Source organism: Xenopus laevis, chromosome 3S, assembly GCF_017654675.1.
Source record: "Xenopus laevis strain J_2021 chromosome 3S, Xenopus_laevis_v10.1, whole genome shotgun sequence".
Taxonomy (NCBI): domain Eukaryota; kingdom Metazoa; phylum Chordata; class Amphibia; order Anura; family Pipidae; genus Xenopus; species Xenopus laevis.
The window spans coordinates 23,189,985-23,318,181 of NC_054376.1; the positions used below are offsets into that span (position 1 = coordinate 23,189,985).

Genomic DNA, 128,197 nt, shown 5'->3' on the forward strand with positions numbered 1-128,197 from the left:
ACAGTTAAGGAGTTATACAGAATAAAGTCTGTCATACCTTCTCTGTTGCAACAGAAAACCTTAAGCGCAATGGCAGAATAGATGCAGTTATTGCTGGTCAGGTGATTAGCACTTATGTCATATTTGTGAGCAGAAATGACGTAAACTGCGTTTGCACCAACAGGGTCAGTGCAGTTACCATGTAAACCTATACAGGGACATTTTTGCAGCACATAAAACACTTCTTTTTTCTACATGTGCCATAGGATAAAGGCAGATGTCTGTGAGATAAACACCTTTAGTCACTCTAAGCAATGTTCACTTCAGTGGGGAATGGAAACAGCCTCTAATTAATTTTTTTTGCCAATTGGGTACAGGAAGGCAGTAACACCTTATTTCTGGACTTCCAGAAATAAAAAGTCCCAGGTTAACTTTTTCATATTACTCTTTCAGAGTACATGTGACCCATGCGATTGATTGTGATCAGGATGTTTTAAAAGAAAGGATTTTACACAGACACACACACACACACAGATACATATCAGCAGTTACAAAGGTAAAGTGTTCATCATTTTTCCCACTGATATTTCATGGGAAAAATAAAATAAAAGGCTTCATGGCCCTTTAAACTTTTATACAGGGTTATTTGTCTTCAGCTTTCCACCTTGAAAAGAATTTAACAATAGTGCCCCACACAGCCATTGGCCCCCATAAAGGCCCTTTGTGCCTTGTTCTCTTTTCTTTGCATATTCCATGCAGGGATTGTGTCAGAACAGAGAGATGATTGTAAGCTTGGCCATTGTGCTCCGCTCTCTGCATTGTTACATACGGATGCCTCGCGCTCTGTCCTGCATTCGGCCAATATGGAAAAGGAATTTGTAAAATGTTAAGACATGTAAAGAAATGCATGGGTGCACCCTGATGGATTATGCTAAATTATACGGCCTCTGACACCCCCAGAGTGCCTTATAGGATTCTACATTTAGCATAAATAGGACTCCCTCCAGCTACAGTCAATCCATAATGGGGAAGTTAATATGTCTGGTTGCATCACATTTAATGCCCAGTCTATTCAGTGCACTTCCTACTGTTTGTGTTGGTGTACACAGAACTGCAGGAGCACTGGGGAGTCAGGGTACCGCATGGGACATGGGCATTTAAAGGGCAGGAGCAAGGGAAGGGGCTGCCACTGGATGGTGGAATCGTGTGGTTGGGGAGTGGGACCCATGTGCGGCGTAGGGCGTTTTCGGAAAATTCAGACATCCCTGTTTAACTCGACCCTTAAAGTCACAAAGTTTACACCATATCTAGTAATCCTTTTTTACCTATCAACAGGTAACATTGCTGGTCACCAATCAGATGGTTGCTATAGGTAACTAGACTTGGCACCATTGCATTACCCCATTTTCCTATTATTTCATTATGTCCCTAGTTTGAGTCCTGGTTAGTGATTGCTATAAATCTATATATAGTGATATTGTAGCCAACCTTGTCAAGGGGCAGCCTTTTGTATATGTGTGTGATGCCATACCAAGTACCCAACTATTTGGGGACAGAGGAACAGCCACTCAAACGTCTAAGCTATAACCCACTATGCAAGCTTGCACCAACCCGACTCTGTAATCACTCTTTCTCTATTCTTTTCCTATTCTGACTGGTTACTAGGCAAAGTAAGTCATAGCAAGCAGATGACAGTTTCAATTGCAAAAAAGAGCCACGGAATTAAAAAAAAATATTCAAACCCCCTCAAAATAAAAAACTATTGCAAATTATCTTTAACTATAATCCCTCCTTTTTTTTTTAGTTTTCAATAATTTATTGTATTGTCTTATCTTGTATGAAATTTAATGTATAAAACAATATGGATGCTCAAGAGTGCAGGAAAATACAATAAAGACCCAATATTGGCTAAGAGAGGGCTGGGGTTGAACTACAAGTCCCATCATCCTTTCTCAGTACAGTTATATAATAATGAATGAAGCACGAGATGTGTTGGGCGTCTGTACAGCTGCTGGGAGTCTGGCATGAGATGATCATTATGTTCCGCAGTGGAATGTGAAGTGGTGGTTTTAGTTTCTGGAAGGCGTTATGGGAAAGACAAAAGTTGGAATATTTGAGCTGCAGATTTGTGTTGGCACTTTGGCATTTCTTCTAATAAATCTATTTTTATGTTTCTCAGAAGACCAGCCCCAAGTGCCATTGCTCTTTATAATGGGCGGAACGTCTGGCTGTGCCCCAGATTGTAATCTGCCACCGACATACTCCACGTGGGACTGAGGCTCAGTTCTAACTCAATCTTATTATTCCCTTTGGAACCCCACGTCAGATGGAAACATGATCTGCTTTGTCCCCATGCCACCCCTCTATCTGAGCTTGTAACTTTAAAGGAACAGTAACACCAAAAAATGAAAGTCTTTTAAAGTAATTAAAATATGCAGTTGCTCTGCACTGGTACAGCTGAGGTGTTTGCTATAATTTATATAAACAAGCTACATAAAAAAGCTGCTGTGCTGTGCGCACGGGGGCAGCCATACAGTCTAAAAAAGGCATATGTTACTGGGTAGAATCCCATTAGATAACATTTGGTAGAATCTAATTAGATAACATTTGGTAGAATCCCATTTGATAACATTTGGTAGAATCCAATTTGATAACATTTGGTAGAATACCATTAGATAACATTTAGTAGAATACCATTAGATTTGGTAGAATCCCATTAGATAACACTTGTTAGAATCCCATTAGATAACATTTGGTAGAATCCCAGTAAATAACATTTAGTAGAATCCCATTAGATAACATTTGGTAGAATCCCATTATATAACATTTGTTAGAATCCCATTAGATAACATTTGTTAGAATCCCATTAGATAACATTTGTTAGAATCCCACTAAATAACATTTGGTAGAATCCCATTAGATAACATTTGGTAGAATCCCATTAGATAACATTTGGTAGAATCCCCTTAGATAACATTTGGTAGAATCCCACTAAATAACATTTGGTAGAATCCCATTAGATAACATTTGGTAGAATCCCATTGGATAACATTTGGTAGAATCCCATTAGATACCATTTTGTAGAATCCCATTAGATAACATTTGGTAGAATCCCGTTAGATAACATTTGGTAGAATCCCATTAGATACCATTTGTTAGAATCCTATTAGATAACATTTGGTAGAATCCCACTAAATAACATTTGTAGAATCCCATTAGATAACATTTGGTAGAATCCCATTAGATAACATTTGGTAGAATCCCCTTAGATAACGTTTGGTAGAATCCCACTAAATAATATTTGGTAGAATCCCATTAGATAACATTTGGTAGAATCCCATTGGATAACATTTGGTAGAATCCCATTAGATACCATTTGGTAGAATCCCATTAGATACCATTTGGTAGAATCCCGTTAGATAACATTTGGTAGAATCCCATTGGATACTTTTTGGTAGAATCCCATTGTAGTATACAGTGCTTAGCTGTTCTCTGCTATGCAAATCTGAATCTTTTCTCCTTTTTCAGTAGAGTTGGGCTGGAGGGTCCCACTGGGCCCGAACCTTAAGGCTAGGGCCACAAAACATGGTAGATGGGAATCTGCTGCCCCTGCTGCTGTACTGCCTGCAACTGGAATCAATACCTCCGCTCGGGTGCAGGCAGATGCAGCAGATTTCAATTCCTGAAAAGTGTGATTTTGCATTTTGACTGGAATCCATTGTACCTGCAGCACAGCAGAAGAAGAGAAGAGGAGAAATGGGGCGGTGGATTCTAGGCCCGTAGAGAATCCGTGTCAATGGGCCCTACCGTGTTGCCTGGCTGCTCTGAGCAGTCCGTGCCCAATGGAGTAAAACTGAAAACACATAAAAAGCCACACTTTTTTACTTGGGTTACCTTTCAGATTGTGTCCAAGATTCCTTTCCAATCGTTTTTTAGAACTTTTCAATGGAACCAAAGGTGGCTGTATGTGCCTTTTTGTATTCGGCATCAGGATTAGGATTTTGAGCATTCGGGAGCATGTGCTTTAGTTTAGTGGGCATATAATACCATTTTAATAGTTTGTGAATGAATTTTTGGGTCTTTGATGCTGTAAATGACATACATTGAATTGCTATCCATTGCTCTGATGAGATCTGTATTTCCAATTTTTTTTCTCAATTAAATTGGTGGGTATATTTGGTGGTTTTTCCTTTACTAAGAAGTATTTTAAAATTAAATAACCATTAATAAACAACAATTCTTTTAAAGGCCTCCTGAACCTCCCTTAAGCAAGAAACCCTCCTTGGGCAAAACCATAAGTTTACTAAACCTATAGCAAATCTGCTTCCTACAGTTATGATATATAATAGTAAGTTGGAACTATGTTTCCTATATCTCGAATCTCGTTATGACCTACAAGGGGACTGAAATTGAAAAAGTCCAACAAGCATTACCCAATAGGCTGTTGAACAGACTGGCAGCAAGTCTATCCCAGCAGTCACCCATCCAATGTCCTCCCACTGGAGTACCTACTCCAGGTCATTTATTGCCATGACCCACTAATAAAGGAAAAGTAAAACAAAAATGGAGTCAAACGTGCAGTCTTTTGCAAACTTCTCTTTCCAACCCTGTTATGTAGAAGACCACTTTGCTATGGGCCCCTGTACATAGTGTTATTTATCTACACCCTACGGCAAGTCTCAGTAATTACAGAACTGGGTCAGTGCCTGATAACCGGGGTGTGTCAGGAAACAGAATGCTGCCCATTTACTACAGTCTGTTTTATATCACAATTTTTGTGTTGTTAAGGCTAGGGCAACACAGGGGCTGAAATCAGGTAGCCGAAATCCATTGGCTGATTTCAGCCCTACCATGGGCAGTGGCCTCCTCTCTCTTCCGCATTGATTTGGCTCAACACAAACAGTCTCAGCAGGTTTCAATGAAGAACTCTGAGTCTTTGCAATTTGAGAGGAAAGTCTGTTTGTGACGAGCTGATTCACTGCGGATGAGAGATGATGCTACTGCCTACAGTAGGGCTGAAATCAGTCAGTCGATTTGGGCTAGCTGATTTTGGCTCCCTGTGTGACCCTAACCTAAATGAATACAGGGGTGATTAGGATAGCCTGAGGCCTAAATGCTTTATTATCTGGGATTTAAGAGACAAGTTCATTATCAGGGCCAAGTCTGTAAATCATGGTGGGAGAATAAGAGGAGATAGATCTGTGTGAATGTGTGTACAACTCATTTTTAGTACACAGAAATTACTTTCCAGTGTCATGTTAACATATATCTTCTATTAGATCCTGGACAAGGAAGTGACCTTCATCAAATCAAAAGAGAATATGGCAAACCAGACTGGGGTGAGTGGAGCCATCCTGATGACCATACTGGGTTAAGACCCAAGCAAAGGAGTGTCCTCCTGGGCATATCTTCTGGTTTATATGTAAAACCAAATATATGTAAAACAAACCATGTAACCTGGACACACTGAGGAATTAGGGTAGATGTCCAGAGAAATCAGGGTTCACCTAAGCAGAACCCATTTTCATTTAGACTATAACAACTGATTCAGGGAATTAACTAAGGAACACAAAGCCACTTTACAGCTCCGCCTTCAACCTGTGTTTTATTTAGACAAAGGAGTCTCACTGTATAAGGTAAGTTCACAATAGAAACACACCAGGTATATTGCAGGGGAACTAGAAATTTAGAGCTGTTTCTGCCCCAGTTGCATTGGGCTTGAGGGGAACCGGCCACAGTGAAAAGTAGGTTAATTTGCCCCCAAAAAAATCACATCAGTCCACATTACTAAGGAGGGGCATGTTACTTTAAGGGCACCTTTTTCAATGTGCTTATTATTAAGGTAGGTGTGCGTTGGAAAATTCCCGACCATGAATAACTACTTTTAATATTATAATAATATAATATCTCAGTAAAGAATGATTTTTTATTTGTAGTTTATCTGTAGAAATTTTTTTTACAAATAGTAGGCGAATTAGTGAAGGTTTAGTAAGGTCAGTAATCTTTTAACCAGTTTGTCAGGAAATGATGGTTCTTTGGGTGCCTGGAGAGTGACCAGCATTGAGCCACACAAGGGATTTCTGAGGTTGAAGCTCAGTTGATGGGTTTTGCTCAAAATACAAAGCTCTATGCTTAAAAAGGATGTGCAATATTGAGTATATAAGTAGTATAGAAGAGTAACATAGTAAGTTAGGTTGAAAAAAGAGACACACGTCCATCAAGTTCAATCATTTAGGGTTAGTTCACACGAGGAGATTCAGGGAGATTTTGTCGCCTGGCGACTAATCGCCTCTTCTTCTGGGCGACAATCTCCTAGAACTGCCTCCGCGTTTTCTGTAGTCGCCCGAAGTTGCCTCACAAGGAAACTTCGGAAAACGAAGGGCCGCGTGTGCTTTAGCGCAGACGACTTTTCATCATAGAGGATGGGAAGACACGGGGAGGCAGTTCAGGAAGAAGAGGCGATTAGTCGCCAGGCGACAAAATCTCCCCGAATCTCCTCGTGTGAACTAACCCTTATAGAGTGGTGTTGGGAAACACTCTACTGAAAGTATCAGTCATACTGTATTTATAGCTTGAATGGAGAAGTGTTCTTGGGAGTCATGAAAGTGTCTTCTTCTTTCATCTTGCCAGTGGTTAGGCAATCCTCTTATATGATTCATCATCCCACAGTGGGATTTCTTAGAGCATTACACCACATAGCAGCGGTTTTGGGGGGTTTGAGGTACAGCAAATTGCACCCTAACATTTCACCCTAAACGGCTTTGAGGCATTTACACCCCGTGCCCACCACAACCAAAGCCCTGCCCAGTCTGATCACCCTGATCACTGAAGTCTCATGGAAGTAGTAACAAGACACATCTCAAATACACACTTAGTTTCTAACATAAACACAGTTGTAGCATGAGCAAGGGTGGGTTAAAGCAGAGCAAGAAAACTATGTTGGAAGATCTACTTGACTCGATGTAAAAGCAATGGAACTATTATAATGAGTGAATGGTGAGGGTATGTTTTGTATGTGTGAGTGGAATCTAATTATTACCTTCGCCGAGAGGTTTTGTCCAATCAGGTATTTCCAGTGAAAGGTCGGGCCTTCTGTAGGTGTGACGTACGTTAATGCTTTCTGTTCATTAACACACAGACACTTCTTGCCTACAGGAATTTCATATTTATTTTCGTTACCTGGCAACAAACACCACAGCCCGGTCCTTTATTGTGTTTATACCTATTTTGAGATCAATGCAAAAACACCCTGCTACTGGGGCAGAAATACTGCAGCTCTAACTGTAACATGAAGAAGTGTGGAAGCAAAAAACACACCTGTGTCTTTTAATTGGCTCATGTGACCGAACATGTATGGTTTGTGTGCACCGTGAATCCTTTGATCCCAGGGGATGTGGCCACAGAAAGGGGTGTGGTCAAAAAAATTGCTGCGCTACGTGCGGAAAAAAAAAATGTCCCTCTTTTTACTTCTAAAATGTTGGGAGGTATGCATAAAGCAGGGTTTTACATATGAGCTGTTTTATGCAATATCTTTTTATAGAGACCTACATTGTTCGGGGGTATAGTTTTCCTTTAATGTGTTCTGTATTAGCAAAGGCACCGACCTGTGCAACATCTCATTCCTAAATGAGTTGATGTTCTTGGAGGGTTTTCATTAAAAGCTGAAACGTTGGTGGGATTTGCTTTCATTCTGCCAGTAATGCGGTTGGGTGCTGATATAGATCAGGTTGGGCTTTCAGTAAGGGATTCGATACACCTCATTTGGGTTGAGGGTGGAGCTTTGTGCAGGCCATTTAAGTTCTTCCACTCCTATAAAACATCTGTATGGACCTTACATGTGAAAAATGGCATTATACTGGTGAAACTGGAAAGTCTTACCCAAACTCTTGCCACAAAGCAGGAAGCATGGAATTGTCATTATATGATGTAGTCTTAAGGTTTGCTTTAAATTGAAATAGGGGCTCTAGTGGATGAAAAACAACCTGAAACCATTATCCCTACTTTACCAGACACATATCGTACTCCTGGCATCTACCAAACCCAGACTATTCCATCAGAATTGCAAATGGCAAAATGCCATTTATCACTGTGGCAGATAGTTTGTGTCCTCTTCCCTCCCAGTGGAAATCTATTAGCATGTAGGGGGTAATACAGAAATATAAATGAATACATATGATGTGGGCTGCTTTGAAACCACTTGATATACAGAAAAGTGCAAGGACTAGTGGGGGTTCAGGTAGGCTCCACAGTTAATGTCATATATGCCAAGTGGGCAAGAACATATACTTTATCGATCTGAAGGTACAGGTTCTGATGAAAAGGCAGGTCCCACATAAAGTGGCCACTGTTCTACTACAGGACAACTCCAGTTTAGGTTCTTGTAGAAAGGAACATGGATTTGGCAGCTACACAATTTCTCATATATCGGATGGGCAAGGTGATTAGTAGTATCCTCATGCCTGGATCAAGGACTTTGCCTCTGGCTACTGACCTGCCTCCCAACTAATCCCGATGTCACGTTTTCATATTAACTAGGAAATTACATTTCCAGCGCCGGTCCCTCTCTTGCCAATGTTAATGAGATAAAAAGCCACGCTTAGTTAATCACGGCATACCTGTGCCACGTTGACATAACAAATCCATTGCTTCATCCATAAAGTAGTTGCATAAGATGCTGATGTCAGAAACGCCTGTAGCAAGGCTGTTTAGGCAAGGCATTAAGTATGCATCAAGTACCTACAGTATATAAGTATGTGTATTAAGCAACAGAGACTGGCAGCCTAAATATAGGCCTCCCTCTTGAAGAGGCAGCAGCTCATTCATCAGTTAATGTATTTACATTGTCCAAGTGCTTCACAAGCAGCTTTTCTCATAAATGTGCACATATTTCAAAGAATAAAGATTATAAACACTCTACTAGTAAGTAGCGCACAAGATATTGGTTATATAGATGACTTCCCTGCATGGGTTGGTGCATCCAGTAGAGCTTAGCAGGGACAGCAGTGGAAGAGAGACAAATGCAACAAAAAAACATGATGAAAAGTAGCCTAATAAAGTGTATTGTTCCATTTCTGCATGCATAGTAGTTGATGAATGAAAAAGACACATCCATCAAGCCTCTAGTGATCCCGTTGCACATATATCTACAATGTAACTCATGCCTGCCTGGCCTCTCTGCATGCTTTCCAATTCCATATTGTACTTGTGTACTGGAGACTTCTACACCCCTAAACTCATCTTATAAAGGGCAACACCTTGCTACACATGGGCATTTGGTACTACTGTGCAGTGTCTTCAAGTTCTCTCCATCAAGGAGTTAAATTTATTAGTTACACAAGTTACACTTGTGATAGTGCCCATTAAAAATAATCCAACTTGTTATTTTTTTTAAATTCCAAGATATTAAAGGATACATGTACTGATAACATGAATGAATTTTGTTACAACAACACCACCTGCTGGTCATTTTCTGACCAGTCTGACCACCAAGTATTCAAGGAAGTTGTCAGGAGAAAGAAAGAGGCTGCTCTGATGTTCTTCTGCTTAGGAAAAATTTGAGAGAGTTTTATCATCAGAGCATCCTCTTTCTTTCTCCCGACAACTTCCTTGACTACTTGGTGGTCAGACTGGTCGGGAAATCAACAGCAGGTGGAGCTGTTGTAACAAAATTCAATCATGTTAACAGTACATGTATCCTTTAATATCTTGTAATATAAAAAAAAAATAATGAATGTACATTGCAAAAGTGCTTAGAATAGCTCCCTCATCAATTGTACTTATTTTAAAGGTCTACTTATCCTTTAAAAGGATGGTTCACACCTTTAAGTTAACTTTTAGTATGTTATATATATTATATGGCTAATTCTAAGCAACTTTCCAATTGGTCTTCGTTATTTATTTTTTATAGTTTTTTTACTTATTTGCCTTCTTCTGACTATTTTCAGCTTTCAAATGAGGGTCACTGACCCCATCAAAAAACACAAAATGCTCTATAAGGCTACACATTAATTGTTATTGCTACTTTTTATTACTCATCTTTCTATTCAGGCCTCTCCTGATCACATTCATATACTCTTATTCAAATCAATGCTTGGTTGCTAGGGTACTTTGGACACTAGCAACCAGATTGCTGAAATTGCAATCTCCAGTGCTTGGCTTTAGCAAGTAATAACTTCTGAATGGAGTTTCCCTAAGGCAGAGAGTGCCCATGGCAAATTCCATCATAAAAACAGAAACACAATAGGGCTCATTTACAAGAAGGGGCAAGGTATAAAGTATGACCATATGAACACAGGCCCAGGGTTTTTTGCACTTTGCCCAGATGCAGATTTGCTCTCGGTGCCCAGAGGTGCAGCTCTTTTGCTACCAGAATTGGTACAGAGGTTGTGCCTGTGTCGGTATACCACGTGTCTGTGTTGGAAGATTAAATAAAAGGTGATAGAGAGCCCTGTACCATTGTGCTCCCGAACTCCTGTCATTGCTGCATTCTACTTCTTGTCCTGGATCTTTAATTTTGTGCAGAAGCGATGGGAGAGCTAAGTGTGTGTTGTGTATGGGGCCTTCCTGCATTTGCACTAAGCTTTTCACACATGACCCCTAATATCTACTGCTTTTAAAACCAATGTTTTTTTTTTCAGTATAAAGCCGCTTTGTTCTTATGCATTCTCCAGCATCAGCACTTGCTTAATGCGAGATAACCTTATACAGATTAAGCAGCCTCCTAGAATCTAGATCAAACACTCTCCTAGAATACAGTTCAAGCACCCTCCTAGTATCCAGGCCAAGCAGCCTCCTAGAATCTGGATCAAACACTCTCCTAGAATCCAGGCCAAGCACCCTCCTAGTATCCAGGCCACATACCTTCCTAGAATCCAGGCCAAGCACCCTTCTAGTATCCAGGCCAAGCACCCTACTAGAATCTAGCTCAAACACTCTCCTAGAATCCAGGCCAAGCACCCTCCTAGTATCCAGGACAAGCAACCTCCTGGTATCCAGGCCAAGCACCTTCATAGAATCCAGGCCAAGCACCCTCCTAGTAACCAGGCCAAGCACCCTCCTGGTATCCAGGTCAAGCACCCTCCTAGAATCCATACTGCATGATACACAACACTTGCATATTGGGCACCCAACTTATCCAGCAACGCTTACACCAACACCACAGCATTAGGACAACATTCACCAACCTTTCATACATGGTAATAAAACACAGCTGACAGCTCGGTTACCATTTTGCTATTTATTCTCAACAATTTTGCTCCCTAGTATTAGTGGGGGAATGGGAATCATCAAATATATTTCTTCAACCATTTGTAATATAAGACAACTCAGCAAATAATTTCCATGAACAGGGTGGTAGATGAGAACAAGGGCACATCTCTACCCCTCACCTTGTCTGGGATTTTAAAGATAGAGTACGCTGTGCCATAGAAAACTGTGGGGCAGTGAGATTAATACCTGTGCTATTACTCCATACAGAGAACCGGAGTAACCACCCTGCTTTTGGCGTTCAAATGTGCCCTAAAGATGCCATTGCGAGGAGGTAACCCCATACTGGAGTGATTTATTTTAACCAAGCAGCATAGATAGCACCCCAGTGTGAGCTGTAAGATTCCTGAGGGTGACCCAGCAGTGGGTGCCCAGTCAGATGTCAAGCCCTGCTTGTACAAAGGTTTCTGAAAGCCCAAAAGAATGTCACCCTTACAATAAAGGGTCTTGTCTGGGCATAGATGGGAATAGAAATCAAAGGTGCCATTAAGAAAGGAGTTACAATGACTTCTTCCATTTACATTCTTCAGAAAAACAGAAGTCTCCAATGTGCTGCAAAACACTGTATGCAGAGCCACCTTCCGCAGAGCATGAGTTACCTACCTCTGAGCAGAGCTCTTGTCTATTAAGCACTAGCAGGGCAATGTACAAGGCAGCGTTAGAGCGATCAACATTGCAAAATGGATTCTTCTAACTATTCTAATGCGACACATGCATCATTTAATACAGCATACCTATGAGTCCACTGCACTTATGTAGAGACCCATATGATGAGCTATCCTTCTCTGTTGTCCAGTTAAACACTTTGTAACAAGATCTTGATGTTTGTGGCTCTTCACTCTAAGGCTATCACAAGGGGCATTATCTCTGCCGGCTAAGAGGCAGCCAATAAAGGTATGGGACCTGTTATCCAGAATGCTCGGAACCTGGGGTTTTTCAGATAACAGATCTTTCCGTAATTTGGATCTTCATACCTTACGTTTACTAGAAAATCATGTAAACATTAAATAAACCTAATAGGCTGGTTTTGCTTACAATAAGGATTAATTATATCTTAGTTTGGATCAAGAACAAGGTACTGTTTTATTATTACAGAGAAAAGGGAAATCAATTTTAAACATTTGGATTAATTAATTATAATGGAGTCCATTAGAAATGTCCATTTCATAATTTGGAGCTTTCTGGATAATGGGTTTCCGGATATTGGATCCTATACCTGTACTGAGTCAGCTGCCATGAACCACCAGCCACCTCGAGAATTATTTCTTCTCAACCTAAAAATACTAAGAACTATCTGTATTAGTGGGGTTCAAGTGGTTCCCATAGATGTCCCTCAGAAGCGGAAGGGATGGTTTCGGGTAGTTGTTCCCCACTGCTGAAATGTACCACCACCATGTTTGCACATTTATTACACAATGAAAGCCATGATATGAGCAAATGGGTAGAGCTACATTAGCATTAACACTCCCCCCAAAAGACTTCTTATAAAATGAAGGGTTCATTGGATATTTCAAGTTTAGTTGCCCATTGGCAGTTAATAAATGAACCCTTTGCAGGAATATGGCATTGGTGTTTGTGCAAGCACAGATGGTGGCTTCACTTTTTTTGTCCTAATTCCAGCACTGTACATTCCCCTTTCATTCTGTACACGTGTCTCTGGTGCATGAAATACTGAGCACGGTGCATGAAATGCTGAGGCAATGTATATTCTGGGATGCGTGTTCAGAAGCTGAAAGCATGTGATTCTGGCTTAACTGTAAGACCCATGACTAAAGATTTTCATTCAGGTCATGGTATATATAAGCTGGCCATAGACGCAAAGATCCGATTGTACAAATCAATGTACGATCGGACTTTCCCATCTCCCGACCTGCCACAAACCATTCAGATCAAAGTCTTACCATTCTGACCAAATAAAGTAGTTAAAGAACAGATCAGCCGATGTTCTGCACCTGACAGCAATCGTACGATAGACAAAGCTAGTGACAGTCTCGCACTGAAAATCGTACGATCGGCAATACACGCAGAGATATTATCAGCAGCCGACATAAATTTTCTAACCTGTCCGATCGACCAAACGACCGATCTCCGCCGGACGAAAAATGTCGGGACTCTCCACACACGGTCCGAAAATCGTACGAATCCTCGATTCGTACGATGAGATCTTTGCGTCTATGGCCAGCTTTACAATGGGCCATTGTGATTGGATTAGAGGAAGAGTTTATATGCCGAGGACTTCCCACACCAGTCAGTTGAACTGAAAAAACTGCTCGGATGAGTAGTGAAACGTCTTCAATGATTACTCAGCAGATTCAGTTGTTTTAGAATTACTTCTACTAGATTTAAGTCCCATCATGCCCCAAGAGATGAGGCTGAAGGTCTAGGAGAGGAATGCACCGCAGCACTTTGTTTGCAAGCATATCAGCCAATATGTCAGGGTAGAAGCGTGTTTAAATGCGCAGCCAGGTGGCTCTGCACTGTGGCAACGGGAGGCTCTCGCTACTAAAGTCCAGTATTGCAGCTGGTCGCTAGACAAACCCTTCGTTAAAAAACAGGGTCTTTATATTACACATGTATAAATATATATATAGAACGCAAAATGACATTTACAAAGAGAATACAAACTGCAGGACAGGCTGTTGGAACAGTATCAATGTTTGCGTCACGCTCACAGTCGGTGTGTGTTGTGTGCTCAGGTGTGTTTGCACTGATCCGCACAAGTATGTTTGGAATGGTATGAATGTACACGTCACTACTGGCTTGTGTAACGATTGTGTGTGTGTTTTGTATCTGCATTGTGTAAACTGTGTGTACACATCCCTGTATCTCTCAGCTGTAATTACACATGGAGCTATTAGTGTAACTATCCCTGTATGTGCCTGTATCTGGCAGCCTGGTAATGAGAGTCCTGCCCTCACACACACAGCTTTTGTGGAGGTTGGAGGGGGTTAGTGAGCTGCAGATGTTGTGTCACTGTGAGCTCCTGTTGGTGATGTTCTTGTCAGTGGAGTTGAGGTTTGGGTCCAAGGGGGAAGTGGAACGACGTGGGGGCATGCGTTCGTTAATGCGGTCTAATCCTCGGGCTTCTTCGAAACTTCGGATTTTGTGCTGGGGAGAGAAGCCTCGGACTTCTGTGAGAGAAGGGGAGAAGAGACATGGGGGGATGAAAGAGAAAAGGCGATAAGGTGACGTAAGGACATGGGTGCAACAAGGGTGCATAAGGGTAATTTACAGAAGCAGAGGAGGAAAGAAAGGGCAAGTAGGAAATGAGGGTGAAGACAAAAGCAGAAAAAATGGATGCAAAGAGAATGCAGCAGTCTGATGTTGGAATGAGAGAGACAATTAATGACGCAATTTCAGTGCAAGTTCCAAAACAGTGAGTTTACGCTAATGGTGAGTAATGACAGCTCACTTAATTATCTGCCCCATGACTTGTGCTAATAATGGTCTTATGGGGGCTACAGCAAACTCTCGGTCACATGTCAAACTGGTGTCTGTGGGAAGATCCCCTGCCAGATACTGGTCAGGTATAACAGTCCAGCAGGCAGTCTCTGCAAACTCAGTCTGGAATGGACAAGTTGGCAACTTATGGCAGCTTGTGTATTGCCAGTCTGGCATTAAGTCACTAGCCCCAAACCCTTTAACACAAAAATCATGAAACCATTCCCACATACTGGCCCTATATCAAGTTTCATATAACTCACCCTCATTACAGGCTGCACAAGCTGGGCTGGGGTATCTGCAGCCTCAGATTGACTGGAGCATCAATGTAAACAGTGTATGACCTATGAAAGATCTGCACCATTCCTAACCTAGTGGGGGTGGGAGTTTACAGTAACACCAAAGCAATTAGAACAAGATTATAGCCTACAATGGAGAAGCCATGGCTATGAGGGAGTGTTCTGGAACCAGTTCTATATTACACATGACCAAATTAGCGTCATTTAGGCAGCGTCTATTTCATCTCAATTAGCTAGCAACTGAATGAATGCAATTAAAGGGAACATAAAACACCAGCTCTCCAAGAGGTACTGTGCCACTGCTATACAGCAACATCAGTCAAGGGCAATATCACACAGGGCTATGTAATTTCCCAAAAAAGGGCCACTCAAATGGCCCCATAAGTGAATTCTGAAATTGCCTGACAGGTGTAACGGTTGCCTGAGAAGCAATGACATGGGCACTTGTCGGGCAATTACAATATTGGTCTATTGGGGGCTGTTTTGGGCCTTTTAGTAATGTGATTTAAGCAACTTAAAAACATGGCTCTTATAGCATATATTACTTGCTAAACTGCCCTAACAATTGCTGGGTGATTTGGGCTTGCTTCAAAGTTAATGAGCATTAGAAAGATTGACATACGTATAATAGTGATCACCCCAAAACAACTGGGCTTGCTGAGGCTGCTTGGATGAGGGTGAAAACTTTGTGATATTGCTCAGCAAGTCCAGTTGTGTTACACTTATCACTATTAGAGACTGTAGATCTGAATGAAAAACCTTGTGTATTGGTGTAAATGCACATGTAACGTATATGCTCTTACCTTCCTGAGCCTCCACCGCTTCTACTGTTGCTGCAATAAAAGAGAATATATGTTGATTTCTACTCATATACTGTCTTCACAGCAGCAAAATAACCCTCTCTGGACCCTACTTCCATATTCCCAATTATTACTGTCTCCCTTATCTCGCCATTCCTTAGAGCAGTGATCCCCAACCTGTAGCTCGTGAGCAACATGTTGCTCCCCAAACCCTTGGATGTTGCTCTCAGTGGCCTCAAAGCAGGTGCTTATTTTTGAATTCCAGGCTTAGAGGCAAGATTTGGTTGTATAAAAACCAGATGTACTGCCAAACAGAGTCTCCTGTAGGCTGCCAGTCCACATAGGGGCTACCAATAGCCAATCACAACCCTTATTTGGCTCCATCCAGGAACATTTTTCATGCTTGTGTTGCTCCTCAACTATTTTTACATCCGAATGTTGCTCATGGGTGAAAAAGGTTGGGGATCCCTGCCTTAGAGATTAGATTATACCAGGTGGAACATTTTGATTGGGCCATCGCAGTCATCTGGTATTTTACTTTATATATTTATATATTGTTTAGTTGATTAGAGCTTATACATTCTTACCTGTCTACTGCTACTCTACAGATTCATATAACAGTGGGTTTATGCTATGGGCACAGGGACACAACATATGATATATATATATATCATTATGATACATTCTGTGCTATCTAATATTTGGTCCCAAAGTGATGAGTGGCTTGGAGAGACAAGAGTTAAGAAATGCTGCTGTTACTTACCACTCTCTAGGGTTTGCCTCCCGCCAGACAGAACCCCTTGGGGCAGTGTTCCTGTGGGGGTCAGCCCTTTTAGAGTCAAGACGCTCTCACTTTCCTCCCTGTGAAGAAAGTAACACAATATTTGTATATATGTATTTATATAGTACAACAAATATACACAGTGCTTTAAATGACATAATCACAGCAGGTAAAAGTACACAAAAATTAGAGAATGAAAAATTATGTGTGTGTGATAAGACCTTCACTACAGAGTTCACATTAGGTCCTTGTTTATAAAGAATATAAAAAAAAAAGAAAAAAGAAACCTTGTTTGTGGCTGTATAGATTTTTACCACTTGTACTTTTTTTTATTTTCATTAACCAATTCTCATTACTTCAACTTGATATCTTCTAGATTCAAGATCGGTTACTAAACGATAGTCACTTCATTAAAGTGGACCTGTAACCCAGACACAAAAAGTTGTATAATATAAGTCCTTTTCAAATTAAACATGAAATCCAATTTCTATTTTTTATTAAAGCATACCTAGCTGCTGTAAGCTCATTTAAAAATCTCAGCTGTCAATCAAATATTGTCTGCCCCTCCTCCATACAGCACTTCCTAGATATCACTGCTCTCCACACATTCCCCCATTCTCTTTACCATTTAATTGTGTAGCCAGGGCATGGGGATGGACATCAGGTCCCCCATTCTGGTGCACAAACAAGATTCTGAGATGATGCAAGACTTGCCTTAAAAACAGTGTCCACAAAATGGCGCCTCTCTGCTTGCTATAATTATGAATTCCCAGACTGAAGGAAACAAGATTCAAATAATTTACCGTATATACTTGCGTATAAGCCGAGTTTTTCAGCACCCAAAATAAGCTGAAAAACGCTGCCTCGGCTTATACGCGGGTCATTTAAAAAATATTACCTATTTGATGCGATACTAGGTGCAGTTGTCCCGCGGCTCGGCGCTGATCGGATCTTCCTTGACTTCCGGGTATTCTCGGCAGTTTCCAGAGCGGCGGAGGGAGCAGGAGGACTTCGTGACTTGACTTCGTTTGTTTCCGTCACGGCGCTCTTACGTCACGGCGTCCGATGCGCCGCATGCCATTGAGATTCTCTGACTGGGAGGGGAGAGCGCGCGTCTGGTGAGTCATCCCAGAGTCTCCATACTTTGCATCTCAGTTGCTGTTAGGCTGCCCGCAGAGGTAGAAGATTTTTCTGCTGCATTTTGCATGATCATCGGATCAGATCCCAACCCAAATCCAATTGTAGTAACTCACTGTAAGGTAGGCCGCTTGGATGATCCCTCAACGAACCCAATTTTAGTAAACTTCCTTTCGGGCTCTGCTGAGTGCTTAGTAGGGGGGTATTCTACTTGGACTACAACTCCCACCATGCCCCTGACAAAAGTAACGTTGTCTAGAAAGTAGTAGGTCTCAGGGGAAATGTTAGGGTCAGGCTAAATAAAGTTGTAAATAGTAACTCTTTTACACACCAATGTGTACGCCCCACTTATGGTGACACTGGGTGCAGTAAGTTATAACCTAGAAAGCCTTTCATTAAAGACGGCATGTTTATTAACCTTTCGTTCTCCTTTAAGGTGGAAAAGCAGCAATGCAGATGGTGATGGACCTGCTTTTGCAAGCTGCTGCATTTCTCACCCTAGGCTTATACGCGAGTCAATACGTTTTCCCAGTTTTTGTAGGTAAAATTAGGTACCTCGGCTTATACACGGGTCGACTTATACACGAGTATATACGGTATATAGTTTAATTAAAGTTCATTTTGCTTGACTAATGTGATAAAGTAGGATTTTGAATAATTTTTTTGGGTGACGGGTCCCCTTTAAGCAACCCAATGAACTTTCACCTCCAATTATTATTTAGCTTCTTTTACTATAACTGATTGTGATCTCAAATGATTTCTGCACCACCCCAATCAAATCCACTCATAAATTAAATATAAAGTGCCACGTGCTAGAATTTCCCATCTGTGCCATCACTGAATGAATTAAGGTGGCCATAGACGCAAAGATCTGCTCGTTTGGCGACATCGCCAAATGAGCGGATCTTTCCCCGATATGCCATTAACGAGCATGGCTATATCAGGGGTGATCTGATTGTTCGGCTATATGGCCGAACGATCCGATTACGATGTGCCATGGGCTCCGGCGGGATCGGTCGGGTCAAAATCAAACCTGACCGATCGACCAATGACTGATCTCCGCCGGACGAAAGCTGTCGGCACTCCCCACACACGATCCGAAAATCGTATGAATCCTCGATCCGTACGATAGGATCTGTGTGTCTATGGCCACCTTTAATGTCTTAAAAGAATTTTCTTAATTGATTTGTTTAAAGAAGATATCAAGTTGAAGTATTGAGAATTGGTTAACGAAAATAATAAAAATTCCTAAGTACAAGTGGATTTAAGAAACGGGAAAAACCTACAGAAAAATTTATACAGCCACAAACAAGGTTTCTTTTTTTTCTTCCTTTTTTTTTTAAGTGTGTTCACAACTCCTTGGGTGTCTGAGGAGCAAGGGGATAATTTTAATTGAGAAGAGTTGGTTCTTCCTTTTTTCAACAAACTTGTCCCTAAAGAGCTGACAATCTATGAAGTATGGGAAAAAATTAAGAAGCTGTAAAGAAAGAGGTTAGGAAGGGGTCAGGGAAGGAAAGGCTATATGATTAAAAGTAAGAGAAAAAAAATTCTAGGCAAAAGACAGATGAAAACAATGCCAAACCTGAGCACAGAGAAGACCCGGGCCATCTTTCCAATGGCTCTGATCTTATTCCGAATTATCTCTTTCCGCACTGAAGCGCCACCTAGAGACAAAAGAAGGTAAATTTATGTTAAGCAAATAAAAAAAAAAGGAGAACGTTACTCTAATAAAGGTAAGGATCTGTTATTCAGAAACCCGTTATCCACAAAGCTCCCATACACTCCATTATAATGAAATAATCCAAATATTTAAAAATCATTTTCATTTTTCTCTGTAATACTAAAACAGTACCTTGTACTTGATCCCAACTAAGATATAATTAAACCTTATTGAAAGCAAAACCTGCCTATTTGATTTAGTTAATGTTTACATGATTTCATAGTAGACTTAAGGTATGGAGATCCAAATTAAGGAAAGATCCATTATCCGGAAACCTCAAGAACCCAAGCATTTTGGACAGATATGGACAGTTCCCATACCTGTAATTTACTTATAGAGTGCCAAAATATAATGGAGGACTTATGTATGCATGTGTGTCAATAACTTACATACGGCCTTATCCTTATAACACAGGGGTTGTTTATATTGGAGTTAATGTTTAGTAAAATGTATTCTGTGATATTCTGAGACAATTTTCAGTTGGTTTTTTTTTTTATTATTTGTGTTTTTTGAGTTATTTAGCTTTTTATTCAGCAGCTCTCCAGTCTGCAATTTCAACAATCTGGTTGCTAGGGTCCAAATTATCCATGCATTCATTTGAATAAAAGACTGGGATATAAAGAGGAGAGGGACTGAATAGAAAGAGGAGTAATTAAAAGTAGCCTTACAGAGCATTTGCATTTGAAAGCTGGAAAGAGTCAGAAGAAGAAGACAAATAATTAAAAAAGTATAAAAAAATAAATAATAAAGACCAGTTTAAATATTGCTTAGAATTAACCATTCTATAACATACTAAAAGTTAACTTGCAGATGAACCACTCCTTTTAATTTGGACACTCAAGAACTGGGCTGATTTTTGGCTGGGGCGTATTACAGCAATACCTGCCCTGCCCATGTATAGCCAGCTTTACACATATTCCGAAACACATATTAAGGTTATCTAAATCACAAATAAATGTACCTGCCCATATGTGGACTTTTCTAAAACATGACATTAGCTCACATTCTTCCCATTGGCTGTATTATAATACGTGTGAATGCAATGTTTAGAGTTGAAGCATCATTCATACATAGTAAGCAATTATATATACCCAGCTTAGATTTATATTCATTGATAGCACAAGGCAGGGGGGTCTAACCTGCTGTTCTCAGGACTACTCGCCCCATCATGATGTCACAGGTTCTGTTATACCATCAGTCAAATATTAGGGAGAATAATGTATCTCCAAGTCAAATGCTTAGGCACAGAACACTAAATCTAAAGCACATTTTCTATTCAGCTGTTAGATCACTGTAGCCAGATGTCAGGCTGCTCATGGTATGTTTGGCTTATTATAGTGGGGATGCACGGAATCCAGGATTTGGTTTGGGATTTGGCCTTTTTCAGCAGGATTCAGATTCGGCCGAATCCTTCTGCCCGGCTGAACCGAATCTCAATCCTAATTTGCATATGCAAATTAGGGGTGGGGAGGGAAATCGCAAGGCTTTTTGTCACAAAACAAATTAGGATTCGGTTTGGTATTCAGCTGAATCTTTCACTAAAGATTCTGGGGTTTGGCCAAATCCAAAATAACGGTTTCGGTGAATCCTTATATAATAGGAATACCTACTGAAACACCTATTTCACTTTTATATGTAGGTGAAGAACTCTATGGGTAGTTCAACTTATTTAGTATGATATTCTGTGATAGTCTGCACTTAGTCTGCATTTTTTTGACCGAGGTAGCAGGTAACGCCTGTAGATATGTACTGTATCATTCCTGAACTCCCTCCTAAACCCATTTGTTTGTATCCTCTTATGTCACTTCCTAGTCCTAATTAACAGGGCTTTACATAGGGTTAATGAATGAGCAGCTGAAATAAAAGGGTGCCTGAGAAAATGATAGAAAATATAACTTAATGCAAGGGAGAATGGGAGGGAAAAGGGTGATGGAGGGGGCACACGAGGAACAGAAATATACTCTTTCTTACTTTCCAGTGGGTCTTCCCCATCAGTGATCAACTCGTCATCTGAGCATATGCTGAGGATGTTCACAAGCATCTCTGTAACTGGAGACAGGATAGAGAGAAGGCATTATTAATGCTTTGTACAGTATTTCTCCACCACCCGGAACTGATCTTCACGGTATTCCCCCCAAAAGAGAAACTCTATAGTGTGAGGACTGTGGAATGTGGTATTAATGCACTGCCCCTGTGCATTCGGCTTTCTTTTTTATGTACCACTCCTATAGTGTTACACTGACTCAGTGGCACTTGAACAAACAAAAAGGTGTATCAAAAAGCAGCTCTGTGTGGTTAGGAATAAATTAATATGAGGTGGAAAAGAGCTAACTGGCACGCACAATCGTCTGCCAACTCTTAAAGACTTGTGTGGGTACCGCTCTCAAGTTCCAGAGCTGCAAATGGTTTGGGCTCACACTAACTCCTTGCAGATGTCTCTGTTATGAGTCACATCAACTCAATTGCTAGCGGCGTCACTGCGTTTAGATGAAAGGAACAGACTCTGCTCACAGAAGAACGCCCGACTGGCTCGCAGCCCTTGCCAAGTGCAGGATGACGGTGCATATTTCCATGCTAAGAGATCACGTCCAATGTCAGGTCATGCTTAGCATTGTGCTGAGTGGTGAATACTTAAAGGGGTTGTTCAGCTTTAAGTTAAATTTTAGTATGATTTAAAGAGTGCTATTCTGAGACAATTTGCGATTGGTTTTCATTTTTTGTTATTTAGCTTTTTATTCAGCAGCTCTCCAGTTTGCTATTTCAGCTATCTGGTTGCTAGGGTCCAAAATACCATAGCATCTATACATTGATTTGAATAAGAGACTGGAACATGAAAAGGAGAGGCCTGAATAGAAAGATAAGTAATAAAAAGTAGCAATAACAATACATCTGTAGCCTTACAGAGCATTTGTTTTTTTTAGATGGGGTCAGTGACCCCCCATTTGAAAGCTGGAAAGAGGCAGAAGAAAAAGACAGATAATTAAAAAACTATAAAAAATAAAAAGACCAAATTGAAAAGTTGCTTAGAATAAGCCATTCTATAGCATACTAAAAGTTAACTGAAAGGTGAACCACCCACCCCTATATATACCGTATGTAGTGGAATACTGTGGAGTGTGACATGAAATGAGAGCCACCCTGAGAACTTGACTTTGTATTAGCAATATGTATTCACACCCTAAACAGTGTTTGCACTAACAGATAGGGCTTTCACCCAGAAAAATGACCTCTCCATCTCCTCCTTATCTGTGCCCTCTCAGTCCCATTCCCTGATTTATTGCATCCACTGTGTCTCCTGCCAACTTCTTTCCCGATCTTAGGGCCGTCTCTACATCTTTCCTGCTCCTTATCCAGATCCCACCTCCTCCCTTATTCCCAGCTCCTTTTATATTATAAATAATATGCACACAGCAACCTCAGGATACTGTATATTGGCTCCACCCTGCAGGTTGCCCGGCAACAACCTCTTCTGCTCCCTGCTATGTCATAAACCACTATACCAAATAGCTTCCTGTCTGCACACTATGCTGTTTAAAGGAACAGTAACACCAAAAAATTAAAGTGTCAAAGCAATGAAAATATAATGTAGTGTTGCACTGATAAAACTGTTGTGTTTGCTTCAGATTATATTTTATATAAACAAGCCGATGTGTAACCCTGGGTGGCAGCCATTCGAGTTGGAGAAAAGGCACAGGATACAAAGAAGATAACAGATAAGCTCTGTAATATACAATGGGATTCTTCAGAATCTGTTATCTACTGTGTACATCAAAGTTCAACCTTTTGTCCCAGCAAAACCTACCTATCTGCTAGTTCATCATATGCATAGCGCATGCAAGTGGCGTGGAAAAACATTTTGGTAAAGCACACTTCTGTTCGTGGGGGCCATATTTAAAGGGGAACTATCACAAAAATGAAAATTTAATATAAGCTTCATCACACAAAAAACTTTCTAAATATAATCAATTAAATATTCTGCATTGTTTCTGAAATAATCAAGTTTATTTTCACTATCCCTTTCTCGGCATCTGTTTCTCTTCATTCTGTCTTCATGCAGCAGTTGAGTGTCAGATATTCATTGACAGTTAAATCCAATATATCTTTTAGGGGGGAGGGGGCTACTTTCCTAGCAGATGTATTAGAGCTCACTCAAATAACGGATTCCAGTACAAACAAAATCTAACAAAATAACTACCTTTTGCACAAATTCTGCATGTAGAGACATGATGTCTGGTGATTTTTGTAGAGTGAGCTCTAATGCATCTTCTAGGCAAAAGGAGCCCCCCTATAAGATATATTGGATCTAACTGTCAATGACACCCAACTACTGCATGAAGACAGAATGAAGAGAAACAGATGCTGAGAGAGGCATAGTGAAGATAAACTTGATTATTTCAGATGCAGTACAGAAAATGTAACTGATTATATTTATAAAGTGTCTTATTTCAGTATGACGAAGCTTATATTCAATTTTCCTTTACGCAATAGTTCCCCTTTAAATAACTTGTGCAGCACCCCAAAGTTTCTAATGACAGCCCTAGGCAAGGATGAGCACTACACTGATGTCAGCACTGCATTTTATGCCAAGTAGCAATCAGCAAATAGCCCCTCAAATAATCCCCTCATATTTTAAGGAAGTTGCTTGCTCATGGCATGGGATCACTGGGATTATAAGTATGTATTTTAGCTTACCTTTCTCCCCTACAAAGGGCAAGGACCAGGTAAAGACATCCATAAAGTTTGGCAGCCAGTAGGGGTGAGCAGAGCAATTAAACTGTCGGATGTTCATCACGTTGTTCTCATACTTCAACACTGCGGCTGCACAACAGAAAGAGTGTAAAAGAGAAGACATTGTGTTTATTCAAAGACTGTGCTCACAAGAATCAGGCAGAATCATAGGCACTGTTATTTTGGGTGACAGGTGACAATGCAGAAAATGATTTTAGTGTGCGAGTAGGTGATTGTCATTTTTTACTATTAGTTGCATGCACTGCTGTTACTGAGAGCATTCTCACCTCACAATCTCTATACATGACAGCCTTTATACATGCAGCCTGCGTCAGTACAAACTCCCATCTCACATACTGCGGTGTGAATCCTTATAATAAACTGTAGAGAAGCAATCAGCAGACACCATAGATGTAACTGGTCTGTGTGACTATAGCAACCCAATCATAGACTGCAGACAGTGTCCCTTAAAGGAAAACTAAACCCTAAAAATGAATGTGAGGCTAAAAATGCCATATTTTATATACTGAACTTATTGCACCAGCCTAAAGTTACAGCTTCTCAATAGGACTTCAGACTTGTCACAGTCACACTTGTCACATCTTGGAAAGTGTCTGTGACACTCACATGCTCAGTGGGCTCTGAGCAGCTGTTGAAAAGCTAAGTTTAGGGGTCATCACAAATTATCAAGCAGAAAATGAGGTTGGCCTGTAATATAAGCTGATGCTACAGGGGTGATTTTTAAATTCTGCTGCTAGTTGCACTGGTTTCTGTGCTGCCATGTAGTAATTATCTGTATTAATTACTAATCAACTTTATATTGTGTCATTTATATTCTATGTGTACTATACAGTGTGAGTGGGTCCCTAAGCTCAGTAAGTGACAGCAGCACAGAGCATGTGCAGTGAATCAGCAGAAAAGAACATGGGGAGCTACTGGGGCATCTTTGGAGACAGAGATCTTTACTGATAAAGGACTGTGGTTGCCTTGGGCTGGTAAAGAAGCCCAAAACATAATGTACAACATTTCTAGCTGGTTCTTTAGTTAAGCTTTAGCTCCTTTAAGCACTATATGGGAATCATGCAGTCTGTTGGCAACCTCCTGGCACTTTGCCATGTGAGCTGAGAGTCTGTGCCAACTGTCTCTTCTTTACACACTGCTCTGACAATAGCCCACACACTATACTGTCAGTTTTCCACACTCACCTTTGTTGTTGTAGACGTCCAGGTAATTGGGTGCAGAAAAGATGGTGATGAGAGAAGGAAAGCCAGTGGTCTGGCTCTTACGGTACATGCGATAGCTGCGGATGGAAAGACAACAAATATCCTTATCTGTTATCAGTCATGATAAACACAGCTGGGTGGAGAAAGCCCCCAGGTCATGAATGATGTCTACTTGGATAAGGCAATATATACAGTGGTGTGAAAAACTATTTGCCCCCTTCCTGATTTCTTATTCTTTTGCATGTTTGTCACACTTAAATGTTTCTGCTCATCAAAAACCGTTAACTATTAGTCAAAGATAACATAATTGAACACAAAATGCAGTTTTTAAATGAAGGTTTACGTTATTAAGGGAGAAAAAAACTCCAAATCTACATGGGCCTGTGTGAAAAAGTGATTGCCCCCCTTGTTAAAAAATAACTTAACTGTGGTTTATCACACCTCAGTTCAATTTCAAAGGTTATAAAGCCATTTCTAAAGCTTTGGGACTCCAGCGAACCACAGTGAGAGCCATTATCCACAAATGGCAAAAACATGGAACAGTGGTGAACCTTCCCAGGAGTGGCCGGCCAACCAAAATTACCCCAAGAGCGCAGAGACAACTCATCCGAGAGGCCACAAAAGACCCCAGGACAACATCTAAAGAACTGCAGGCCTCACTTGCCTCAATTAAGGTCAGTGTTCACGACTCCACCATAAGAAAGAGACTGGGCAAAAACGGCCTGCATGGCACATTTCCAAGGCGCAAACCACTTTTAAGCAAAAAGAACATTAAGGCTCGTCTCAATTTTGCTAAAAAACATCTCAATGATTGCCAAGACTTTTGGGAAAATACCTTGTGGACCGACGAGACAAAAGTTGAACTTTTTGGAAGGTGCGCCTCCCGTTACATCTGGCGTAAAAGTAACACAGCATTTCAGAAAAAGAACATCATACCAACAGTAAAATATGGTGGTGGTAGTGTGATGGTATGGGGTTGTTTTGCTGCTTCAGGACCTGGAAGACTTGCTGTGATAGATGGAACCATGAATTCTACGGTCTACCAAAAAATCCTGAAGGAGAATGTCCGGCCATCTGTTCGTCAACTCAAGCTGAAGCGATCTTGGGTGCTGCAGCAGGACAATGACCCAAAACACACCAGCAAATCCACCTCTGAATGGCTGAAGAAAAACAAAATGAAGACTTTGGAGTGGCCTAGTCAAAGTCCTGACCTGAATCCTATTGAGATGTTGTGGCATGACCTTAAAAAGGCGGTTCATGCTAGAAAACCCTCAAATAAAGCTGAATTACAACAATTCTGCAAAGATGAGTGGGCCAAAATTCCTCCAGAGCGCTGTAAAAGACTCGTTGCAAGTTATCGCAAACGCTTGATTGCAGTTATTGCTGCTAAGGGTGGCCCAACCAGTTATTAGGTTCAGGGGGCAATTACTTTTTCACACAGGTTTGGATTTCTTTTCTCCCTAAATAATAAAAACCCTCATTTAAAAACTGCATTTTGTGTTTACTTGTGTTATCTTTGACTAATAGTTAAATGTGTTTGATGATCAGAAACATTTTGTGTGACAAACATGCAAAAGAATAAGAAATCAGGAAGGGGGCAAATAGTTTTTCACACCACTGTAGTTCTTATCATGGTCACTCTGCAATTCAGTCTGCAATACATACTGTATAGATGAACATATATTTGTGCCCTATATAAACAAGAAGCAACAGGATACAAAATAACTGGACTATATGTCAGTGTTTTAAATTATTGTAACTGTTTTCATTGTGTTACTGAAGCTTTTAACAGTTTTACAGGAGTCCTGTAGTTCAAGGTCCCCAAAAGGCATCCTACGTCATACACATAAACCAGCACCTTTAGCTTTGGCCCTTTAGCCTTTCAACGGAGTAAAGGGCAAGAAAGATGAAACACGAGAGGGAGGAGCAATAGGTGAGTAAGGAATCTCAATTTCTGTGTAGCCATAAGCAGTAGGCAAATTACCCAGCATCCTGTGCTTCGTGTGCCCGGATCACCGACAGGAGGTTGTTGCTCTGCAGAAACTCACAGACGGCAGGGTAACTGAAATACAAGTGTATCAATACAATGTGAGCTATGTTTAATTTTTACAGCTTTTTGTGTCTGGGTAAAAGGTCCCAAAATCAAACATTTGTCATGAGATGGCCAGTCTGAGGTTAAGGCGTATGGGTAGCAGAGCCTGAAATAAAACCTTACCTGTAGAAATAGGAGCACCCACGCACAGTGTTGTGGGTGAAGTGTTCCATTGTCTTCTCACTGCCATAATCTTCTGCTGGATCAGACCAGAGCAAGTCACACATGGGGCCAAAGGCAGGGGGTTCCTTGAATCTGTCTAACTGAGGAGGCAAAAGAGAATGGGACAGTGCTGAGTAGAAAGGTACAACAAAAAAACTAGAGAGGAAAACTCTCTATATATATACTACAGGGTAGCAAAGTGCCTGCAGCATGCACAGGCTTATAAATGTCTCATCAAATTCAAATAACAGAAAAACAGTATTTAGTAGTGTTCCAATCAGGCAGCATGTTGTCATTGGCACATATTTCTTAATCACCATGGAGACCTGGCCACCAGCATTCAATTTGAGCAAAGAATACTAAGGAAAAAGGTATATCTGGGGAACGTGGCATATACAGTATACGGTTTTGACAGAGGTTAAGAGATTATAGGAACATCTTGGCCGGGAAATATGGGTGATGGGGAGCAATAAGTAAGGGAACTGATGGGTCAGAAAGGTCAGAATATGACATGATATGTTGCTACAGGTTGTTATTAATATTATTATTATTGCCTCTCAATAGAAATGTGTGGGAGAAGGGATGCCCCTAAAGCAAAGATGCCAGGCATGCGGAAGTGCCTGTGTTGGATTATTTCATTTTAGGAATCATTTCTATACAACGTGAGTAATGGAGAACTACCTGGAACAATCTAAAGCAATGCCGTTCAACTGTGTAGCTATCTGATTAATCACAATATCACAGGTCCAGGGGCCTGATGTTAAAGGAAAACTTTACCCCCAAAATGAATATTTAAGCAACAGATAGTTTATATGATATTAAGTGTCATATTAAAGAATCTAAACTCATCTCTAGATACTCACCCAACCGCTTACTACGCTCCTCTACTGACCTGCTACTCAACTCTTCTCTCATTACCTCCTCACATGCTCGCATTCAAGACTTTGTAAGGGCTGCACCCCTCCTCTGGAATTCTCTCCCATGGTCTGTCCGACTTTCTCCCAAACTTTCTGCTTTCAAAAGATCTCTTAAAACGCACTTATTTAGAGAAGCCTACCCTCACTCTGCTTAACTATCAAATGCAATACTACATACAGTACCACATTATTCCCTTCCCTTTAGATTGTAAGCCCTTTTGCACAGGGCCTTCCTCAACCTTTTGTACCTGTATTGGTTATGATGTATGTAACTTCATATTTTCTATATATGTAATTCATATGATTTAGTTGTATAAACACATTTACTTTACAGTGCTGCGAAATATGTTGGCGCTCTGTAAATACATGTTGTTAATAATAATAATCATCTTACCAAAAAATATTTAAGTAAATATTGTCCTTTTACATCTCTTGCCTTGAATCACCATTTCGTGATGGTCTGTGTGCTGCCTCACAGATCACCTGAACAGAAATACTGCAGCTCTAACTGTAACAGGAAGAAGTGTGGAAGCAAAAGACACAACTCTGTCTGTTAATTGGCTCATGTGACCTAACATGTATGGTTTGTTTGCGTGCACCGTGAATCCTATGATCCTAGGGGACGGCACTTGTTTTATAAATTGTCAATTTTCTATTTATGATTACCCAATGGCACATACTACTAAAAAAGTATATTGTTATGAAATGGTTTATTTACATGAAGCAGGGTTTTACATATGAGCTGTTTAAGGCAATATCTTCTTATAGAGACCTACATTGTTCTGGAGGTATAGTTTTTCTTTAATAAAAAGATGATGCTATACAAAGAAATCGGTGAGCTCTTGGGTACAACTGAGGAATGTGTCCAGGCTCTTGGTCGCCATTTGGAAAGCCCTGATCTAGATGGATGGGCCACATGCAAGCAAAATCTGAAGTGATGTCAGTACAGCAGCTGCATGACATCATTATTGCTTTGGTACAGAGTAAACGCAAACTCCCAGCAGCTATAGAGGAAGCAGATCTTGTGGCTGCTGGTGAGCCTGGAAGGTACAAGAGCACAATAGGGCAATGACTAAAGAGCAGTTTCATTAGAAGTTTATGTCTTCTTCACAAAGTTTATTGAGGACCTTAATATTACTTTTGCTGTGGGGCCCCAGTTACTTAGTAATGCCACTGGCTCATGTGCGTGTGTTGCGGGGGGGTGTCTGCCATTGCGGCTACCTAACAAATAAGCAAAGATACGAAGAAGCAGACGGCAGACGGCACTTCTGAAATGGGGTTTATTGGAGTAACTGCTGATGACACCTTACGCGTTTCGGGAGTTATCCCTTAATCATAGGTTAAGGGATAACTCCCGAAACGCGTAAGGTGTCATCAGCAGTTACTCCAATAAACCCCATTTCAGAAGTGCCGTCTGCCGTCTGCTTCTTCGTATCTTTGCTGCTTCCACAGTGGGGACACTGTGAGACTGAGCACCTGAATCGTGGGAAAACGGTGAGCTAGTGCGGTCCTTATTCTTCTTTCTCACTCATTTACCTAACAAATAAGCCTCACGGAGTGGTTGGAATTGTAAAGGGACCAGCAGTATAGTTTTAAAGGGACTGAAAGAAAAGGCCTTGGTCCCCAACTCTGTAAATGCCACAAATTGTAGCATAAACCAAACACAACAATTAAAGAGGTGGTTCACCTTTAAGTTAACGTTTAGTATTCCATAGAACGGCCAATTCTAAGCAACTTTTCAATTGGTCTTCATTATGTATTTTTTTTATAGTTTTTAAATTATTTGCCTTTTTATTCCAACTCTTTCCAGCTTTCAAATGGGAGTCACTGACCCTATTTAAAAAAAAAAAATGATCTGTAAAGCAACAAATTTATTGTTGTTGCTACTTGTTATGACTCATCCTTCCATTCAGGTCAAGTCTCTCCGATTCATATTCCAATTTCTAATTCAAATCAATGCATGGTTGCTAGAGTAATTTTGACCCTAGCAACCAGATTGCTGAATTTGCAAACTGGAGAGCTGCTGAATAAAAAGCTAAATAACTCAAAAACCATAAATAATAAAAAATGAAAACTAATAGCAAATTGTCTCAGGATATACATATGATGTACATATTTATTAAGGGTCAAATTGAAAATTCAAATTCTCTCATTTTTTTTATGGTCAAACTGTCAAATTCGACTAGGGGATTATCCATACTCAATTCAAATTTTTGTGAAAATATTCTAATTGATTTTTGAGATTTATCAAACTCTGGCCCTTTAAGAATTTGAATTTGAGTATTCTCCAACTAAAACCTGCCGAATTCATGTATAAGTCAATGGGAGACTTCCAGGGATCAATTTGGAGTTGTTAGTAGCCTTCCCGACATTCGTCTTTTTTTGTAGAAATTTGATTCGAGTTTTCGGGTCGATTCCATTCATCCGAGTTTAAAAAATTTGATTACATTAATAAATTTAAATTTGTCGAATTTCTAATTTATGGGAGTTTTTAAAAACTCACAAATTCGACCTTTGATAAATGTGCCTACCCGTTATATAACAACAGGAACGCAGCAGGCAGGGGTAAACAATATAATGTTGGTGGCACACGCACTGAACAAGGCATGTTTTCTGGCCAGTTATAACGAACAGGATGAAAATTCAAAATTAATATGATAAGTAATATTGAAGTAAACCCTTGTTTAATTTATACAACATCACAGACTACTGCAGTCCTCTGCACTCGACTCAGATGAAGGAGATCAGATTAACATACACGTTTCAGGCTTCGGATGCCGTTTATGAAAAGCCGTGTCTCCTTCCCTTCTTCCAATTAATAGCTTCAGTGGGCTTGGAAGCTAGTTTGTGACATAGCAGGTGTAGAGGATGTGAGTGGCTCACCTTCCTAATGTCATCTAAGCAGGTGATTTCTGGGGACAGCCCCCCATGCACACAGAGGAACTGCTGATTGAGCAGGGCTGCCAGCGGAAGGCAGTCGAAGGCATCCATGCAGGAGTCGTACACATGCTCCGAATACTTTATCTTACCTAAGAAAAATGAAAGGAATAAAATTGCACTTAAAGGGATTCTGTCACAAATTTTATGGTGTAGTTTTCATTTCTAAATTACACTGCAAATAATTTACTCAACAATATAAAATGTTAATCCTGAACCAGCAAGTGTATTTTTTTTAGTTGTAATATTGGTGTGTAGGCAGCCATCTCAGGTCATTTTGCCTGGTCATGTGCTTTCTGAAAGAGCCAGCACTTTAGGATCAAACTGCTTTCAATGTAACTGAATGTGTCCCAGTGGAACCTGGATTTTACTATTGAGTGCTGTTCTTAGATCTACCAGGCAGCTGTTATATTGTGTTAGGGAGCTGCTATCTGGTTACCTTCCCACTGTTCTTATGTTAAGGTGGCCATACACAGGGAAATCCGCTCATTTGCCAAATATCGGGCTGATCCGACCGTGAGCCCTAGGGCCCAACGATCGGATCAGAATGGAGGCCAAGCAGGCGGTCCGATCGCGGACTGCATCAACAAAAATATGCGGATGCAGACAGGATTTTTTAACCTGCTGATCAGCATATGGCCAACTTTCGGCCAGAAATCGATCTGGGACGCCCGTCGGATGGCCACACACACAAGTCAATAAGCTGCCGACTCAGTCTGTGTATGGGGGCCTTTAGGCTAACTTGCAGTACAGCAGTAAGAGCGGCAGAGCACAAGTCACATGACCGTGAGCGCTAGGGCCCAATGATCGGATCAGAATGGAGGCCAAGCAGGCGGTCCGATCGCGGGGCTGCATCAACAAAAATATGCGGATGCAGACGGGATTTTTTAACCTGCTGATCGGCATCTGGCCAACTTTCGGCCAGAAATCGATCTGGGACACCCGTTGGATGGCCCCACACACGGTTCAATAAGCTGCCGACTCAGTCTGTGTATGGGGGCCTTTAGGCTAACTTGCAGTACAGCAGTAAAGAGCAACAGAGCACAAGTTACATGACTGGTGGCAGCTGGGAAATCGACAATATGTTTAAATATATAAAATATATAAAATATAAAAAATCTGTTTTTAGAAATGGATTTCAGTGCAGAAGTCTGCTGGAACAGCACTATTAACTGATACATTTTGAAAAAATCATGTTTTTCCGTGACAGTATCCCTTTAAACAGGTTTTTTTTGCATTCAGAACAGCTGAATTTAGACAATAACTACATACAGCATAGTCTGGCCATGGGAGGGAGCCATGGTACAGAAATCCTCATGCATGCAAGGGAAGGTACAGGAAGCATAGAATAGGCAAGCACAGGTGGGAGCACCAGAAAATTTCGCTAAAAGCCCATGATGACAGAGCCCTGGACAGACTGGCGGACACTGATCCAAATTAAAGCAAGAGGAAGATTGAGGGAAATACTTACATTCTTGCTTGAAGGTGAAATACTCTGTTAAATGCCGGCACTCGTGGTTCCCTCGCAATAGGAACAGGGTCTTGGGGTGAATAATTTTCAGGCTCCAGAGGTACAAGACACACTGTAGAGAATAAAGTATTATGAAATGAAAAGTGGATCTGACAGACAGTAAGTGCTGCCAGGCATTTTCCCCAGGGTGTGCAACGTTGTGAATAATGGATGACACAATCATTGTGTGGCACAAATTACATTCTCAGCTCCATTAAAGGCGATGCAAGTAACATAATAAAAGTGGACATGTTTGCATGAGGTCTAGCAACCCAGAGCAACCATCATGTGATTGCAAACGCTGCAAATTTTATTATATAAGTACCATTTGTCTTAATCCCAGTTGCCCCTTCACCCAGAGCTCTGATTCTTTGTACTTCCCAGTCTGCTCTCTTTTCAGATGTTCAGGTACAGGGAGGTTGGTGGCTGGGGGATTATCTCATTGCTTTGAGTACCGTGGGCAATGATAAGTACCAAGAGAGAGCTTCACCCACCAGAGGGATCCTTTGCTCCACCTAACTGCTATACACTGCTTGCACAGAAACCAATGCAATTTAAAATCCAAATTAAATTTAAAAGACCAGTAACATCAAAAAAATGTTAAAAAAAATCGTCAGTTTACATCAAAAAATAAACACCAATACAAATTAAACTTTAAAATTACAGAGCCTTACTGACTTACTGAAACTCTACTTACGCTCCTCTTAAGAAAAGGCGACGATCCATTCTGCGGCACTCTATTTCTCCTCCCTGGCTAGCTCCGATATTCTACTGACAGCTTGTGAAGCGAGGTGAAGCTGCAGATCAAGACCCTGCGGGCCCGACACATGAAGACCTTGCTGCTGTATGCAAGCCATGGGAGATCGACTGGTGCGCGGGCACAGGGCCTCCATTAGAAATCACAGGGCCCCGTACAACAAAATTTTCGGGGGTCCCGCCCATCATGGCACCAAGCCATGCCCCAGACCCCGCCCACTCCACATCACAGTTAAAAGACCACACATCAGTGCTAAAAAAGTAACCCTCCCTCACACACAAGTTATAAAAAGCTATTGATGGTCAGGGCCCCCTTATAAGTTTAAAAAAAAAAAACATTGGCGCCAGGGCCCCCCATAAAAGTTTTTTTTAAAAAGCATTGGTGTCAGGGCCCCCCTTACAAGTAAAAAAAATTGTGGCCCCAAAGAATTTTTTTTAAAAAAAACATTGGCGCCAGGACCCCCCTTACAAGTTAAAAAAATTGTGGCCCCAAAAAAAATATTTTTTAAAAAAACATTGGTGGCAGGGGCCTACAGACTATTAAAACAATACATTGGTGGCCAGGGGATAAAAAACCCCACAAATTGGTGTTCAGTAGAAATGAACTTTTGGCTTCAGGACTTCAACTTCGCCTCCTTTCGTGACTTTGGATCTTTTCGCCGCTTCGGGACTTCGGCTTCAGCTGTTTTCGTGACTTTGTGGTCTTTTCGCCGTTTTGGCTGTTTTCGTGACTTTAGGTCTTTTTGCTGCTTCGGGACTTCGGCTGTTCGACAATTCCGCATTTTCGGCTGTTCGAATTAAAAATGGGCGCAAATCTTCGGCGCTCGGAAGGGGGGCCCGGCTCTTTCAAAAGTGCAGCACTGCCAGGCCCCCCTTCATGCCCGGGCCCGGGACACTTGTCCCCCCCCCCTGATGGCGGCCCTGCGACACTGTAGGTAGATCACAGGCAGCCAACATCAGACATGCGGGACAGGGATGATCTCCCCCCAAGTCAAGCTCTGGCAAGGAAGCGCTCAGACTGTCATTGGCTGAAGGTGCAGGCAGTTTCTGTTTACCCTGCCAAGTTAATCAGCAAACTTACCTGGGAGCAAGCGTTTAGCAAGTGGTTCTCCCTCCAGAGGCAGCTGAGCGCAGAGGCTGACTGATAAGAGCAGAGCTTAAGCTGTGTCCGTGAGCGCTTCAAAAGCAGCACCTGCAAGCGCGCACTTCTGTCCACAGGATCAATCACATTTCTGTCCTTTGGTCTCCCCAATAAATCTCCCTTTCTTGCTGCAGCCCCAGATTACCTGCTCCCCTTGTAACCATCCCCCGTCTGTGCTATTAGCCCACCCATGGGAATCTCAACACTTCTGCTGGGCGCATGAACGCACACAATTACAGCAAAACGTTCAATGAACTGCAGCCGGGGTACAGTCTGTCGCTGCACGTGAAGCGCAATCAGGCAGTCGCGCGTAGACTGTCACTGTTGCCTACAAGGGGAGCATGTGACCAAAGGACAGAAGTGTGGCTGATCCTGTGGACAGAAGTGCGTGCTTGCAGGTGCTGCTTTTGAAGTGCTCACGGACACAGCTTTAGAGCTGCTCTTATCAGTCAACCGGGTGACAGTTCAGCACTCAGCTGCCTCTGGAGGGAGATGCGCTGGAGGGAGAACCGCTTGCTAACCGATTGCTCCCAGGTAAGTTTGCTGTTTTTTTTGGCAGGGTAAACAGAAACTGCCTGAACCTTCAGCCAATGCCAGTCTGAGTGCTTCCTTGCCAGAGCATGACTTGGGGGGAGATCATTCCACAGGAGGGCGATTGTATGGATGACTTTACTCAGCCTACTGTTTGGTTCCACAGGGAGGGATACGGGCAGCGGGTCACTTGTACTGCTCCCTGTCCCGCGTGTCAGACGTTGGCTGCCTGTGATCTACCTACAGTGTTGCAGGTGCCTGCGCACCAGTCGGTCTCTTGTGGGTGCTTCTTGCACTCATACAGCAGCAAGGTTTTCATGTGTCGGTCCTGCAGGGTCTTGATCCGCAGCTTCACAAGCTGTCAGTAGAATATCGGAGCTAGCCAGGAAGGAGAAATAGAGCACCGCAGAATGGATCGTTGCCCTGTCGCCTTTTCTGAAGAGAAGCGGAAGTAGAGTTTCAGTAAGTTATTTCTTAATAAAGGCTTTGTAATTTTAAAGTTTAATTTGTCTTGGTGTTTATTTTTTGATGTATATTAACGAATGTTTTAAAAAAAAAATTTGATGTTACTGGTCCTTTAAATGTAAAAGTCAGCTGTTTTAGGCAGGTTCTATCCTACCTGACCCAACTGTAAGAGAGAGAACAGAGCAGGAAAAATAAAGTAGCCCAGCTCTTTACCTAAGTTACCTCTAACAGATGTAATTTGCTAACCCATGCATTGTGGATATTATTGAAGCTAATGAGCTTCACAGAAGGACTTACTCTTTAAAGTAGAAGGACAGGTGGTTTTACTTGGTGGTGCCAAAAATAAGGCACCCCCAAGTGATTGTATCTACTTACCTGAGACCCGGGACAGTGCTCCTATCAGCAGAAAACTGCATCTGCCCAGGGATATTCCAGTGAGCACCACAAAGTGATCGGCTTCCGGCTTATTCTTTTTTCAAATTTCCCAGGGCAGACGCATGCGCACAGGGACATCATTAAAAATCACAGGGCCCTGTAAATACAAAATTTTCTGGGTCTCTTCGGCAGGGGCAGGAATTCGGCAGGTGCGGCACAGATTTGGCGCTGTCAAGGGGTGCTGGCTATTTGGGAAAGTGCAGCACAGATGGGCCTCCTTTAGGCCCGGGACAGCAGTACCCCCTGTGCCCCGATGGTGGCCTTGCATGCACAGTATATCGAAATAGCCAACTTTATTGTTAAAGTTTGGCTTTTTGCTCTACTGTGCTTGTGCAGCCGTGAGCTGAGAGAAGAAGTAAGCAGATGATCGCTCCGTGACACTCGCTGGGAGAATCCCAGGCCGTTGCAGTTTTCTACTGACAGGAGCACCGGCCCAAGGTGTCAGGTAAGTAAATATAATCAATTGGGGGTTTCTGCCAGGGGCAGACACATGCGCAGTAGAATGAAATAGCCAGCTTTTTCGTTAAATATGCATGATAAATAATGCATGATAAAAGGCCTGCATCTATACTAAAGAATATGGCTGCTCTCAAACACATGAAAGGTTGAAAGGAACATATATAAATATGGCCATTTGTACAGCATAATCTATGGTGCTCTGTCAAATACTTGTGAAAACAAGGGCAATAGTTATCTTCCCCTTGAAGTCTCCAGTTCACGTCACTGTTTCTGTCACAAGTAAATGAGACAGACTGACCTCTATACTGAAATATCCTCTGTCCACGTAGTCCCCTAAGAAGAGGTAGCGTGTGTTGTGGGGGGAACCTCCAACCTCAAACAGCTTCATGAGATCAAAGAATTGCCCATGGATGTCCCCACAAACTGCAGAGAGAGATTAGGAAAGGTAGTCTCAGTAACAAGAAGGTATTTGGTTTTCATACATTTATATTTTTATTATTCCAGGGATCATCATTTTCATTTAAGGTTTACTGATCCTTTAAAGGAAAACTATACCCCTCAAACAATGTAGGTCTCTATAAAAATATATTGCATAAAACAGCCGATATGTAAAACCCTGCTTCATGTAAACAAACCATTTTCATAATAATATACTTTTTTAGTAGTATGTGCCATTGGGTAATCATAAATAGAAAACTGCCATTTTAAAAAATAAGGGCCGCCCCCCTTGGGATCGTAGGATTCACAGTGCACACAAACATACCAAACAAACCATACTTGTTAGGTCACATGAGCCAATTAACAGACAGAGTTCTGTCTTTTGCTTCAACACTTCTTCCTGTTACAGTTAGAGTTGCATTATTTCTGGTCAGGTGATCTCTGAGGCAGCACACAGACCATCACAAATTGGCGGTTCAAGGCAAGAGATGTAAAAGGGCAATATTTACTTTAATACATATTCCAGTTTGATAAGAGTCTTTAATATGACACTTACTTTGATATAAACTATCTGTTGCTCAAGTATTCATTTTGGGGGTATAGTTTTCCTTTTAAGCATTTTATTAGATGAAGTGAAGAGTTGAGGAAAGCTAGATAAGTCTGAAAAACAAAGCCACTGCATGTTTTGGATAGAAAATAACACAGCCTATTCCTAAACAGCATAACTAAAAAGAAGACCAGAGTTATAATATGACATTGCTGATCTATGGCAGCATTTAAGCAGAAGTAATCAAATAAAACCAGAATGGAGGAACCAGTGAGTCCAGGGTGAGGCAAAAACCTTTAAATTAACTTTTTTGTATCATGTAGAAAGCAATATTCTAAGACAATTTGTAATTGATTTTCATTTTTTATTATCTGCGCTTTTTTGAGTTATTTAACTTTATATTTAGCAGTTCTCCAGTTGCTCTCCAATTTCTGCAATCTGATTGCTAGGATAAAATTACCCTAGCAACCATGCACTGATTTGAATAACTAGAATATGAATAGGAGATGGTCTGAATAGAAAGATGAGTAATTAAAAGCAGCGATAACAATACATTTGTATCCTTATGGAGCATTTGTTTTTTTAGATGGGTTCAGTGACCCCCTCATTTGAAAGCTGGTAATAATCAGCAGAAGAAGACAAATAATTCAAAAACTATAAAAAAAATACAAAAAATTAAGGTAAATTGGAAAATGCAGTACCTGTTTTTTGTTCATATGTGTGAGGAAAACTTACCCTGGTGGGGTTCAGCGGGGACGCCTGCCACGTCCGTCTTCTGCGCCGCAGGGGCCGGTTTCTTAGGGCTCGCCTCCTTTTCATTTAAAGGTGCAGGCACGCAATGGCGCGAAATTCAAATGGTATTTAAACGTACATTTTCTTTTACACACTGCCCGTTATAGGATCTTGTTCCTGGTGCCTTCTGAGCCTTGTGCTATTGTTCCTGATCCCTGCTCTGATTCTGATTCCTTGTTGTGATCCTGTATTCTGTAACCTGACCCTGGCCTGACATTCGACTCCGATTCCTGCTTAATCTTTCTATTTGACTACCTGGTTTGACCCCTGCCTGCCTGATTACGTTTACTCTCAGCCTGCCCCAACCCGGCCTGATCTGACTACGATTCTTCTATATGCCTTGAACTGTGACCTTCTGCCCAAAGACTCTAGTTTAAAGTTGTGCCCCTCTGCTTGTCTAGATCCCCTCACCTTGCACCTCTCGTTTTTAAGATCTGGCGGCATCTGAGTAGCTGAGGGCTCCTCCCGAGGCCAAAGGCGGCTGTTAAAGGCAGAAGTATGACCCGAGACCAGGGTGCTTGCCATTGGTTCTAGATTTAGGGTGCCAACCGTTACATTATCACAGGCCACATGGACGAAGAAGGTCAAGCCACTGCTGCCGCTGCTCCATCCACTACAGAAGCGCTACTTACCACTCTACTGCAGCTCCTGGAGGAACATGAGCAGAGGCAAGATTACCTTATGCAAGGTTTTCACAATCTGACACGCCGTCTGGATTCTGCTATACAGTCTCCAGTTCCTGTGGCCGCTCCTGTGGGTTCTTCTGCCATGATGGGTAACACCTCTAAAACCCATGAACCCAAAATTGTGTTCCCCGAAAAATTTAGTGGGGACAGAACCAAATTTTTCATGTTTATGGAGGCTTGCGAATTATACCTTAGTTTCTTTACTCATTCCTTTTCATCTGGAGAGGAGAAAGTAAGGTTTGTTATAAACCTGCTTCAGGGTGACCCTCAAATTTGGGCCCTCAGATTACCCTCCACTGATCCTGCCCGTTTTTCCCTTGATACTTTCTTTAAAACCATGGCGATACTCTACGATGACCCAGATTGTGCGTCTTCTGCCGACTCCGCGATTCGTAAATTAAGCCAGGGAAAACAGGATGCGGAGGTGTATTGCACTGAGTTCCGTCGGTGGGCAGTTGAAACTGGGTGTAACGACATGGCTCTTCACAGCCAGTTCCGTATTGGGCTTTCAGATTCTGTTAAGGATAGTATAGTAAACTATCCTCTATCTTCTAACCTGGATGATCTCATGTCTCTTGCCATCCAGGTATATAGAAGACAGAGGGAGAGAAGGGTTGAGAAGGGTTCTTCTTTTCATTCTGGGTTTACCAATGTTAAGTCTAACTTTCCAAATGTGGTGACCAATGTTAAGTCGCCAAATCCCTCTGTGCCTCTACCTCAGGAGGAACCCATGCAATTGGGCATATCCCATCTAACTCCTGAGGAAAAGGCTCGCAGGCGGTCCCAAGGTTTATGCATTTACTGTGGGGAGAAGGGTCATTTCCTAAATCAATGTCCTAAGAGGCTGGGAAACTTCCAAGTCTAAATGGAGAAGGGGAGCTCCATTTGGGTAAGGAAGTTTCCTCTCCCCAGTCTACCTCTAGGATTTTGATACCGGTTAAGCTAACCTTGCCTACGGGCTCTGTCAAGATGTCCGCTTTTGTGGATTCAGGGGCGGAGGGGAATTTTTTGGATGCTGCCTTCGCGGCAAGATTTTATGTCACCTCTAACCCCTCTAAATCCTCCCATGAGGATATTAGCGGTCGATAAAAAACCCTTTGGGTTAGGCCTGGTGACTAAAAAGACTTGAGGCCTTATTCTTGTTGTAACAAATTGCCATGTGAGGAATTAACCTTTTATATTATCAAGGGTACTTCCTCTCCTCTTATCTTGGGGTTGCCATGGTTGCAAGCACACAACTCACATATTGACTGGGTAAGTGGGGAGGTTCTTCGATGGGGGTTAAAATGCCAGGGGTCTTGCATTCCCTCAGTAGTAGCAACTACATCTCTTGCAGGTTTACCTGCAGCTTACACAGATTTTGCAGATGTCTTTTCTAAGAAAGCCGCAGAGACCTTACCCCCACATAGGCAGTATGACTGTCCAATCAACCTCATCCCAGGGTCTACTCCCCCTCGAGGTAGAACTTACCCCCTCTCCTTGCCTGAAGCCCAGGCAATGAGAGAGTATATTCAGGAAAACCTTGAGAGAGGTTTTATCAGACCTTCTACTTTTTTATTGGGAAAAAAGATGGTGGTCTTCGCCCTTGTATAGATTACAGGGGTCTTAATAAGATCACCATAAAGAATCGTCTCTTCCTTTGATTTCAGAGTTGTTTGATAAAGTAAAAAATGCCAAGATCTATTCTTAAATTGATCTTAGGGGTGCTTATAACCTCATCCGTATCAGGGAAGGCCACTAGGAATACCTTGTAATGCCATTTGGCCTTTTTTAATGTGCCTGCAGTGTTCCAGGAGTTTGTTAATGATATCTTCTGGGACCTGCTGGGATTATTCATAGTGGTCCTTTTAGACGACATTCTAATTTTTTCCTCTAATCACCGTAAGCATGTTCGGGAAGTATTGCTAGGGTTAAGGAGTAATAACCTCTTTGCAAAACTCGAAAAGTGTACCTTTGAGGTTTCTTCTGTTCAGTTTTTGGGGTTCAACATTTCCAGTAAGGGTCTTGAAATGGATCCTGGGAAGGTTAAAGCTGCTCTGGAGTGGGCCCAACCTCTGTCCTTGCGGGCAACCCAGAGGTTCTTGGTGTTCGCTAATTATTACCGAATAATAAATAGTTTATTAAAAACTTTTCCTTGATTGTGGCCCCTATTACTAATTTAACTAGGAAAGGTGCAGATCCGAGCATGTGGCCCCCAGAGGCTATTCAAGCTTTTGAGTTTCTCAAAAAAGAATTTGTATCTGCTCCCATTCTTCGTCACCCTGACACTACTCTCACTGTCATTGTTGAGGCTGACGCCTCACAGATTGGGGCAGGGGCAGTTCTTTCTCAAAGGCATCCAACAACCAACAAAGTTCATCCTTGTGCTTTCTTCTCTAAAAAAAAAATGTCACCTGCAGAGGTTAATTATGACATTGGGAATAGAGAGTTGTTGGCTGTAAAATGGGCCTTTGAGGAGTGGCGACACCTATTGGAGGGGGCTAAACATTTGATTACAGTGTTTACTCACCACAAAAATCTGCTTTATATTGAGTCTGCCAAGCGGTTGAATCCTAGGCAGGCCAGACGGGCTTTGTTTTTCACCAGGTTTAACTTTTCCCTTACTTACAGGCCAGGTTCCAAGAACACTAAAGCAGATGCACTCTCTAGGAGTTTTAAATGCAATTCGTCTGAGTCTAGTGAGTGCATTCCCGTCATTCCTAGTGAACTAATTGTAGCAGCTCTGGGATCAGACCTTGCCACACTATTATCCTCAGCTCAGTCTTCTGTCCCTGTAGAAACTCCCCCCGGGAGGTTATTTGTACCAGAGGATCTTAGGGAACAAGTTTTGGATGAAGCCCACAATTCCAAAATGGCAGGACATCCTGGCATCTCCAAAACGGTGTCCCTTTGTCTCGTAGCATCTGGTGGCCTTCTTTTAGGCAAGACGCTAAAAATTTTTTTAATTCTTGCCCTGTCTGTCAGAGGTCTAAATCCTCTAGGAATTTGTCTCAGGGTTTGTTGAGGCCACTATCCATTCCTGATGAACCCTGGTCCCATCTTTCGATGGATTTCATTGTTGATTTGCCCCGTTCTCAGGGAAAACCTGTGATTTGGGTGGTGGTAGATAGGTTCAGCAAAATGAGCCACTTCATTACGCCAGCGCACAATGTTGCGAAATTCAGATGGTAGTTAAACGTACATTTTCTTTTACACACTGCACGTGATAGGATCTTGTTCGCCTTGCACCTCTTGTTTTTAAGATCTGGCGGCATCTGAGTAGCTGAGGGCTCCTCCCGAGGCCAAAGGCGGCTGCTAAAGGCAGAAGTACGAGCCGAGACCAGGGTGCTTGACATTGGTTCTAGATTTAGGGTGCCAACCTTTACAATATGCTTTGTGGTACACACTAGTGATGCAAGGGACAAAAAATTGTTGACCTGCATTTGATGTAATGTGGACTTAATGAAACTAGACACAACCCATCATTCCTCCCTAAATGATATACCTGTACCTGACTGTTACATCTTTGAGGGAGGGACAAGTGCATAAATAAAAGAGACAGATGCCAGTAGGGTAGGAGGGGCTAGGCTGGGGAGACATTGCGGGTAAGGCTCGCCTCTTGCTCACTGAAAGAGTGTCTCCTGCCCAACCTGTGGGTTTTGGCCTGGCCCACAAAACACTAGTAAACAGATTACAGCAACGTTTAGGGACCCACTTGGGGTTCTGACCTGGCTGGAAATGCCTTAAAATAGGGCAGAAATGTTCTCTATACCGTTTAAGTTTCACTATATCCTATTTTTGAAGGCAATAATGGTACATTTTAGCTTGGGGAAGGTTTCCAATGCATACGTCTAATGTGGCCCTGGACTACAGCAAGATTTCTGTTAAACCTTCTTACCAAAAGTTACCACTGAATGAACTAACGTCACCTCAAACTCAACCTAGCAAAAACTGAACTTATCTTTCGAACTAATCCTGGTTCTATTTCCACTTTTACGATATCTTTTGATGGATGCTCATTAATCCTGTCAATTTAGCTCATTGTCTGGGGTTAATCTCTGACTTCTCTCTCTGACCATATTAACCTGTCACTTTTTCTTACGCAATATTGCCAAAATCTGTCCCTTTCACGTGTCATAAGGAATGTTCATTTCCACTACCAGCATAGACAGGTTATTTGTTTTATTGATCTTAGAAAGAAATGATATTCTACAGCTCCCAAAAGAAAGGTTTTGTCACCTGTTATAGGGGCCTCCACCTCAAGCATGGTCTTCTCATGGCGCAAAATTGCTGCCCCCTCACGTATAATGCGCAGAGCCGCTTCCTCCTCCAGTCTTCCCTCCTTGATCAAGTGATTCTTGAGGGTCTCCAGTTGAGGACGCCCCTCGACAAAAACCTCATTCATGGTCAGGCGACGGGTAGGTGGGAAAGGGACAGCTAGGAAAAAAGAAAACACATTTACATTTTATGAACTTGAGAGAAAAAGGTTAAAATATAGGAATAAAGGTTGATGGAGGAACATCTGATAATGCATACATTTTGGAGGCAAGAATTACTACTAAAAGCAATCACATGGGCCATTTACGATCTAGTAACCCACACCACTTCACATCACAAGCAACAAAGCTCTTGGAATAGTCCCCTAATTGACTTCAATGTCATTTGCCTTGAAGGATGTACTTGAGTCTCAAGCAATAGTTGCTGGTAAAAATGGCAGTAAGCATTTCTGAAAGATTATCTTTCGACTTGTGATTGTACCCTTAAAGAAGGAAATGTTAAAACTAAGTAAGCTTTATCAGAAAGGTCTCTATAAATACACCAGTAAACCCTCAAAGTAATGTTGCTCTGAGTCCTCTGTCAAAAGAAACGTCATATTTCTTTCATTCTTTTGTGTACACATGGACTTCTGTATCAGTCTTCCTGTTTTTAGGAAAATTATCTCTTGACTTGTGATTGTACCCTTCCTGTTTTTAGGAAGGTTATCTCTTGACTTGTGACTTGTGATTGTACCCTTTTGAGTACACATGGGCTTCTGTATCAGACTTCCTGTTTTTATCTTAAACCTCCAGGGTTTGGGCTTGAGCATGCTCAGTTTGCTCCTCTCTCCCTCCTCCCCTCTCTGCTGTAATCTGAGTTCGGAACTATGAGCAAAGAGAGACTCAAGCAGGAAGTGATGTCACAGCAAGCTAATATGGCAACTGCTATCCTAAACAAACAGAGACAGTGTCTAGAGCTTTTTACTGAGGTATGGAAAAACATTCTAAAGAATAAAAATGGTGTTATAGTTTGCACTACTATGGCTAATCTATTGGCAATAAACTGCCTTGGTAGCTTTCCTTCTCCTTTAAATCCAGATGACTGCTATATCAAAATCAATATCGAGCAATTCGGAACCGTTGGGGGAACCGTTGGTCAAACCTACCCCAGTCAGACAACAAAATGCCCGGAGTCACCCAGTGTGCCTTTGACTTTAGAAAAGAAACAAATGAATAGATAATAGTGTATGTTGCATTTTATCCCTAGCAGCTACTAAGAACCATCCCTAAACAGTAACATGGGTCTAAAGTAAGTACTTTCACTTGGAAACCCTTGAAGGGATTTCTACAGTCCTCAGCCCCCAAAACTTCTCCGTTATGTCATATCGACATTCTCTGGCCCCACTTTAAAGATCAGATCACTGGCCTTTCGACATGGAAAGAAAAAATTGGCTTAACTTCATCAGAATGTGTCATAGACAAACACACAGCCATTCTATAAATTACATCTCAGGGGAAGCTCCATTACCAGCGACGAAGACCACGGGATACCAGGGCCGGAACTAGAGGTAGGCAGAAGAGGCAGCTGCCTAGGGTGCAATGATAAGGGTGCTGGGCAGCTACCTCTAAATTTGTCTTCTGCCTACCCCTAGTCTGCACCCCACAGTCTTACTCCCCTTCCTTCCCTCTGTCACCCACCCCTCTGTCGCTCTCCCCTCCCTCCTGTTGCCCTCCTCTCCCCTCTGTCGCACCCCCCACCTCCCAATATAAATATATAAACCAGAGAAGAACAGACAACAAAAGCTTTGTTTCCATTCATTTAATTTGTGATATTCCTCCACATATATCACCCTCAGACATTCAGCGGAACAACAATGTTATTGAATGTTCCCAACTCTTGCTCCTGGTTAGATTTGTAGTCATGCCAGTTAAAGTGCTCTGCAAATATACAAGAGCGGCATACAAATACAAGCAGCAAATTATAGCCCAAGGCTAAGCTAACAGAGGGAATATAAATAAGATTCAAAACACCAGGAGTGAATACTGACATGGAGGAAAACAAATGTTCTACCATCGCCTGTGGAAGTATATAAATACTTTAGAGATCAGTTAGTGCTACGTGGCACTGTCTCACCTCCAAAAAATCTTGGCATTAAAAATTCTCTCAGTAATTGGGAGTGGGGGTTGTTAACATTTTTAGGTGCTACTACTTGCTAAGCAACAGTCCTTATGATGTGCAAGATCTATTTCTATATCACAAGCGTAAGCCAGAAATGCTTGACATGACATTCTGTCACCATGTTTTCTCCAAAGGAAAAATTCCCTTGACTGCCATGTATGTTATTGTCATTGGAAGGAGGGAAAAGGGGGCAAATAAAGAACTGTGTCCTGCAAGCAATCATCATCATTTATTTATACAGGTATGGGATCCATTTTCCGTAAACCTGTTATCCAGAAAGCTCCAAATTACAGAATGGCCAGTGTCGGACTGGAGAGTCCCAGGCCCACCGGGGCTTCTAATACAGGGGCCCCCAATTTCCTCCGGGCCCCCAACCACAACCCCCCTCCAGGTCTTTCCATGCCACCGCAAATCCGCCCCCCCGAACCCCCCTCTGGGTCCCCTGGCCTGCCGCAACCCCTCCTGGCACCCCGCACTGCTGCGGCTACCTGTTCTCTCAGTCGGGTCCGGGAGGGGGAAGATCAGGAGACAGCAGTGCAGGCAGTTGATGGGTGCGGGTCTGGGTTGGCAGGGCCGGCCTTAGGCCTATTGGGCCCAATAGGGCCCGCACCTCTGGGGGCCCCGCACCACAGGGCAGCACAGATAATATTTCCCTCAGCACATGATGCTGCCTGGCCTGCCCCCAACTTTGAGAGTCCAGCCCATCCCCAAATCCATAGGTCCAGCCCACCCCCAACTCTGATAAGCCAGTCTATCCCCCAACTCCATAGGTCTAGCCTGCCCCCAACTCTTATAGGCCCAGCTTTCCTCCAACCTTGATAGGCCCTGCCTGCCCCCAATCCAACCAAGCCTGCTCCCAAGCTGAATCGGCCCAGCCTGCCCCAAACTAATTGGCCCAGTCCACTCTCCTATTTCCTCCCTCTCTCTCTTACCCTGTGTGCCTCTATTATGTGCCCCTATTTCATCCCTCTCACTCTCTTACCTTGTCTGCCCCTTTCCTTTCTATTTTGTGCCTGTATGCCCTTATTTTCCTAAATACTTGGTGTGTCAGTAGCCAGCAACACTTTGTCTAGGGGCCCCGCCAACATGATCCCAATTGGGCCCCACATTTGATAGGATCAGCCCTGTTGGCAGGGCTCACCGTTTTTTTACCCGTTGTCCTGACGGCCCAGTCCGACCCTGAGACTCAAATAATAATAACCCAAATTTTAAAAAATGATTTCCCTTTTCTATGTAAAAATAATACAATACCTTGTTGTTGATCCCAACTAAGAAATAATTATTTTTTTATTGCAAGCAAAACCAGCCTATTGGGTTTATTTAATGTGTACATGATTTTCTAGTAGACTTAAGGTATGAAGATCCAAATTAAGATACATTATCTGGAAACCCCAGGTTCTGAGCATTCTGGATAATAGGTCCCATACCTGTATTGCATTCTCCTAAAGAGGTCAACATGTTCCCTTCACAGCTCTTAGCAAATGAAGCTCTTTCACCAAAGCCAAAAAAGCTGCTGCAAGACTTGTGGAATTAGGCATAGAGTCTGAAAAGAATATTATTTTCTGATTCTAAAATAGTTCCTCTTATTCAGCTAGCAATTAAGGCTTACACACACACACGGCAAGATTGTCAGGATTCTCATTGAAGAAAGACCTTGTTTTCGGTTCCTAATACACTGAATGCAAAAAAACTTTGAAAAATGAAAAGTGTTTCTTCCACTTGTACAAAAGGTGGCTCTTCAAAGCTCCAGATCAACATGACTAATTGTTAACACAATATATTGAGTGTAAGCCACTAAATGTTTGACATTTACACAACATAATAATTACATGACAAGAACACCACCGTCACTGTCAGTCTTGTAATAGAATGATGTGACAGAATGCTTAGTGTAAGCTTCCACAACAATGATCCAAGGGATGGTGATAGTCTTGGGAAAAAAGCATTTAGGGTCAGATCCTCAGATCTCTTAAAGGAGAGCTAAATCCTAAAAATGAATATGGCTACAAATGCCATATTTTATATACTGAACGTATTGCCCCAGCCTAAGGTTTCAGATTCTCAATAGCAGTAATGATCCAGGAATTCAAATTTGTCACAGGGGGTCACCATCTTGGAAAGCGTCTGTGACACTCACGTGCTCAGTGGGCTCTGAGCATCTGTTGAGAAGCTAAGCTTAGGGGTCGTCACAAATTATCCAGAGAAAAATGAGATTGATCTGTATTATAAACTGATGCTACAGGGCTCATTATTAAATTCTGCTACTAATTGCACTGGTTTCTGTGCTGCCATGAAGTAATAATCTGTATTAATTACTAATCAGCCTTATATTGTGACATTTCTATTCTATGTATACAGTATATTGTGAGTGGGTCCCTAAGCTCAGTAAGTGACAGCAGCACAGAGCATGTGCAGTGAATCAGCAGAAAAGACCACCTATAGTCTGACAATTCACATAGAAGCTACCACATAGCTAAATAAAAACCCCTATTGGGCACCCCCTAGTAATTTTTGTTCATACTTGTGTTGCTTCCCAGTTTTTTTTATATTTAAATGTGGCTCATGGGTAAAACAAAGTTGGGGACCACTGCCTTAAGGTGATCCAGAAATCCATTACATTTGGGACTGGATGAAACTACCCCAAGATAATTGCATGCATTTTCAAAGCTTCTGCGACAAAGCCTTGGCTGCTAGCTTCATTCAACTCCCTTTTTGAATATTAGGAACACGTCTGTTTGGAAAGGTTATCTAGTAATGGAAAAGGTCTCTAAGGGTTTCTTTTGTGCATTTCAGATGCAAACATACAGGTGCTTCTTCATTCAGTAATTAATGTTTTCAGACGAATGACACTTGTCATTGACAAAACATTTGTCCTAATCTAGTTAAAAAAAAGCAATTGCAGTCAGTGTATGTAATAGAAACCTTAGTCTGTAGGCTTCGCAGGAGCAGAGAAATGATGCATAATCTCATTAAAGGGGTTGTTCATCTTTGAGTTAACTTTAAGTATGATGTAGAGAGTGATATTGTGAGACAATCTGCAATTGGTTTTCATATTTTCTTATTGATGGTTTTTGAGCTATTTGGCTTTTTATTTGGCAGCTCTCTAGTTTGCGATTTCAGCAGTCTGGTTGCTAGGGTGCAAATTACCATAGCAACCATGTATTGCATTGAATAAAAGTTTGTAATATTAAAGGAAAACTATACCCCCAAACAATGTAGGTCTCTATAAAAAGATATTGCATTAAAAAGCTCATATGTAGAATTCTGCATCATGTAAATAAACCATTTTCATAATAATATACTTTTTAAGTAGTATGTGCCATTGGGTAATCATAAATAGAAAATTGCCATTTTAAAGAATAAGGGCCGCCCCCTGGGATCGTAGGATTCACAGTGCACACAAACATACCAAAAAAACCATACATGCCAATTAACAGACAGAGTTGTGTCTTTTGCTTCCACACTTCCTTCTGTTACATTAGAGTTGTAGTATTTCTGGTCAGGTGATCTCTGAGACAGCACACAGATTATCACGAAATGGGGTTTCAAGGCAAGAGATTTAAAAAGGTAATATTTACTTAATTATATATACCAGTTTGGTAAGATTCTTTAATATGCCACTTAATATGATATAAACTATCTGTTGCTTAATTAATTCATTTCGGTGATATAGTTTTCCTTTAATAGGAAAGGACCTGAATGGCAAGATGAGTAGTAAAAAGTAGCAATAACAATAAATATGTAGCTTTAAAAGCATGTTTTTAGATGTTGCCAGTGACTCCTATTTGAAAGCTGGAAAAAAAAATCCGAAGAAAAGGGCAAATAATTTAACTATTGAATATAAATAATGAAGACCACTTAAAAAGTTGTTTAGAATTAGCCATTCTACAGCATACTGTAAAGTAAAGGTGAACAAACCTTTTAAAGATCTACCTAATATGTACAGTATGTGCTATGCAAACAAAGGATAATTCTTTTAATTACTTCATTTAAAAAGCTTGTGTTTATTTGTTCCAACGTGAACTAACAGTGTACCATATCATTGCAGTTTTAGCAGCAGGAGCCAACAGATGTTCAAAAACTTTGGGTAAAGAAAAAATAAGGAAAGAGGCTGACCATGAGGGTGGAAATCATGACAATTAGACACTGCCCTGAGTTGTAGAGGTGGGAAGTTTGTACGTCCATGGGCCCCACACTTTCTCAATTTGTCTGGGCACCCTCTGCTCAGATAGAGATTAAAGATTTCCTGTATTTTAAAGGAAGAGTAACACCAAACAATGAATGTGTTTTCAAGTAATGAAAATATAATGTAGTGTTGCCCTGCACTGGTAAAATTGGTGTGTTTGCTTCAGAAACACTACCATAGTTCATATAAACAAGCTGGAACGTAATGGAATACTTCTTCGTTCCACTACGTTCCACAGTCTTAGTGCTCCCCTGCATTCCGTTTAAATCCATTCAACCGCAGAGGAGTGCAGGACTAAATGCATCCGATTCTTCCTTATGGTGAGTACCCATGACGCCGCACAAAAATGCTGAATGGAGGTGGAACACAACATGCTGCATTCGTCGGTTAAGTACAGCATCATGAGTATGCGTCTATTAGGAAGAACTGGATGCATTTAGTCCTGCACTCCGCTGCGGCTCAACAGATTACAATGGAACGCAGGGCAAAAACGGCCATTTGTAACTTAGTTTGAACTATGCTATGAATTATGAGTCCTGTTTCAATGCTCTTAAAGAGAAGATCCATCTCTGTTTCAGTTCTTGATCCTCCCAAGTAGGACACGGGGGTCAGCATTTTCTTGATAAATATGTACTCCATGCAACTGGGTTGATTATCTATCATTTTGTTATTTTGACATTGTGTTCAATCCTCTCTATATTTTGGTAATCTCTTATTCAAGTCTAAAGTGGCCGGAATCAGTGGAGGTAGCAATACAATACATTTTTGAAAACATGCCAGCTTGCCATTGGCTGTTACAGGAAGTGGTCCAACATTAAGAATCTAATAGGCCTATTAATGAAGCCTTAAAATTTTGTAGTCGAGTTTTAATGGAAAAAAATCCAAATTTTTATAGGGGGAAAAAAACTTGAATTTTGTTGAGATTTATTATGCTCCAAAGCTGCTAAAATTTCTAATCCAAAATACTCTAAAATATGTTGAAACCATGTAGAAGTCAATGACAGATGGTCCCTTTAACAACTGGAACATGTTTTTTACCTTCAGGTTTCTTGATAGTTTCAAGATGTTTGTGCTGGTTTTCCTTTGATAATCCAAATTTTTCAGCCAACAACTCAAAAAAGAGTTTTCGGAACACCAAATCGAAAAAGTTGCATGAGTCAAATGGACGCTTGATTTTGTCTCAACTTTTTTTTTTAGCACCGATTTTTTTGAGAAAAATTATTGATAAATTAAGGACATTCTGGTTTAGGAGTTTGGTCACATTTTTTTTTGAGTGAGAAAAAGTCGAGTTTTAGTAAATAACCCCCTAAGTGTGTATTGATAGCAATATGAGAGCATAAGCAATCGCATTTCCATAGAAAGACATTTTCAGCTGCATATAGTAACAGTCTGACCTAGATAGGTATTCTTGAGGATGACATTTAGGGCATACAAAAATATATACAATAGCTGGTATATAGGTTAACAGCACTGATGCAATTACATACCTTAAAGTGATACTGACACATTCCTATAGAAATAAGAAGTGTCGGTATCAGTGAAAAGAAGCTGCATGAGAAATATAAGCAGCTAAAAGCTCCCCCCCCCCCCAGTAACAGCGACCCTCCGATCTTATTTCAGTCACGCTGGGCTGGGGGGCAGCGCGATCCCTCCATAGGCTGGAGTCCTGTTTTCATTTGTAATTATCTCCTGCACTGAACAGCCAGAAAAATATACAACGTTTCTAACTTAATTGTCTTTTGGTAGAGAGTATGTATGTATGAATACGTGGCAATAACACTTAGATACTTCTGTAACAATTTAAGATATGTAAAAATTTTAGATAATCAGATCTCTTGGGGAAACTGTGACTTAAAGGGCAACTTACCTTCATTAGCAAAACTGTAATAACACATAAAAACCACAGAAATGTTTGAAATTTTGTAAAATGAACATGGTAATTAAGGTGTGTGGCCAAAAAACGGGCGAGGTCCAGGCGCCAAATCTTTTTTTGTCCCTTTTTCTATTTCCAAAATGTTGGGAGGTATGCTTACTTTGCGTGTAGCCACCTTAATGTGCATCCTAAGAAAACATCTTCGAACAAATTGAACACAGTACACTGTCTCTCGCTTGGGGTTGCCACCTGGCCAGTATGTTATGTTGTTGGGATAAACCATAATTTTTACCGGCCAGGGTGGTAAAAAACTGGCCAGGTGGCAACCTTATTTGCAAGAGTCAGACCTAATGCCAATGCTATAGAAATAATAATATGAAATTATAGATGTAATGAGAAAAGGTTTCAGCTGATCTTTAAAGGAGCAAGCCATACAAAGGCTCAAAATCACTAAGGGAGCTAAGCACACGGGCAGATTCGGGAAGATTTAGTCGCCTGGTGACAAATCCCCTCTTCTAAGGGGCGACAATCTCCCCGAACTGCCTTCCTCCTGCTATAATGAGAAAAAATCAGCGCCAATGCACTCACAACGCTTTGATTTCTGAAGTCGGCAAATCGAAGCGCCGCTAGTGCATTGTCGCTTTCTCATTATAGCAGGCGGAGGGCAGGGGGGGGAGGCAGTTCGGGGAGATTGTCGCAAACATAAGAACGTAAAGGACAGATGCCCTTCAGTAAATCTGCATGAACTCACCTCATAACATGAAGCAAAAACTACATAAAAACACTACATGAAACTACTGCAAGACCCGGAATGTTCATTGCTAGACTCTGCACCAGAACCATCTACATGCAATATCACAATGACATCATCATCATTATTATTTTATTACTAACATGTATTTATAAATCTCCAACATATTCTGCACTGCTGCAAAATCACAGAATTAAAATGATACATGATAAAAGTGGTCAAGAGGGACATACTCAATAGAGCTTACAATCTAAAAGCGGTGTGCTGTCTCATTGGCTTGCACCCAAGTTGGGGGGGGGAGAGAAATTACTTCACTGTGAAGCTCTGAGAAAAAGAAAAATCACAGCAACTACATAAAGCGAGAGCAGTCAGTGAAAGTAGGGCAGTGCATGGAAAGCTGACAAGTGTATTGGGGACACTCTCAAATAAGCAAAGCTATTGGCTCATATCAGAGAAAGAACATAAAACGCGGTCTTCTTGCACTGCATCTCCAGTAGATGACACCCTAATATGTAAATTACAAGCGGGTAATTCTCTAAACACATGCACGGTATAAAATACTCCAAAGGCTAATAGATATTAAGTAAATTGGATTTACACTGGAGCTGTATACCATGAATGAAGATACAGACCAGTGAATTGTAATGTTGTAACAGTTTTATAAATGGTTTCATCCTATGAAATGAGATACAGACCAGAGAAAATCCCTACTGTATAAATGGGATATAAACCGTGGATCCCTCCTATAAACTGAGATACAGACCAGAGAAAAGCCCTAATGTATAAATGGGATATAAACCGGGGATCCCTCCTATAAACTGAGATACAGACCAGAGAAAAGCCCTATTGTATAAATGGGAAATACACCGGGGATCCCTCCTATAAACTGAGATACAGACCAGAGAAAAACCCTATTGTATAAATGGGATATAAACCGTGGATCCCTCCTATAAACTGAGATACAGACCAGAGAAAAGCCCTATTGTATAAATGGGACATACACCGGGGATCCCTCCAATAAACTGAGATACAGACCAGAGAAAAGCCCCATTGTATAAATGGGAAATACACTGGGGATCCCCATATAAATTGAGATACAGACAAGAGAAAAGCCCTACGGTATAAATGGGATACTAGGTATACTCTAGGGACCCCTGAATTGAAGACCTAGAGTTCCACACAAATCCTCTCCTGCTCCCACATATCTTACATGTTCTTTAACCCTGTAGCTTTGGCACTGCTTTGAGGTGATGTTTGATTTTCCAAGTTTTCTTCCAAAACATTCACCTACTTTCTCCTTCTTTGTAGACCACATATTTCTTCGACAAGAAATGGATAAAATAACATATGCACACCCCTTATTCTATCCCGCCTAGACTGTTGCAACCTGCTACTAACCTGTCTCCCATATTCCCTCAGCTTCTTCCCTTCAGTCTTGTGCAAAACTAATCCTCCTACTGCTGTTAAAATCTTTACTATGCCCCTTCCCATTAACCAAAACATAGTTAACCAAAAGCATTCTCTTTATAAAGCCCTCAATTCCTCTGCACCTCACTACATCTCAGTTGTATCTCTATAACCTCCTGGCCAACTCCTCCTCTCATTTTGGCCCTTATATAGCATTTATCATGTATTATATATGTGTGAGCAGGGCCGCCATTAGAAATCACGGGCCCCCGTACAACAAAATTTTTGGGGCCCCCTGGGCCCCGCCCACACTGACGACCAAGCTCCACCCCATATCCCGCCCACTCCACATCGCAGTTAAAAGACCACACAGACATCAGCGCTAAAAAAGTAACCCCCCCACACAAGTTGTAAAAAGCTATTGATGGTCAGGGCCATTTTTTAAAAACATTGGTGGCAGGGGCCCCCTTATAAGTTATAAAAAACTTGGGGCCCCAACAAAAATTTTTTAAAAAAACTAAAAAATAAACAAACATTGGTGGCAGGGGCCCCCTTATAAGTTAAAAACAAATTGGGGCCCCAAAAAAAATTTGAAAAAAAAAAGATTTTTTTTGAAAAAAAAAACCATTGGCGGCAGGGGCCCCCTTATAAGTTAAAAACAAATTGGGGCCCCAAAAAAATTTTGAAAAAAAAATTTTTTTTTGAAAAAAAAAAAACTGGTGGCAGGGGCCCCCTTACAAGTTAAAAAAATTAAAAAAAATTTAAATTTAAAAAAAAAAAAAAAAAAACAATGGTGGCAAGGGGCCCCTTACGAGTTAAAAAAAAAATTGGGGCCCCAAAAAAAAAGTTTTAAAAAAAAGATTGGAGGCAGGGGCCTATAGAATATTAAAATAATACATTGGTGGCCAGGGGATTAAAAAAAAAAAAAAACCACAAACTGGTGTTCAGTAGGATTGAACTCATGGCTTCAGTACTTCCACTTCGCCTCCTTTCGTGACTTCGGGTCTTTTCACCGCTTCAGGACTTCAATTTCGGCTCTTTTCGTGACTTCGGGTCTTTGCGCTGCTTCAGGACTTCGGCTTCGGCTGTTTTCGTGACTTCGGTTCTTTTCGGCGCTTCGTGACATCGGCTTTTTCCGTGACTTCGGGTCTTTTCGGCGCATCGGCTTCGGCTTTTCGGCACTTCCGCATTCGGCACGCAAGAGGCAAGACGTACGGCTCGGGCGCTCGTAATCTTCAAAAAATGCAGCGCTGCCGGGCCCCCCTTCATGCCCGGGCCCAGTACGCTTGTCCCCCCTGTCCCCCCCTGATGGCGGCCCTGTGTGTGAGTGTGTGTATATATATATATATATATATATATATATATATATATATCTCAATCAAAAAGTCCAGACAACTTGCTTGTTCATCAGAAAAAACTTTTATCAAGCAAGCAATAAGTACAAAGTTTCGAAGCTCCCGCTTCTTTATCAAGCAATAAAGTATTGGATGACATCACATCCTTTTAAAGCCATAAGTATAAGCCACACCCATAAGTGGGATGTGGTTTACCATGCAATATATATAGACCAATAACCATAAGCTTAAACAATATAACACATCTGTGTCAATTAGAACATGATAATAGTATCATACAATTATTAGAGAAACATATTGGTCAAAGTTAACAATATGATAAGCAAAAAAAGAGTTATAAGGAATGTGTGATATATATATATATATATATATATATATATATATATATATATATATATATATATATATATATATATATATATATATATATATATATATGTGTGTATATATATATAGCAAAAATATGGAAGATACCCGCACTCCTTCACATGTATTCTTTCTCCGGGTGCTAGGTCAAATATAGATATATAAAATTGTAGAAAGGACCAGCACTCCGTGTTCCAAAAAAATCAGTGCTTTATTCAAAACTCACAGTGTCTCCAACGTTTCGACCCTCTTTGGGGTCTTTATCAAGGATAACACGGAGTGCTGGTCCTTTCTACAATTTTTTATATATATATATATATATATATATATATATATATATATATATATATATATATATATATATATATATATATATATATATAATACACAAAAGCCATGAAAATGATATCCTTATAAACGGTGAATAGCGATGTCATTTCTGTCACATGACTCACTGAAACGTGTGTATTATAATAAATAAAGTACCCCCTGTTGCAAAATATGAGGATATTAGAAGTTACCTCGGTCTTTGGCCTTGTGTTTTTGTATGGTCATGAAACTCCTCGGAAACTTATAATATCCTTATATTTTACAGGAGGGGGTACTTTATTCACTATATATATAGTCCTGGTGTATATCCGCACTCTGACTTGAATGAATGGGTGCTTTATCAAAAACAAGGTAAATAATGATAAAGAATATAAGCACTCCAATATTTCTTGTTAGTGATGATTTATTCCACTGTGCATACCAACGTTTCGATACCTTGATAAAGGTCCAAACGTGGACCTAAACATTGGTATGCACAGTGGAATAAATCCTCAGTAACAAGAAATATTGGAGTGCTTATCTTCTTTATCATTTTATATATATACAGTATATATCTATCTATCTATCTATATATATATATATATATATATATATATATATATATATATATATATATATATATATATATATATATATATATATATATATAAAGTTCAAATTGGACCAGCACTCCAGTAGTATTTTAAAAATGATTTTATTAAAGCATCACTTATATTCTTCCAACGTTTTGGCCCCTCTTGGGGCCTATATATATATATATATTTCCATTTAGTAGTACAGTATGACACGGATGTTACAGCCGATAACACATATATACCCTTTACAAATAAAGGCAGAGTAAGCATATATAAAAAGTATATTTAAACATACACACCTCCATAGATGTGTTTCTATGTAAATGGTTGAGTGATTATAGGAACCCATACTCAATACAATAAGATACACACAAATCCCAAATATAGGGTATGTCTGTAGAGTTTCTGTGGCAATGCCATGGGGCTGTCAGTGTGTGAGAAGCAGGGGGCTAATTATATGGCAGGGAGGGAGCCAACCCCCACAAGGCTTGGGTGCCTCCATGCACAAGTATAGTCTGTGGGATACAGACGGCAGAGTAAATACACAACACATGCAGTGTAACCCCTTCTGTGCATTCACACACACACACAATATATGGAAATAAATCATGTATATAATGTATTTATAAAAGTATAATACAAAAGATCTTGTAGGGATTTAAATGCACATAGGAATGCAGAATAGAGCATAGACACACCATAGGACCTGACAGGGACCTGGTTCTGTTAGTATTGTGTATAGAGAGAGATTTACAAATGGCTTAAAGCAGAACTAAAAACATGCTTGGTGCCAGCGACTGCAAAAAATAGGAACTGAAGGGGGTCTTCAGAAGAAGGTATAGAAAATGGGGATGATCATCATGTCCCCAGTGAAATTGTTAAATTAAAGGGATACTGTCACGGGAAAACATGTTTTTTGAAAAGCATCAGTTAATAGTGCTGCTCCAGCAGAATTCTGCACTGAAATCCATTTTTCAAAAGAGCAAACAGATTTTGTTAAATTCAATTTTGAAATCTGACATGGGGCTAGACATATTGTCAATTTCCCAGCTGCCTCCAGTCATGTGACGTGTTTTTCCATGACAGTTTCCCTTTAATTAGAGACAGGGGTCAAGATACAGTATTACACAAGTTTTCATTCTTCTTCATCTTGGGTATTTGCTTGTTTAGAAAGGTGATCCAAATTGGGCTGAACACGGGTCAATGTGATCCTCACCTAACTAGATTGTTAACCTGCACAATATATCTCAGTCAATCCGGCTGAACAGTTAGCCCCATTCTTAGTCCAATAATTGGCTTGAAAATTAGTGTTTATGGTCTAAAACCTCCTATTTTCCATAACACTCCATAACACTAGACAAGGAGTGTGATAGGCAATTTGGGGCTTTGAAATATAAGCAGGACTACCATTAGATCAGACAGTAAGGACTCAGGTCAGGGGTCAAGTTTAAGTGAAGGGCCCATGAATGGGAAAGGGAAATTTCCCAAGAAGCAGTAGTTTTTGCAGGTCAGGGGAGTGGGCAAGTAGGCATAGGGGGCCGCCATATATATATCAGAGTACAGCATAAAAAGCCAATAAAGTGACAAGTTTTAAGAGGACACATGGCACACTGCAATTACAACAGGGACTTCCCAGTTCCCAACACCCCAAAAAACAAAGGTGACACTATCAGCTCCTGGACTATACTGCAGAATATATCTGAGGGCTTCCGACCAACACAAAAAGACCTCGCCCATAACAAATGTCCCTCTAGAAGCTTTGTAAATCGCCAAATCCCCCCTCCCTATAAGATCTCCCTGGCATCCCTACCTTGTAGGCCTGCACACTGTAGCAACTCCCCCACCTGTCAATGCCTTATATTGCATTTTCCAATATGGCTGTGTTCCGGCATTCCACCTCAAACACTCGCGTGAGCAAACAGTTCTTAAAAAATTTTAAACCCAGATGGATGGTCAGTTAGTTAACACCAACTACAAAACCATGGGGATTATTTTACTATCAGTTAAATACAATGGGTGCAGGTGTATGTGTGTATGTACTGGGGAAAACTTAAAATCAGAGTATGTAACATTGAGGTTCCACTGAATACTAAATAATAGCTTCATTATACAGGTATGGGACCTTTTATCCATGCCAGGGACCTGGTGTTTTCAGGATAACGGATCTTTCTGAAATTTGGATCTTAAGACTACTAGAAAATCGTGTAAACATTAAATAAACCCAATAGGGATTAATTATATCTTAGTTGGGATCAATTACAAGGTACTGTTTTATTACTACAGAGAAAAAGCAAATATGTTTTAAAATCCTGGATTATTTGGATAAAATAGAGTCTATGGGAGATGGCCTTTCCGAAATTCACAGCTTTCTGGATAACAGGCCCTATACCTGTATAGTGGTATGTATTATTTTAAAATATAAGCATATTATAGATGACCAAAGGTTCAGTGCCTTGGGTAGAGTGGAAGACCAAGGTGACTAAACTCCTCATAATTTTTTATAATATAGGTTATTCAGACATTGCTAGGTAACAATGTACTCCCTGTAAAATATATTAAAGAGACACTGACATTTTCTCAATAAAGTATTCCAGGGTCATTCCAGTATTGTCCTCTTTATTTGAAGTTTGACACTTTCTCTACTAACAGCTTCCAAAACAATGGTATTTTTAGGTGAAAGTAGTGGAGTCTACAACTCCTGCCACTAAAGGGGTTAAATAATAACATATTGTATATGCATGATTAAAATAGTGTAAAAGCTAGCCAAAACCTTCACAAGTTTGGCTATTCTGATAATAGCACCCAGGTCACTTATGTTCAGGTTCCTGTTAGCATCTGTACCCCCAAATGGTGATCTACAAGGAGAAAATCATCTCTGCATGTTTCTTAACTAGTAGTAGGGCACAGAGGCAATATGGGCTCGGGGGGGCGGAGGTCAGAATGTGGAATTCTGATCCTAAGAGGACTGCAAGCACAGAATTCTGAGCATGAGCTCCACTGAAGGTTCTCATCATATATGAAAAGACATTTTTTGCCCAAATTAACCAAAGAGCCTAAACTAACCCTAACTAGCCTTCTGGGCAATCTCTCAACAACTGCTTTGGGTCCCAAACTGATTGGGAAACTCTACTCTGCTTTTTTCATGGATCATTTGTAGCTGTTCACTTTTGGGAAGCAACTGTGACTTTTTAATTGGCTACATTTTAGTGTTGCCCTGTGGTGTCTTGGACCTTGGAGCCCTTCTATATAACAACCCATTAGTACCATGAACTCTGGTTATGTTCAGGGTTTACACGGGTTTTCTATTTCTTTACTGGGGCTGTTTGAGGGTTTCCTGTGAATTCAGAGGGCAGTGTCTAAATGAAAGGCCACGGTCTGCGAGTGGTCCAAGAACTGCCACTGAAGATCCCTGCCTGCTTCTAATATATGGTGGCAAAAACCCAAAAAGCTTTGTTTTTTTTATGCTTCTGGGAACCGAGAAAGCTCTATTGCTGCACACCCTGTTGGCCAAAGCACACTGCAGCTGGCCAGACTTGCCTCACAACAGAAGCCAAGTTAAAGGGATACTGTCACCGGAATTTTGTTTTTTGCAAAACACAGTTAATAGTGCTGCTCCAGCAGAATTCTGCAATGAAATCAATTTCTCAAAAGAGCAACCAGATTTTTTTTAAATTTAATTTTGACATGGGGCTAGATATATTGTCAGTTTCCCAATTGCCCCCAGTCAATGATCAGGCAAAATGACCTGAGATGGCTGCCTATACACCAATATTACAACTAAAAAAATACACTTGCTGGTTCAGGAATTAAATTTTATTTTGTAGAGTGAATTATTTGCAGTGTAAACAGTGTCATTTAGAAATAAAAACTACATCATAAAAATCATGACAGAATCCCTTAAAGGTCTCCAAGTCATCACAAAACCTCCATTAGCTAAGATCCAAATCAGTGTCTTATGCTGGCCATACAGTTGCTGACTAAGCCACTCTTGACCACCTCATCATCGGCCCATGTACCACTGAGAAAGTTTAAGGGATACCTAAAGGATTGGGTCAACCTCTTGATCAGGAGAATTGTTCCTCCAAGTGACCTTGGTTTGGGGGAAGCATAAAGTAGTCATGCATGATTGCCCTGGTCAGTCAGTGACTCTTTCCAAAAATGTATCCAGAAGACTGGACATGTTCATTGTCTTGCAACAATATGGACAATACAATAAACCTGAATGTATGTATATTTTTATATATATATATATATATATATATATATATATATATATATATATATATATATATATATATATATATATATACACATACATACATACATACATACATACATATATATATATATATAAAATACACAAAAGCCATGAATATCTTGTAAATTATATTCTTATAAACGATGACTAGTGATGTCATCAGTTATAAACGTTGAGTAGTGATGTCATTTTTGTCACACATTTTTGACTCAATAAAACTTGTGTATTATAATACAGTACCCCTTGGCCTCGTGCTTTTATATGGGCATGGAACTCCTCAGTGACTTATAATATCCTTATATTTTACAATAGGGGGTACTTTATTCACTATATAATACACACGCTAATGCACACGCGGCGATGCGTTTTCAATAGTCGCCCAAAGTTGCCTGAGGATTTTGCATTGTAGCCGATGGGGAAAAACGCAGAGGCAGTTCGGGGAGATCGTTGCTCAAAAGACGAGGTGATTAGTTGCCAGGCGACAAAATGTCCCCGAATCTCCTCATGTGGCCTTAACTTAAGGCATATAAAAGCACAAAGGACAATGTAATAACTTCTGAGTTGATTCACTGGGTAATATAATAAGGAGCAGAGTAAAGCAAAAGTACACAGAGTAACATAATAAGCCAGGGAGCGGTGCATACACTCTCAGCAATGTAAATGTACACAGGGTTATAGAATAACACTCAGCGCCACTTCATGGCTCCCACAGTAACATGAGACCAATCAAAATACAGTCGCACAAGGATATGGGCTAAAGCTGGCGATATCATATCACCTGACGAAGGGGCCTGCCCCCGAAACGTTGTGCTGTTTGACACAATAAATCTATAGGGGTATTTATATCCCCTTTTGCATTCAATTCTGTGTGCCGTTTCCTCAATTCTTCGTTTCCTAAAGCTGGCGATAAACACAAAGATTTGATCATACAATTTTTCGTTTTATATGATTTTCGGGCCGTGTGTGGAGTGTCCCGTCATTTTTCGTGCCATGACGATCATTCGATCAGACAGGTTAGAAAATTTCTATCTCTGCATGTATTGCCTATCTGATAATATCAGTGGGAGACTGTCACCAGCTTTTGTCAGACATAACTTTCGTGCGATTGCTGTCAGGGGCAGAGCATTGTTTGATCTGTTCTTTTACTACATTGCACAGCACAATAGTTTGTCCAACATTGAAGGTATTTTTGCACGTTTATGGCCAGCTAAACATTCTGAGCCAAGTACCAGGCAACAACCAACACAATTCAGGTCCTTTAGACCGATTCACAGCTCATCGACCAATGCATGGGGCCCTCCGACAGGCCTCCCTGATCAATATCTGACTGCATTGATCATTATCTGACTGCATGGCCATCTTAAGGCTTATGGCACACACTGAGGGTCATTTATCAACACTGGGCAAATTTGCCCATGAGCAGTAACCCATGGCAACCAATCAAATCGCTGCATTCATTGTTCTTCTTACAGTTGGCTTTAAAAAGCTAATCACTGATTGGTTGCTATAGGTAACGGCCCATGGGCAAATTTGCCCAGTGTTGATAAATGAGCCCCAAATATATTTATATATAATATATTGTGTTTTCTCTGCTGGCCAGTCAAAAAACACTTGGTTACATGTGTGAACTGACAGGTAGATCCCAGTCCTGTAATATCCATACAGATATGGAGTGGGGGGGGCTTAATGTTGTTTACCTCACCGGCGTAAAAAAGAAACGTGTGTCATAGGATTAACACTGTTGAAAAGCATTTTACTGTGCACAGTAGACATGTGTGGGTCACAAAAACTATGATCCACACTGAACCCTAACCGGCTCCTAGGAAACCCATACCAACCCAACCATGCATACCCTTAAAGGAGTTGTCCTTTAAACTTACTTTTAGTATGCACTAGAGAGTTATGTACTGAGACAATTTGCAATTGGTTTTCATTTTTTATTATTTGTGCTTTTCGAGTTATTTAGCTTTTATTCAACAGCTCTCCAGTTTGTAATTTCAGCAATCTGGTTGCTAGGGCCCAATTGATCCTAGCACCTACACATTGATTTGAACAAGAGACTGGAATATGAACAAGAGAGGGCCTGAATCGAAAGAATAGTAATAAAAAGTAGAAATAACAATAGATTTGTAGCCTTACAGAGCATTTGATTTTAGATGGGGTCAGTGACCCCCTATTTGAAAGCTGGAAAGAGAAGGATAAAGCAAATAAGTCAAAGCCTAAATAATAATAATGAAGACCAATTGCAAAGTTGATTACAAGTGGGCATTCTATAACATACTAAAAGTTAACTTAAAGGTGAACCACCCCTATGGTTACATACATGGAAAGAGCTGCTTGTTTGGTGAGTTGATGTGCTTCTTGCTACAACAGATTTTCAAACCTGCCCCATCGAAATCTTATGATTTTGGTCAGATATCAATTGGGTAGACTGGTTGCATGGCCCCATACGCAGGTTGATAAGCTGGAGACTAGGTCCATTGGAAGCTTTTATCGGCAGTGGCGGAACTACCGGGGGTGCGAGCGGGCCAGGGCCCGCACCCCCTCAGGGCCCCCCTTTACTTAACCCAAACATGTACCTGCTGGTGGTGTCACATAGAGGTAATGGCCTGTCTTTGTCATGAACAGGGATGACTTGCTGAAAGATGACAACACACCAGCAACCCCACCTTGTGACCTGAACCTGCTCGACCCATGGGTATTGAATATACCTGCACATCACAGGTAATGTGATACCAATTATCCAATCCGATGTGAATAATGGCCACAACACTGAAGGGCTTATACAGGCATAACAGGAGCTCAGTAACAGACCTGTGTTAAAGGGAAACTACATCCAAAAACAGTTTTGCATTATAGCATTACATTAATAATAATTATTATTACAGGCATGGGATCCGTTATGCAGAAACCTGTTGTCCAAAAAGTTCCAAATTAAAGAAAGATCATCTCTTATGGACTCCATTTTATTCAAATAATCCAATTTTTTTTAAAGTTATTTCCTTTTTTTCTGTAATAATAAAACAGTACCTTGTACTTGATCCAAACTAAGATAAAATGAATCCTTATTGGAAGCAAAATCAACCTATTGGGTTTGTTTAATGTTTACATGATTTTTTAGTAGACTAAAGGTATGAAGGTCCAAATTACGGAAAGATTTGTCCCCAGGTCCAGAGCATTCTGGATAACAGGTCCAATACCTGTATAATTATTATTATTATTGTTGTTAACATGTGCCAACATATTCCATGTCACTATACAATAAATGGGTTTATACAGTGAACATTCAGTATTTCATACATAGCAACCAATACCTGATATAAAAGGTGGAGGGCTCTTCCCAAAAGAGCTAACAAACGTCTTATTTCATTCATACGTATCGCAAAGTGGCCTAGAATTATATCATCTTTCATTGTGCAAAAGAAGAAAATACATCTATATTTTTTTTGGATCGACATCCCCTGTACAAGGAATTTCTATATAGAAAGAGTGGTAATCAAATAACGGTGCTATTTCTTGGCTGCCTGGGTAATGTGATACTGAGAATAACTACAGGACAACAAGATAATTCCTGAACACTGAAGGTCTTAGAGACGCATAAAGCACATCCTACATGCATTTTTACGCTGAGGCAAATGGAAAAATAACAAAGTATTATAAAGGCAAATTGAGGAATACAATAACAGCATTTTGCAAGTGCCCAAGGTTTAATACAATATTGTTTTATAAAAGCAGCAGAGTACAGAAACACAGAGATGACAATATCAGAGTCATGTAGGGTTACTGCTTCACTTCCTTTTTCAAAAACACCACGTTCAGTTTGATTTATCAGCTAATGCCATATCCATAAATAAGCAGTAGAACACGGATTCCCAACCAGAGGCTCGTGAGGAACATGTTACTCACCAACCCCTTGGATGTTGCTCCCATTGGCCTCAAAGCAGGGGCTTCATTTTGAATTCTAGGCTTGGAGGCAAGTTTTAGTTGCATAAAAACTAGGTGTACTGCCAAACAGAGTCTCCTGTAGGCTGCCAGTCCACATAGGGGCTATCAAATAGCCAATCACAGCACTTACTTTGCATCTCCAGGAACTTTTTTCATGTTTGCGCTGCTCCCCCACTCTTTTTACATTTGAACATGGTTTACAAGAAAAAAAGATTGGGGACCTCTGATGTAGAATATATACTAAAATAGTGTGCTTAGCGATGTCATCAATTAGAACTGATGCTTAGTGAAATCACCCTCATCATGTGACATTGCATGAAACTCTTTAGGGACTTGTAACATCTCTATTCCATGGACGTCCAACTCTATTACATGCATACCTCTCAACTGCCCCGTTTTTTACGGGACAATCCCGATTTTGACAGCTCAACCCACAGTCCCGGGTTTGTTACTGAAATGTCCCGACTTTCTCTTTGATCTATCATTTTATAAAATGAGCTCAGTAATTAGTGGGTGTGGCCACAAAAATGGGCATGGTCAAAAAAAGAAGGTATGTTACATGTAGTTGGATGATTATTTCTCATTCAGCCAAATAATGGAAAGACCCCTTATCAGTAAAACACAAGGTCAAGTTATGAAGCATTCTTCATAACAGGTCCCATGTCTGTATATTACATTTACCAGTCAGCTACAGAGGGCACCAATGTTACTACCACCATGGCTGCCACCTGCATTGCTACCAAACATGGCTGCCATCTACGCTGCTACCACCATTCATCTATATGTGGGGCACAAAAGACAGAAAACATGGCAGCTTCTCTCTTTTCGAAAAGAAAAACAAGCCCTTCCACTACACAGAAATGCATCAGAATCATTTTGGCCTGCAAAAAAATCCAAGGCCACTCACTGACTAATGAATTGAATGTCCTTGGGATTGTAGAAATTTTAGAAAGACATGGTGGGTCATTTCCAGACATGAACGTATCTTTACATGATTCATTTTCTACCGACTAGGAGGTAGAATGTTCTGCTCCCTGTTTTAACTGAGGGGAAAGTCATGTTCATCAGTACGACAGGAATTCTAGACATCCAACATGATACTAGGCAGGTTTAATGTCAATAGTACTTCCCTCCACACAAGACTTTAACAGACATTTTATGACATACATAAAAAGATGTTGATACAGAAAAATGAAGCTGCTGTTGAAAACAAGGAAGCATACCTGCTGACCCGGCCTACCCATGAAGTAGAGTCCTGCAGTGGGTTGGGTACCCACAAAAAAAGCGGGTAACCTGCTGGTTTCGGGTAGAACTTTTCTGGTGCGGGTGTAGACGCGGGTTGGCAGTTCTGCGGGTCTGGTTGTGGGCCTTCTTAAAAGCAAGTTTTACTCCTTTACGTTTATTACTAATGATGTCACCTCCGGTTTACAATGACAGCATTTCCTGTTTCTTGATGGTCAGTGGGTCACGGATCGGGTTGCAGATAAGGCACTTGCGGGTCGCGTCGGGTCGCGGTGTGGGTTGCGGGTTTCAAACATTGGTTCCGCGCAGGACTCTACCATGAAGGTCAGAGTTGCTGTACAAGGGATTGGCATGGAAGCAGGTTCTCGATAGAAGATAATGTGACAACAAAGCAGATCACATACTAGCAGTGTCCTTGAGCAAAAACTCATATCCTTTGAACCAGGGTGGCATCCAGGCCACTGTTTGGCATGATAAATATACCAGGTCAGTTATGAAGAGATATTTCCTTCTCTGACCCCCTAACTCCCTTCATATAAGAGGAACATTTGACAGCAATTGTGTTTGCTGAAGTTTCATCAGGTCAGAGAGCACAATTCTGGAGAGGCCCGCTGCCCTTGGAAAACTTATACAGTAAGTAGTGATCAGTCCAGCAAGTAAATCCTGCTATATACCACAAGAGTGAAAATACTGACTTCTGAAACTGCACTTAAAAAAGAACTAAGAAGTAGGCTAAAAATGTTGCACATTGTGTTCTGGGCACTCTTTACAAGGTCAAGGTTCTTTACAAGGTCAAAGTGACCCATGTTAAGCAGCGAAGATCTATGCTCTGAAGATGCCTCCAGTAGCTCTCCATCTTCTTTTTGGATGTTGCACGGCATATACATATAAAATATATATATATATATATATATATATATATATATATATATATATATATATATATATATATATATATATATATATATATATACATACACATACACACGTCACAAAAACAGAATACACGGTCCAAAAATCATACGAATCCTCGATTCGTACGGTCTGATCTTTGCGTCTATGGCCAGCTTAAGTAAGCCCTGTAGCAAGAGCTTCGATGACAAAAGAACCTCATTCTCAGACAACCCCTAAGCTTAGCTCCTCAGCAGCAGCCCAGAGCATACTGAGCTGTGCCGATGACACTTCAACGATGGCCTACCAAAATCCAAAATGGGGAGCAGCTGTAGATACATTTGTATACATAGATCATTGCTGTTATAGTACGGATGAACCTCTCTGCTGGTTTAGTAAGTATGGTATATAAAATACTAAATTTCTTGCCATATTCATATTTAGGCTTTAGTTCTCCTTTAAGGCAGGCTGATAACTAAGCAAATAATAGTTTGAGGGGATTGATATATGTATATTTATAACCCAAATCAATTTAGGATTGCCACCTGTCCGGATTTCACCCCAAATTAGGAAATCCGGACAGGATATTGAAGTGAATGACATGCCAATTATCCACATCAACAGTCCTGCCCTCGACATCACCCACCCCACCACCCAATGTCACCCGGCCTGCCCCCCTAAGTCACCAGCTCACCCCTCTACATCACCGGCGTGCCACCTGCCCATTTTTGGAAGGAAAAAAATGTGGCAATCCTAAATCAATTAGCAGTCTGGTCAGATCAACCTTAACAACCAAACTATAAGGCCTTTGGGAGTGTGTGGTCTCCTTCATCTTCTACTTGCGCAAAGCAAACTAGGCAAAAAAAAGCCATTCATATGTGCAGTTATATTTTACTCAATTCCAGCCACTCTTTCTGAAAGACAGTGGACACCCTGGACTGATGCCCCCATGTATGGCCTGCAAAAGATTAATGGAAGCTAAAGTCAGGCAGGTTCTTATGGGTTACTATGCAAGGGGCAATACAGTCACAGTGTGGGCTAGAGTATAAAAAGAAAGATGTGGAAGGAGCAAGTGGAGATGGAAGGCTGAAATTGAGGAAGGCATGAAAAAAAGTAGGAGGGTGGAAAATAAAATTGAGATTGAGCTAACCACACCATATTATTATAATCATTTATTTATAGAGTGTTCCTTTCATATTCAGGAGCTTTGTGCCACAGAGCAGAAACACAGCACAGAAACAGCAAAAATGGAAGGCAGGGGCTTTTTAGGAATCTAAATCAAACATCCCCCACCACACTCATCTGCCAGCAGGGATATAATATAGCTGCACCACACCAAGCCATGGAATCCCTTGACCATTATAAGCGGAATGTCTGCAATCTCACATGCCAGTGAAAAAACTCAGTTAGCCAACATTTCAGGCACACCCAATTCCAGTTCTTATACTGGCTTGGGGGTTGCAGAGGATACAGACCCAAATATACATACATTACGTCATATATATATATATATATATATATATATATATATATATATATATATATATATATATATATATATATATATATATATATGACAATGTATGTATAATTGAGTCTGTATCCTCTGCAGCCCCCAAGCCAGTATAAGAACTGGAATATATATTCCAGTGGAGGATTGTATGCAGTTTTCGTGGCGTGCGCCCAGGCAACATGAGCTGATTTATCATGAGTGCTGTGATTTTGGGGAATATATTGAATCATCAGATGTATATATGCCTTAATTCTGTTATTGCCACAATATCCAATAGAAGAGATGCATGCATTGTCTACTCACCATCAACTGGCTTCCCATACCCTTGTGCCTTCTTTTTATGAATTTCTACTGATCGCGACAAGGACCAAAATACTGATTGGACAGTGTTTCTTTGTAAGCCTGAAATGCACTCACGCATCAGCCTGCCCCCACCCATCCTCGGATGAATTGTCTTGCTTTAAACTGGTTAGGGGCCGCTGGTTTAGAGAGACGGTGACCCCACCCCCCCAGAGCTGTTTTAGAAGGTGAAAAATTAAACATTACACTTCAATTTTGTAAAAATAATAAAAAAAAAAAATAAAGGATGGAAAGTAGTCTTTATTTCTGGTGAACTATCTAAAATCAACTGTGAAAAAAGTGTTGGAAAGTGAAACAGTGTTGGAAAGTGAACAACCCCTTTAATAGTTGTGCAGTCCAATGGTCTTAGTTTCTGCATGCTTTTTTTAATGGAGTTCAGTGGGCCAGCTTTCAGTCTATAAGTACTGGGCAATGTTGTGTACAGGTAGCAGACAGGGTGTTACCTGTGTGATTTCAAAGGATAAATCTATAGCAGCACTGAACCTAAATACTACCCAGCCTCTGAGGCTACAGTTTTATTTTTCTTGTCCGGGTGGGTCGGGCCAATTTTTTTAGCTCCATCTTGCAGTACAGCAGTAAAGATTGACTGAAGTTCATCAGAGCACATGTCACATGACTGGGGGCAGCTGGGAAACTGAGAATATGTCTAGCCCCATATCAGATTTCAAAATTAAATAAAAAAATCTGTTTGCTCTTTTGAGAAATGGATTTCAGTGCAGAATTAGGATAGCACTATTAACTGATGCATTTTGAAAAATAAATTTCCCATGACAGTATCACTTTAAAAATTCACTGTCGATGATGTTAAAGGGTTAAAGCTTGTGTGTTTTTTTTAACTTTTAAAATAATTCTCTAAAAATAACTAGAATTTGTGTTTGCCAGCACAATGAGGACGGTGAGATACAACTGAAAAAGAATACAATGATGCTAATACTGTGCTTGCTGTACAAGCAGTAAAACTGGGTCAAGACACTCTCTAGGTATCTATGTGCCATCCAGGGAAACGTATGCAGATTGGCCGAAGGAGAGTTTCTCAACCTTGAGTTTATCCTATTGCTAGTCTGCGATGATATCTGTGCAAAAAAACATCAAATATCACAGAATGTAAAACATCCACTTGTCTACAAATTTACATTTAGAATACAGTATAACAGAACCTGCTGACAGGATATCTAATCTAAGCTCATTTGCCACTGCTCTACCCCACCAGCAATGAAACAGAGCAGTTGCAGGCTGGTTGCGCCTTGGTCCTGTATGAAGGCAGAGAACTGGTGGCAATAAATGAATTGTTACAGGGTTACTCCCACGTTGAAGCCAAATGATCAAATTATTAACGTCTCAATTAGCCACCGCTGCTCTGTAGCCCAATCCCACACAGCCAGTCGGCGGCCGAGAATTCCTGGAGGTGTACTCCAGCAACGGTCAGAGAGTTCCAGATTGTCTGTCTCTGAGTAAGATGCTTGCATCCACAGAGTCGTCTAATGATAGGAACGATTTAATAGGTGATATGGTGAGTCCCAAGTAAAGGCACAATGATCTTATTCACTGTGATGTGAAATGCACCCTTTATAGATTAGTACAGGTATAGGATCTGTTAACCGGAAATCCGTTATCCAGAAAGCTCAGGATTACAGAAAGGCCATCTCCCATAGACTCCATTTTATCCATATAATCTACATTTTTAAAGATTTTTTCCTTTTTCTCTGTAATAATAAAACAGTACCTTGTACTTGATCCAAATTAAGTTATAATTAATCCTTATTGAAAGCAAAACAAGCCTATTGGGTTTATTTAATGTTTGCATAATTCTCTAGTAGATTAGGGTATGAAGATCCAAATTACAGAAAGATCCGTTATCTGGAAAACCCCAGGTCCCAAGCATTCTGGAGCACAGGTCCCATACCTGTATCACCCTACTGAATTTCATTCTGTGAATGGTAGGGTTAACCAGGGGCGCTTGGCCAATGAGGCAAGTTGAGTAACTCGCCTCAGGCAGCAGCACCCCGCTAGGTACCAGTGGCGGCAAAAATGCTGCTCCTGGTACTTTAAGAGTCCAATTTCCGGTGCTCAACTATGCAGTTATGCTCTCTATGCTAGCTTCCTGGCCCTCTTCGCAGCCCTCGTGGACCCTCCCAACCAAAAAGGTGAGCGCACCAGGGAGGAGGGGGGCAGCAGCAACAACTCCAAGCTGCCTCAGGCGGTGGAGGGGCCAGGAACGCCCCTGGGGTTAAAATTGTTTGTTTGCCTTGTATGACACATTCTCCACTTTTCCCAAAGCAGTAAAGGGTTAATGACAGCATCACATAAATTATTAATTACAGTAGAACCCCCATTTTACGTTTTTCAGGAAAATGTAACACTGTATGTATAGTATATAGGTGGGACAATAAAACAGCAAGGTAAAACGAGGGGATGTAAAATTGAGTTTCCACTGTATTATTAATGTGACCATCCTGGATGCATGAAGAGTAGCAATACAGTTAAGGGGGTTAATGCAGCAATATATTTAAGGGTTAATCCCTTTGATAGGAGGAGTGCACCAGTAAAAGTGTCATGTTCAGGTGCATTCCAGGCATCAAAGGATAAAGAGACATCAAGCTATATTATTAGTATTATTATCCTTTATTTATATAGCGCCAACAGATTCCACAGCACTTTACACAGCTTATACATCATTCACATCAGTGTCAGCCCCAAGGAGCTTACAGTCTAAGTCCCTAATATTAATAACATAAAGCTTGTTTCAGAGGGAGCCAAAGCCATGTTGGACTTGTGCTATCTGGGAATAAAGTAGTCTAACAGGAGAACCACATGCAAGGGATCAGGCCGAATACATATTACATAGGGAATGTGCCACAGCCAATCACTTGTAAGCTTAAAAGCAAAGCAATGAAAATCTCTATTAAAGTGGTACTCACTGACCGACTGCTAGAGATAAGGGGGAACCAGTGATGTGAAATCATAACCACACCCATTTCCAAATAAAATGACCCCCATACCGATCAGAGCCCTTTCTGCTTCTGGAGTCACCAGAGGGGGCGGCGAAACAAAGATCCCGTCCTCTCCCCCAGCCTGTCCCCCTGAGTTGTCCCTGTTACAGGGTGGCTGGCTGTTACCTGTCCCCATGCCGCATCTATCCCACCAGTGGAAGGATTACAGCATGGAGACAGGCACTTTAAAGCTGCGCACAGACACCTGGAACCAAAGCAGTTGCGTGGGGGAGGAGGAGGACGGTAGGAAATCCTATTAGGGAGTTAGGGAGGAGGGGGGAAGGAGATCCCCTGATCACAAAGAGATGGCAGTTTACCTTGCGCTTGGCTGCCTACTGAACAGAGGCACCTAGCACATACATTGGGCAATGCCGGTTACCCATATGCATTATCCAGACTCCAGGGCAGATACACTCCATACATGGGCAGGTAGTCCACAACTTTAAGGATGGCACCTTAGTAGCCTCATAATTTACTAATACAATACACAAGAGTCGCATAGCATTATAAAGGAAGCTTAGTGATATCATAAGTTACAGTTGGTGCTTAGTGATGTCACTATGACTACTATTATTGTTTCATACAAGAAAGTGTTCCTTGTGATCCTCGGCAAGGTTCTCCAAGACAAGCGGGTTAATTTATCAAGTTATTAAAGGAGTACTAAATCCTAAAACTGAATGTGACTAAAACTGTCATATTTTATATAATGAACTTATTGCACCAGCCTAAAGTTTCAGCTTCTCAATAGCAGCAATGATCCAGGACTTCAAACTTGTCACAGGGGGGTCACCATCTTGGAAAGTGTCTATGACACTGACATGCTCAGTGGGCTCTGAGCAGCGGTTGAGAAGCTAAGCTTTGGGGTCGTCACAAAATTATCAAGCAGAAAATTAGGTTTGTCTGTAATATAAGCTGATGCTATAGGTCTGATTATTAAATTCTGATGCTAATTGCACTGCTTTCTGTGCTGCCATGTGATAATTATCTGTATTAATTACTAATCAGTCATTTATATTCTGTGTAGTGTATATTATGAGTGGGTCCCTAAGCTCAGTAAGTGACAGCAGCACAGAGCATGTGCAGTGAATCAGCAGAAAAGAAGATGGGGCATCGTTGGAGACAAATTACCCTAGCAACCATGCACTGAAAAATGGAAAATTACTAGGAAAGGGCCTGAATAGAAAAATGCGTAATTAAAACTTACAACAAAAATAAATGTGTAGCCTTACAGAGCATTTGTTATTTAGAAGGGGTCAGTGACCCCCATTTGAAAGCTGGAAAGTCAGAAGAAGGTAAATATGTAAAAAAAAAAAACTATTTAAAAAAAATTATAGTCAACTGAAAAGTTGCTTAGAATTAGCCATGCTAGAACATACTAAAAATTAACTCAAAGGTGAGCCACCCCTTTAATGGCTGCCTTGTGGCCAACAGTTCTGCACCAGCACTAGATTAAATCCAGGTGCAACCACTTATTGCTCTTGGGGGTAATATAAATTGGAAGGCCTCAAGGGCAATGTACTTCTTGGCAGTTACTTCTGAGTCAAATGATGGGAGCCCAAAAGCATTTGAACAATACAAAACTCTATGCCAGTTAAATCCAGCTGGTGAGAGATGTTGCCAGAAGTAGCTCAGCAGTTGGCATAGGTCAGACAACGCTACATTACATTAAAGGAACAGTTCAGTGTAAAAATAAAAACTGGGTAAATAGATAGGCTGTGCAAAATAAAAAATGTTTCTAATATAGTTAGTTAGCCAAAAATTTAATCTATAAAGGCTGGAGTGAGCGGATGTCGAACAGAACACTACTTCCTGCTTTTCAACTCTGATTTAGTCAGCGACTTTAAGGGGGGCCACATGGGACATAAATGTTCAGTGAGTTTGCAATTGCTCCTCAGCATGCAGGGCAGATTCAAAAGCAAACAGTTATGACCCATGTGGCCCCCCCTCAAGTCACTGATTGGTTATTGCCTGGTAACCAATCAGCGGAAACCAAGAGAGCTGCAAAGCAGGAAGTAGTGTTCTGTTATGTTAGACATCCAGTCACTCCAGCCTTTATACATTACATTTTTGGCTAACTAACTATATTAGAAACATTTTTTTATTTTTTTTTTATTTTGCACACATCTAATTATACAGTTTTTATTTTTATACTAAACTGTTCTTTTAATAACAGGACAGTGTCAGCACCAAGAACAGCCCTATGAATGGGTTGAGTGCATGCAAGACTTGGCATTGGTTCAGTCCCAAGTGAGTGCCATTGAATCCAGAGCGCAGTACAAATACAAAGCCCTGGCACATAGCACTGATCTCTGTTCTGCATCACTGTCACTGAGCGAGAAGAGAGACTGAGGCTCCCTCCTTTAATTTCCACGAGCCGCTACTGAAGATGGACTGTGTGTTCCATAGATACTGCATGCCTTTACCAGCATGGGTGCCTGTTATTAAATAGCCATTCCCTGGAGCAATTATTTAGGGGGTTCTATATTTGGAGCACTGGGCGGGGGTTAATGTAAATAGCTGGTACAATGGGCATGCAAGTGTAGCATTAACACCGCACCCAGATCTAAATGGCACAGGACTGAAGTTATATAAAGCCAATAACTTTATTATGTTGGCAAGTGGAATGTACCTATAGAGGCTAGGGCAGGGGTCCCCAACCGCTGGGCCGCGGACAGTCCTGAACTGGGCCGCCGAACAATTAAAGCAGAGCGCCAAATTGGGTGCCGGCGTGGGCAAATTGGACGCTGACCCATCTCAGCCCCCCTCCACAACCACCCCCCAGGCTTGGAAAAAAAATTGCCTCTTTTTTGGTCCCCGGGGCAAAAAAGGTTGGGGACCCCTGGGCTAGGGGACCCAGGGTTCACTTTCATGACAATTACTTGTTCTCTAACAATGACTTTGAATTTGCTGTGGGGCCCAGTTACTTTTAGATATGTCACTGGCTATAAAATATATGCAATGGTGGTAATTCCGCCTGCTGTCCTCCAACGTAGCCCTAAGACGAAAGTGCACTCAAACTTTCATGTCCCGAGTCAGGACTAGATATTTGGGGAAGATTTATCAAGGGCCGAATTGAAAATTCAAATTAGAATCTTCTTCTGGTAAAAACTGTTAAATTCGACTATGGAGTTATTCAAATTCGATTAGAGTTTGAAATCGATTTTCAAGATTTATCATACTCTGGCCCTTTAAGATCTCGAATTTGACTATTCGCCACCTAAGACCTGCCAAATTGCTGTTTAAGTCAATGGGAGACATACAGGGTTCAATTAGGAGTTGTTTGCAGCCTTGCTGACATTCGAGTTTTTTCAGAGAAAAAGCTCAAATCAAGTTTTTTAAATTCAAATTGAATTCGATTTGAGTTTTCGGGTCAATTTAATTCATCCGAGTTTGAAAAATCTGTTTTCTTAAATAAATTTCGATTGGTCAAATTTAGAATTTCTGGGAGTTTGGGGGAATTTTTAAAAACTCATATGAATTCAAAATTCGACCTATGATAAATGTGCCTCCACGTGTAGCTCTACAGGTAAAATTCAGTCCGAGGGGTCATATGGGGTTGATTATTAAAGGCAGGAGTGACCATACTTTACTAATGGGAGGTCTTCTTTTAGTGACATTGTCCCATTAGGATCTACATCCATATAAGCATTGATAGCCTTCTGTTCCATGGAAAATGTGACTTAATTACTGATTTATTGAAAATGTATATTGCTATATTTAACAAACAACTATATCTTAACTTTAACATAATACATATCTGAATGAAAAGTATGAAATAGGAGGTTGATTTAGACCAGCTGTTTGTTGACAGTGTCTTGAGATCTACTGATCCCCAACTAAAGCTCTAAGGGCTCTTTACACACGGGTGTTTTTTCTGCAAACTTTCTTTATGTCCTGAGTCAGGACTGAATATTTGGTGTAGCTCTACAGGTAAAATCCAGTCCGAGGGGTCACACCTGGTTGATTCTCTAAGGGCTCTTACACATGGACATTTTTTTTCTGTGTTTTTTCTGCACTTAAAAGGAGTTTAAGGGTAAGGCCACACTAAGCGATAGCGCGGCGATTTGACTCGCCGCGACTATTCGCCGCGACTTTTAATCCTCAATCGCTAGCGAAACTTTGGCGCTGGCGTCTATGGGAAATCGCGCAAAATCGCCAGCGTAAAAACACACGCGGCGATCATAGACGCCAGCGCCAAAGCTTCGCCAGCGATTGAGGATTAAAAGTCGCGGCGAATAGTCGCGGCGAGTCAAATCGCCGCGCTATCGCTTAGTGTGGCCTTACCCTAAACAGGTTTGAGGGCAACAAACACATTTGCTAATTGATTGCATTACATTCTGCCTGGCTGTACTCATGAGCGTTCTAAATTGAGTTTTACTCCATTTGCGTTTCAGTGAATTTTCTTGCTTGATGAGCTTTCTGCTATCAATAGAGTAGAGGATTGCCTTTAGAATGGAAACAAAGGCACTTAGTTGCGTAGAAAAAAAGTTTTAAAAATATATATATGCAGTTTTTTGTTCTCAGCATGCGTTTAAAAAAAACACAGAAAAAAATGACCGGCAAATGGTGCACACACTGCATCCCAGAGGACAGTCTCTTCCATAACATAGACTCAGATAGTCTTGATCAAAGGCTTGGGTTGCCCTATAAGCAGAAATTCTAAATCAAAGTAACATATAGCATATTATACATAGACCTATCTAGATCTATGCTTTGCATTTATACACACTATATAGTTGCCAGGATCATTGACCCCCACACAGCAACCATAAAAAGTAACAGACCACAAAGCTCCATTGTGGTATTTTTAATATGTCATTATTTAGCTTCCTATGATCCTCTGTTCATTTACATTCTGATAAGGTTCAAGAGAGTAGCTGAAACCAAAATGGTTAGCTTCCCCTTTAAGCTACTGCTGGCTAAGAATTATGGAAGATGTACTGCTTTCAGGGCTGTTAAACTGCAGGTAGATGTGTATATATGAAGCTGAACCAGCTTCACCCTCTCTTTGGAGGACTCAGCTATAAAAGTGACAGTGACTCAAAATAAAACACATTGCTTTCAATGAAGAAAGCTACACTAGAGGTAAAAATGGCACAAGTCATGTGTGAAATGAATATGGAACAACTTCCTCATCCCCACAGAAATGTTGGTTAGACTGCAGGCACCAACAACCATGTGGTATATGAACTACAAAGTAGACATCAATGCCAACATTTCTCCAATAACCTGTGCCAGGAAAAAAAAGGGTGAATTAACAATAAACTTATATATATATATATATATATATATATGTCACCATGCCATATTACAATACAACATACACTGATACTGGAGGTTGCAAGGACCTGTTCACAACAGCTTACAATCTAGGCCGGGAGTGATTAAGTAGAAAAAATAGTCTGCAGCTATAAAAGCAGTAAATAGGGCATATGTTTCATAATTAAGGGTAGTAATGTAGTCCTGTCCTGTTATTGAACCCTGGAGCACCACATGGCCTCGGCATGTACAAAGCCTACTAGGTGTGATGCTGCCAGTTCAAGCCCAGGCACTTGCTGAGTGTCATAACGAAAGCAGTGACAAGGTGCCATACTGAAGCACCACCCAACATTTTATAGATGTATTATGCTTTCCTGCAATATATGAAGTGCTAAGGCATAAAGCAACCATTAGGTAGTATGGGTAAAATTTTAAAAACACTAAAATGGTGTCATGAGCTTGTTCATAAGCTATTGTCACCTGCACGGGCATCATGGTAAAATGAATGGGCCTCTCTCTCTTGTGTGTTTCTCTCTCTCTCTCTGGTGTGCCTCTCTCTCTCTCTCTGATAGGCCTCCCTGGTAGTAACTACGTGAAGCTCAGGAGAGGAGGGTGATGTAAGGCTATGGTGGTATGTGTAATGTGGGTAGAAGGTGCCAAGGTACCTTTGATGGGGCGTTCTGTGCTGGACATCTTGTTCTGCCCCCGGGGTCCTGACATGGTGCCAGCTGCCCTGGGATGTCTCTTTCGGTGACTGGTCTCTCTGTCACTTCCACACCATTTTTTGCCCCAAGTCCCAAAATGTTAGTCCTAGGGCCACAACGTCCAGTAGAAGATGTCTGTTCCTGGTCAGCTCTCTGTGTCTAACTTTCCCCTGCCCTCAGGCCAGTCCCTCTTGCAGTAATTAGCCCTGGGCTGCCTCCCACACTGCCCTCAGCAATGGCTCACAAGAGACGCCCCTTCATGCCTGGCATCCCCCCTCAGCTTATGATCCCCTTCTTGTTCCCTGGCACAGGCTTGCTAGGCTGGATTAGCTCCCCACCCAGACTGTCTCTTGAGCCTCTCTTATGTCATTTTCTCATTGTCTGCCTGTGTGTAACCTCTCAACTCTGCTTGTCGCTTCTTCTCTAGGTGTCACTCACGTGGCAGGAGGCTCTTCCTGTCACCCCCAAGTTAACTGTCAATGGATGTCTCTTGCCAGGCTTCCCTGACTGTAGCCCGCCCCTAGCTGTCACCCACCCCACCTTACCTAGTGGTCTCTTCCTCTGCCCCTGACACCTTCCTCACTACCCTAATAATAGGATGCGGCTCAAGCTCGTGCTATATCTCGCTCCCCTTTCTCTCTCCAGGCTGTCTCTACAGGGTCCTGATGTCTCCGTCTGTCTCTTGTCTCTCTCTCTTTCTCTCGGCCGCGCGATCCCGCCCACCTGCCAGTCTCGTGCTCGAGCTTAGTGTCCACGACCTCTGGCGTCACAAAATCCGCCCTCGGACTACACTTCCCAGCATTCCAATGTATAGGGAAGCGCCACTTCCTGAGATGGGGCCGCCGCGCGTGGCACGATGGGGAATGTATTCCGCTTCTGCTGCTCCTGAGATGATTTGGAATGGCATTAGATTAGAAGAAAGTACCACCCTCCTCATATTTTAAAAGACTAACACTCTAAGTACTAAATATTTATTCTATATATTCTGTATTTTTTATGTTATAACACAGTTTTGCTAATAAAGGACGGTGCACCTGCTGATAGGGTTGCCACCTTTTCTGGAAAAAAATACCTGCCTTCCTATATATTTATATTTTTTCCCTATTAATAAAATTAGGATCAACCATCATTTTTACCTGCCAAGTGGCAACCGTACCAGCTGAGTGTTCTGGGCTCTCTGCCAAAAGCCAATTAAGTTTTTGGAACTTTGTACCTTTTTCTGGCTGTTCAGTGCAGGAGATAGGGTTGCCACCTTTTCTGGAAAACAATACCATCCTTCTTATATATTTATCTTATTTTCCTAATAATAACATTGGGATCATCAGGGCAAATACCGGGCAGGTTGCAACCCTAGCAGGAGATCAAAGAGAAAGTTGCGACATTTCAGTAACAATTCAGGACTGCGAGTTGAGCTGACAAAATCAGGACTGTCCCATGAAAAACGGGACAGTTGGGAGGTATGACATTCTGTAAATATTTTTAAGCAGTGGGTGAACGCAAAGGGATGTTACATACTTAGTATGCATTAATAACATGATAATAATGTAGGACACCTAAAATTACCATTTCCCTGCATTATTGCTCAGATAGAGTTTACATAAATAGGCTGTGTGTAGTTGTGGGGGCAGCCATTCAAGTTAAAATAAGGCAAGGTCAGAATTTATGTGTTCAGATAAAATGAGATATGTGCTAAATTTGGTTCCGTTCACTAAATATTTACAAAAGTGAATGCCACTAATTAGGGTACTAAAATATACAAAAGCTTTGCTATTAAGTGCCCTTTACAACTCTAGCGGGCAATTACAAAATTCGCATTTAAACAGCTCACCCGAAAAAGGTGGTGACCCAGGTGTAGAGACTTATGATTACATATCGGTGGATACGAAATGCGTCAGGGAATTTCATAAGTTGTAAATAAAAATGTACTTCTTTTAACTCTACGGGTAAATGGAGTGCTCGTCAAATATTTACTACTGAAGGTCGGAATTTACCCATGGAAAAAGTGACACGACCATGGCGGAGAGCAGGTCTGCACAGCAATATATGCCATGGCATTCCAAGTACACAAAGGCCCAAACAACCCCCTCCAGCTAAGATTGCCGCCCAGTGAGTATTGGGCCGGATAGGAATTAGACATTTGTAACACTATTTTGGACTATACAGGCCAAATGGGGTTAATGTCCAAGCTAGTGCTTAGAGCATGGGTTACATGTGACTCTAACACTTAAGGCAGGGCCTTCACTAAGTGGAAGAATAAAGGTGTGGTGTAGTGTAACTACAATTCCCACAGGCTACTGTGCAATAAAAATATAAAAGAATGGACGCCAGGAGGTTCTTGCAGTAAAACAGATTGATAACAGTTTATTTGTCAGAGACAAATGATCCACAGGGTTTACTCACATACAGTGAGGCATATGCAGAATAGACATCAGCAGGCTAGGACAGTTGGATGAGACGGCTGAGAATGTGACTCCCCTGCGGATGTAGTCAAGTAGTAAGGCAGACCTCCAGGCAGATATACCTCAAAAGTGGTGCGGAGCTCACCCAGTGGAGTGGTCAGGGAGGAAAACCTAAAGCCTGACACCCAATCCACTGTGGTTCCTTCACTGTAGGCAAATCTAGGAGCCTAGGAAAGCTACTCCCTGCTACACCTCCTTGATGGAACACAAAGCTGCTCTTTCTCTCTCATCTCACTGTCTTACTCTCCTATTACAGATCTAATACTGTCTCTAGCTGGCCTCATTCACAGAGTCCCTGTTCCCCGTCTTGTACACTAGAAGTACTAGTCCCTCTAGGGCAAAAGGGCTTTACTGGGCCTTGGTCTACCCAGGCTCAGTGGGAACATCCAGATGTTTAGGACACCAGGAGCCAAACAGGAAGATCCACCCCTTTCCAAGCACTATATTAAAGTGTGGCAGGAAGTGGTCATAGCACCTCTTGGCCAATAACTGGGATAGATAAATGTTAAACTAGATACATGGGCTGTCACCCAGCAACTAGGAAAAGGAGAAAAGGTGGGGATTTAAAGCCATAGGGGCATATTAACCCTATGGGTCCCTACACATTTATTGGCAAATTTGTTATACCCCCGCAAATATCCCTAACCCTCTTCTTGCAGTATAACTTATGAGGAGGAGACTCATACGGAGAAGCCTGAATTTGATCTGCCCCTTTATCATGGCCACCCACCTATTTCCCCCGCCACTCACTCTGCCCTTTTCTCAACATTCTGCCTCTTTCTCCACTCTCAAGTGACATTACCAATGGCCTGTAATGTTAAAAAAAAGAAAAAGTGTCAACCCTACCACCAGCCCACTAAATAGTGACTTTCTATGACATCTTACAGTAGCCCCTCTGGCATTTCCAGAACCCACAGATTGCCAGTCTGGGCCTGTCCATGCCTACTTTTTTAAGCCATGCCCCTGAAGTGCCATTTGCGATGGACAAAATCCCTCATCTTATGACATGGTTAGAGGAGTAAAGATTCTCTAGGTATGACTTTATGACACGATGGCCCCAAAAAAAAAATGCGTTATTTCTGGTGATCTACCGGAAAACAACTAGTTGTTTGAAGGCGAACAACCACTAAGCTAGCTTGGGAAAGCACCTCTCACTTCGACATTTATACGTTATTGGGTAGGACAACGTAGAAACTGAAAGGTCATCAGGAAAATGTAGCCTCCACTAATGCAAGTAAAGGACTTAGCCAGCAGCTAATTGGCCTGTGTATGGGGCCCTCCAACAGGCCAATCTGGCAGATATCAGCCAAATGTCAATTGGGGAGGTTTGATATTCCCATCAGACAGGATCTGCGCGTCGATGCCGTCTAACATCAACGTGAGCATATCAGGGAAATATCTGGTCAGATAGCGAGCTCACCAAAGACCAGATCTTTTAATGCAGCGCCCCCCCCTTGTATGCCCCCCCCACATGAAAGCCTGCCTGCTGCGTCTGCATACCATGTTTACCATACGTGTAATCCTCCACACCTCTGTTGTTCACATCCTAAATCCCTGTACTGTTCACACTTGAGACCCAGACAGAAACTGCCCACATTGTTCACACCTTATTCAAAATGCTAATGGAGCACTAGCACTGTGTCACTGTATGTAGTACATCTTAGACTGGTCCTGATAGGTTTCCGTCTCCTGCTCTGTTCTGCCTTCCTTATGCTCCCTGGTTGTGCCATACTCTGCCTGCTCTATGTTCCCTGTGTGTGCCATACTCTGCCTGCCCTATGCTTCCTGTATGTGCTATTCTCTGCCTGCCCTATGCTCCCTGTGTGTGCCATACTCTTCCCTATTGTACTTGGGTGTGTCATACTCTGCTAGTGTTTGCCATACTGTGTCTTCCCTGTGTGTGCCCTGCTCTGCCTGTGAAACATAAGCCTGGTATTTGTTCTGGGGGTTTATTAGCATTTGAAAATAAAATATTGTTAGGGGCCCCTAAGGTGTTTAATCATGTGCTGGGGAGGGGGTGCTGTGTTATCCACAAGGGAGTAGGAGGTATGTATTTAAGCGTATGTCTTAATATGACAACGTATTTCACATGAGTGATATCTCTGCAGTGAGCACCAACATTTGTTTTTTTGGTGTGCTATAATGTGGACATGGGGTAACATGGGTGTGGTTTAAAGTTGGTGTGGTCTAAAAAAAGGGAGTGGATAACAATGGCTTCCATTATCGGCCCTCCACCATGCAGACCAAAAAAATTCCGGCCCTCGGTACCACAGAAGTTGGACAGCCCTGTAATTTAATGTATGCCACCTTTACAGAGTACATGTTACGCTTTATCAGTGTCTTTAAACCCTTATATAGATAATTGCAGCAAATTATTTGCATATTTAACCAAAGCTTGTGTGTTAACATAATGTTATTAATACAAGGTCAGCAGCAGCATAAAGATTGCAAATAATGTGGCTCATCTTATTCCTGGGCAACTCCGGGATATTCCTTGAGCTTCATTTTACCAACTGGAACCTTATATAATACTTTTTACTTAAACTACCCCATGCTAATCCAAAAATTAAGAGCAAGTGTATGCTTATGATATTTGATTTTCAAAACCATTTATCATATGACCCCAGTAGATAAATCTAATAACAGGTGGGATCTAATCTATTTATTAGACTTTATTGTTGAACCTGAGATGGTAAATCACACAGGAAAAAGAGAATAGAACACTACTGTAGGCCTTGTTTCCATACACATTTAGGAACATGATTAAACAGAACCCTCATCGTTCATCATGCTGGTGTAACAGTCTAGAGGCATTAACACTGAGCTTCTCTGTACAACATAAATGCCAATATGAAGGCTGTTGGTGTTCTTTTTGGAGAAGTGTAAATGCCAGAATTATGCCAAAAGTTATGGCAAAATTATACATTTTAATAGACTTGGCAAAATGGTTGTGCGGCTGAGTATCTTAAAAGGAAGCCCTGAATATTACTAATCAACACGTTCCGCTTTTATACAACTCAGCACACAAAGTTTCACTTCTCTTCTCCCTTTCAAGACAAACACTCAAAGACACTGTTTCCGGTTTGAAAGAATGAGGGGCAGCAACACAAGTCTGGACAGAATCTGGAAAGTGTCAAAGGGTGGTTACCTAGACACACTGAACGGAACAGTCGTTCTACATGGAATGAGCAGGAGGAGATTTTAGGAAGGACACTGCAAGAGTGGGGAGGCCAAAGGTGTCAGCTGTGCAATATTCATTGGGCAAGACAAAGTCTCTTGCAGCCAACAATAAAGAATTGTCCAATGCAGTTAAGGGAATTGGTCCATTCTAAGTTGGGTATACTCCCATGTACTTATCAATATGATAAGATAAACCTTCCTGGAGCAGTCACTACAAGGACAAGATCCTTCTCTAGGCCCAAAGGTGCTTAGAAGAGGTGATGTAGCCTACTTTTATGCACACACCTCCTCTAACAAGAGAAATATGGGCCAAAATATTCAGAAAGGACTAGATCAGGGAAAGGTCAGCGTAGGATGGAGCAAAGAGGACAATGTCAGTTCTGGTTCATGTGATGAAGGGACATTGGAGCAGAAAGTTCTGTGCATAGCCATGTCATCACTTGCATTATTTCCAAGCACCAAGTTTTTCCAACAAGATCTGTCCCACGTTTGAATATGAAGGTAAAACCTTCTACTCATTTGTTCATAGGAAAAGCGGTAGCAGCAGTTGGCAGCACCCTCAGCCCTTGCTTACATAAGAGAAGGAGGCAGTATTAGTGCGATACTACTCCTCGCTGGCTTTTGTATTTTGTGCAGCAGTTCTACTTTTGGTCCATTCCAAAAGGGAAGCCTGGGAACCCCCTCTTGCTGTATAATGTAGAAGAACAGGAGGGGGTGGGAGGGAAAGCTATCCCAACTGGATCTGGCCAGAAAATGCTGTCAGTAGCAACATAATGGAGAAGCCAGTAAGGAGGCCTGCATTTTGGATCAAAAAAGCAGAAAGTGCCCTCCCATCTTCTTCATCCTCTCTACTCACTTCATTCATCTCTGGGAACTATGGAGAAAAAACAAAACAGAGTGTCAGGAATCAAGAAAAGAACCACTACATGTTACACATTCATTTTCTACATTGTGCAATGAGATTCAGTCATCACACAGTGAGCCTCATTTATTATACCATTTGCTTTTATATAGTTAAAGGGGGTCTTGTAGAAGTCAATAGCAGATGTCCCGTTGACATTTTGAAGATAACCTATTCTGCGCAGGGTTTCATTCGATTCTGCACAGGGTTTCATTCAATAATCTGAACATTTTGTGGTTATAGGCATCAAATCCATAAAAGCTGCAGGTTTCAGGCATCCAATCCAAAAAAATTGTGCAATTTGGATTTTCCCGCACAATAAATTTTTATGAAAATTTATTGATAAATATGGGGAAAAGGTCCATGCGAATTTGGTTTGGTTTAAAAAAAGAGAGGAATTTTTGGATTTCATAAATAACCCCCTAAATGTTTGATTCCTCTATTTACCATGCCTCAGCCAAGATTTTGTCTCTCTTTACTGTATTCTTAAATAAGATACAGAAATCTTCACTAGCAATGCAGTAAATCCTAAAGATCTGTTCCACCTTTAAGTTAACCTTTAGTATGTTATAAAATGGCAACTTTTCAATTGGCCTTCATTATTATATCAATGGGGGGGGCAATGAACCAATTTAAAAAATAAATTCTCTGTAAGGCTACACATTTATGGTTATTGCTACTTTTATTACTCATTTTTCTATTCAGGGCCTCTCCTATTCATTTTCCAGTCCATGGTTGCTAGGGTAATTTGGACCCTAGTAACCAGATTGCTGAAGTTGCAAACTGGAGAGCTGCTGAATAAAACTCTAAATGACTAAAAAACACAAATAGTAAAACATGAAAACCAATGGCACGTTGTCTCAGAATATCACTCTTTATCTTACTCAAAGTTAATTTAATGTGAAAAAATACCTTTAATGAGCCTTTCAGATAATGTGATTTTCTTTAGACAGTGGCACTGATCCTTAAAGAATATTTAGAATCATGGCCAAAAACAAAAAACAAGACTTCTGTTTGCCAGAAAGGAAGTAGAAATGGTCACATGGGTACAAAAAAATGGATTCCTCCATACATGAAAAACAGTCACCTTCTCACCCAATTATAATCATTCACACAATATTTTATAACTTCAGCATCATTTATAGGAGGTCTGATATGAAGAAGTCGATAAGAAAATATAATTTCGTACTTCTGCTTTTTATTACTCATTTATTTTTTCCATGTGTTTACAAAGCTTTGTTGTTGTAAATAAAATATTTTATACATCAATTGGGAGTCCACATCTGATTTCCATTTAATTAAGCCCAAGGGACTCGCCCCAGTTCTCAGGCAATAACATATAAGAAATTCCTTTATCCAAAGATAACTGTCCCAAGGCTTTTTTCAATAAAAAAAATGTAATTTTATCAATAAAAAAAAAAAAAGAAATGCTAAATTAAATAAAATTACATTTTTTTATTGAAAAAAGCCTTGGGACAGTTATCTTTGGATAAAGGAATTTCTTGTAAATAAAATATTGTTGTTGTAACTTGACCCATTGCTGAAGTCTCCCTGTCCCAGACTTACCATGTCAGAAAGTGAGATGTAAAGGAACATGCCTCCCGCCAAAGCAAAGATCCAGTTGGAGGAGAAGTGACTTCCAGCAAGGATACCGAAAGCCAGGCCCAGATAACAGCAGCACGCAGACAGGAAGTTAAAAAACAGAGCCTGGGAAATACTCATACCTGCATTCAGAAGTATGACAAAGTCTCCTGGAAATGAACGGGCAAAAGAAAAAAAACGTTAGCACATGCTCGCCTTTAAAAGTATCATGGGTCCCTCAAGCTGTTACTGAACTACAATTACCAGAACCTCCAACAGCTGGATACAGAAATATAAATCTGTGCCTGCTGGAGACCATTCTAAGCATTTATTCTTTCGACTCCCAAAATGGTCATGCATGGCCGAATGAATACCTCTGTGATCTGCTCATTCGGCTGAAGAAATTTGGGATATTTTGTCCACACAAGAATGACCAGACTGCCAGGTTAATAAATAGATCTGAGTCTTTGCCATACATAAGGGGGCCATACACAGTCCAATCAGAAACCTTATTAGCACATGTATGGTTAGTTATAGTCTGAGACAGTGTGAGACTAGCCCACCTGGAGACTTCCCAGTGGGGCCTAGTCCTGTTGGGCCCTGCTTGTTTCTGTGGGAAGTGGAGGCAGTCAGTGGTATGAGCAGGGTGCACAAGGGGGACTAGTGTTCCATGGGCAGTAATGGAGGAGTTGGAGGCAGCTGGAGGTGTGCAGTATGGGAAGGTGCACGGGGGATTGGGTTGTGTAGAAAGCCAGTAGTGTGGAGAGGTGTGCAGGGGGGGGGGGATTGGAGTTCAGCTTTTATATGCAGTATAGCAAACTATTATCATTCTTATTCTACCAGTTCATGCATACAGGTTTTGTATGATCCCTTGACCTCATGTTTAAGTCAAACTCGCAGCTGCCTGTTAGCTATAAAGGATTTACTGCTTACCAAGCTCATGAGGAAATTCCTCACAGAGGATGGCAATGGACGTGCTGATTCCCTGGAAGACAGACACAGTGAAGGAGGCTCCAATGGCCAGGCCATCTATGAAATTGTGAAGCCCATCACTAAGTGTGATCATCCATGCCAGCGTGCCAATGTCAGAGTAACGAATGCCTTTCAACCAATAGCAGGAACTTTGCTGGCCGGGCAGATCCTGTTGCAGGGAGAGAAGGGTTTTTATAACCATAAAACACATTCACACAAATACATGTAGCTACTCAAGAAGAAAAGGAGCAAATGGGCTAATTTATAATGATTAGGCTCTAAAGTGGGCACAGAATTGTCGCCGTACACTAATGTGCCAAACTGCACTATTTTGATACTGGCACCATACCCCAATTTACTGCTTGTACCTCCTTTGGAGCACAAGATGCAGCTCACTGTGGTGCAAGGAAGCCATGTATTTAACACCTGCCTTGGCCAAGTAGTAAATACTGCAAGCACTGCAAGCAGATAAAAAGTAAATGTACGCCCATGGTCTGACTATTTGCCACACCACTTCTATTGCGGGCACAACTGGCACCCAATTGCTTTCAATGCAATCTTTGTTTGTTCCCTCTAGTACTTGATTAGTTTGTAATTGGGAAAAAGAATGCTGCATTGTGGGTAAAATGGCTAAATTTAGTATACAAGCCCTTTACAAGACGTTTTATTTTGTAGCATTTCACTGACTTCAAATCTGTATTATTCCTTTGGGTTTAATTGATTTTAAATCTCCTAATGCCTTCACTATAAAAGCTTTACATATTAATTGCAGTAACGGGGAGGTTTGTACTATTGATGGTCATCAAATGTACAGCTGGGCAATAGCAGTTGCTTATAAACAAGAAACAAGAAGCAAGTTTATGGTGATACCCTGCCAGCCCAGAGTCCTGAAATATCTCATACGCCTGAATCATTAATAACACGAAGCACATGTGGATTGTTATTGCAAGTGGAAAATCAAGCACTTGCTTCTTACAGCTCTGTTATTGATCAAGGCAAAAACCTGGCGCTTTCTCAGGGTCCTAGATCGGAGGCCATTCTTGTTTTGTTTGCTTGGCTTTTATTAGCACAAGGCTTTACAGGAGGGGCTTATTCTTGAAGCAATATAAATAAACAATCCTTAAAGTTTAAAGGGAAACTGAACCTCCCAAACAACATACTGTAAACTTGCTCAGCATAATATGAAATTGTAGCAGGAGCACCCACTACAGACTGACCAGAACACAACCAGTTTAAAGTTATTAATGAACCATTTCTTTATGTTTTTCTGCTGAGAGCTATCGCTCAGGGAAGAGCAGAGAGGCTCTAGGAGACAACTCCTGGTAATTGTTCTAGCTAGCCAGCCTGCACAATGATGAGACATCTTTGTCATCAAATCATGCTGAAATATCATGCAAAATACAAAAAGCACACATGCAGTATATGGTGTTGGGGAAAAATCGCACACGATCAGCAAAAATTCCTAGCCTTGTCAAGCAATAACACTTATAATGCCCTCTTCTTAACTAACCTGCACAGCCTTCTCATCACCACGGAGGTCAGACTCACTGCCACGGGGTGGAGGGATCATATGGTCCAAGTCTCCGTTTTGTAACTTATCGGTCACACCCTCCTCGGCATCACGTTTACTTGCATCAGCAGAATGACTGTGCCCATGCTGCAACACAGGTGAAAGGAGGGTTTAAGCACTATAAGGCCATCATGAATGGTCATTGTCACAGTGCAGTAGGAACAACCCCCTACCCTACAGAGACCACCAAAGGTATGCTTCTAGTCCTAAACACAATACAGAAGAAAACATGAGAGATAATTTCCGACACTGGGTATCAAGGCTGTCAAAAGATGGGAAACTTTCTTGCACAATACAAACTAGACCGATGACAAACTCTGTACCTCATGTTTCTGCTTAAGCAGCATCTTCAGGACCTTCTCAGTGAAAAAAAAGAGATAAAAGCCACCAAATATCACGGATGAGGTGAGCACATAGGAGTCTTCCAATGGGTTAAACCCGAAGGCCTAGAATATAGAAAGGAGGCAAAAGTAGGTACATTGTCAATTTTGCCAAGGGGACACAAAGCAGTTTATATACAGTATGTGAATAATTATGTGCCCCAACCCCAGTATAGATGGATGATACAGTACCCCATAAAGGAGATCAACACAGCCTCCTGTTTTTGTTGTTAAATTACAGTTCCTAGCTCTCTAGAATTAGGCAAGGCTGGGAGCTGTAGTCCAACTACAAGGAGGTAATCCTTGAATCAGTTAATTATAACATGAAATAACAACTGTAAATATGTTGGTGTGAGGTGGGAGCCTCTGCTATGGTGTAAGTATTGAACAATTCTCAGCATTCTATAGAGACAGAAACTATAGTTCTGCAACAGCGGAAAAGCCAGTTATTGGATTACTAGTGTAAAAGAGAATGTAGTACATGCACTCATACAATTTATCTATATGCACCCATGCACTACAGGAAGGTCCCTCAGCAGTATAGCTACACATGCATGTAATCTGAAAACAACTAGTTGTTTGAAGGTGAACCACCCCTTTAACATTGAAATGAATACAGAGAGCAACCAGTTATTGTTCCACCTTACATAAAATGTGTTCTTGTTTAGACTTTATATCTTCAAGATATTGATAAACTCACCAAGTTTAATATTCACTTGTCGACCTGAACATGCCTTCCTGGAGATAAACTACGGGTCTTAGGTCAACCCGGTCATCACTAACTGGGAGGTGCCATGATGTCTAATTACTACTACATGCAATTACTGCACTGAAGACAGATGCACCAATCACAGCTCACTTCTGATTCCTAAAGACAGAATAAGTCCAATTGCCAGGTGACTAGTCTGAGAGCAACCAGATTGCAGGAGTGGAGCACACATGCAGGTCTTAGGAGCAGGCGATAACAGCTTTATAGCAATAGTGAATGCCTTTGTTGGAGTGTTGTTTTTCCATTAACAAGTATAAAGTTCAGTCTCAGCTATATCCGACTGTAAGACACATCCTAGGCATCAGTAATTTTAGCGAATTCATGAAGTCCATCGGTACTATGCAATAAAGAGAGATAACCTGCCATAAAGATAGTTTCATGCAGTCCCATTGAGCTGGCCATTCAGGTGCCAAGCTATCTTTTGGGTGGGCCCTGCTCCTGGCAGGCATTTATCTCCTCAATTATATTTTTTTCCATACTATGTTGTATATTTCTTTTCTTTCTTGGCAAGGAAACTGCTGCCCTGGTGTCCTTGACAAGTGGATCAGGGAGTCTGAACCATATCAGGGTTTTTGTTGCTACAGACATCGTTTAACTTCTACATCCTGGTGAACATTCCCTTGTGGGTTCATAAAGTTTTATGGAGTTTTTATCACTTCCAAAAGTAAGAGCCATCACAAAAGAGAACATTACAGTAGGCTGAGAAGTAAGTGATTGTGTTTGTGTCCCACAAACTCTGCAATCTGATAATCCCCATCCCAGAGCTGAAGTTGCTCTGTATATTTAGTGCTAAAAAAGCCGTTGTGACCTTCCTTTTCGGAGCATAACAAACACAAGGAATTTTTAATCTCCCGACAACCCATGCTTTCAATAAACAAGGTTGCAAATATAGATTGGACTGGATTCAAACATTGCAGTGGAAGCAGACTTTACATACTCAATATCTGGAGTTAAGTATATAGATACTCTTTAGATATCTTAATCAGGGCAGTTACTATGCCAGCTCCAGTCCCAGTCATATGTACAAATCTAATGCAGAAATAATCAGTGCACAAAATGGGTTATGCTCATTCGTCACCATAAGTAGTACATAATGTATGCCTACACCTGTGAAGATGCGAATAAACAGGACAGTGACATTATTGTGATCTCTAATCTGCATACATTCTACATAGTAACTGAGAAAATAATTTAAAGGGGTTGTTCACCTTTAACTTTTAGTACGATGTAGAGAGTGATATTCTGAGACAATTGGCAATTGGGTTTAATTTTTTTATTATTTGTGGGGGTTTTTTGGGGTTATTTAGCTTTTTATTCAGCAGAAGTAGCAATAACTTTACATGTGTAGCTTTACTGTAAAAAGTCACAAGGCGGCAAATAATTAACTAAAACTATAAAAAAAGAAGGACAATTGAACAGTTGCTTAGAATCAGCCATTCTATAACATACTAAAAGTTAACTTAAAAGATGAACCACTCTTTTAAGACCAACCTAACTCCAACTTCAAGAGACATCATGAGCACCTATCAGTATATCTAAGTACAGCAAAACACACACACACAGCTCCATACCTCGGGGATCAGCTGAAAGAGAGCGTTGGAAAACAGTGTCCCAATGGCCAGAGCAATGCAGAAGAGGAGCAGACGCTTGTAACATGCTTTCTTCATAAATGGGACAACTCCAGCCCCAAAGAGGGAGCAGAGAGAGATGACGGTGACACAGAGGATTCCATAACCCCACACTGTAGAGCACCAGTAGCCACACAAACAGACCATGGACAAAAGGAAAGAAGGGGGTAACAAAAAAAGAAATGGAGGGGGGGGGATAGATCAAAAGGGAGAGGCCAATATCATAATGGGAAGGGGAGATGGAGAGAGAGAAAAAGAAGATGGCATTAGTCATTTGATTCCACTGATATCCATATGATTATTTCCATGCACAGGAGAGAAGAGGCCGTCTGCTTTGGAAACTCTGTGCTATCAATGAGAAGCAAAAATCTTTGTTGAAGTACAACTCCCAGCAAGCTCATCCAGACACTGAATAGCCAATAGAATAGTCCAATATAAAGAACACATTTCTGCCATAAGTGTGTATTGTGGATCTTACAGATATAATTTATAGATAGCATGGAGTTTACAGGCAGACCGATTGAATTTCACCTTTTCTGCTTCCAGGTCCATCTGACAACCTGTAGTTGCTGACCTGTAACTCCCAGAATCCACCAGGAGCTAATGCAGAGGGGCTACAGATTGTCACATGCACCAAAGAAAAAAAGACATCATATTGATTTTAGACATTTCAATAGCTAATAATCACAGAGAATTTTTGTTTTATGCCAGGGCCACATCATGTCAACCTGGAGAACAAAGAAACAGACAAATAAAGGCTTCTGCTGCTGCGGACCCCAAGCAAGCTCAGCCATATTACACTCCCAGTTACCCTCTGCATGGGTGTCCACAGCAGCAAAAGTATAATGCAATGATTCCACCCTAGAAATAAAGAAAGAAAATTATAGAAAATTAATTGTTATGCCAGATTATAACACCTCGCCACCATAATAATGAGCGGACCGCAGATCTTTCTATACATACACTGCTGCATATTCAGGACCAAAAAGGGGTGAAAGAAGGAAAGGAAGCCCCTGGAGGCTAACGGAGATATTGCATGTATTTTTTACAATGTGATCTATTAACTATCATTTACTATGTGATCTATGAACTGTCAGTTTGGTGTGAGCTCCCTTTGTAGATGGAGCTGTACTTGTGTCTGCACTGTGTTTACCCCTAGATTGTTACCAGTCTGTGTTCGCTGTCCCCCAGAGAACAGTCTTCACATTTGAATGTGGTCTATGTGTATTTAGAGCAAACAGTGGTGTGGGCAGGTACTGCACCTCAGTGATCAACTGCAGGAGGGCGTAAGACAGCAAGGTACCGATGGACAGGGCGATGAAATAGGTTAGCAGGCGGCAGAGGAAAGACTTCTTTACACAGGGGGCGAAAAAGACACCCAGGAGAGAAGCTAGGCTGATCACGGTGACGGCCAGCAGCCCAAATCCCCAGACTTTATTTCATGGTAAGAAAAAGAAGGGAATTTATCCCTGCTTGAACTGTAACTGCTGCTCCTCTATAATATAAAGGCAGCAAAATCAACCATCCCAAAAAAGGACATGAGATTAACTTAAATGTATATGCTACTTGTAAATCAACTCATGTTGTATATCTTCTTAAATGCCCTTGTGGCTTGGGCTATGTAGGGCAGACTTCCAGAGAAGTGAAACAAAGGATTCACAAACATAAAAATAATATCAGAAATTATTAAGAAAATACACAAACAGATACTTCGGTCTCTAAACATTTTTTTGAATGTAAACATAATTCCATGCAACTGCGCTGGTGTGTCCTTGAGGAAGCCGCCCTTGATAGGCAAGGTGATAATAGAATTAAAAGACCCTTGCAAAAAGAAGGTAAATGGATCAAGAAACTTAGTACACTTCATCCTGATGGTTTAAATGGAGTTTGAAACCGTATCTATAGTATTATTAATATAACTCATTTACTTTGCAGACCTTGAAAGTTGAAAATAAAATGCTACAATATCGACAGAAATAGGGTAAGATTTTATAGTTCAAGTTCAATAGCCTCAAGTATTTTTATTCTCTTGCTTTTAAAATTGACTAAGCTGGGGTAGACGCTTAAAGGTAGTGACCCCATTTTTTGATCTTTTCTATGAATTTTGTTTTTAACAGGTTGGTGAATATGTGCACATTTGATACTATGTATTTATTTGATTGGACAATTTTAACATTGCATACAATTGGACTGATTGGACATTTCTTGCACAAAATATCCAAGCACTTTGAAGACATTTGATTTTTACTTCAATCACCTGTGGACACAAAATTGAACATTTTCCTAATTTGCATACTATTCTTGATTGGATGTTGGGAATTAAGGGGTGTAATGGGTGTGTTTAAAATGTTCACTGTGATTCTGTGTTTGTTTCACTTGAGAAAGGGCAATTACGGCCCGAAACATGTCGTGTACAGCAGTTTAAATAAATGTTAATCACAAGCAGTTAATCTGCGTCCGAGTGCTCTCCTCTTCCTCACTGAAAGTCAACCAACATCTATACCTGCTGTCATAAAAGCCTTTGAGACAGTGTGATTGTCAGAATTTTTCAATCTCCTTTTTGGACATCGAACCTTTGGCCACAGCCCCCTTAGCTCATAACAAGGTTACAGATGTTGGGAAACATTGGTGTGTTGGCCATAGTTCTAGAACATTTAGGACAGTAAATATGCTTTCACCCCAAATCTCACCCTAATTGGCCTTTAGTGAGAGGTGGAGTATACTGTAGTCACAGCAGGAGATAAAGAGCAGTAACACTGCTGCTATAACTCAATAAAAGGTCAGGGCTGGAGAATATGTGCCACTTCCAAGGGCCTTTTTATGTTGGATAAGAATTTGTGTCCTTGGGAAGTGCAACACTTCTATTCACTCACACAAAGGAACCTTTCCAGATTTCCATGTGCAGAGTTGATTTAAAGGAGAGCTAAACCTTAAAACATGAATATGGCTAAAAATGTCATATTTTATACACTGAACTTATTGCAGCAGCCTAAAGTTTCAGCTTCTCAATAGCAGCAATGATCCAAGACTACAAACTTGTCACAGGGGGTCACCATCTTGGAAAATGTCTGTGACACTCACATGCTCAGTGGGCACTGAGCAGCTTGCTAAGCTTAGGGGTTGTCACTAATTCCAATAATCAAGCAGAAAATGAGGTTGGCCTGTAATATAAGATGATGCTACAAGGCTGCTTATTACATTCTCATGCTAGTTGCACTGGTTTCTGTGCTGTCATGTAGTATTTATCTGTATTAATTACTAATCAGCCTTATATTGTTACATTTATATTATGTGTGTACTGTATATTGTGACTGGGTCCCTAAGCTCAGTAAGTGACAGAGCACATGCAGTGAATCAGCAAAAAAGAAGATGGGGAGCTACTGGGGCAACATATAATATCTCCTTTGCCACATCATACTAAATGATAGTTTTCCAGCTTCTCAAAGGAGAAGGAACTAAGTAAGCCTTATCAGAAAGGTCCATCTAAATATACCAGTAAACCCCCAAAGTAATGTTGCTCTGAGTCCCCTGTCAAAAGAAATACTGCATTTCTTTCCTTCTATTGTGTACACATGGGCTTCTGTATCAGACTTCCTGCCTTCAGCTTAAACCTCATTGCCCTGGGCAAGAGCATGCTCAGTTTGCTCCTCTCCCCTCACCCCTCCCTTTTCTACTGTAATCTGAGCCCAGAGCAGGGAGGAAGTGATGTCACACCACATTAATACTGCAGCTCCTATTCTAAACAAACAGAGAGTATCTAGAGCTTTTTACTCAGGTATGGTAAAACATTCTACAGAATAAATATAGCATTCTAGCTTGCACTATTGCAGCTAATCTATTGGCAATAAAATGCCTTCGTAGCTTTCCTTCTCCTTTAAAAATAAACATGTTTTAGAAATATCTATCAAATCCTTTAGCTGCAGAACCTAGCCACCAATGGTGAAAATTACATTAATCTCTTATTATTCTCTAATTATTATATAGACACACATCTTTAAAGGGATTGTTCACCTTTAAATTAACTTTTAGTATGATAGAGAGAGTGATATTCTGATAATATTCTTAGTGATAATTATTTTTTTATTATTTGGGGTTTTTGAGTTATTTTGCTTTTTGTTCAGCAGTTCTCCAGTTTGAAATTTCAGCAATCTGGTCCAAATTACCCTAGCAATCATGCATTGATTTGAATAAGATACTGGAATATAAACAGGCTGAATAGAAAGCCGAGAAATAAAAAGTAGCAATAACAATAAATTTGTAGCCTTACAGAGCATTTGTTCATTAGATGGGGTCAGAAGAGTCAAAAGAAGAAAGAGACAAATAATGAAGACCAATTTAAAAGTTGTGTAGAATTGGCCATTCTATAACTACTAATACTACTAATACTAAAAGTTAACTCAAAGGTAAACCACTCCTTTAACAATATCAACCTTATTGGCCAGTGCCCTACAAACAAGGGATTCCGTCTAGTGTCGACTGAGACACCAGGGGCCCACTCAAAAACCTTAGACCAGGGGCCCACTCTCAGTACTAATATTCTTCATCTCCTCAATCAACCTCTATTCTCCTGGTCTCTTTTCTTTCCATACTATAATCTATTATTCCATCTATTTAGCCTCTTTGTTCTAATAGAAATAGGGAATGGTCATGAAATAGGGCAAAAATTTAACAGCATGAAGGCCCACTGGCACCTGGGCCCACTGGGAGTTTTCCTGGTATCCCAGTGGGCCAGTCCGAAACTGATTCCGTCTGTACATAGTGCTCAGTAACAGACTAGCCGGATTTGAATTTTGCTGCCTTACCCTCTCCAGGGCTTGGTCTTCCCTCAAGGGAGGTCTCATTCTGGAACGCAGTGCTCTCTTGGCATGCCCGGGTCTCTAGTTGCTGTAGGATGGTGGGACAGAAGCTTTGGAAACCGTCTGCATCCACCACAGACTCAGAGGTCAAGTTGTGTGCTGCAAACAGTACAGAGGAGCTGAGACACTGGAAGAGAGAATATAAAAAGAGAATGAGGATGGAAAGGGAATAAATGCAGAGATCAATACAGTCAGTGGGGAACATCATTCTCTTCTCCAAACAAGTCTTTGCTTGTCCTCCCCAGTGTATAATTTGCTTATTTCACGGTGTTCGGCATCAGGCCTGTCTAACTTTTTCCCACATAGAGAGTTGAATATCCCAAATAGCAAATGTTTAAAAATATAAAACTGCGAGTCTATAAACACATGGGCATTTCAGTGTGGCATCCAGCCCACAGGCCTTGACTAGACAACCATGCTCTATATGACCACATATCTTCCTATTACTTATGTTATATCTGCAGTCTCTTTATCCTTCTCATAATCCCACATACCGTCTCCCACATACATCTTACCATCAGCTTCCCAACAACCCCACTGAATAAAAACCCAAGAGCCCTAAATCTAACCAAATCTAACCTTGACGCCCAACTGCCAACCCTGTGGACAAATAAGATCATATTGGTCTCTAACTATTATCCATATACTACGGAAAATCGTTAGCCACCCCCTGTCAAAAGGGAGGGGGGGAAGTAATACAGAAATAGCGTCTGTAAGGTCATACCTGGGACTTGTTCTGTTGGTTGCCTCCTCCCTTTCCCAACTCCAGGTGCTCCAGCAGAGACTGAAGCTGGTACATTGAGAGACTCTCATTCTCTCCATATCTATGAAGAATATCTTGGAGGAAGGTCGCAGCGCTGAGCTCCTTGCCTGTAGAAGGGGTGGGATCCACTGTCAGGGAGAGCGGCAAAAGTGCGCTGAGCAAAAGCAAAGACATAGCGGGAGCCGATAGTAAAGACATGGCCACACCTAAAATAAAAGGAAGGAAAATACAATATAGTCACTGCACTGATATCAAACTACAAGTAGATCAGCAGGAAAGTGTAATTTATTAATAGGTCCCTCTCCATTAAAAGCAGTTTATTGCCAATAGATTAGCCACAATAGTGCAAGCTATAACACTATATTAATTCTGCAGAATGCTTTACCATACCTGAGTAAACAACTCTAGAAGCTCTCTGTTTGTTTAGGATAGCAACTGACATATTAGCTTGACGCAACATCCCTTCCTGCCTGAGTGTCTCCCTGCTCACTCATAGCTCTGGGCTCAGATTACAGCAGGGAGGGGAGGAGGAGAAAACTGAGCATGCTCCAGCCCAAGCCTGGAGGTTGAAGCTGAAAACATGAAGTCTGATACAGAAGCCCATGTAAACAGAATAGAGAGAGAGAAATGCAGTCTTTCTTTTGGCATAGGACTTTTGACATAGCAGCATTACTTTGAGGAACGGACTGTTATGATGGAGCAGTGACACAGACAGTGAGACAGAGGAATGGACTTTTATGATGGAGCAGTGACACAGACAGTGGGACAGAGGAACCACTGATAAGATGAAGCAGTGACAGACAGTGGGACAGAGGAACAGACTGTTATGATGGAGCAGTGACACAGACAGTGGGACAGAGGAACAGACTGTTATGATGACAGTGGGACAGAGGAACGGACTTATGATGGAGCAGTGACACAGACAATGGTATAGAGGAACCACTGATAAGATGAAGCAGTGACACAGACAATGGGATAGAGGAACGGACTGTTATGATGGAGCATTGACAGAGTGGGCAGCAGTGGCAAACACAGTTACTGTGAAAGAGAGACACGGATATGGATAAGGGATGTCACAGAAACAGAGAATACTGCTGCAGTAACGCCAGGACAGTGGGTACAACAGTGCCATACAGATATAGGGCACACAAACTGTGACAAGTAAAGGGCAATGGGGGCACAGACAGAGCTTGAGCTTGGGGGGTCAGGTAAGCAGTGACACACAAACACAGACCAGAAGCTGCAGTGATAAGATACAGACTACATGATACAGACTACATGACACAGACTACATGACACAGACTACATGACACAGACTACATGATACAGACTGATCAAGTTACACAGGGGACTGGCACAGTTATATCAGTTCCACTAGGCATCAGTGTTAATTGGAGTGTGACAGACAGAGGAAGGAATATATTCAGAGAGCTCAGTTACAGGGTTACCTGCATGAGGTATAAGGCTTAGTGTTTGGGGCCCAGGTATTGGGAAGGGGGCGCAGATGTCAGTTATGGGAAGGGGGCGCAGGGTCAGACCTCAGTTATAAGGTTTAGTGTGAGGAGAGGTGACAGACACCTCAGTAAAAGGAGTGAAGGGCATAAGGAATTAAGACACAGAATTGGGAAGAGGGCGGTAAGCGCATAATGGATCCCACAGACCTGAGCGATGACAGAAAGAACAAGTGACGGGTGCCCGGAACAATTAGCCACTCGCAGAGTCCGTAACACTCAGCTCATAGCAGCCCCCGCCTCAGCAACGTGGATCACTGGGTCTGGTTCTTTAAGCCGTGTCTTTAGACTGCACTACCGCTCCGCCTACTTTCCGTGACGTCTGCAAAAGGGAGGAAAAAGTGTCACCTTTGAATGGAGTATAGCAGGAATGCTGCCCACTGATGTGCATCTACTATTGGTCAGTGAGAAGCACGTGACCAGAGGTTGAGTTTGTGGATTACAACGGGTTAGTGTTTGTGTTTGTGGAGCATATGTGTCAACTGTCAAGGGACACCCTACTGTAGCGAATAAGTGCTGCCCTCTGCTGGCTGATAACACTGTCCTGTGGAGCGGCTCATTACAAGGGGTGGGGGGTCTCCTGGCCACTGCCTTCTAATTAGCTAAACCTCTCTAATTAACATAGCGACCATTATGGTTGTGGATGTCCATCGATTGCCTTCCTTTGTAGGGAACCTGTTTAATAGGGCAGTGGGCAATGAACAAAAGCCTCTTCTTCTCGCCCAAATTAATGTTATTAATGTTCACAATATTACAAGCCGTTTAGGCCCCATTCACAATAGTTTGGTTAAAAGGAATGTAACTGGACATGAGTCACAAAATGGCATCTTTCAGGTTCTCTGTCAGGCATTTTGGAAGTCCCTTAAAGGAAAACTATACCCCAAACAATGTAGGTCTCTATAAAAAGATATGGCATAAAACAGCTCATATGTAAAACCCTGCTTCATGCAAACAAACCATTTTCATAATCATATGCTTTTCTAGTAGTATGTGCCATTAGGTAATCATAAATTGAAAATTGCCATGTTAAAAAATAAGGGCCGCCCCTGGGATCGTATGATTCACTGTGCACACAAACATACCAACAAACTATACTTCTTAGGTCACATGAGCCAATTAACAGACAGAGTTCTGTTACAGTTAGAGTTGTAGTATTTTTGGTCAGGTGATCTCTGAGGCAGCACACAGACCATCACGAAATGGTGGCTCAAGGCAAGAGATTTAAAAGGGCAATATTTACTAAAATATATATTCCAGTTTGGTAAGATTCTTTAATATGCCACTTAATATGATGTAAACGATCTGGTGCTTTAAATGATTTTGCTTGTTATGCCTCTGACAGACCAAACCAGGCGCTGCTCCTTTATACAGTGACAAGAGGACCCTCACTTGAGTCATTCAAAACTTAAATTTGGATTTACTTCAAATACAGAATTAAAGGAAAACTATACCCCCAAAATGAACACTTAAGCAACAGATAGTTTGTTTGTGTGCACAGTGAATCATACAATCCCAGGGGGCAGCCCTTATTTTTTAAAATGGCAATTTTCTATTTATGATTACTCAATGGCACATACTACTAGAAAAGTATATTATTATGAAAATGGTTTGTTTACATGAAGCAGGGTTTTGCATATGAGCTGTTTTATGCAATATCTTTTAATAGAGACCTACATTGTTTGGGGGTATACTGCACACCCTTTTTGGGCTATACCATTATTACTATATTTATCCAAATGGGCCTCTAAAAGTTGCTCAGTTCCAATGGCCAGTCTACTCTCTTCCAATAATAGCTGCCTTAAGTGGGGCGTAAATAGGTGCCTTGCACTGCAGTTATAACTAAGAACCCCGATCTACACTCAACATTTGTTGTTGAACTGTAACTGTTCCAAAAGCCCCATTATTGCTGAGGCTGGCCCTGCTTACAGATGAATTGTATAGAGATCAGACAGATAAATATCACAGGCTGGTGTGAGAGGGAGATATACGCTAGCAAGCACTTCACTGACAACGCCATATAAAGTAAATAATGTCCTTATCACTGCATACACTTGGCCTTTACTAATAATAGATGGAAGGCAACTTTGTGCTCTGAAATAAAAATGGTGTGTGCATAGATACATTTGAGAGGCTACACACTGTATGTCTATTCACTCAGAGGCCAGAGAGCATCTCCTCAATTGAGAGCAGATAATTGTTCAGTACAGAGCTATTAGCAAAACTGTCAGGGAACCGGGAGTTCCCTCTGGGGAGTTGTCCGGATATAGGAGGAAGCCCCTCAGGAGGGATCAGGATCGTGGTATCCAGGGATTCAGCAGAAGGGGTAATAAAGTTCAGGCAACAGGTCAAAAGGCAGGCAGAATATAAACAGAGTCCAAAGTCCAGGCAGGGGGTCAACAACAAGAGATCAATCAATAGAATACTCAGGGATAACAGCAACAGGGAACCCAGGAATCTAATCAGGAACAAGATCCTATTTTCGGGCGCCATCTTGGCGCCTCAGGCGTCCTTTTAAAGGGGTTTTTTGGCGCCCTTGCGTCAGCGTCAGCACGTCTGCGACCGACGCGCTGCGCCTGCGTCCGTCGCGCCATTGTGACGTTTTCGCGCCTGCGCACTTACGCGCAGGCGTCTCTGCGCCGGCGCCACTACCCACGTGGCGGCCATGGGCGCCGCCATTTTGGGAGCGGCGTCGGAAGGAATAGCTGCGCCGCCCGGAGCTCCTGGTCCTGCTCCGGGCGGCGATCGTGACAGTACCCCCCCCCCCTCACGGGGGGCCTCAGGACCACCGGGACAAGGCTTCTGGGGAAACTTGGCGTGAAAATCCCTCACCAGACGAGGAGCGTGAACATCACGGTGTCCTTCCCAGGAGCATTCTTCAGGACCAAAGCCCCTCCACTGAATGAGGTACTGAAGGGACCCTCTGGAGATCCTGGAGTCTAAGATTTTCTCCACCTCGTACTCGAGTTGACCCTCCACAGAGATGGCAGGAGGAGGAGATTGACCGCCAGAGAACCGGTTGGTGATGGCGGGTTTCACCAGAGACACGTGGAACACGTTGGGGATTCTCATCTCTGGTGGAAGCTGAAGTCTGACAGCCACAGGGTTGATTATCTCCAAGATGGGAAATGGACCCACGAATTTTGGACCCAACTTGGGAGATGGTATCTTCAACCGGATATTCCTGGAAGAGAGCCAGACATTATCACCCACCTTGTAGGGAGGAGAGGATCTTCGACGACGATCCGCGAAAGTCTTATGAACAAGAGCGCTCTTCTCTAGGTTCAACTTGGTAGCAGCCCAAATAGCAGACATATGGGCTGCGGAATCGTCAGCAGCCGGGACGTCAGATAGTACAAAGTCTTGGGGAAAAGCTTGAGGATGCTGCCCATACACCGACATGAACGGAGATCTTCCTGTAGAGGAATGACAAGCATTATTATGAGCGAATTCCGCCCATGGGAGGAGATCAGACCAGTCATCCTGGCAGAGGGATACGTGGTTCCTCAGGAACTGTTCCAGGGCTTGGTTGACACGTTCAGCTGCCCCATTCGTCTGCGGATGGTATGCAGATGAAAACTGAAGAACAATTCCCAGGTCCTTGCATAGGGAACGCCAGAATTTGGCAGTAAACTGGGTGCCTCTATCGTAGACGATCTCCACCGCGAAACCATGCAGGCGGAAGATGTACTGGATAAATAACTGGGACAACTCCACCGCAGAGGGCAACTTCTTCAAAGGGATGAAATGGGCCATTTTGGAGAATCGATCAATGACAACCCAGATCACAGTGTTCCCACAAGAGGGAGGAAGTTCGACAATGAAGTCCATGGACAGGTGGGTCCAGGGACGGGAAGGAACCGGCAAAGGCTGTAGTAACCCACTGGGGCGAGAGTGGCTTGACTTAGATGTGGCACAAACATTACAAGCAGCAACAAAGTCCTTCACATCTTTGCGGATATCAGGCCACCAAACCAGGCGTCGTAAGAGTTCAAGAGTCTTAGCTGGGCCAGGATGTCCGGCTTGCCTGGAGCAATGGGTCTGTTGCAGGATAGGCAGACGCAGCTCAGGAGGAACAAATGCCATTCCAATGGGTGTATCAGAAGGAGCAGAAGACTGACCAGCCAGGATTTGGTCGGCAAACTGTGGATACAGGGAGGCAATAATCTTGATTGGAGGAATGATTGGCTCTTGTCTCTCAGGAGAGCGGTCCACCGGAGTGAAGCTACGAGACAAGGCATCGGCCTTCTGATTCTTGGAGCCTGGGCGATAAGACAAGATAAAATTAAATCGAGAGAAGAAGACCTTGCTTGTCTGGGGTTTAGCCTCTTGAGGGACTGGATGAACTCGAGATTCTTATGATCGGTGTAGATCTGAACAGGAATCAGAGAACCCTCCAGGAGGTGACGCCACTCTTCAAGGGCAAGTTTGACAGCCAAGAGTTCTCGGTTCCCGACATCGTAGTTCTGCTCTGCGGACGAGAACTTCTTGGAAAAATAAGCACAGGGATGCAACTTCCCATCAGCGGGGTGTCTCTGGGACAGGATGGCTCCAGCTCCGACTTCAGAAGCATCAACTTCGATGCAGAAGGGTAGTTCAGGATTGGGGTGTCGGAGGACAGAAGCGGACGTGAAGGCCTCTTTCAAGGACTGAAAAGCTTCAATGGCAGATGGAGGCCACAAGCTGGGTTTACCCCCTTTCTGAATGAGGGCCAGGATAGGTGCAATGCGGGAAGAGAACCCCCGGATGAACTGCCGATAATAGTTAGCAAATCCGATAAATCTCTGGATTGCCTTGGTACTCAGCGGGATAGGCCACTCCTGGATGGCAGACACTTTCACGGGATCCATCTCAAATCCCTCAGGAGAGATAATGTATCCTAGGAAGGGGATCTTGGACACTTCGAAGACGCACTTCTCCAACTTGGCGAAGAGAGAGTTCTTCCTCAGACGAGAGAGTACCTCCTTCACCTGGGAGCGATGGCTTTCTAGGTCTTTAGAAAAGATCAGGATGTCGTCCAGGTACACGACTACGAACCTTCCTAGGAGATCCCGGAACACATCGTTAACAAACTCCTGGAAGACGGCAGGGGCTTTGCAAAGGCCGAAGGGCATAACGAGATATTCATAGTGCCCGTCACGAGTGTTGAAAGCCGTCTTCCATTCATCACCCTCACGGATGCGAATGAGGTTGTACGCCCCCTGGAGATCCAACTTAGAGAATATCTTCGCCCCCTTCAGCTGGTCGAAGAGCTCTACGATCAAGGGCAGAGGGTACCTGTTTTTTACAGTGATTTTATTCAGGCCCGAAAATAATGTCAGGGAACCGGGAGTTCCCTCTGGGGAGTTGTCTGGATATAGGAGGAAGCCCCTCAGGAGGGATCAGGATCGTGGTATCCAGGGATTCAGCAGAAGGGGTAATAAAGTTCAGGCAACAGGTCAAAAGGCAGGCAGAATATAAACAGAGTCCAAAGTCCAGGCAGGGGGTCAACAACAAGAGATCAATCAATAGAATACTCAGGGATAACAGCAACAGGGAACCCAGGAATCTAATCAGGAACAAGATCCTATTTTCGGGCGCCATCTTGGCGCCTCAGGCGTCCTTTTAAAGGGGTTTTTTGGCGCCCTTGCGTCGGCGTCAGCACGTCTGCGACCGACGCGCTGCGCCTGCATCCGTCGCGCCGTTGTGACGTTTTCGCGCCTGCGCACTTGCGCGCAGGCGTCTCTGCGCCGGCACCGCTACCCACGTGGCGGCCATGGGCGCCGCCATTTTGGGAGCGGCGTCGGAAGGAATAGCTGCGCCGCCCGGAGCTCCTGGTCCTGCTCCGGGCGGCGATCGTGACAAAAACAATGTGCCCTGGTATGTACTCACACAGCACCATTTAACCTCCTAATAACATCAGAAATAATAACAGCTTTTACATTACCGTGTATTAGTAATAGGAGTTGGCATCTCCAGCCATACATGGGACAATCCTTTGTGCCATCCAATCCTCATGGGCATCAGCAGGTAACATTTTCCAACATGCCCAGTTCCACAGTCCATGGATATGTGCATGGCTGACATTTTGCCAAAGTGTATCCAAAACGTACAAATTTTATAGGCATAAGCATGGCCAGTTTTACCCAGTAGACTGTAAAAACTATGGCACTGCCACTCAAGTTATTTGGTACCATGCCAGCACCACAGTTTTTAGATTTGGGAGAGGTTACATGATAATCAGGGCGACATACAATCACCCCAGCTCCTCTTTTCTTACTGCTGCGCCAACCGTTTGGTGGTTGGCCCAAATGAACTAAGGAAAAGTGTCCCACCTTAAAGGAGAAGGAAACGCAATTTACATTGGGGTGCCAAAAGTTAGGCACCCCCAAGTGATTATATTTACTTATCTGACACCCCAGGCCAGTGCTTCTATCAGGAGAAATCTGCACCAGCCCAGGGTTCTTCTAGCGAGCACCATGGAATGATTCTCTTCCTCAATCTGTTTTCAAATTCCCCAGGGCAGATGGTCATTCCATGGTGCTCACTGGAAGAACCCCGGACTGGTGCAAATTTCTGCTGATAGGAGCACCGGCCCGAGCGTGTCAGGTGAGTAAATACAATCACTTAGGGTTGCCTAAGACCCCCAAGTGTAATTTGCCTTTTTTTCCCTTTAAATAGGGAATTCCAATACCTATCTGCCCTTGAGTTAAGAAGTCCTGTGTTGATGGTGAAAGCACCTTTCCTCTAGTCTCAGCTGATGTCCCTAAGGGTAACCTTAGACCCAGCATTGAAGATTAGGGGACACACAAACCACTCTTCTGCATCTCATAAACATACCAGACAGGATCTATGAAAATTTCCACTAAAACTGTCTTTTTTAAAAGCCAAATTCTGCAGGGGATATGTCATGTGGTTGAATAGAGGGGTTGAGATTATGATGCTGGTGGTCATTGGTGGCACTAATGCCCGCTGCTTACCTTAAATCACTTCCTATTGACTTGAATTGGATTTGCTCTAGTTACCCTGAATGGGCCGTAGTACAAAAGCCCCAATATACCATTGCCCTCAAGCTACAGTCACATTTAACTTTTTTTCCTGACAATTTAATGCTAAGGGGAAAGCCATGAGCATTTTGCAACCAGGGTCAGACTTGGAAAAAAATGGATGGGCTCCACCGGCCCAGATCCGCCCTCTCTGTCTCAGCCGCGACTAGCCGGCAAAAACATGCGGGGGGGTGCTGAGGGACTCTAAAACAAAAGCCCCAGGCACCCCAGTATGATCCTGATTGCAACTCTCTCTCTTCTCTGCAACTGCCTGCTCACCCATTATCAGCCAGATCACTATAAATATATGAGGTATTTGTTATGTTAACCAGCTAAGCAAGTCATTGTCAAAGCAACAACAAGAATTCATTTTGCAGTCATGACCTACAATTTTTTAGGCAATGCTGGTTGACAGTGATCTCTATTTTGCAGCAGACATATGAGATCTAGTAGGTTATTTATTAATGTCCGAATGCTAAAAACTTGAAAAAATCCAGATTTTTTGCTACAAAATCTGAATTTTAGTGGGAAAAAAAACCTTGAATTTTTCAAGATTTATTATACACCGAGGATACAAAAAGTTTGATTCCGAAAATACTCCATCTTCAACCTGTCAAGGTCCCGTAGAAGTCAATTGTATAGGTCCTATTTGCAATTTGAAGATATTATAGCACTGGGTTTTGTACGATAATCCAAACATTTCAGGCTTGTCTGCTGATTTCTTGAAAATTTTCGGGTTTCAAATCTGGTTTTCAGGCAACAATCCTAAAAAGTTGAGTTTTTTCCCGATCCAAATTTTCACTTATTTTTTAATGATAAATAAGTATAAATCGTGGATTCCAGTTTGGTCTGACTTTTTTTATTTAAAACATCAGAAAAAATTGGATTTTGATAAATAACCACCCTAGAGTGAGTGCCTACTCAACATTTTAGGTTCTCAGTTTTGTCAAGCCTCCTAGTCAGTCCCATCCAAAGTCACCTCTTCCTTGCCCTGAGCTGTGCTAGAAATAGCTGTTTTCAAATAGAGATATGGCCACAGTGTTCACCCAACAAGCATAAAGATAAAGACATAAATGAAAAACTGTGGCTACATCATTGACAATAAAGAAGAAAACATTATAGATTGAATTGTTATATGGGTATGAGATCAGTTATCCAGAAACCCATTATCCAGAAGGCTCCAAATTACAAATTACATCTCCCATACACTCAATTTTATTCAAATAATACAATTTGTTTTTTTAAATGATTCCTTTTTCTCTGTAATAATAAAACAGTGCCTTGTACTTGATCCAAACAAAGATATATGTAATCTTTATTGAAAGCAAAACCAACCTATTGGGTTTATTTAATTTCTACATGATTTTCTAATGTACTTAAGGTATACAGATCCAAAATACAGAACTGTCCGTTATCTGGTAAACCCCTGGTCCTGAGCATTCAGTTTAATAGGTCTTTATATTTCTCTTGTGCAATACAACTCTTGCTCTGCTATTGTATGTGTATATCAGTAAGTCAGCAGCTTCTGGGGACAAGGATAATAAAAGTTCCAATGGCGGTCCCAAGAAGATGCAGCCAGAGAGATACAATACAAGGTAGCTCACTGGGAAGCAATTGTACCTTCATCACTGGGGGCCCAATTTGGTTCTAGATCTAGCCCAACATACCTTAGAGAAGGTAATTTATTCATCATGCATATTGTAAATACACACCATTCTGGATGAACCACCACTTGACCCTACACGAAGAATAACAAATTATTGCAAAAATATACATTACCAAGAAAGGGGTTACTCTGGGCGGTATGACTAAGAAGTTTTACAGCACTGAGAACCTGAAATGTTGGTTGCCACTCTTAAATCTCCTGCCGAAAAGAGGTCACTGCCAACCAGCATTACCTCTAAACAATTGTAGCTCTTGTTTGCATAAAAAATTCTTGCTTACAATGTCTAGTTTAGCTGGGTAAAGCAACAAAAACCTCATGCCTGTATAATGATGAATGGTTTGGCTAAAGGCACGTGACAGGGTTGCCCTTTGAACCCTATACTTAGAGGCAGATTTCTCAAAATGTGAGATCAGAGCGCCCCACTTTCTATTCACTAAAGCAATGCAAAAGATCCGTTAGTAGTGTCCGCGAGTCAGCTGCACAAAGGTTTGCAGGCTGGGAGCGGCTTTGAGGGGAACTGTTCCAGGTGCAGCATCTACTTGATACTGACACGTTCCTATGATTTTTATAGGAACATTTCAGTATCGCTTTAAAACACTTTAATGTTTTGGTGTTACTGTTCCTTTAAACAAACCTAGATACTGAGGCCTAGGAAACCAAAGCCAAACCAAGTAGAATTCATGTCCAAAGCATTACTTCTAAGCCCGGCTCCCTGAACAACCCCTACGTTCCACATAGTGCCCCCACTGGTCACTGCCTCTTCCTTCCCCATTAATTGCTCCTTCACCAATCTCATCCCCCAATAGAGCTTGAGGCATATTCAATTTTAAGCAACTTTCCAATATAATTTAACTACACATTTTCAACAATAAGTTATTGAAAGCACCCTATATCTGTTCAATTGTATTGACTGCACTGCTGACCCTGACTACACACACCATTAAAATTGTGTAGGAATAGTCAGCTCTCCTCCAGGCATGACTTGTCACAATGCCTTGCTGTCCCCAGAATTAACCCAATTTAAAACAACCACATGCCCAACAATCAAGTGAAGAGAATCTGAAGTGTATTTCCCATAGATTTTCATGCCATAAGAGGGCCCAATAGTCAACCATTATAATCATATAAATGCAGTGGAGGGATTTAACTAAGAACAATCAGACCAGAGGCACAAAGTATCTTTTTAATACTAGTAACTATAATCATCTGTCACTTGACCCCAAGTTATTTTGTCTCTGGGAGGTGCCTGCAGGTAAATTATCTGTAGCTGTATATTTAGGCATTCTCCGTGACAAATTGCCTCCATCTACCATTCTTGTGCACAAAGTGTGTTTTTATCTCTTTACTGCAGCCTCCTCAGTTCATAAAGGAAAATTAAAGCTCATCATCAAAAGAGAAGACAAGAAATGCAGCACTGTATGTTTTGGGTTTGTTTACAAACAGTGAAGAACTGCACCTCACTGTGAGCAGGGACATTCTAGCTCCAATAGCTGCAGAGAAATGGGGTCTCTTCCCAAGAAACACCGAAAGAAATCGTCAGAGCTCGGTCTCACTCACGCTGTGGCATTGACCAGCTGCCGTAGACACCATTGTCCCAGTGCTCGGTCTAACCTGCATTCTAGAGTTGACCAGCTGCAGTAAACGATAAAAAGACAATATTTGTACACAAAGAGAAAGAGAAAATTTGCCAGTGCTTGTTTGCCTTTAAAAAATAATTACAAAAAATTAAGTGTTAGTACCACATTTTGGCCAAAATATGTAAGCTCATAAGCCACGTGAAGGCCCCTCATTGTACATGAGTCCTACACTGTTTGTTAGCATTATAAGTTTGTAATGCATTTAAAATCAAGTCCCCCAACAACCAGTGTGACTGAGCAGTATCCCTATTAATAACATTGGGATCAGCCATCATTTTTACCGGCCAGGCCAGTAAAATACCGGCCAGGTGGCAACCCTAACCGTGCACCTACCCTCAGCTCAGGAGCTCCAGTGGGAAAGCTGGGAGCCTTTAATCCCCAGCCAACAAACATACACCTGTGTATTCTTCTCTTCCCAAAAAACAGGGATGGATGGGAACCCCTAACATGTAGTTGGGGAATCTATAAAATGTTAATTCACGCACTTTCTCAGCCATAGCTCCCTCTCCATTGCTTAGACAGTATATACATAGATCATAATACATAGATCATTTGTCACATTTCATAGGTTCCCCAACTACATTCCTTACTACAATATACTGTAAGCTAGGGTTCCCATCCATCCCTTTTTAGGTAAGGACAGAATGGACTCAAACTGCCTTGGAATGGAGTCACTGGGTTACAATACCACAACCCAATTAGGGATGCACCAAATCCACTATTTGGGATTCGGCCGAATCCCCAAATCCTTCATGAAAGATTCGGCCAAATAATGAACCAAATTCTAATTTGCATATGCAAATTAAAGGTGGGAAAGGAAAAAGTGTTTTGTGACGAAAAGTCACGTGATTTCCCTCCCCACCCCTTATTTTCATATGCATATTAGGCTTCAGATTTGGTTCGGCCAGGCACAAGGATTCGGCCGAATCGCGAACCAAATCCTGGATTTAGTGCATACCTAAACCCAATACATAAGAAGTTATATACAACTGGTGGGATGGCACTGTGGGCAAAAAACATGGCATTTGTGTCTATTGTTCCCACTTTGCTCCCCCCCCATGTAAATGTACCCTGCAATGTTATGTCAATATAAAACAAGCCATACTTTATGTACTGGAACCTACTAAACACTGACTACATTATTTATTTATTTTTAAAAAAATCTTCAAAAACCACAATCTTGAATATACATAAGAATAAAGTGATTATAGCACCCCCCCAAAAAAAAACTTGTATTAAAAAGGCAGCAAATAAAAGCTGCCACATTTCAATTCAATTGGAATTGTCCAACAGTTTTCCCCGTAGTTCATAAAATAATTGAGATTTTCAGGGAACAATCTGATTTTTTATTTGCAAGCAACTTTTTTTCTATGATGAGATGCAACTGTGACTATTCTGTAGGAGTTTTTTCTTAAATATGGGAGTGCTCCAAAAAATATGGTTGTGGGGAAAAAAGTAACATAAGTTTTGTAGAAAAAAACCCTGCAAACCCGAAAATGCCTGGGGAAGTAGGGCTTAATCTCTCTAGCCTTTAGCAGAATATAATGGGAATATCCCTATAAAACTGGATCCATTATTGATTTCAAGGCACATATAGTACTTTAAAGTCTAGAATTCCCCTAACATAGGAAGAAACATAGCCTTCTAAACCACACATTGCATTGGTCATACTGCAATATTTGTAGGGAAATCAATCACTCCATTTTCTTGAGAAATTTTGCTTTTCCAATAAATGTCCATGGGAACATATCTAATGGGCACTTTTATACATATGCCAAATACCAAACAACATAAAAAAGTAGAGAAATGCTGTTCCTAATTTTGTTGCAAACAAAATTGTGATAAATTGTTTCCTTGGTGGTCACCTTGGTCGCCACCTGCTGCTTACAAAATGAAGCATTTCCATTTCCCTAGCAAATGCCTTTGTATGATTGCCTGACAATAAATTAAAAACATGTAGAGTACTCACTTATACAGAGAGGGCTTTTTTTTTTTTGTTTTTATCAGCTAACAAGAACCAGAAAGTTAAAATTTACTTTTACTTTGAATTTCAGCCTTTGGCCTATTGAGTACAGGAAGAAAGATTTCCTTCCTGCTGTAGTTTTACTTCCTCCTTTACTGTCTTTATAAGTTTAGTAAAGACTATTATTTATATTGTCGCAAATATTACATCTACAGTTTTATTCCACTCAATCTTCTTTTATTCCACTCCACTGCATACATTGTGCGGAGCAATACCAAGGAAGTGTACATAGACATTAGCAAACACGTTCTGGTGAATGGTCAACATAAGAATTTTCAGTGTGCCTAACCTAAAAGACATAACAAGTGGCCCTAGACACATGCCTCTTCTGCCTACCCCTAGTTTTGGCTCTGAACAATGGTCTATCTTATAGGAACAGTTACACGTATAAATGAAAGTGTTTTAAAGTAATGAAAATATAATCTAATGTTGCCCTGCACTTGTAAAACTAGTGTGTTTGCTTCAGAAGCACTACTATAGTTTATATAAACAAGCTGCTGTGTAGCCATGGGGCAGCCATTTAGTTAGCATAATATTTAAATGCACCACATCCCTATTCACATTGCCGAACATAGGTCTATTTCCTGAAAGTTCCTGGGTGTGTTTCATGTTTGATAATAGTTATTTGACCCTTGCCAGTCCCTGACTACTGCTTGTCCTCTGCCTGTACAGTTCCCTTGCCTGCCCAGAACTCTCCTTTTGGTCCACTCACATTAAGACCTGACGGCATCCGTGTAGCGGAGGTAGGGTTGCCACCTTTCTATACGGCTGAGACCGGGCAGGGGGTGGGCCGTGATATCAGTGCCGTAGATAGGCGTGGATGCAACATCAGGGGGTGGGACTATGACTCAGCGATTAGCCGATTGCTGTGTCATTCAAGGGAATCCTGCCCAGGAAAACCAGGCAGGAAGTTTTGACCAGAGCATTCCTTCAAAATACCGGGCTGTCCGGGTCAAAACTGGACAGGTGGCAACCCTAAGTGGAGACCTCCTCCCAAAGGGAAAGGAGACGGTTATAGGTGGAAGTGTGAGCCAAGACTGGGACCTTGGTGTTACTTCTGGGTTTTGGGATACCATATGTTACAACTCATAGTGGAACTCAGTGTTGAGGACTGGCTGCTCTCTGAAGATCTTGAAACATGGGGATCCCATAGATTCCTGACTGTCACAGAGTGGGTCATCATAAGGAATGGGTTGAGTAAACTGGTAAGAGAAACTGCTGATCAGGTACATGTATTGGATCCCTTATCCAGAAAGCTCCAAGCTCTAAGGCCATCTCCTATAGGGTCAATTTTAATAAAATACTTCACATTTTTAAAAATGTTTGTCTGTAATAATAAACAAGTACCTTGTACTTGATTTTGACTATGCAATATAGTTATATATATATATATAGTATAGTTATTTCCAGTACAACATTATGTAAGATGTTTTTCTCACTGCTGGAGGGGGGCTGAGATACTGCTTTAAAGATAGAGATTCAGCTACATGGGCAGAGATACTACTTTATGATAGAGGTGCGCAGTATAGCAGATATATTGGAGGAACAGATAATCTGTTGTAATAATAGAGACACTGCTGAATAACAGAGAGCAAACCAATATGCAGCTTGAAGCGGAAAAGCCAGATACCACCTGCTGCCTCAACGTCTGTCTCTCTAACATTCTTCTTGGGCAGGGAAGTACACTTGCTGTTCTCATAAGACTCATATTTCCCATTCCACTTATTTTTGTTTGTTATGGTTCTAAGGTGCTGCCAGGGGTAGGGTCATCCAAATCTCCACAGGGCAGTGGTTCTCAGATGCTTTTAGTTCAAGCTCACTTGGTCAAACCTTTGGTTATGGCATTCCTTAGCTCATATTAAGGTTGCAGGTATAGCTATATCTATATATATTGATGTATCAACCATTCAACCATAGTCCCAAGTGTATATCTGACAGTAAATGTGTTCATCTTGAAGCTAATAAATATGGCCATCAAGCTGGGCTTTTAGGTGTATCTAGAAGAGTATAAGCATTGCCCATAAAAGCATACTCTGACATTTAGGGTGAGTCCCTCTCATGGTCAGACTGGGCTGACAGTCCCCTGGGAAAAAACCCGGTGGGCCGGCTCTTTTGGGCCCCGCCAGCCCAGACCCGCTCCCTGCACTACCATGTACCTCCCTCCCTAAACCCTGAATGCGACGAGCAGGAAAAGGTACTTGCGGTGGGGTTTGGCTGGCGTGTGGGTGGCGGCCGTTATTGGGACCATCTGTCACTGGTCCCTCTGCTCCAAGCCGGCCCAGGGGAACCAAACCCGCAGTTTGGAAACCACTCTACCTGCATTTTACTATACTCACATGATCCATAATCCTAGATTTCCAAATGTCAGTGCAAAGTATTTAAAAATAAAATTAAAAAAAAATCAAGACAAGAAAATGCAGGAAAACTTGTACTTAGCACATAACTTCCCTTCTGTAGTTTTCAGGGTAATTATAGCTTATTCCATCACAGGTTTAGCCCGAGTTACTAAGCAACAGCAATGCATGTTGGTTCCTAGCAAGAAAAGCCTTGGCACTATTAAATAGCAGCATTAGATACCCTCTTCTTTGAAAAAAAAACAATCAATCTGCAATAGCTCAGTTTTATGTTTTTATGATTTTTATTGAAAGCTTTTCAGGATTTTGAATTTATAAAGTTACAGGCATCCACCGTGGTAGCAAAAAAGTTCACAAATCAAGTATAACAAATGTGTGTAACATTCTCAAACAGCAGTGAGGCAATTAAAAATACCCAAGAAACAACAGCTCAGTTTTAATCTTATAGAATAGATTATAAATTCTATTGAGCCTCTATTCCTCTGGCTCCATTGTATTTTGTATGTAATCTATATGTTTGCTGTCTGTTTTACAGCACTGTAGAATATGCTGGCGCATTAAAAATATGTGTTAAAACTCATCATCATCATTGGTAGATTAAATTTAAATACATTGTACAAGCCACGTGCAGTGTCAGTGATGCTACATGTCATATGATCCCGCAGAATTCCAGTTTAATTTATATGTGACATTATTATTATAAAAATATTAATTTATTTACGTATGTAATGCTTATCAATCCAGAATAAAAAATATACAAAGTGCATATTTGTGGGCTGCTTTAGATGTGTTACAGGCCAGCTGATGCAATTATCTGAGCTTGTATGGTGGCCCGGCAGGTCTGCGCAATAGTCATATACTACGTCTAATGGTCGTTACAGGGCATGTTTTAAAAATGTATCTGCCGATGCCCCATGTAGGCCAGTGCGTTGTGCATACAGTTTCTCTAGACTTCCTGTTGTTCTAGTCATGGGCCAATTGGTTGCTGGAGGGGCTGAGATACTGCTAAAAAGATAGAGATTCTGCTAAATGGGCAGAGATAGTGTGTTGAAGATACATTGCTAATTGATACTAGTGGAGTAGGGCCTGCAAAACTTTCAGAAGTTGACATTTTTCACAAATATATATTGAAATGCCCAATCTACAATCCTGGGCCCCCTGTAGCCTATGGGTCTGCTTTTTTTCTATAGTTACACCACTGTCCTGGATATTATAAGCCAAACTGTACCTTACCAATGCTATGTAATGCCAGCAACATGTTTGGGAAAAGTTGGATGAGGGGTATGTTTACCACTTTGTTTCATCTCCGTTTCTTGTAACAACTCTCTGTAACTGTGTGGGAACTGGGGAGAACAAATGCTGTAGGTTTGAAAGGGAAATACTGTCCCATTCTTGCCTGGTATAGGAGACATATTTTTCCTTCACAATGCACCAAATGTTTCAATGGGTGACAGGTCGGGACTACAGATAGGCCGATTTAGCACCCTACGGAGTCATACATTGTAATACGTGCAGAATGTGGTTAGGCATTGTCTTTCTTTCCTTGAAAAAGATGCCATCCGGATGGCATCATATGTTGTGCCAAAACCTGTATATATATATACACACAGATTCTGGCGTTTGAACTGTGCACTGATAGCCTGGAGAACACAACGTCCAAGATGTTCAAAAAGAATTTAAAATTTTGTGGTCAGACCACAGAATAATTATCCACTTTGCCTTGGTCCATCTTAAGTGAGTTTGGACCCAGAGAAGGCAGCAGTGTTTCTGGTTCTTCTTAGCGTGTAAGAATTTTAACTTGCACTCCCAGAAATCTGAGGCTTTTGTTTCATTTCCATTCCCCTATGGACCTTCTGCATCAGGGATGTCACAGCCTTATAGCAACTGAGCTTGTAGTTAAAGGGGTGATTCACCTTCATATTAACTTGTTCTTCAAGTTGGTCTTCTTCTTTTTTTTTATTTTTATAGTTTTTGCTTTATTTACCTTCTTCTGACTCTTTCCAGCTTTGAAATGGGGCGTCCCTGACCACATTTAAAAATAAATGCCCGCAAAGCTATAAATATATTGCTATTACTACTTTTTGCTAAAATAACAACAATTACTGAGCAAAGATAATTGGCTATATTAGAGGGTAACAAACAAGGGAAAGTTGTGCTCACCACTATTTTTTAAAACCATTAGGCGGGGGTGCAATGAGGGTGTGACCACAAAATACATATAAGTAGTTGACTATATTAGAGGGTGTCACTACTTAAATTACCATGTTATAAAACAAAAAACGCAATCGGACTTCATCCCCCAAATGTCACATAATAAGATACTATATTGGTAATATTGAATATAATTAAACGGGTGATGTTTATTAGTCAACCATGCCAACACATACATATTAAAAACACGTTAAAACCCTAAGACTCCTGTTCGAGGAGGGGCCCCTCCCTCCTGTGACACAAACGCTTATATTGCAAAGTAATAATGTCTACTGCTAATATTGAACTAAAAAGCCCAAAAATATAAATCCAAAATATGTCCGCAAAATATTGTCTACTTGTAGGCTGTCAGTGCACACTGAGTGAATCTGAGAGATATGCTGCTCGTTGGATGTAATTAGACGTAAGTCTTAACGAAAGTAACATTGGTGCATTGGATAGTCGGGGTTCAATATCAAATTTATCTATAAAACATCACTATATTCAATATGCTGTTAAGCACTGAACTATAACTCACACACTAGCAAATCCATACACCTAAGGATACGAGCAACACACTGATGTTATACTGAATTATTTTGGATATTAATACAAGCGCCACAATGGGAGATTTACTAATAGGAGACATTATTTGTGACTTCAACTGATTCAAGCAAACTTAATTACAATGGTTCATATATAATTAGTATGCAGCTGTTGCTCTTCTTGAAATCTTCTCAATATACAGTATATCTCAAGCCTACAAGTAGGAGTGACAATATTTTGGTGGGCTTTTTAGTTCAATATTAACAGCAGTTATTATTTGCAGTATTGTGACAACATTATTACTTTGCAATATAATCACAGAAGGGACGGCCCTTCTTACAGGAGTCTTGGTATTTTAATGTGTTTTTAATATGTATGTGTTGGCATGGTTGACTAATAAACATCGCCATTTTAATTATATTCAATATTACCAATCTAGCATCTTTTGTGACTTTTGGGGGATGAAGTCCTATTGTGTTTTGTTTTATATTACTACTTTTTATTACTCATTCTATTCAGGCCTCTCCTATTCATATTCCAGTCTGTTATTCAAATCAATGCATGGTTGCTAGGGTAATGTTGACCCTAGCAACCAGATTGCTGAAATTGCAAATTGGAGAGCTGCAGAATAAAAAGCTAAATAACTTAAAAACAAATCATAAAAATTGTAAACCAATTGCAAATTGTCTCAGATTATTGACCTCTACACCATACTGAAATTGGTTTTAAATACGAGCAACTCCTTTAGTGGCAGAAATTAATATCGATCTAACACCCCTCCCCGTGGGATTGGCACAGTTCCCCGAGTTGATGGTGGTCAATTGAGGGAAAGAGCCGGCGTCCTGCCTAATTTTCCATAAGCCGGACACCACCCTCAGCCCGTGCAAGTTCCCCCCGCATTAAGGTTGCCACCTTTTATGTAAAAAAATACTGGCCTTCCTATATATTTATCATTTTTCCCTATTAATAACATTGGGATCAACTGTAATTTTTACTGGCCAGGCTGTTAAAATACCGGCCAGGTGGCAACCCTACCCCCCACATCGACCCTTTCCAAAGGACAATCAGTTATTGCAGATTCCGTCACCCTTCCTAACAAATTAAAAAATGTGCGCATGACGCGTGTTTCTCTGGCTCTATGCGAGCTTTGTCAAAGGCTATAGTGGCGCCAAGAATGGTGCATGTATAAGTAACCACGCACCTGTCCATCAGATTCAAATCCACCAGTCATGGGGATAAGTGCCAAGCGTGGGAGGGGCAACAATGCCTCCCAGATACATTCTAACCATGCATCTGTATCCTCTGCAGTGTTCCTTCTTGGCATAAGTAAAACAAACCCTGTATATAATTGAAACAATAATGGTACAAAATGTCATCATGGATACTTGATAGCTGTAGGTAAATGTAATGTGTATAATTACTGATTGATTACAAATATATCCATGCATGTCTGTACACATGAGTACACTACCTGAAGACTGGAAATAAAGTATATTAAAAATATTGGATGTGTTATATAAAGATGTTCATTGTAATGCTTTTGTTTAGACCATGTGGATTTAGGGCATCCATTAAAAAGATCCATTTGCTCTCTTTTGGTAGAAGAGATTATTCTAAATCACCCCTTCTGATGTCCAGGGCTATCTTGGATAAACCTGTAGCCTTTAAACCTTTGCTGGAATTATTATGTTGTTCCAAAAAATGTCTGCTGACTGGAGGTAATTTTCTTTCTGTCTTGATCCAATCCAAAGCATTATCAATGCTCACTACATGTTCTACAATTCTCTTTTTGAATGCACGATTGGTTTTACCGATATATATCTTATTGCAGGGGCAGGTAAGTACAGGTAAAACTGTGTTTAATAACATGTCGCTTCCCAAATCTGTCGGTTACTGAGGATGAAGGTGGCCATACATGGGCCGATAAAAGATGCCCCATGTATGGGGCCCTCTGACGGCTTCCCCCGATCTATATCTGGCCAAAAGTAGGCCAGATGTCGATCGGACGGGACTAAAAATTCAGACAGATCGTGGACCGCATCTGTTCGTTGATTCGGTCCCGTGATCCGACCGCCCGTTTACCGGATCTCTCCGTGTATGGCCACCTTTAGTTGTGCTTATAATTACAGGCTTTACAGTTACCACATGGGAATGTTCCCTTTCTTGCTGATCCAGACATATGTTTGCTAAAATGACTTCTTACCAGACTGTCTCAAATTAGGTGCCCTCCTACTGCATGTGGAGCCATCTTGAAGGCAGCTGTTCGCCTTGGGGATGTGCGCAGAGAGCCGACAACATTGGGCAGGGACCTGCCATTCACAAAAATGCCGGCCAGCTGGTTCACCTTCCGAAGGCAGGCTCTGCAGAGACGCAGTTCCCTTTAATAATCCATACATTGATTGCGCGTCTCCCCAGCAGCCCACAGCAGCAGGCAGGGTTCCAGGAGGTGCCAGGAGGGTTGAAATAATGCAGGGGCAGGGGGTTCTGGGTTATCCTTGTATGCTAGCGGTCTGCTATGTTACAGTGGGGACAGGCATAATAACACCGCTGCAGCCTTCTGAAGAGCTGGAGGAGATCGACACGCTGTCAGTGAAGAGCCAGAGAAGAGCAATCAAGCACAGCAGCATGGATGGTCGCCCTTTCGCCGTTTCTGTAGAAGACAGGAAGTGGAGTTACTGTAAGTTATATCTTAATAAAGGATTTGCTACTTTAAATTTTAATTGGTCTTGATGGTTTTTTTTCGTTGTATTGTAACAAATTTTTTTTACAATTTTTTGATGTTACTGGTCCTTTAATGATAACATCATCCCATGAGGCTATTTCCTGAAAAGCTTGTCTTTCTATTTTACTTGGGTTATCCTGATTTGGTTTGGGTAAACTCATAAAATCCATCATAACTAATTCACAGAAAACATTGGTGGCGGAACTGATATTTCTGGGAAGTGACTCTTAGGCTTAATACTACTTTCCAACTCCATTTATTTAGATATTAAATCATTCAGGTCAGAAACTGCCTGATCAAAAGATTGTTGTTCCGTCACCGAAGAATAAGCTAGATCATGTGGGTTAAGGGGATCTGGTGCACATATTAAAGGATTAACTTGTAAATCGCCCTGATAAGGGTCTTTATTAAAGTGTAATCTTAGTAGTAGTTTCCTACAAAAAAGAAAGAGATCTTTATAAAGCGAGGAGAGAAAGATAAGCCTTTAGATTTCGGTTTTGTGTTTCAGTAAGAGTGTGATCACTTAAATTAATTACGTTAAATATCTCTGGGTTCATTTCTTCCTGTTCCCAGTAATTCTGACGTGGATATGCCCACTTGTTCCGATTTCTTAATTCGGCAGGAGAAATAGACTACATGGGAACATAGGCAGGGTGCCTGATTTCCCATACGTATCGGGGCCATTGTGAGGGGGTAAGAGCTATGTATCAGCAAAAACAACATATTATGTTTTCCTCCGGATGTAATATATTGACGTACTGTTGCTTGTCAATAGTTGTCAATAGTTTTCAAATAACCATCTTCGCTTAAGAATGTTATCCCCACACTATAATATCCATCTGGACAACTCATATAATATGAGAGATTGGCAATATGCTGACTTGGATCAGTTACATAAGGACATTTAACCTTCGACCATCCGTCTATAAGCTAGTGATAATAGAGTTCTTATAGCTTTCCCTCCTAACATTTTTAATCTTTTGAGTTTATTTTGGACATACTTTTATCTACTTATTAATAAAAGTTATGTTTTATTTTGAAAACCTTGTTCGTTGGGAATGAGTATATACTGGGGTGGTGCAGCATATGGGTCATTCTTCATCATTTTTCTTTTTGGGTTCTTTAACATTCACTTGACCCTGCAGACTGGTATTTTGTATTAACAAACTATTTAATGGAAAATGCTCCCATTGTTACCCTTGGTTTATTTTATTCAATTTGGACAAAATAGTAGCGCGTATAAAAATTGTCGCTTGTGTCAAAAATTGTTGCTCATCAAAATAATTTTGACCCCATTGACTTCAATTCATTTTGCAAATTTTTTCGCCATTTCGCAAATTATTCTGCAAAGCGAAACTGGACAGAATTGCCCATCACTAGTACAAAGCAGTGACTGTGCCACTGACTGCCTGAAATGTGCATTCTGCAGCAAATATGCCACCTCTGAAGTGGTGAAAGATTCCTCTGCAGACTTAAGGTGGCCATACATGCAAATCTTGTACTGATATGCCCACCCTGAGTGGGAGATGTCAGGCTGATCTGATTCTGGGCCCTAGGGCCAATGATTGGATCACGAGGCCGGGAATGCAGGCGGTGGGAGAGAGGACCACATAAGTGAACCAATACGATACTCAATCCAACAGGATTTTTAAGCCTGCCTGATCGCCATCTCTTTTTGGCCATATATTGGTTGCAGAAGCCCATCGGAGGGCCCCATACACTGCCAAATAACCTGCTGCCTTTGTAAGCTTTTATCAACTTGTGTATGGCCACTAGGGTTGCCACCTTTTAAAATATTCTTAAATAAAAGGGTTAAAAGGGCAGGGCCGTGACGATAAAAGGGCGGGACCGTGACAAGCTATTGGCTGGCTGGGGCATGACGTCAAAGGGGGCGGAGCCAAGTGCACAAATTTGGCAAGAAGCCCAGGAAAAAAGGTAAGTTTGGAGCAGGCTGGGGGCAGGCCACGGGCTTTTTTTAGGTGTATTACAAATTTACCCGCAGCTGCAATGCCGGTAAATTTGTAATACCAGCCCCCGCCTTGGCTGGTGTTTTACCGGCTAGGCCGGTAAAATACCGGCCGGGTGGCAACACTAATGGCCACCTTTACAGCAGAGCAGTGTCATAACCTGAAGCTACTGGCCCCACATAGGATTGCCACCTTTCTTCCGGTTAAACCCCAGACTGGGGATGGGACCGTGACATTGTGGGGGCGGGACCATAATGTTGCGGGGGTGGGTCATCAGGGGATGTGCTACGATGCCCCGATTGGCTGATCGCTGCGCAAATCAAATGGAATCCTGCCTGGTTTTCCTATTTTGGAAAACTGGGAAGGCAGTTTTAAAAGGGCAGCCCTTCAAAAAACTGGGCTGTCCGGGTCAAAACCAGACAGGTGACAACCCTAGCCCCACATCAAAATATTTTTTGGACCCCTGTAAACTTTGGGAACAGATACTTTTCATAAACATATATAGAAGCCACTGGGCCACTAATATCTCCTAGGCCACTCAGCAGGTGTAGACTCTGCTCAATCCAAAGGTACAGTACAACCCTGAGGAGTAGAGGTGTACAGTGGGGTGCCAGCCCTGACACCTGGTTTATTTTTATCACCATTATCAATATGTGGTAAACATTTATTTTATTTTACTAAGATCTATTTTCTATTAAAAAACGGCTTATGCTTTAATATCGTGTGTGCATATTTAAGACCCCTTACCATCCGTATCAGTCTGTTTTTGTATTTGTGTCTGTATTTGTCATGCCTTTATCCCTGGTGCTGCTCCACATATCATTGTCGCCCTGTATCAGTCGAAGAGACTTAACAGCAATTGCATCACTTTATTATATATTCTTCCTTAGTAATTGGTACATGGCACTGAGTGACCAATTAAGTTAAATGATGGTGGCACTCTAACAGCACCCCCTCCTAGAGAGTGATGCACAAGTGACATCATGCATGTTTAACCCTTTCATTGTCAGAGGACCATAAATGTGTAATTCCAAATCAGGGAGAGTTTTTATCTCAGCTTTTTAGGGGAGCAGTTTATGGATTTCTATGGGACTGGGAATGGAAAACGGGTCACTCTTTTCTTCCCCATGTTTACTTATTAATGTTTTTGCCCCTATGTGTTGCTCTTTCCCTTTATTTATCTCTTTTTAATTCGGATCTCTCCTCCCCCTGTCTCTCTCACCTCTCTCTCTCGATGCTTTGCTGTTTCCCACCTACTCATGCGTTTTTCCTCTCTCGCTCTCTATTCTTTCTTGCATCTCCTTCTCGTTCCTCTGTAAGGCACCCAGATATCTCAAAGGTATGTCTTACTTCAGAGTGCTTTGTAATTAAGTACATGCTTGTCTCTTTCTGTCTCTTTTCTCAGAGTAAGAACAGTTAGTCACTTTTGCACTGATTAGGGAACAATTGTGCAGATGCTGTGCAGGTTGTTTGATGATGTGTAATGTTGTATCTGGCTTGTGTCCATTGCAGAACATGTATATGAGATGGTCTGCTCAGAGCAACTTAAATGAGCGTCCAAACAGGGGAGCATGCCCTAAACCCCATTCATTGCAGGACCCATGAGATTGGGAAAGTAAAGTAACTCCATTGCCTCCCACAGATTTATCTCTTTTTGGGAAGAGGCTGGCAATGTGTTATTTGTACCATAGGGAAAGTAGTGTCAGTAATGCTTTATCCTTTATAAGAACTACAACATGCAACCTTGATGTTGAACTACAACTTCCAGCAGGTGATGCAAGCAGCTGTAGTTATGCTAAAAGTTATACGTTTAATCTATCATTTTGGCTAACATAGAAGAGGAATTGACCCTGTGCCACATGGAAATTATATATAGTGTATTTGCTTGGTGGAGTTCAGGAACTGTGAAGTTGATGAACGCAGATGAACGCAGATGCTGGTCTTTGCCCCTGTCTAACAGAAAGCCACACTTTTGGATCACAGAGTTGTGTAGATATTTATATAGAAAAGGCAGAAGGGCTGCAAAGCAGGGTGTACACCAGAATGATATTGAATGTGTGGGCATCGTGGAAGCTGAGCTAAGGAAAGATAACATCCACCCACATCCCTTAGTGTAAGAAATAAAAACTTGGGAGGAGGTAGAATGAATCTAGGATAGGAAGGAAGGTAGAGATGCCAAGAAGATAAGCAATTGATATTTATACTAAATGGAAAGAGGGAGAGGTACAGACCTAGAGGTGGGGTCAGAGCACCCAGAGCAGAGAGTTAGAGGAGATGACAGTGAGAGCAGTGTCTACAAGTGGAAGGAAAAGTTATACAAGAGATTCAGAGGCACGTGCAAAGGGTGGACCTTTGAAGAATAGAGTGAACCCTATGCCCACAAAGAAGGGGTAAAATGAGAGTTACAAGGAAAAGTTAAAAATTAGGGGTGAGCACCAGAAAGAGGTGATAGAACAATGTATGCAGAAAAAGGAAAAATTAGAGGAGAATAACTATAATGAGGGTGCCTCTTGCTAGAAGTAGAATATACGACTGAGGCTCATTTACTTACACTAGGCAAATTTGCAAGTAGTCAGTAACCTGTTACAACCAGTCAGTGATAAGTTGCAGGTAGAACAATAACAGCAAAACTTGGGGCCTTTTATGCCACAAGTTACTGCCCAGGTGCAGTTTTTGTCCAGTAAGTAGAGAGAACCCAAAGTGGGAAGACGGTCAAAGGAGGATACAACAGTGATAATACACCAGACAGAGGGTACAGTGAGGTCAGTGTATCCAGATAAAAGGGATAGCTAGAGGAAAGCATCCTACAGCAGCGGCAAGTATGATGGGCGCACACACGTAAAAGGGACAGGAAGCAGGAAGCACCTGAAGAGTCGGGAAATGAAAGGAGAGACCCATGGGAGAGGTTACAGTGAGAGGAGAGCACCAAACAAGAATTGACAATGAAAGAGGAGTGATCAAAGAGAAGGGGCAGGGGACAGTTTGAGAGGTGGACATATGGAGAGCAAAGGGAAAGCAAATTCCCCAAGTAGAGGGAACAAGTGGAGGAGAGGAAGGGTGGGATGAGGGTTATCTGAACTAAAAGTAAAAATTCAGAACTAGGGTTAATTCCAAAGTATTGAAAGTGATTTACAGTAAAGTAAAGTAAACAATGCAGGTGGTTTGTAGGTCACAGTTCAGGGAGGTGCACTTTCAGTAGAATACAAGCTATACACCTCTGTTACTTGTAAAATGAAAGGTCCACTATCATTTTAAATCTTGTGCTTAGTATAGGGGAATAGGGGAATACCGAGGCTGCCATCATTTTATGGTGGTTTTCTTTACAGGCTTAGTGAGAGACAGTGGCAATTTAGGCAAGGCTGAAACGAAAAGCTTCATAGACCTTGAAGGGAAATAATATGTGTATTCAGTACAGGTATGGCACCTGTTATCCAGAATGCTCAGGACCCGGGGTTTTCCAGATAACGGGTCTTTCCTTGGATAGGATTCAGGTCCGGACTGAGAATTAAAATAGGCCCTGGCATTTCAGTTACATAGAGGCCCAACCAGCCTCCACCAGCCCACTAAATACTGACTTTCTATGGGACCTTATAGCAGCCCCTCTGGCATTTGCCAGAACTCACAGATTGCCAGTCCAGGCCTGATAGGATTGTTTTTCTCATGTATCTTGCAAGTGCTGTTTTCTTGCCATCCATCATGCATTAAGGCTAGAACTCCACGACGCGTCTGGAGCTGGCACGTTGTGCTGTGTTTTCATCCGACAGTTGGATGTAGTTCTTACCTGGGATTTCTCCTTCATTTCCTGTTTCTTTAGAACATCCGACACGTCGCATGCGATTTGTCGCAGAGTGACGTGTCAGTTCCAGACACGTTGTGGAGTTCTAGTCTTAATGTCCCTAACATAGTTTTCTCAGGTGTGTACAGAATCTTAGAAAAATTGCATGCTGTGGGGAAAAAGCTTTTTTAGTCAAGATTGCATAAAAGGAGAATGCACTTCTTGTTCTTTCAAAAATCTGCCCTTAAGAGTTAAGTATACAGTTGTTTCATGTAGCCTTACTTTTAGTAGATTCTAGTTAATATTCCCCAAAGGAGTATATTTTATACGTCCTACTGGCAGATTTGCTTGCAAACTAACTAACTGCATCCTAATTGCGCAGGAAGAGCTGCCACCCCCTGTGTACAACTGCCAGCCTGACTCAGAGATACGCACACAGGCACAAAGCCAACCTCAGCAACACAAGGTCCTTGTGACTATGGCAGCATTCCATGTCACACAGTATTGAGCCTTGTGTTCCTACACTCACTTACCGACATTTGAGTAGGGACTGCACCAGTCTACAGAACACATATGTGCAGTGTAATATTGAGTTTTGAGGATAGTCTTGGGGATTAGGGATGTCGCGGACTGTTCGCCTGCGAACTAATTCGCGCGAACATCGACTGTTCGCGTCCGCCGAATGTTCGCGAACGTCGCGCGACATTCGCCAATTTGGGTTCGCCTTAGCTGGCGCTTATTTTTGACCTCTCACCCCAGACCAGCAGATACATGGCAGCCAATCAGGAAGCTCTCCCTCCTGGACCACCCCTACACCCCCTGGACCACTCTCCTTCCATATATAAACTGAAGCCCTGCAGCGTTTTTTCATTCTGCCTGTGTGTGCTTGGAAGAGCTAGTGTAGGGAGAGAGCTGGTTAGTGATTTGAGGAACAGTTGATAGTAACTTTGCTGGCTAGTAATCTACTTGATAACTGCTCTGTATTGTAGGGACAGAACTCTGCAGGGATTTGAGGGACATTTTAGGTTAGGTAGCTTTGCTGGCTAGTAATCTACCTTCTACTGCAGTGCTCTGTATGTAGCTGCTGTGGGCAGCTGTCCTGCTGCTGATCTCTCATCTGCTGACTGCTGCCTGTAACCCAATAGTCCTTGTAAGGACTGCTTTTATTTTCTTTTTTGTTTTTTTACTTTGCTACTATAAGAGCCCAGTGCTATTAGTCTAGCTGTGTTGGGGAGTGGGACTGGTGTGCTGCTCCTCCTAGTTGTTCACCACTACCAGCACCAACCAGAGTCAAAATTGTTACAAAGTATCTTATTTGCACCTGTTAGCTGTTCTGAGCTCTTTGCCAAAAGCTAATTAAGTTAGCTGTTCAGTTCAGAGAAAAGAGGGACTTTCCAGTACAAAAGAGGGACAGGGGGTTGAGTGGTCAAAAGAGGGACAGTTGGGAGGTATGCAAGTGCCACCTAGCTGTGTGAGCTTTTTCACATTCTGTCTAAATAACAATAATAATTCTGTGTCCGTAAACATCACCTGAGTGATACAGCAGCAATAATATATTGTAATATATAATATCCGTATCCACTACTGTATACGTTGCCCTTGCAGGCATTGTTTGCCCAGTCTTTAACCAAGTGCCACCTCGCTGTGTGAGCTTTTTCACATTCCGTGTCCAGAAAGATCACCTGAGTGACGTAGTGTGATTTCTGCCCTTTACAGCACAAAACGCAGCGCTGTGTCAACAATGTATTTTTCAGATACATTTTTGCCCTTGATCCCCCTCTGGCATGCCACTGTCCAGGTCGTTGCACCCTTTAAACAACTTTAAAATCATTTTTCTGGCCAGAAATGTCTTTTCTAGCTTTTAAAATTCGCCTTCCAATTGAAGTCTATGGGGTTCGCGACGTTCGCGAACCGTTCGCATTTTTGACGCAAGTTCGCGAATATGTTCGCGAACATTTTTTCCGCCGTTCGCTACATCCCTATTGGGGATGTACAAATCGACATATGCACAATGTATCACCACAGGATTCCTTCCCATCTGTATAGTGACCGCACAAACCTGCAGCTCACAAGTGAACATTGTATCTGTACAGTCACTATAGCAGCCTGCAGCTCACACATTCACAATATATCAACACTAGAGGGTATATAGACATCTACAAGTGCTGTGAGAAAAGTGTGATTTTGAGCACAATTGCAATGTTTTTTCCCCCACTATGCTGCGTTTTTTCAGCCAGAAGTTACGTGTCATTGAGGTCACAAAGGAGCAATGCCTGATTCTGCAAAATTAAAAGTAACTACATCTGCACTTTATCATAAGTTGTGCACAGAGGCACCAAAATATTTTTGCAGTCTATTTCATTTTGGATTTTCACTGGCGTAATTTCTAATGTTCACTATGCAATGATGTGGGTGCCCTGTTCTTTCGGCACAACTGCACTTGCAGCCATACATAGATTTCTTCACATCTGTGACTGTACCAACCTATAATTCACATGTGCAAAAAAGAGGGACTTAAATATCCCCTGGATCAGTCAGGTCTGACATGGTCACATAGTGGCCTTTGTGTTGACCAACTTGGAATACATATGGTGCATACCTCCCAACTGTCCCTTTTTCGGAGGGACAGTCCCTCTTTTGAAAGCTCAACCCGCAGTCCCTCATTTGTACTGGAAAGTCCCTCTTTTCTCTGCACTGAACAGCCAGAAAAAGAAACAAAGTTTCTCACTTAATTGGCTTTTAGCAGAGAGCCCAGAACAGCTAACAGGTGCAAATAAGATACTTTGTAACAATTTTGAGACACAAAAACACAGTTTAGATAAGGAGAAATATTTTCAAACTTTCATAACCTGCCAAATTTTGTAAAACGAACATGGTAATTAGGGGGTGTGGCCACAGAAAGGGGTGTGGTCCAAAAAATGCTGCGCTACGTGCGGAAAAAAAATTTTTGTCCTTCTTTTTACTTCCAAAATTTTGGGAGGTATGATGGTGGCCTTGGGAGCGACTACACATTGTAAAAATGTTGACAGCCTGAATTGTAAGGGCTCTGTCTCAATTGCCACAGGAAATGGAGCCTCCACTTTCTGCTCCCCATGGGATTGAGATCAGCGATATTACATGCGATTCCTTCCGCGTGTCCTGGGATATTCCACCATATGACATACACCGCATTACCCATTACTTCATAGACCTGAACAAGAAGGGAGGACAGAAAGAGAACAAGTTCAAACACAGGGTGAGTTGCTGGGTTATAATTGTTCTTATTCTCAATTTTGTTATCGCTATTGGTCATCTACCTGTTGAGCATGAACCCTGGTCTACAAACCATAAAATTTCATATCATGGAAAAATGGACTGTCTTTAGTGTATTGTAAGGTGCTGAAAGCAATTCTCTGTATATCATAACACTTGGAGCAACAGACTTCAAATACAAACTGCTTTATATAAATGATCCTCATGAAAGTCACAAATAATGAGATTCACTCGTTTTCAGAGGTTGCCAAATGAGCAAATCTTGCACATATACACCGACCTTTAGTGGACCACAAAGTCAGGAATGCAGTAGGTGGGGTCGAGGATGGCATCCATGAATTGATGTGGTCCTTGATTTGACTGTAATTTTAAGTCTGCTTGATAGATTTCTGGCCAATTTTTGTCCAGATATTGATTACAGTAGCCAGTTGCAGGGCCCCATACACTGCCCAATAAGCTGCTGACTTTTTCTGTTGCCAGCTTTTCTCGGACCTTGTATGGCCACCTTTAGTCTACCAATGTTTGAAGCATCTCATGTGGACAACACTTGATTGCTCCATATTGAAAACCTTGACAACCAATCACTCCTACATCTTAAAGGAAAAAAGCACAGGCCCAAATTTAAGACACAATTCTTTAGCCACAGCAGCAGAATAAGTGCAATTAGTCAGTCCATGCATACAATCTAATTGCATATGGTTCTTTCTGTTGACTTGTGATTTGGATTATAACACTGAGTAGGATAAGTCCCATTCAGGGCTCATCTTGAAGTCTACTTTACTGGCTAAGATGGCTCCTAGTAGATCCATTGCC

The 128,197-nt window shown here is 41.5% G+C and overlaps 3 protein-coding genes across 4 annotated transcripts in view; 1 reads left to right on the forward strand and 2 right to left on the reverse strand.

Moving 5' to 3' along the window:
* Positions 1 to 13,788: 13,788 nt before the first annotated feature.
* LOC108712283 (serine/threonine-protein phosphatase 2B catalytic subunit gamma isoform) lies at positions 13,789 to 78,424 on the reverse strand. Of its 2 annotated transcripts, none has more exons than XM_041588097.1 (14): positions 77,622 to 78,424; positions 43,460 to 43,657; positions 37,077 to 37,201; positions 32,953 to 33,064; positions 31,428 to 31,573; positions 27,589 to 27,728; positions 27,358 to 27,435; positions 25,356 to 25,450; positions 24,115 to 24,240; positions 21,394 to 21,471; positions 19,285 to 19,366; positions 16,548 to 16,645; positions 15,788 to 15,817; positions 13,789 to 14,375 (listed from the first exon to the last, which is right to left on the reverse strand). In XM_041588097.1, exons 1-14 carry the CDS (start codon positions 77,674 to 77,676, stop codon positions 14,215 to 14,217), a joined length of 1,524 nt encoding a protein of 507 aa, XP_041444031.1. In that variant the 5' UTR covers positions 77,677 to 78,424; the 3' UTR covers positions 13,789 to 14,214. The 2 variants fall into 2 exon arrangements, with proteins under 2 accessions (XP_041444031.1, XP_041444030.1); XM_041588096.1 differs by lacking the exon at positions 77,622 to 78,424 and adding an exon at positions 71,707 to 71,848.
* Positions 78,425 to 82,776: 4,352 nt separating this feature from the next.
* On the reverse strand, positions 82,777 to 98,566 carry slc39a14.S (solute carrier family 39 (zinc transporter), member 14 S homeolog). Its single transcript, XM_018255046.2, has 9 exons — positions 98,381 to 98,566; positions 96,681 to 96,925; positions 95,903 to 96,083; positions 91,044 to 91,213; positions 88,647 to 88,769; positions 88,264 to 88,410; positions 86,715 to 86,922; positions 85,767 to 85,951; positions 82,777 to 84,173 (listed from the first exon to the last, which is right to left on the reverse strand). Exons 2-9 carry the CDS (start codon positions 96,915 to 96,917, stop codon positions 84,027 to 84,029), a joined length of 1,398 nt encoding a protein of 465 aa, XP_018110535.1. The 5' UTR covers positions 96,918 to 96,925; positions 98,381 to 98,566; the 3' UTR covers positions 82,777 to 84,026.
* Positions 98,567 to 121,432: 22,866 nt separating this feature from the next.
* Positions 121,433 to 128,197, forward strand: part of phyhip.S (phytanoyl-CoA 2-hydroxylase interacting protein S homeolog) — a 10,809-nt gene continuing 4,044 nt past the window's right edge. Inside the window, exons 1-2 of the mRNA XM_018255047.2 lie at positions 121,433 to 121,696; positions 127,197 to 127,367. Coding sequence (XP_018110536.2) covers positions 121,499 to 121,696; positions 127,197 to 127,367 — 369 coding nt within the window. The 5' untranslated portion in view covers positions 121,433 to 121,498. The remainder of the gene's footprint in view (positions 121,697 to 127,196; positions 127,368 to 128,197) is intronic.

Excerpts from the sequence above, each read along its gene's own strand:
- slc39a14.S (XM_018255046.2), bottom strand. The coding sequence starts at position 96,917 with ATGTCTTTACTATCGGCTCCCGCTATGTCTTTGCTTTTGCTCAGCGCA. Across the intron at positions 96,084-96,680 it reads ACCAACAGAACAAGTCCCAG|TGTCTCAGCTCCTCTGTACT; the intron begins GTATGACCTTAC and ends TCTCTCTTCCAG. Across the intron at positions 91,214-95,902 it reads AAGACCAAGCCCTGGAGAGG|TGTGGGGTTATGGAATCCTC; the intron begins GTAAGGCAGCAA and ends GGTGCTCTACAG.
- LOC108712283 (XM_041588096.1), bottom strand. The coding sequence starts at position 71,833 with ATGGGGACAGGTAACAGCCAGCCACCCTGTAACAGGGACAACTCAGGG. Across the intron at positions 27,729-31,427 it reads GCTTAGATGACATTAGGAAG|TTAGACAGATTCAAGGAACC; the intron begins GTGAGCCACTCA and ends TTGCCTCCTCAG. Across the intron at positions 19,367-21,393 it reads TGGGGAAGACCCACTGGAAA|GTGGCGCTTCAGTGCGGAAA; the intron begins GTAAGAAAGAGT and ends TTTTGTCTCTAG.